Raw genomic sequence first — 144,179 nt, 5'->3', positions numbered from 1 at the left:
TTGAAGGTCAATGGTGCAATTGGACAACAATTTAACTCAAATATCGGTCAGTTAACTTATCAATCAGTCCAAAATAACTAGTGCATGCAAGGAATTTGAATTCCTCAGCTAAAGTGGAGATGAAAAGGCAGTGTAACATCATTTGTAAACTAGTTTTGAGTGTACAGATGTCGCATGCAATCTGTGATCAATCCTAGGGAATTTCACAATCAATTTGGAGGAAATTCCTAGGAAATAGGGGCTAATTTCATCAAGATTTGTACAAGGAAATAAGAGGCTTGGTGAGCAAATAATTAGCTAAGTGTTGGTTGGACTTCGTCATTAAGAAGATATAACAATTATTCTTTTGTAGGTTGAGCTCAGAGTTGGAGCTAGCAATTGTAATAGTTTCTCTATTCATCTAATTAATGTAAAAAGGCTTGAGGGGTTTTTCCTAGTTGGGTTCCCCTAGAAATCATTGTGTATTTATGGTTTTTCTTATTGCATGTCTATGCATGTTGTTCTAAATTATGATTTTCATTTCGAAGATAATTAAAGTAGAATTTTGTCTCTTGTTTTTGTTGGGTGTGCTTTATATTCTTTCCACAACTAGTTGCATGTGCGGGGGGGCTATAGCCCCCCTTGTTCATTGTACCGGGAATAGCAGGGAGGTCATAGGGTGGCACAGCCCCCCCCCCCCCCCTCATCGGGGGATTTCAGGGGGGCATTAGCCCCTCCTACACGAGGATCAGAGCAGTGCCTCGAGAAAAAACAATTGGACCCTATTTTAGGTGGGTGGAACTACCTATCTTTTTGTGCATGGGTTTCGCACATGGTTTTGGGCATGATGGTTTTCTTCCCATGGTATTTTGTAGATCTGTTTAAGGGAACTACGGTTATGTTCTAATCCAAGATTAATGGGTTGGGGTTTATCAAAGCTTCGACATGTATATATATGTCTTGTAACATTGAAAGGAACATAATGAAAAATCAAGCTTGTAGACTCGGTTTTGGGATCCAAGGAAAATTCCTATGTATATCTATTTTATGTTTTATGTTCTCGCCATTATTTATTTTCTATTTTTTGAATTCATATGCAGGTAATTTATGTATAGAGTTAAAACCTACATTTTGTATCGAAGTTGTGTCGGCTTCAAGGGGACGCTTTTGTTGCTGAGGGGTTTTGTTTGGGCTTGTGGTAGACACTGTTCAGTGGGAGATATACGAGATCGATTCTTGTGGTAAAAGAAGATGGAAAGCAGTGGAAAGATAAAGATCAAGAAATTTAATAGTTAGAGTTTTTAATTGTGGAAGCTCAAGATGGAGGATCTGCTAGTGGATAAATATTAGTGGATCACAATAGATCCGAGTACTAAACCAATGACAATGTCATTAGAATATTGGGAAAAGTTGGATCAGAAGGAAAAGAGCTCAATATGGTTGTGTATCTCAGATTCATTATTTTTAAATGTATGAGGGGAAGCTACAACGAAGGATTCGTGGGTCAAGTTAGGGACTTTGTACCAATCTAAGTATCTGGTGAACAAATTTTTCCTGCGAAAAAAAATTATAGCCTTAGGATGAAGGATGGAGACTCGGTGACAGAGAATCTAAATTCCCTTAATATTGTGGTAAGCACATTGTTATATGTTGATATAAAAATTTCATATGAAGATAAGTGCATCAGTTTGTTGTGTTCTTTATCAAATTCGTGGGATAGTCTCGTTGTTCCTATAGGTAGAAATACAACTACCTTGAATTTTGATGAAATAGTCTCATCCTTATTGTTAGAGGAGATGAGACGGAAAAATATGGAGAGCCAGAATGGAGATGCCTTGTCTATACGAGGACAAACCCAAAACATAAACAAAAATAATTCCTCAAGTGGAAGATCTAAATCTCCAAGAAAATCTGTAAAGGTATGTTAGAAATGTGGAAAGGAAGGGCACTACAAAAATGGATATAGATCTAAATCTACTAAGAAAGGAAAGGGATCTAATGATGCTCCTTCTGTAGAGGTGAAAACCACCTCAAATGAAGGTGGAGATGTGTACTTGGATTCTTCTTCAAGTACACATGTAGATCATGAGGCATCGTTGATTGACTCGGGTGCATTCTTTCACTTCACTCTCCATAAGGAGTGGTTATGTGAGTAAGAGAAATATGATGACGGAGATGTCTTCTTAGGGGATGATAGAAATACTATAATTTTCAAATGTGGAAAAGTCAAGTTGAAGTTGCAAGGTGGAAGGATTAGAAAATGTCTGAGTGTTTTGTATATTACTGCATTGGCCAAAAATATAACTTTTGTAAGCAAGATGGATGATGCAGATGTAAAAACAGTGTTCGAGAAAGAGACCTAGAAGATGGTTCAGGGAGCACTAGTATTGATGCAATGAGTTTGGATTGGAACTTTGTACAAGCTTCTAGGTAGTATTGTTATTGATGGGTGTAATTGTTTTGTGGTTCGTTAAAGTGGAGCAGAAAATATAGTTGCCTCTGGAGAAAAGACCATGTTATGGCATCAAAGGCTTTTACATATTGGAGAGAAGGGCCTTGGAATACTTCATGGTAACGGTATGGTAGAAGGTATGTCTAATTTCTCTCTAGATTTTGATTTCTGTGAATATTGTGTATATGGGAAGCAGAATCGGGTGAGTTTCCCCTTTGGTGTTAAGAGGGTGAAAGGGATATTAGAGCTTGTGCGTAGTGATGTGTTTGGACCTGTGTCAGTTCCATCACTGGGTAAGTTTGTGTACTATGTAACATTTATAGATGGCTTCTCAAGGAATACATGGATATGTTTCCTCAGGAAGAAATCCAAATTCTTTGACAGGTTTAAAGAATTTAAGGCTTTGGTGGAAAGTCAGATAGAGAAGAAGATAAATGTGTTGAGGACAAATAATGGTGGAGAGTTCTGCAAGAATGGATTTATAGAGTTATGTAAGAAGTGTGGCATAGAAGGGCGGAATAATACTCCATACACACCTCAGAAAAACATAGTTACAGAAAAAATGAACAGGACATTTATGGAAAAGGTAAGAAGCATGCTCAGTGGTGTGAGGTTAGGACAAGAATTCTGGGCAAAGATGGTGGAGACTGCATGTTACCTAGTCAACGGATCACCTTCATCAGTGTTAGAGGATAAGACTCCACATGAGGTATGGACTGATAAGAAACCCTATCTTTCACATCTGAGGGTATTTGGTTTTGATGCATATGTACATGTTCCAAAGGAGAAAAGAACCAAGTTGGATAGTAAATCTAAAAGGTGCATATTTATTGGGTATAATGATGGTTTAAAAGGTTATAAGCTTTGGAACCAAAAAACAAGGAAGGTTGTGTATAGTCGAGATGTGGTGTTTAAAGAGGTGAAATATGTTATTAAACTGAATTCCTACCAAAGGAACCTAAGAAGATATAGTTTGAGCTAAAGGAGGAAGAATCAGACTCTACAGAAAAATAGGAATCAAAATATGAAGAACCACAAACTCCAGTTATGAGAAGATCAATTCAAGAAATAAGGAAACCAGAAAGGTATGGTCCATCTGCTTTCTATTCAAATTTTTCTTTATCTATTACTTATGATGATCCCAGAACTATCAGGGAGACAGTAGATTTAGAGGATGGCGAACTCTAGAAAGAGGCCATGGTTGATGAAATGGCATCTTCGGACAAAAATGAGGCTTGGGATCTAGTGGATTTGTCACCTGGAAGGAAACCCATTGCAAGTAAATGGGTTTTTAAGAAGAAGATGAATGCAGAAGGCATGGTAGAGAAATACAAAGCTCGGTTGGTAATTAAATATTATTCCTAGGTGTCAGGAATTGATTTTAGTGGTATTTTTTCTCGTGTTGCCAAGGTAGATTCTATTAGATTACTTTTATTTGTTGCTGCTACTTTTTATTTTGAGGTAGAATAGATGGATATGGAAGAAAAATCTCTTCACTAGGATCTAGAAGAAGAGATCTGCATGAAGCAACCTGAAGGCTTTGCAGTGGAGGGTGAGAAAGAATTGGTATGTAGGTTAAAAAATTCTTTGTATGGGTTAAAAAAGTTAACAAGGATGTGGTATCATAAATTTGATTTATTTATATGGGGACTTGGCTTCACTAGAAGCAAAGTGGATCACTATGTGTATTTTAAAGTAATTGGTGACAGTGTTATTTATTTAGTCTTGTATGTGGATGATATGTTATTGATTGGAAATGACAAAGAAATTATCTAGGATTTGAAGACCCAATTTTCCTCAAAATTTGACATGAAGGATCTTGGTGCTGCAAACTATATTTTGGGCATGGAAATTAAACGAGATTGGGAAAATACGAAGCTCTGGTTAAACCAGAGGAAGTTTTTCAAGACAATACTGCAGAGGTTTAATATGCAGGATAGTACACTAATGAAGATTCCTATTCTTGCAGGTGTAAAGTTATCTGTTGAACAGTGTCCCAAGGCACAAAAATAGGAAGAGGACATGTCTCGTGTTCCATACTCAAGTGCATTTGGTAGCCTGTTGTATGCAATGGTCTATACTAGACCAAACATTACACATGCAGTGGGAGTATTGAGTAGGTTTATGTCAAAACCAGGGAAGAAGCATTGGACGACAGTGAAGTGGGTTTCCAGATATTTGCGTGGCACAGGTGATCATGGTTTGAGCTACCAAGGAAGACTAGGATTGGAAAAATTTTGGACATCCGTGGCTTTGTTGATGCAAACTGGGTTGGAGATCTGGAACAGAGAAGATCTACAAGTAGGTATGTGTTTAACCTATTTGGAGGTGGAGTTAGTTGGATGAGAAAGAGACATTTTGTAGTGGCACTTTCAACTATAGAAGCAGAATACATGGTAGCCACTCATGCAAGCAAGGAAGCAATTTGGTTGTAGAGATTACGTTCAAGTACGAGGTTAGTACATCGAACTATAAGGAGAGAATATGATAGCCAAAGTGCAATTTTTTTTGGCAAAGAACCTTGCTTATCATTCAAATACAAAGCACATTGATGTTCAGTATCACTTTGTGAGGGATATGGTTGAGGACAAAAAGGTGTTGTTGGTAAAGGTGGACACTTTGAAGAATGTTGCAGATGAATTGACAAAGTCTATGAGCACTGTGAATTTTTCTTGGTGCAAAGAAAGAATGGGCATTACAGGCATGGACCAATGACTAAGATCTCATGTGACCCCCTGTATGGAAAAGAAAAAAAAAACTAGGAGAATGTTGGGTGTGTGTTATATTCTTTCCACGACTAGTCGCACCCATGGGGGGGCGATATCCCCCCCTATTCGTTGCGTCGGGCGTAGCAAAGAGATCACAAGGGGGGAACAATCCCCCCCGTTGGGGGGTTTCAGGGGGGCGGCAACACCCCAGGAAATGTTTTTGGACCCTATATTAGGTGGGCGGACCTACCTATTGTTTTGTGCATGGGTTTCGCTAGGGTTAATGGATTCAGGTTTATGAATGTTTCAGAATGTGTATATATGTATTGTAACATTGAAAGGTACATAATAAGAAATCAATCTACTAGTCCCAGTTTTGGGATCTAGGGGAAAAATCTTTGTGTATATTTGTTTAATGTTTTATGTTCTCGCCATCGTTTATTTTTTGTTTTTAGAATTCGTATGCAGGTAATTTCTGTATAAAGTTAAAACCTACAATTTTCAGGTTGAAATTTTGAGTAGCTACAACTTCTATCAAAAATTTTACAATAAATTTAAATTGTAATTTTTAAATAAATTTTTGTTATCTTTATTTTTGTTGTTATTGAAATTCGTGATTTTCACTACTAAAGGATCAAACTATAATTTTCTGGAGAAATTTTTAATATCAAATTATAGTAAAAGTTATAAATTTCATTACAAACAAGTTATAATTTTCAATATCATTAAAATCAAATTACTATTTTGGACATTAAAAGTCATAATTTTCATTACAGTCAATAAAAATAAATTTATGAAAATAATATATAATTTCATTTTGTTGATACTAAAAATCATAACTGTGAAAGTTATGGATTATGGATTTCATTACAAATAAGTTATAATTTTTAATATCATTAAAACCAATTATAAAACAAAACAATAAATTCATTTTATGACATCCAAGATTAATTATGTATAGTTTTATGCATCAAAAATTAACTATGTATAATTTAATATTGAAATTTGTTGTTTGACAATTACTCCATCCAATATTAAATTATTAAAAAAATTATATATAATTTACTATATAACTTCATTACATTTAGTAGAAATAAATTTATGAAAACCATATATAACTTTGTTTGGTTAATGTAAAATTATTATTTTGTTAATTTCGAAGATCATAACTGTAACTACATTGAATGTAAATAAATTTAAATTATATTTTAAACCGTATCTCTCACACACACATAAAGCGTGGATATTGTGTAAAACATATTAATATCTTTCCACATATTAAGTTTTTCATAACATCTACCTTCACTTCTACCATAATTCTCACCTAAGCCTCTTTAATTATTATATATCCTAAGCCTCTTTAATTATTATTTTTTACACAATATTCCACCTCGGGCCCAAAGCTGATAATCTATGTTATATGATATTCCTCATTTTTATAATATATTTTACATTAAAAAAATAACATTTATTTTTACCATATATTCTCCCCGAAATATATATATATATATATATATATATATATATATATATATATATATATATATATATATTCTCATTTGTTCTAAAATCTTCGGCATCATTTGGAGAGTGGACCCCAACTCTGCTCTTTTTGTCCAACAGATGGCCCCCACTACTCTCCTCTAAAGCTCCCCACATGGACACACACTCATGCATTGTTACTTGCCTGCCTTTCTATCATATAAAATGAATATAAGATATTTATTTAATTAGAGATATCGAAATTTATGATAAATCACCAGATCTTCACTAATTCTTAGTGAAGGAACTGTAGAATTAAAATGTCAACTAAAATTTGAATTAAAAAAAAATAGAAACATAAAATGACGCCTAAGTAGTTAGTAAAAATTGAAAAACACTTATAAGTAAGAAGAGATCCAGAGACAACTAAGAGGAAATTGAGGAAATCTTTGTTAGTGGGAGAAATAATTTTTTTATATAAAAATTTTAAAAATGTATTTCATGAGCAAATAGATAAAAATTTGTTAAATAACTATTAATATTGCATGCAAAATTACGTCGCACTACAAAACACTACTATAAAAAGAAGACTAAATGGAGAGAAAGGTCTTATCCACCCTAATGTTATGTTATACAATTGTCTTAATGCTAAAATTTATATTAAGTGATTAGTGTGAGTCTTCTTGTGAGTTTGGTGAGTTAGAGTGGAAATCTCTTGAGCTTGGTGAGTCTCTCTTCCATATTGCTATTGTTTTCAATTTTATTCAATAGTTGTATTGTATAGTTCTATTGCAGATTGAAGGACCATGGGGGAGGAGATATGTTGGTGAAACAATGGGTTGAGAAAAGCTGTTAGGATTTGGGAAGTGCAAAGGAATCAACATAATTGACATATGGGGTTCAATATTAGTTAAGACACAATTTATTTTTAACACGTGAATAAATTAGCAAATGTAATGTAATTTATTTTTAACACATGGATAAATTGGTAAATGTGATATATTCTTTAATTGATAGTGTTGTAAATCTTGTTTTATTTAGATGAGATTGAAAAAGTGTTAGATTCTACCCATAAAAAAATTGATATAAGTATTTAAGTAAATTTCATTGTAATTCTTTTAAAAGTTATCATTATCGAAAATATATATTCAATGATTGGAAAATATAGAATACTTATCTATTGTTACATAAAATTTAACAAAATAGATTAATATACTAATAATATATAAGTTTAATTATCATAAATATATTCTTTACAAATTTTACACTCCATATTGGAATGAAATTCATATATATTGTAATTTTAAATGTTATTGTTTTAAATTTATTGGTTAATGTATTAACAATTGTTCATTTAAAGTTGTTAGTAATTATATTTTATTTGAAATTTATCATAAATTCACTAATTAATAATTAATTTATTTGTCACCAAATATAAACATTTGTTTAGAGAATTGATTTTAGCCTTAACACTCTCACCATATGAACTATATGAGGTGTTTGATATGTTTAAATATTTATAAAATAATTGAATAATTTGTGAAAATTATAACATAATACTTAATAATACATGTATTGTAGGACAAAATTAGATGGGTAACTATGTTGGAACCGGATCAAAGATTTATCTTATCCCTACCAAATTTTCAGTTTACATTTAGCATTGTAGATTAATACTAAATAATTTTATATCAATTGATTAAACTTGTGTTACCATTAAGTGGGACATTTGTATTGACTAAAATAAAATATGTTATGGATAATTTAACAACAATAAATTAGTACTATCATAATAAAATTACAACCAATCTACATATATAAAGAAATTCATTGTTACCACTTAGAGAAAGGGCTACATTTTTCTTGAGTTTGTAATAATGCAATGCTTGTAAACTATTATTGTAGGGAAAATTCTTGTTTGACATGCCTCTATTGTTTTCAGATTTCAACCTAAGGTTGTTGACACCAATCGAAGGAGGTTTGGAAACCTATGAGCATCCACCTTTATCAATTTTGAATAATATTGTCTCTAGTTAGACCAAATTAAGAAAAATCATACATGGGAAATTGTTTGTAGGCCAAAAGGTAAGAATGTAATTGGGACTAGGTGGGTCTTCAGGAAAAAACTAAATGACAATAGGTAGGTAGTAAGGAAAAAGGCTATATTAGTCTACAATGGGTACACTCATGTAGAACATGTGTATTTTGAAGAAACCTTTCCTCTTGTAGCTAGAATTGAACTATCATTACTCTTTTGGCATTTTCTTGTTTCGGAAAGTTCAAAGTTTATCAAACAGATGTCAAATCAACCTTCTTGAATGGTTAGTTAGAGGAAGAAGTATATGTTGAAAAACAAAAATGATTTTTATTACCAAGAAATGAAAATTATGTCTACAGATTTAAGAACTCATTATATAGTCTAAGGAAAGCTCCTAGGGTTTGGTACTCAAGACTTGACGAATATCTACAACAGTGAGGTTTCAAAAGGGGGGCAACAGACAATAATCTCTATATCAAATTCTATAATGAAAATTTGTTTAGTATTTTGGTATATGTAGATGACATTATTTTTGGAAGTGATATTGGTCTAATGAGTCATAACTTTGTAAAATAAATGCAAAAGGATTTTGAGATGTTCATGCTAGTAGAACTATCATTCTTCCTTGTACTAAAAGCGGCTCAATTTGAAAAAGCAATATTTATCTTTCAAAAAACGTATCTAAAGAAAATATTAAAGAAATTTGGCATGGAAAATTATGCACCGATTAACACTACTATGGTCACAAGATGCAAGTTGAGCAAAGAGGATGAATCTCCTTATGCAAATCAAACTTTGCACAAATCAATAATTGGAAATTTTCTCTATTTAATAGTGTTAAGGCTAGATATCATGCAAGTTATTAGTTTAGTTGGAAGGTTCCAATCTTATCCAAAATAAATTGATGTGATAGCTATGAAAAGAATCTTCAAATATTCGAAAGGCATCTTGGACTTTGGCATATGGTAGTCAAAACATAAAGACTTCAGTATAACAACATATCTACATGTTGATTAGGCAGGTAGTGTGGATGATAAGAAAATCACCAGTGGAGAAGAATTTTACTTGAGAGATTTCCTAGATTTTTGTATGAGTGATAAAAATAATTCAATCTCCCTATCTATAGTTAAAGCATAATACATTGCAACAAAAACTTGGTGTACTCAACTTCTTTGGATGAAACAAAATTTGCAAGATATGAAGGTAAATCGTGATCAACTTATTCCCATTATCTATGATATCAATATGTCAAAGAATCATTTTTTACACTCAAAGACCAAGCACATACCCATCAAATATCACTTTCTCAAATAACAAGTAGTATATCAAAATGTTAAGTTAGAATGCATTTCTTCATAAGAATAGGTTGTAGATATCTTCAAAAAACACTTCGTATAGAATATTTTAAGTAATCTAAAAGAGAGGTTAGGAGTGACCACTCCTCCTTTGCCTCAGTAAAAGAAGCAGTATCCAATATTAGTTAACAAGGTGCATTGTAGAATACAAAAGTGTTGTTCATATACAACATAATCACAGGGGAAGCAGTCTTAGAAGCACAAAAGAAGAAATTTTGCATAAAAGAGGACCTAAGCTTGACATGGGGAATTATAGCCAGAATAGAAATCCATATTTGTTCATCCAAAAGAGAATATTCAAACATAAGGAGAGATAGCATATAAAGGGAGTAATTATATAAATCAAGAAAAAAAAAGCTTACAAAAGAAGAGTAGTTCACCCTCCTCCCACATCTACCCAAGTAACCGGCCAACCGGGGTAAACATGCGACGATAGGCTACTATGGTTGGATTCGACCTCCTATGTGAGCTTAAGGAAATGGAATCGATAGAAACACAACAAAAAAACCTTCCACATTAGCTACAGGACCCTTGAGAACCATGTCAGCACTTCAAGAATCTTGCCCCTCGGTCCCACTGAAACTTCTGATCACTTTCCCTCTAGACACTCTCATGCTATGGGCATGCCAGCGTCTAGGGACCTCTAGACACTCTCACAGGCCTGCATGCCAGTGTCCAAGGACAATTTGTCCAATTTCATGCCAGCATCCCCGGGATTTGAGCCACTTTTTCTGGCCCAGAGACCAAGTCACTACCCAGAATGGAATGATATCTTAAGAGAAATAAAATAACAGGGAAACAATGAAGTAGAAGAAATTAGTTAAACAAGACCTTAATCAGGCCCCTACTAGCCATGACAGGGATTTCATCAAACATATTGCAAACATATATTCTACAAGTGTAGACAATGGAGTTAAGCATAGGGATATCATACTTATCTTAGAATCGCTAAGAACCATTGTTCCCTCATGTATTTTGCTGCATTATAATCTATTAGGTCATAGATACATTGTCCATTCATTTAGAAGTAAAAACATACTGAGAGCTATACATAGTTGTTATCATAAAACATACATATAACCAGCATAGCAACAACAAAAATACCATAAATATATCAGCCATAAAATCCACATATGAACTAGTACATTTACACATGAAAACCAAGGGAATGAACTTCTCATTAATGAATGCAAAAACCAACTGGATATGGGACTACCACGTTCCACCTGACCATATATTGGCTGAGCCAAGTCTCTCTTTATCCAATCAACCTCGTGCCATATTCCAAGCATGAATGTGGGACTCATAACTAGCCGAAAAGAACCAAAAAAGCATGGATGCTATCGGAGTTTTCCACCTACATCGTGAGGAATTTGAGTGCCTCCTAGTCTCTCAGGCTTTACTGTAATCCACAGTTCAATCTAGGGATCACTAGGCCCTACACCGAGACCCACTCCCCAGGCTTTACCATACATCCCATCTCGGGACTACTAGGCCCAAAGGAGAGAAATACACCTGTTAGCTTTACCATATATCCCGCCATTCACTAGCAAGGATTCCTAGGCCCATCGAGGCACACAATCTTGGCTTTCTCACAACCCACAGTCTAGCTCAGGGGTTACTAGGCCATTGGCTTTACCGTGATGCACAATCCGGTTCAGGGACCACTAGGCCATGTGTTTTTCATTTCAGAGATCCACCCCACTCAGCTTCAAATCCATCCCGTAATCCAGCTCAAATGAAGTATGAGAACCCATCTCATCAAGGCTAACAGGAAATGGTAAGGCTAGGCTGAAAACACTGCTACACCTAGAAAAACCCATGCCATAACAGAAAACAACCACATGCAACACCATGCATGCCAAATATAGCAAGGAAAATGCACATGCAAATAGATACTTGCAAAGAATCTTGTTGTAGTTACTTGATTATGCATTTCCCTACTTGATCTTTGCTTCATCTTTCCTTCTTTACCTTCCTTTCTCCAATGCCAAAGTGCTCCAAAAAAAATCTAAGTGTCCAAGAGTGAGTGAGAGAGAGAGAGAGAATAATGAGAGAGCTCCAAAAATGAACTGACAAAAGGTTCCTAATTGATCCTCAGAAGCCTTTTTATTAATGAGGCTTCTATTTTCTTCATTTTCCATTATTTTCCTTCATTTTCCTCCTCACATGCAACATGTGACCTTTCACCTCCATTTTCTCCTAATTTCCATTATTTTCATAAATAAATGTGCCAAAAATGCCATTTTTCCATTCCAAAGCCTTAGCCATTTCCTTTGCCAATTTCCTTAGCCATAAACAACCAAATGAACACCCTCTATGATGTCTTTCCCAGCATTAATCTTGGAATAAGTGTCCCATCAACTGTGGTTATTATTTTTTTAACTTTTATTGTTACAGAACCCTCCCCCTTGGGGGACACCATCCTCGGTATTTAATCACACATATACCTCAGCAAAACATTGGAAATAAAACACACTACTCATGGAGCTTTATAACATAGCTCGATGCACTATTTATAATGATCAACCTATTGAGTGCCAACCCACATGACAACATAACAACATGATAGCATAGTAACATGACAATATAACAACATGACAATCATAATTACATGACACCCATACCGCTTATTGGAGCTTTATAACATAGCTCATGGAGGTATTTACATCCATATACATATGTACATATAGAAATATCACCAAAACATATACCAAGACACCATATCAAAAAATATAACAAAACACCATATCAAAACTGATTTTCCTCAACCAGAAAACAAGGAAGGATACATGGCCCGCATATGATCCTCCATCTCCCATGTAGTTTCATCGGGCCCAAAGTGCTTCCACTACACCTTAACTTGCTCGATTTCTTGGTTCCAGATCATGAGCACCTTTTTTTGTAATATACATTGAGTCTTTGGCTAGAATTCTCCATTTGGTTCCACCTGCAATACAGATCATTCAATCACATGATCAGCATCTTTAACATACTTCTTAAGCAATGACACATGGAAAACATCATGGACTTTAAATGTCAGAGGTAGTGCAAGTCAATAGGCTATTGGCCAAAACCTCTTAATGATATTGAAGGGTCCACAAAACAATGGTGCCATCTTGGCACATGATCCAATCCGCAAGGAGATCTTCTTTGGTTTGATGTGCAAGTACACATATTCCCCAACCTAGAACTCCTTGAACAACCTGTTCTGATCTACATAGCTCTTCTGCCTATCATGTACTTCCTTTAGATTCTTCTTGATCACCTACATTTATTGTTCCATGTCTGCCAACATGTATGGTCCAATCATCACCATGTTAACCAGATCACTCAAACTGATAGGAGTATTGATCTTCGCTCATACAATGCCTAAAAATGACTCATCCTCAATGACTCTTAATAACCATTGTTGTATGTGAAATCAACCAAGGGAAGATACTCATCCCACTTCCATTGTTGATCCATCACATATATCCTCAACATGTCCTCCAATATCCTGTTGACCCTCTTTGTCTATCTATCAGTCTGCAGATGATAAGTTGTACTGAATGCCAACTCTATGCCCAAACCTGAAAACAACTCCTTCCAAAACTTGGAAGTGAACTTTGCATCCCTATCTAATACAATATTCTTTGGAACACCATGCAACCTAACTACATTTGTAATGATACATGAGCCACATCACTAGCTGAGAATGTAGACTTCACTGGAATGAAGTATGCAACCTTTGTCAACATATCCACAACAACCATGATGGAATCATGTTGTCTCACTGTCTTCAACAACCCTTTGATGAAGTCCATGGGAATGACCTCCCATTTCCACTTTGGAATCGCAATCAGTTGTAGCAGTCCACCTGGAAGTTTACATTCTGCCTTTACTCGTTGAAAATCAAAACACCTAGCCACAAACTTTGCTACATCCTTCTTCAGATTCGGCCAATAATAAAATTTCTTCACTGCAATCAATGTCTCCTGATAACCTAGGTGACTTGAATAAGGTTTCACATGAAACTCTCTCAATATCACCTTCTTGAGCTCACTACTATCCAGCACATATATCCTGTCTCTGAATATGACCAATCCATCTACTACAAGACAATAATCCACATCTCATGCACCCGCACATATACATGTACCTATACATGTACTACCACTTGTACCTTCACTTGTACTATCACCTGTACTTGTACTATTACTTTGTTGCAATATGTGCACAATATCCATATACCTAGCATCTTGCTAACATGCCTGCAAGATCCTATCATGTAAGTATGTCCCATAGGAGCTCATAGCTTCTAAGTGATTTACATATACCCGCATGGTGAGAGCATCTACCACCCTATTCTCTTTACCTTTGATGTACCTGATCTCAAAATCAAACTCACTGATCATGGCCAACCATCTAGCCTATCGGGCATTCAAATTCGGTTGGTCAAACAAATACCTCAACCCAATATGATCACTCGTCAGTACAAACCTCCTACCAAGAAGATAGTGCCTCCACATCTTCAATGCGTGTATGATTGTTGCTAACTCAAGATCATGTTTCGGGTAGTTTTTCTCATGCTCGTTTAGTTTCCGTGACTCATAGCATACCACATGTCCATCCTGCATAAGGAAACCACAAAGTCCTCTCTTGCAAGCATTTGTGCATAATACAAACTCTTTGTCCGGATATGCAATCTATAGCACTGGTGCATGTTTCAACAACTGCTTAAGTTGCTTAAAACTAGACTCACACTCCTCTACCCATTCAAACTTATTACCTTTCCTATTCAATGATGTGATAGGATAAGCAATCTGCGAGAAGTTCCTAATGAACCTCCTATAATAGCCTACCAACCCCATGAAATATCTCACCTCATTGACACTTTTAGGAGCCACCCACTCCATGATGGCCCTTATCTTCTCTGTATCTACTAAAATTCCCTCCTTGGAGATAACATGTCCCAAGTAGTGTACCTCAGTCTGAAAGAAACTACACTTCTTGAGCTTATAACTGATGCTCCCTCAACAACCTCAACATTGCTGCTAAATGCTCAGCATGCTCTTCCTCAGTTTTAGAATATACCAATATGTCGACAATGAACAAAATAAAAAAATTATCCAAATACGGACACAACACACTATTCATCAAGCACATAAATGTAGTTGGAGCATTAGTTAGGCCAAGTGGAACTACAACAAACTCATAATTCCCATACATGTTCTAGAAAGTTGCCTTGTAAATGTCCTCCTATTTTATGTGTACCTGATGGTATACGGGTCTCAGATCAATCTTCAAGAACACTATTGGTCCCTTCAGTTGATCGAACAAATCATCAATCCTCGGTAAAGGGTACCTATTCTTGATGGTCACTTTGTTCAACTGCCTATAGTCAGTGCATAATTTGAGAGTTACATCTTTCTTCTTCATAAACAATACCGGTGCACCCCAAGGTGATACACTTGGCCTAATGTATCACTTGTCCAACATTTCCTTCAACTGCAACTTTAACTCCACCAACTCAGGTTTCCTCATCTTGTAAGGTGCTTTTGATGTTGGAGTTGCCCCTGGAAACAACTCAATAGAAAAGTCTACCTCCCTGTGAGGTGGAAATTTTGTAATGTCCTCAGGAAATACATCTTGAAACTATTGCAGAGTTGGGTACTTGCTCAACACATCAGCATCCTCAACCTCCTTACCCTTATCACTATAAATGTGCACTTCAAATAACATACACCATTTATTGCGACTACGCTTTTCCTACATAGTTGTCATCATCCTAACTGATGTGGCTTTCTTCTTACCCTGCAAGACTCTTGGTTCCCCATTGTCATCAACACACTCAATTACTTTGTCATAACAGTCTACCTTAGTTCTATAAAGATACAACTAATCCATTCCTAACAACATATTATATGATCCTAATGGTAATATATTCAAATGCCCTGTTGTTGGCATATCATTCAAATCAAATGCACAAGTTCTTACCCAATGATAAACTCGCTTCTTTATACCTATATCCAATTGCACTAACCAAGATTTTGCATGAAATTCCTTACTTAAACCACACTTATCCATCAAGTCAAGACTGACATAGTTATAATTAGATCCAGGGTCAACCAAAATAGAAATAGTTTGATCACAAATCTTACTGTCCATCTCAATGATAGATGATTGGTGCCCTGGCCGTCTGTTGTCCATGGTTGCATAAATACGAGTAATTCTCAGCCCAACATCCCCAACAGTATGTGCCTCCTGTGCACTTTACATCTTAGGCCTACCACCCTGGTTTTGTGGAAAATCTCTCCTATGGTGTTCCTCACCACATGTCTAGCACTCCAACTGTCCAGTACCATTACCTCTATGTTGCTGATGTGATCCATGTCCCTATCTAGTTGCATTAAACTTCTTTTGAGGTACCACATTTCTTTCTCCTCTGCAATCTGAGGCCTTTCTCTCTTAGGTTTCCATTTACGTTTACCTCTGTCTTTCCCTTTCCATCCTTGCTGAGATTTTTTCTTACGCTTTGACTGTTCATAGCAATTCTTCAATTTCCCAATGACTTCCTCAAGTGACCAAAGCTCACCATACTCAATTTGATCTCTAAATGCTAATGGAAAACCACTGACAAATCATTGAACTTTAGCCTTCTCATCTATAAGATACAGTACATACCTCAATAGCTCCAGAAACTTGGTCGTGTACTCTTCATCTGTTATTGACCCCATCTTTAGCTCATAGAATTCTTTGGCCTTGTTGTCATAGTACCTTTCTAACAAGTACTTCTTCCTGAAAAGCCTCTTGAACTCCCGCCAACTCAAGTCATCTGTCCTAATGTCTCTAACCTGCTTCACATCTTCCCACCAAATGTTTGCTTTACCTTTCAAGTTGAAGATATCTATTTTGGCCTTCATGTTATTTGTGTACTCATGCAACTCAAAGAATTTGTTCATTGCAAGTATGCAAGCCTCTGCATCTTCTAGCTTCTTCACATATCCATCAAAATTAGGTTGATTTTATTTCTTAAACTCATCTGTCAAGTATCTCCTATCACTTCTCTAGTAAGGATGGTAACGATGATGATCATGATGTTTGTCAGAACTAGAACTAGAATAGTACATGTACTCATTAGCCCTCCTCTCTGGAGTGTCCAACAGCCTACCATCTCTCATCATGTCAACTCGATATGACCTGTGTCTACTAGAAGACCTATTGCCATATGCCCCATTAGTTTTTCCTCATGTCCATGGCTGATTCGAAGTGGCCCTTGTCGTTGCAATTATAACAAACTCTAAAGAAGTATTGCATTAACCTCTGCTTGTTTCTCTTGTGTTTGTATGATCCTGTCATTATCTTCCTTACAGCTCATTATTTCTTCCTTCAAGCTTCTCAACGTATCTGCCAAATCATAAGAGTGCCCACAATGTTGCTCATCTGATTCATAGGGAGAGTCCTTGTAGTCTACCATCTTGCTATTCATTTTGACCTTCTTTCCTGCAAGGCATAATATGTCAGATAAACCAAATCATAACAAACCAACATACCTTATTATAATTTGGGGAGGTTACCTCTTCTGTAAGATCATCCAAATCAGTGTGATATGTTTATAACACAATCATAACAGCATATATACATATACAAATAAATGCATCAACACATAAACATCATTCTAGTTAGATTCCATTCATCAATGCATGACCATATCGACTACACATACCATGACCTCATGCATGACAACAACAACCATTACGCCATTGTACACATGGCCACATGCAAACATCAACATGCATAAGCAATGTGTAAGCAACCACACACACACATGAATGCATGCAATCAAGCATAAGCGAGCAATACTCGTAACCAAACCTACCAGAATGATGCATGTAACCAAACATACAAGAATGTAACCAAACATACGGGAATGTAACCACACATGCAAAATGATACCTGTAGGCAACATATAACAATATGTAACCAGTCCTAAATTCATGACAATGCACTCCACAATAACAACATCAAGATTTACATGACGACATCACTACAACCATGATCAACAACATGCAAATGCAACAAGCACATGGAATGCAAGTGTAAGAGACACACATGCAACTCACATGCATGCATGACCAACACACACATCCCATCCATTTTTAGGGTTGAACCATGCTCTAATACCACTCTGTAACACCCTCCTCTCACATCTACCCAAGTAACTAGACAAACAAGGTAAACATGCAACAAGAGGCTACTATGGTTGGATTCAACCCCCTACGACCTTAAGGAAATGGAATCGATGGAAACACAACAAATAGACTTTCCACGTCATCTACAGGACCCCTAAGAACCATGCCATCACTTCAGGAAGATTGCCCCTGGGTCCCACTGAAACTTCTGATCACTTTCCCTCTGGATGCTCTCATGCTATGGGCATGCCAGCATCCAAGGACCTTTGGATGCTCTCACAGGCTTGCATGCCAGTGTCCAGGGACCAATTTGTCCATTTCTGTGCTAGCGTCCCTGGGATTTGAGCCACTTTTTTTGGCCTAGAGCCCAGGTCACTGCCCAGAATGGAATGATATCTTAAGATCAGTAAAATAACAGGGAAACAATGAAGTAGAAGCAATTAGTTAAAAAAATCCCTTAACTAGACCCTTACTAGCCATGATAGGCATTTCATCAAACATATCGTAAACATCTAATCTACAAGTGTAAACAACAGAGTTAAGCATAGGGATCTCATATTTATCTGAGAATCACTAAGAACCATCGTTCCCTCATGTCTTTTGCTGCATTATCATCTATTAGGTCCTAGATACATCGTCCATTCATTTACAAGTAAAAACATATTGAGATCCATACATAGTTGTTATTATAAAACATACATATAACCAGAATAGTAACAACAGAAATACCATAAATCTATCAGCCATAAAATCCACATATAAACCAATACATTTACACATGAAACCCAAGGGAATGAATTTCTCATTAGTGAATGAAAAAACTAACTCGAGATGGGACTATCATGCTCCACCCGACTATAGATTAGCTGAGCCAAGTCTCTCTTCAGCCAATCACCCTCATGCCATATTCCAAGCATGAATGTGGGACTCATAACTAACCGAAAAGAACCAAACAAGCATGGATGCTACCAATTTCTCCACCTACACCATGAGGAATTTGAGTGCCTCCTAGTCTCTTAGGCTTTACTATAACCCACACTCTGATCGATGGATCACTAGGCCCTACATCAAGACCCACTCTCCAAGCTCTACCATACATACCATCTTGGGACTACTAGGCCCAACGGAGAGAAATCCACCTTTTGGACTTACCGTATATCCCACCATTCACCAGCAAGGATTCCTAGGCCCACCGAGGCACACAATCTTGGCTTTACTGCAACCCACAGTCTCGCTCAGGGGTTACTAGGCCATTGGCTTTACCATGATCTGCAGTCTGGTTCAGGGACCACTGGGCCATGTGTCTGTCATTTCGGAGATCCACCCCACTCAGCTTCGAATCCATCCGACAATGTAGCTCAATCAAAGTATGAGAACCCATCTCATCAAGGCTATCATGAAATGGAAAGTCTAGGTTGAAAAAACTTTCACACCTAGAAAAAACCATGCCATGATAGAAAACAACCACATGCAACGCTATACATTCCAAATCTAGAAAGGAAAATACACATGCAAATCGATATCTGAAAATAATCATGTTGTAGCTTCTTGATCTTATCTTTCCTTGCTTGATCTTTTCTTCCTCTTGCCTTCTTTTTCTTTCCTGCTCCAATTCCAAAGTGCTCCAATAAAACTCTAAGTGTCAAAGAGTGAGAGAGAGAGAGAGAGAGAAGAATGAGAGAGCTCCAAAATTGAACTGAAAAAATGTTCCTAACTGATCCTCAGAAGCCTTTTTATTAATGATGCCTCTATTTTCTTCATTTTCCATTATTTTCCTTCAATTTCCTCCTCACATGCAACCTGTGACCTTTCACCTCCATTTTCTCCTAATTTCCATTATTTTCATAAATAAATGTGCCAGAAATGCCATTTTTCCTTTCCAAATCTTTTTCCATTGCCTTTGCCAATTTCCTTAGCCATAAACAACCAAATGAACACCCCTAGGATGTCTTGCCCAACATTTAGCTTGGAATAAGTGTCCCATCAAATGTGGTTATTATTTTTTAACTTTTATTACATGGAATTTTCACCAAGGTTGTTACAAGAAGTGTTACGAATAAGGAGAAGAACATGTTCATGGGGAGTGTCCCTTTTCCATTACTATCAAAGGATGAGAAGTTGCAGGAACAAGGAGAATTTCAAATCGGGGGAGTTGATCTGGATTTAAACAGGAACGCAACAACATACAAAGATAACCATATACACAAAGATGCAGCGGAAATAATACTTCATTTCATTAATGGAAAATACTGAAATATGCTTACAACCAGAAATGGAAATAACCAGCTAGGGCGATGGTAGCTTGTCTCTGAGAAGAGATGTGGCGGCTACATGCCTCTGAACTATGTTACAATGAGGCTCGAAGACCTATTTATTGTTGAGAACAATCGAAAACCCTTAACATCCCAAAACCTAACCCTAGAAGATGAAACGACAAATTGTGGGCCCCGTTTGGGTAAATTGGTACATCAATTTCCCGGCGTCGTAACTTTGGCAGCCGATCTCCATTTGACGCGTACAATAGATCGTTAGAAAGATCTATGCAAGAACTATAACTTTGGGAAGAGCAACATGGCTCCTAGATTTCCCAAAAAAACGTCGTTTAGGGCCTCAAAATGGCTCCGGAAGTTCAAGACCAGAAAAATTGCTAAAAATAGTAGATTGTGCTACAATTACGAAAACTGAAAGAGACAGTTGTGGGGGTCCAAATGGGATATTATCCACTTGGATCATTCCTCCCCCCTTAGGAATCAATGGTCCCCATTGCATTGAGTTACTCCCTGAGATGAGGAAGCTTCTGCTAAGCTGGGTCTCTGGTGAGTTGTTCTGCAATCTCTAATGTGTCCAGTAATGGTGGGAAGCATGGTTGGAAATGGTCCACATTGAACACTCGATGCAAGCGAAGGAATGGAGGAATGTTGTGCTCCAAAGCATTACTTCCCACAGCCTTGGTAATGGTGTAAGGACCATGTCGGTGTGGTCGGAGCTTCTGATGGGCTCTTGTAAGGCGTTCTTTCTGCAGATGCAACCAGACTTTATTGCCCACCTAAAGCTTGTGTGGTGCCCCTGTAGGTGAGGAGAAGTTGTACCTTTGTTCTTTCATTACTGTATCCCTCTGTTGTTGCTGTTGCATGGAGGAACCCTTCACAGGGGTCATGGCTGTGGTGACGATCTTCCCCTTACTTTGGGAGTGAACCAGGTAGATGAATTTCCTAGTCTGGGAGATGAGCTTGTTGCCTTTCTTAGCAATGATCAAAGAGGTGGCAGTAGGTGGGGCTACCTCCGGTATCCTATATAATGAATCACCCAAAGAAATAATGACAGCGCAAGGCCTTGACTCATACACAACATGTTGCCTCCACAAGTATGGTTGGCCTAATAGTACATCACAAACATCCAGAGGTGTAACATCACACAATACCTCGTTTGTGAAGGGCTTGATGCTGTAGGGAAGGCGGCACTGCTGGAGGACTTTGAGATCTCATCCTTCATGAAGCCACCCGATACTATACGGTTGCGGGTGTGGTGTAGTCGGTAGGCCTAACCGCTTCACAACCTCTGCTGAAATGAGGTTCTTTTGGCTGCCACTGTCGACAATGAATTGCAGTGGCGAATCCTTCACCCACATATTTGAGTGGAAAAGACACTCCCCCTCCTCTGGATCTTTGGGTTCATTCTTATGGATCTTGGTGGTGGCAATAGTGGTGTTGGGCTCTGCATCAATGATCTACTTCCCTTTGTAATTCCCCTTGTCAGGTTTTGGCTAAGGGTCAAAACATGCATCTGATTCAGAAGCCTTCAACTCGGCCACCAGCAACTGCTTGGTCCGACACTCACTTGTGTTATGAGTCGAACTCTTGTGTAACTCACACCACTTTCCTATTTCCTTCTTCGGCTTCGTGGTGTTGTTCTTTTCTTTCAGCTTCGACGGGTTGTCTTGGGTCACCCTACCTTGGCTTTGTCCTTTGGGCTTCGGATTTGCAGATCCAAAGTCTCGCTTCTTTTGTTTGAACTTTTTCTCGATTTTTACAGCGTATCGGTATGCCATGCCGAGCGAGGAGATGTTCAAGAACTCCATCTCTTCCTGGATGTATCTGTGCAGGCAGTCGCAGTATTTGAGTACCAAATGCAGCTCAGAGTCCTTGATACCCAACTGTGTGTGAAGGGTATGAAAAATGTTTGTGAACTTAGGTACATCTTGGTGCCTTCCCTACCGCAGTGTGGTCCATTTGATGTATTTGTCCTCATAGCTTTTGACAAGGTAGTACTGCTCCTTGACGACAGCCCGGAATGAATCCTAAGTGGGTGCGGTTGAAAATAGTGAGCCTGTAATTTCATTCTTCTGCTCGCAATAGATTTCCCACCAGTCCTTGACGTGGGGGGCTGCTTTGAGAAGAGCGAAAACAATATTTTCCCAACTCGAAAATTCATGAACAGAAAAATACCCATCTAGCAAATTTAACCAGTTATCTATAGCATCTACATCTATTTGACCCTCAAAGATGGGGATTTCAAAATTAACTTGTACCTTAAACGGTGTGGCGTTTCCAGAATAGCTGTTGGAAGCCGATGCGTCACCTCTGGGTAGCCACTGAAGGATCTGCGCAAAGTTGTCCATTATCGCATTCCTTTGTTGCTCGAGGGCTTCTTCGAGCAAGATTTTGATAGGATCTCCTGCCCCCTCGTCTTTCTTTTCATCCACCATGCGAGGCAATCAGGATTTGCGAGGCTGATCTTGCAAAGGTTCAACCAGTCACAAGCCCTAACTCCTTATATCTCGACCTCGTTGGGGACATGCAAATAAAAACAGAGAAAAAAGGCAGATTTCTCTGATACCACTGATCTAGATTTAAACAGGTACGCAAAAACATACAGAGATAACCATATACACAAATATGCAGCGGAAATAATACTTCATTTCATTAATGGAAAATACTGAAATATGCTTACAACCAGAAATGGAAATAAACCAGCTAGGGCGATGGTAGCTTGTCTATGAGAAGATATGTGGTGGTTACATGCCTCTAAATTGTGTTACAATGAGGCTCGAAGGCCTATTTATTTTTGAGAAACAATGGAAAATCCTTAACATCCCAAAACCTAATCGTAGAAGATGAAACGCCAAATTGTGGGCCCTGTTTGGGTAAATTGGTACATCAATTTCCCGAGGTCGTAACTTTGGCACATAATCTCCGTTTGACGTGTAAAATAGCTCTTTAGAAAGATCTATCTGAGAACTATAACTTTGGGAAGGGCAACATGTTGCTCCTAGATTTCCCAAAAAACGTCGTTTAGGGCCTCAAAACGGCTCTAGAAGTTCAGGACCGGAAAAAACTACTAAAAATAGTAAATTGTGCTACAATTACGGAAACTGAAAAACTGAAAGAGACAGTTGTGGGGGTCCAAACGGGATAGGTGGGAGGCCACCAACATCCACCTGGATCAAGAGTTCTATAGTATTATAAAAGAGTTGACTAAGGGCTGTCAGCAATGACAAAGGAGAATAATTTTGGAAATATTGTTGCCATTGATGTCAAAGATAGGTGGGCCCTACTTATGTCCAATATAAATATTCAAAAATGAAGATTGTTGGAAATATTGTTTTTGGATTTTTTATGTCCCATTTGGATACCCTATATTTAAAAGTCATTTTTGCTATAATTATCTAGCTCAAATAGGATCATGTGATATATGGTTTGAAATCTTATTCTAAGAAATATCCAATGGTATATTGCAATCCCTCTAATTCCATATAAATGAGGAGATTGTAGAAATTAATGTGTAGATTAAAAAATGCTCATGAAATTTACTAAATCACAAGAATTGAAGCTATTGTATTGATCTACAGAAGTTAATTCACCATATAGAACATAAATCATAGACAAGGAAAAGGAAACATCACACATGCACAAAGATTTATCTAGGCGAAAGTAACTGCTCATAATCCCTTCCTATCTGTATTTCATTAATCAGAGAATAGAGATGAAATACATATGCTTTATCAAGCATGAGCACACTTTGAAAGTGTATAGTCTATCCCTCTACCTAACTAACATACTTTGCCAAACACTTAGCCAATTTTCAAGCCTTCCAAGCTCCTATTTCCTTGCATTGTTCCTTTGGGAAATTAGCCCCTATTACTTAGGAATTTCCCACTATTGAATTGCACAATTTCTCTAGGTCCTTCCTCTATTGCATGCACCACATGTACACATACGAATATTCTACAACAGATAGTAGACTACCTTAGAATATCCATCTCAATTGGGGAGCTCAAATTTTCTGCATGGAACAATTATTTTGGGCTTATTGATGAGTTAATTGGTTGATCACTGGGTGTGGTTGAAGTTCCACTTCCACAAATTGACCTCCACTAGTTCTTCTGAAAGTTAGAACTAGTTAAACTGACAATAACTCTAATTAACTAAAATAAATTTCTACAAATTAGCAATCAATCATACTAAACTGAACTCATGCTTCCCTAACTCAAATTAACTAAGTTAATTGAGTGACAAGTGAAATGTCACCTCAGTTAACTACCTCCAAGACTTATACTGAAATAGAATTTTGAATTTTCTCTAGTTTGACCAAGGCAAAGTCAAACTAAGATTTTCTTGCTGCATTTTCAACATTCCCTCTCAACAAGAAAAGGATTATCAACCACCCCTATCTTGCACTTGTGGAACTCAAACTTCCCTCTTAACAAGGCCTTTGTCAAAATACCATCATCTTGTTCCTTTGTTGAAATGTATTGCAATAACATAATTTTCCTCTCCACGCAATCCCGTAGATGGTGATACAAGATATCAATATGCTTGGATCGATTGTGGAAAATGGGATTGGAAGTAAATCACAATTGGATCCATCATCTAACCAAACAAGCCAAAAAACATATTTCTCATCCAGATTGCCTCACATGTTGTTTGACTTGCAGCCATGTATTGTGCTTCTGCCGAGCTGAGTACCGCAAATCTTTGCTTCTTGTTGTACCAAGAAATTATTGTAGGCCCAACATTGAAAATACCACCTGATGTACTCTTCCTTTCTAATGGACTTCCCACCCAATATGCATCTATGAAGCCACACAACTCCCTCTGTTTGTTTGTACCATAGTCCAAACTGGGTAGTACCTCTGAGGTACTGTAGAACATTCTTAGATGCCCTCCAAAACAATTTGGTTGGCCTAAACATAGCTTGGCTCAGTTGGTTGACTGCATAACACATGCCTCGTCGTGTGTTCACAAGATGCATGAGTGAACCACCAACTATCGGTACACAATTGAATCCACTTCCTCACCTAAAGTGGCATCCTCTTAACTCCATGGTCGCTAGAGGAGTCTCCATGGGTTTGGATCTGTCCATGCAGAACTTCTGAAATATCTCATTGGCATACTTGCCCTAAGAGACATAAAGTTTCTCATCACCTTGCCATACTTCCAATCTGAGGAAGTAGTGCATGAGACCTGTGTCTTTCATCTCAAACTCTCTTTCAAGGTCCTCCTTGCAATATCTGATTCGTTTCTCATCACCAGTCAAAATCAATGCATCAACATATAAGACAATAATCAACAATTTACCTTATAGAAAAATATGATAGAGGTTTGCATCTGCTTCACTTTTGGTGAGACGGTTATTGATCTTGGTGTTCCAAGCACAGGGTGCTTGCTTGAGACTGTACAACACTCGCTTCATTCTACACACATGATACTCTTGATAAAAAAATCTTGAAGCCTTCTGGTTACTCGATATACACCTCCTCTTGAATAACTCCATTGAGAAATGTTGCTTTCACATCCATTTGGTGGATCTTCCACCACATCTGTGCAGTGAGAGCAAGGATTGATCTAATGGATGAGTACCTTGCTACAGGAGCAAAATTGAATTTTCTACTAGTCTTGGGACCACTTCCAAAACATTGTTGTTTACAATGGATTCATACTCCTCCACCATTGCATCAACCCATATTAGTTTCTCTACTGCTTCCTCGAAAGAGGATGGTTTAGTCTCTACTAGCTCAGTCATTAGAGCCATGTATCTAGTGTACCAATCTGGTGACCTTCTCTACCTACACTGATTTGAAGGAGCACCCACATTCTCCCTCGCATCCTGCACAAGTCTCTCAGCTTCCCTAGTTCTCTTCCTGCCTTCTATGGATGGTTCTGCTTGAGTGGTTGTCTCCACTCTTTGCTCCTCAACTTGTGGCTACTCCACAACATCCTAATGCTCCTCTTTTGGAGCTAAAAGATCCTCCTTTAGTGGGATCTGAATCTCCCTCTCAAGAGATCACTGCATGGCTTTGTCTTCATCAAAATATTTTACATCCCTTTGCACAACTGTCATTCTGAAGGATGGCAAGTATACACGATAGTTGTGGGGAGTTTTTGTGTAACCCACAAATACCCCAAAATTTGTTGTCGACTCTAGATTCTTCCTTGATTCTTTGGAGACATGGCAATAGATAGAGGCTCCAAATATCCTTAAAGTGTCACACATTCAGATTCCTCCCTGAGAAATCCTCCTTTGGTGTAATAATGCCAAGAATCTGGTGAGGACTCATGTTCTGCAAATAGACCGTTGTGTTGCATGCTTCATCTCACATGTGCATAGGTAGGCTTTAGTCATGCAACATCGCCCTCAATGTTGCGGTTCTTCCTCTTAGCCACCCCATTCTTCTATTGGTTGTGGGGTGTTATCAGATCTCGTCAAATGCCTTCTTTTGCATGGAAATTTTTAAACTCATTCGACACGTAATCACCTCCATTATCACTCCTAAGAGCCTTCACCTTCTTGCCCATTTCTTTCTCAACCAATTCCTTTATCTCCACAAACTTGGAGAAAGTCTCATCCTTCTTCTGCATGAATAAGATCCAACACTTCCGCAAGAATTCATCAATAAAAATCGCAAAATATTTGTGCTTGGCAGTGCATGCTATCGAGAAATGTCCACAAACATCAAAGTGGATTCTTTCAAGGATTGCATGTGCTCTGTTATCCCAATCATGGAAGGTGTCTTTGTGTACTTCCCCAAGGTACACCCTTTATATGCATCTTGTTGCTCTAGTGCTCCTATGGGGAGGTCCATGGTAATTTGTTGCATGATCTTCAAAGCGCCATGATTCAAATGGCCAAGTCTTCTATGCCAAATTTAACCGAAATTGTAGCTCTGCACCTTCTCCATCTTTGTGCTCAATGCCAAACAATCCTCCACATTTATCTTATAGAGGTTCTTCACATGAACCCCGATTTTCTTCACCTGTCTCATGGCTATGTGTCTCAGGAATTCCTTTCCTTTACTGAAGATCACATCATAACCATGATCTTCCAAAAATACAATGGAGACAAGATTCTTCTTTAGACCCAGAACAAACATCACATCCTTGAGTCTAAGAGGGGAGCCTGACTCCCTTTGAAATGTGACAGAACCAATATTAGTTGTGTTGTACCTTCCATCATCTCCCATCCTTATGTGCATCTGGAGATCCTTCTACTCCAAATCACTAAAAAAATATATATTCCCCATCATATGGAGTGAGGCATTGTTTTCCATGTACCATACACTTCCCATCTCTGTGCTGGCCATGCATTAAATGAGAGTAAAATCAAGCTCGAACTATGAAGCCAAGGATTCACCTACTGCTCTTCCTAAGTTATTATTTCTTATCTTCTTGTGTGGACACTTCGTGGCATAGTGCCTGAATTCATGATAGTGAAAGCACTTGATTCTAGACAAGTATTTCTTTTTGCCCCCTTGACTAGATTTTGCTTTGGATTGGGATTTCTTCCCTTTCCCTTTCTTCGCCTTTCTAGCCAAGGCACAGTTCTCTTCATCCACTCCCTTGGATGATGTTGTGGGGAAAAGTATCCGATGCGGATGACCCTAACCCTTTCTAGATGTGACAGAATCTAGCAACAACTGAATGATAAAGTTTTCATGTTCTTCTTTATGAGTATATAGATAGAATGGAAAGAAGGTCAACCAACCTGGTGTCTTGCGCTTGATTGATCCTTATCCTTCTTCCTTTGTATCCAGCTCCCAGCTCTTTGCTCTCCAAGCCGATCCAGCTACACACAAGATCTGCACAACAAGAGAGAGCAAACTAACAGATACAAGCACTCATAATCAAAGCATGGATTAGATTGCAATGAAATACACATGTAAACACAAAGCATCTATGTAAAACAAGTGAATAGGAGAACATGCAAACTTTATTGATAGAAAGTAACAGGGTTCCAGAGGAAGTTACAACCAATGATGTTGGCTCCAATCCAGCAGCACCTCCTCGGCAGCAAGAACTCTCTTCTTGACCTCTAGTAAAACAATCACCCAAATAATCCTGGCGGTATACCAACAGCACCTCCTTGCTTATACAAAATTTCAGCCTCTAGAGCTCTCATAGAAGGGCTCTATATATAGGAGAGAAGAGGAACAGATGAGTCAGCTTGAGACTGACATGAAGCTGCCTTGTGTCCTCTCCCTCTTCAGTTAATCTTCAGTTCCTGTGTCCACTTGGAGATCCTTGGTTACACATGGTGATCAAGTACCTCTTACTCATCACAGGGCGAATCTCATGACCCAAGTGTCAGTTTGGAAGCTTCCTGGGCAATTGACACCTTGCAGGATGACTGTGCCACTTGGCCAATCTCGCCCAGCGCAGGTAGCCTTCATAGTTTTTGACTTCCAGCGCAGGTACAGAGTGGGACAGTTGCAATACAGCGCAGAAGCTCAGTTTAGCAGCTGACATGATCCAAAATAAGCCTGTTCTGAAGTGTTTTCAGGTGGGGAACTGATTGGAAGTGCTGTTGATTGATGACCTTGTTCTTTTAGGGGTAAGAACAACATGTTTAGGGACTGAGGATCCCTGTAATTATCGACATTCCTTGCTCCTTGACGCGAGGCACAAAAATGTCTATAACAGTTGCCCCCTAAAGTATGAGGTCGTTACTCGGGTGAAATGCTTTAGCTAGAGGGTCCGAAGTTCGTTCCAGTACCGGAGGAGAGTGCCCTGTAATACAATACAATACAATACATTATCTTTCATTCAATTTCATGGTCTGGCTGAGGCGGGCATTCCCATGCTCAGCTTTTATAAATACATTTTGATACATATGACAGACGATCGTCTGTGGCCAGACTGATAATCTTCTGCTGAAATTATCATCCTTTGATAGGATGATCATCTGCTGCAATGATGTACATGGCAAATGTTTTTATATTTCCTGAATATATATCGCAGCCCAGATGGATGAAACTAGATCCGGGGTCTTCAAACTCGTTCGATCTTCACTCTAAGTACAAGTCGATCCATGTGAGAATTGCGTCGAAGTCGAACATGGAAAGACATCGCTTGATTACCGGTCAATAATGAAAACCGTTAACAAGCGCGAGAGGAATCACCAATAATGACAATGACCCTCAAGGTACTGCAGTACAATTCACGTGGCGTGAATAAAGGACTTGGCGTCGAACGCCACGCAAAATCTTCTGGTCGAAGGTCATTGAGGTATACCTGTCGCCGGAAGTGAGAAACTTGCCATTGAGGCATGCAAGCTTCAAAGTACTGGTGGGGGTGTTCCTAGATCAACTTCTTGGATAATGAGCTGATGTCGACAAGAAGCGATCCGTCAAAGGAGGGCCTTGATGAATCCCACATCAATGACACGGAACGGAGCTAATGATTTAGTGGAGGTGGAAACAAACTGTGATATATGGATCAGGGTGGCGATCATGAAAATGGATGAAGGACGATGTATGGTAGTGGATGGGACACGGTTGACACTTTCTGAATGACCCCTCTTGAACATATAACGACACTGATGCGATGGATCGGTAGCATTACCCCAAATGGATGGTGTGGCGAGGACCATGGTGACGAGACCGGTGAATGAGACAACCCAACCCGATGTGATACGGAGGAAAAGTGTCATGTTCAAGAGTGACTTGCTACCTCTAAACTTTGATGTTCTCCCAATTTTTCCCCAGTCATTTCTGACCAGTACCTCTTTATTTTTGTCAAGCTTGAGGAGGATAACATATGCTTGTTCTATAACCTGCCCTTCGGGCAAGCCCATCGCTAAGATTTAACGAGCCTAGTGATAGGGAAACTCGTTCTCGTCTAAAGACAAGTTTGTCGCTATTTAATCATTTTAACGAGTCTAACGACAAGGAAAACTCGGTCCTTTTCATTTTTAAAGAGTCTAAAAAGGTACGGAAAGCCAACTCCATAATTCCTTTTTCGTCAGCTAATCCCTTAAGTCCGAAAAAGTATAAAACAATACAGAAGGGATGGCTGTTCGGTACTTTTAACGAGCTGAATCAGGCAAGCGCTCGATCCTTTTGTGCAATAATCCCTCAAGTCCAAAAAGATTAAAATTTAGAGGAGGGATAGCGTTCCGGTCATTTAACGAGCTGGAAGGCCAAAACTCGGCAAACTTTTCATATTTTACGAGTCAGTGAAAAGAGCTCAAAGAAGACTCGTCTTTTGAGGAACGAGTGATAAACAGGGATAGCAGCAGATTCCAGGTACAGGTTGGAATTTTCCAATCATGGCAGTGTCACAAGGATGGCTAGGTGAAATCACTCTTCGCAGATGTTCCTCAAAATGGGTAAACACACAAATGGAAGTGAATGATTGGCCAAATGAAAAGTGGAGGTGACGGTGCACAAACACGACCAAGGCTTTTATGGCTGATGAGGTTACATACACAATGGTTATTTACCGGGATGGGTTCATTTTTTAACGAGCTTGAATGCGCCAAAACACTGCTCAAACTTATGTTTATTTTTTAACGAGCATGAACTATGTGCTAAAACTGCTCGGATCTTTTGCATGCCCCCAGCATCATAATAACGCATGTCAAAGGAGGGTGCCCCCCAAGCTTCATTGCATTCAACTTGGTGATTGGAATGAAGGTTTACCTTTGAATTTTGAAAAGGGGATTTGTTTCATTTTTTAATGAGGTTGACATAATAAAAGAACTATCCTCATGACTCCTTGTTTCATTTTTTAACGAGGTTGGCACGAGATAAGAACCGTCCTCGGAGCCGACAAAATATCTAGGAATCTTCCGAATCCAACCAGAAGATTGGATTAGATTTCATTTTGTAGGGTTCCACTGTGGCCACTTCCGCCAGATTACTTGTAGGCGGTGGGGCGAAAGTACCCATTAAGGCAGGGTCTTTTAGGAAACCTACTCCGATATTTTGGAAAATATGATCCCTTGCATGGATCATTGGAATGCTTCCTGTAACTTGTGAACTGTTGGGGAGAAAAGTTTGTTGGTCGACGATTGTAATTCCTTCTTGGGAGGGAAATGCAATCCTCCTGAAATAGGTCGACACAACCGCGGCCATGGCATAGATCCAGGGCCTTCCTAGTAGGAGGTTGTAATCGAGGTTTCCATCAATTACTTCAACATCAATTCCTACTGTTTTTCCCCCCAGTTCAACTTGCAAGTTACTTAAAATCCCGTATGGAATGTATGATCGTCCATCGAATGCTTTTAACGTCGTTGACGATTTTGACAAGGGTGGTGAGCCTAATTCTTTCTAGCAACTCATCGACATAAGACATGTAGATGCCCCCTCATCAATGATTGTTCGATGAACAGTTTTGTTGAGGGCTTTCACTTGAATAAGGAAAGCTAGTTGAGCTGGTAATTGAGGGTCATATCCTTTATGGTCAAAGGCCACAAAATTGGAATCCATTGGGCCAATCTCACCTATAGCTGATAATAAAGCTTGCTCTTGGGAGATGCAATTTTGTACCACCTCAGGTGTCGACATAGCGGACGATGATTGAGCCAGGTCCTCTATTATATTATAATCCTGTGTTACTTTTGCACGAGGATTAAATGTCGATTTGTGTACTACTCCCTTTGGCGAGTTTATTATTGGCTTAGGAACGATGGGCGGCACAACTTCGTTCAAAGTTGTTGTCGAACTACTAGGTTGTTTATCAGCCTTGTTATTCGACCGCTGTGGATTCTGGTAATCTTTATTCCTTTTCAAAGCATTATTCTGTTGCTTCGAGGTAGACAACATAAGCACTTGGGATGTGGAAGCATTTTGATTAGCAACCATATTTTGACCTAGATTAGGAAACGGATCAGTCAACACGGCTGAGGTTTTCGAGCTCTTAAAGAATCTTTTAAGCTCAGCTTTGTATGGACAATCTTTCGTCCAATGATCCTCATCGCATATATGACACCCTGTCGGGGGTTTCCTTTTTCTTCCTGTCTTTTTCTTCTTGCCCCCTGGTTGCTTCGGTTGTTTGCCCTTGTCGGTCGACATGGCATTTACTTCTGAGGCAAGAAGTCGCTCATTTGCATTTTGACTAGAATTTTTGTGTTTGCCAGTCACGCCATTACTGGCGTGAGAGTTAGTATTCGATCCAGGAGGGGGAGGAATTGAAAATTCAGGTCTAGGGGCGTCAGGTATTTTGTCGTAGAGCGTGCCCGACTGAGTATATACTAAGTCTAAATATTGAGCACGAGCAATGACTTGCTCCTCTGTTACGACCCCTCCCTTGGCCACATCTTCCGTTATAGCTGGAAGTAACGACTTTATAAACCATTCAGCTAACAGCTGATCGGGAACGTAAGTTTTCACCATTCTACGACGACGTCGCCACTCATGTATATGATCAGATATGTGAGTGGCCGTTGTCTGTTTGAAGTTGGTAAGGAGTTCTGTCCCTATTTCATACCTTATCGGTAATTGAAAATGGGTTAAGAAAGTCGTGGCTAAGGAGCTGAAATTGTCGAAAGAGGCTCTTGGCAATTCAATGTACCATTTAGCCGCTGGACCTGTCAATGTCCTCTGGAAGAGGCGAAGTCTTATCGAATCATCATTCAAGGTATTCGACGAACACCACAAATGGAATGTCATCACATGATTCGACGGGTCTTCACCCGGATTTCCATTAAATTTAGGAATATCTGACGGAAGTTTATGTGGAATCGCTGGCCACCAAGGGGCATAAGCAATTGGATCATTCGTCAGCCGGTTTAGATCTGGTAGTTCTAGAGTTGCTACAAAGGGCAACTGTTGGTTCAGGTTAGGCGAAGCATATCCAGGATAAGATGGTATCGCCTGAGCAATGGGTCTTTGCAGACCAGCATTATGCTGACAACTTTGACAAGGTTGATGAGCGTAACCATTATAGTATGGTTGCCCATTACTTACAAAGACTTGTTGCTCAGGTCCTTGATATGATTGCTGGAAAGGCGGTTGTTGAGATTGAAGCAGCTCTGGTTGTTGGACCATTTGCTGTTGACCAATACTGGATGATTGACCAGGATGAGGAGTCACAGTACTTGTTTGAGCCTGAGTCGCTCCAGTACTCGACACAGGGTGGACTGGTTGCATAGAATATACAACTCCTGGTTGTTGAGGCAGTATTGGTACCCAACTGCTGGATGTAATTCCAGTTTGACCTGAACCTTGTTGTGAACTCACAGATGGGCATCCTCCCGGAGGAGGTAATGAAAAGGCATACTGCCCCCCATATGGTATCAATCCGGAACTCAAGGGGATTGATTGCCCAGGTTGACCTCTAAATGGATCAATTTGGCGAGTTTCAACATAAGAAATACCAGATGATAATCCGGACGACGAAATAGGAACTAACCATGTCATCGTCCCTGATGGGACTCCGGCTTGTTGTTGACAACTTGCCGAGACAGATGGTATACCAGCGAACATCATTGGAGTAGCAGTAGGAGCCTCTGCTGCTGCTGTGTCGGACGACACAGTCCTAGATGTCGACGGTTGTTCAGACATATCTAGTCTATCCAATAGATTTCTTAGCGATTTTACAGGAACTTCCACTTGTGGTGGACTAACTTCGAAGATCAACGCGGGAAGGGTGATGATTATTCCGCTTAAAATAAATTTTATTAACGACGCTTTTAGACACAAACTTGCTTTTTCATGTTTTAAGAGTCGAGAAAAAGCTAAAGATGACTCTAGTCGCCTTCGATGTATTAACGAGCCCGAAGTGACAAATGCTCGGTTGGACTTTTTCAGTTATAGAGTTTGAAAAAGGCCAAAAGAAACTGCTCTGGAGATCTAGGCAGAGGGTGTGCCAAACCTTTCGCGAAACCACAGAATACGTTTTACGGTACGGGTGTTCAATCTTCGTGAATGCTGTGTTCACTGCATCGCGATCAGTAGGGCGGCCGACACAGTTTCCTAAGGATAAAGGATAAAAGTCTATAGGGGTCTCCCAATATACGCGACGGTACGCGGGAGCTCAAATCCGTGTTAGTGCCACCGACTCTCAGGAGGAATCACCCACCTTCGTAGAGATCGACAGTCACTATGTTTAACGACGCCGGAACACGTCTCTACCTAGACCTCTAGATGTTTGCGTTAAATTCCAAAGCGTTGTTATGTAAATTGAGTTTATTTTAATGTTGATCTTTCTTAACAGTTTGTCTTTCAGGATCACCACGAGATGTATTTGTACAAATTCCTAAATGCAGCTAAAATGATAAGCAAGCTTTCACTATCTTTTTAACTTTGAAAATCCTAGCTACTGAAGGGAGAGAAAAAACAATATCTTTCCAAACAGAGCATACAGCACAAACTAATGCACTTTCTCCTAGATCTGACACCCAAACTTATCAAAATGCAAATGCAAGATGCATGTATTTCTTTTCTTTTTCCTTTAATGTTGATGCTTAACAAAAGGAAACTGTTGTATGACTTTCGAATTCAATCTAAAGCATAAACAAACAAGTATTGTCTAAATGAAAAGACGCTTTACAGGTACTTGTTTTATACTTAAAATATATGAATTCAAACCATAAAGTGAAAACAAACCAATCCAAAACAGCTATGAACAACAATAACACTAACTCATAAGATCGCAATCTAAGAGGTCAAGGCTGTAGGCTTGCTTTTCACTTATGGGAAATTGTAACTGAAACAAGAAATACTGAAAGAAAGTTTACAATTTCATCACACAACTGAGGCGAAATGAAGTCAAGGAGATGAGGTATACAGCAAATACATTAACCAGCAAGCAATCAGCCAAAAACAAGTGCAAACAGGGCCAAGACACAGAGGAAGAGTTAAGCTAGCCTAAGGCCAACTGGACCAGCGCAGGTACTGCACTGTCAGTTTCACTCTCAGCGCAGTTCCCGAAGGGGCTACCTGCGCTGTAATGCAGACTGCCTGTGGACAGCCTGCACTGACTTACGAGAGTTACGTCTGCTAACAATTCCGGGTCATAAAAAGCTCAAAAATGTACTGTTTTGACTGAAACAAAATGCTATGGGTTAAGTACGGGTAGAGGGATGATCAAGAGGACTAAGATCTATCACAAAGAGTAAAGATCTACCTGTAGATTAGCTCTTTAAATCTTGAAGTTGCTCAACAAAGGAGCAAGAGTAGCAAAACCCTCTACTTCGCTTTTGATATAGTCAAAAGCTTTTCGATTCGGTACTCGGTTCTTCAAGATAGAAATAGCAAAATACTACAAATAACAACAACAAGATACTAGGATCTCCCCAGCGGAGTCGCCAGTTTGTTGTGGGGAAAAGTATCCGATGCGGATGACCCTAACCCTTTCTAGATGTGACAGAATCTAGCAACAACTGAATGATAAAGTTTTCATGTTCTTCTTTATGAGTATATAGATAGAATGGAAAGAAGGTCAACCAACCTGATGTCTTGTGCTTGATTGATCCTTATCCTTCTTCCTTTGTATCCAGCTCCCAGCTCTTTGCTCTCCAAGCCGATCCAGCTACACACAAGATCTGCACAACAAGAGAGAGCAAACTAACAGATACAAGCACTCATAATCAAAGCATGGATTAGATTGCAATGAAATACACATGTAAACACAAAGCATCTATGTAAAACAAGTGAATAGGAGAACATGCAAACTTTATTGATAGAAAGTAACAGGGTTCCAGAGGAAGTTACAACCAATGATGTTGGCTCCAATCCAGCAGCACCTCCTCGGCAGCAAGAACTCTCTTCTTGACCTCTAGTAAAACAATCACCCAAATAATCCTGGCGGTATACCAACAGCACCTCCTTGCTTATACAAAATTTCAGCCTCTAGAGCTCTCATAGAAGGGCTCTATATATAGGAGAGAAGAGGAACAGATGAGTCAGCTTGAGACTGACATGAAGCTGCCTTGTGTCCTCTCCCTCTTCAGTTAATCTTCAGTTCCTGTGTCCACTTGGAGATCCTTGGTTACACATGGTGATCAAGTACCTCTTACTCATCACAGGGCGAATCTCATGACCCAAGTGTCAGTTTGGAAGCTTCCTGGGCAATTGACACCTTGCAGGATGACTGTGCCACTTGGCCAATCTCGCCCAGCGCAGGTAGCCTTCATAGTTTTTGACTTCCAGCGCAGGTACAGAGTGGGACAGTTGCAATACAGCGCAGAAGCTCAGTTTAGCAGCTGACATGATCCAAAATAAGCCTGTTCTGAAGTGTTTTCAGGTGGGGAACTGATTGGAAGTGCTGTTGATTGATGACCTTGTTCTTTTAGGGGTAAGAACAACATGTTTAGGGACTGAGGATCCCTGTAATTATCGACATTCCTTGCTCCTTGACGCGAGGCACAAAAATTTCTATAACAGATGAGGTCCCATATTTTTTATTTCGCCTTATTTCCTCCTGTACCAAATCAAACCACAAGCGTTCCCAATTTGGTATTTTTTCCCTCCCATTCACCGAATCTTGGTAGTTGTGCCAGCTCTTGGGAAGGCCTAGAAGGGTTAGGCTTACCAAATCATCCTTTGCTACAGTAACACCAACTTGACCAAGTTCATCATGACATTGTGTGAACCTGCTCAGGTACTGTGGAATGGTCTCGTTCTTCTACATCTTGATATTTCGAAGTTTGTCCTTGAGCGCCAGCTTCCTGTGGTCACTACTATTCTGGAACATTATGTCAATGCTTTCCACATGGGTACAGAGTCTCTTTCTCATGGATATTTGAGATAATATGGTCTCATACTCCCTAAAATATGATTATCCTCGCCTTGGCTACACACTTCTTCCATTCTTCTAGATCCTTAGCATCAGATGTTGTTGGTTTTGGAATATCAATATTAATGAATTCCTTCAACCCATTATTTTCCAACATGGCCTCCATGTGGTCCTTTCAAGCAACAAAATTTGAGCTTCCCTCAAGGGAATACTCAAGCCTTAGTCCATTGAAATCCATCTTTATAGCTCTGAAGAATTGATCCTGCAAATACGATCCTCCTACAATGACAACTTCGAAATCTCTACTCTACAGTGAATCGAGCTTTGATACCATGTAGAAATTACTTTGTAGATTCAAAACTACTCGTGAAATTTACTAAATCATGAGACTTGAAGCTACTCTACTGATATTTGGAAGTTAATTCACCATATATAACACAAATCATAGACATGCAAACTGAAACATCACACGTGCTTAGAGATTTAGCATAGACATGCAAACTGAAACATCACATGTGGTTAGATATTTATCTAAGGGAAAGCAACTGCTCAAAACCCCTTCCTATCTGTATGACATTAATCAAGTGCTAGAGATGAAATACATATGCTTGCTCAAGCATGAGCATGTAATACAAGTGTATATTTTATCCCTATTCCTAAATGACTGACTCTAGCCAACACTTAGCCAATTTTCAAGAATTCTAAGCTCTAATTTCCTTGCATTATTCTACCAAGAAATTAGCCCCTATTATCTAGGAATTTCCCACTATTGAATTTCACAATTTCTCTAGGTCCCTCCTCTGACTGCATTCACCACCTATACACATGGGAATATGCTACAACTGATAGTACATTGCCTTGGAATCTCCATCCCATTGGGTAACTCGAATTCTCTTCATGCAACAATTATTTTGGGTTTATTGATCAGTTAACTGGTTGATCACTGAATGTGGTAGAAGTTCCACTTCCATAACTTGGCCTCCAGTAGTTCTTCTGATAGTTAGAACTAGTTAAACTGACAATAACTCAAATTAACTGAAATAGATTGCTACAAATTAGCAATAAATCATATTGAATTAAACTGAAGCTTCCCCAACTTGAATTAACTGAGTTAACTGAGTGACAAGTGCCATGTCACCTCATTTAACTACCTCCAAGATTTATGTTGAAATAGAAATTTGAATTTTCTCTAATTGACCAAAGCAAAGTCAAACTGAGATTTTTTTGTTGCATTTTCAATAGAGATATGAAATATTTTGTCAATATGACCCAACCAAAGTACAAGCATGTTGAACCATCCAATTTTACAAGTCATCCCCATAACTGAACATACAAAAGCTAAAAATAAAGGGAATATAAAGGCCATATGAGTTTATTTTAACATCGATTTATCAGATAACAAATTTGAGATTGCAAGGGTTTAGGAATAACTTTTGGAGTAATTCTTGGAGTTTAAAGGTAGAAGAAAAAATATGGTTTAAGGAGAAAAAGAGTCGTCTTGGCATTTATGCTCTATCTTTTTTTCTTTGATGTTTCAAACGGTGAAATTTGGAAGAGCTATAGAGAATATATTTATGTACATGTGGTTCAAGTTTTAAGCCATAATTCACTATAATTTCAGAGATATGGTCAAAGTAACTTAGGCTCCCTGAATGCTCTTGAATGATTATTCAAACATAGAAGAGATTTCTAGGTACCAATGGTATAAATTTTGGAGCTGTATTTTCAAAATTATATATGTGGCATGATGTTAAAAATTAATTCATGGAAAAAATACAAAATCAGAACATTTTGGGAGAAGTAGACTTGGTGAATGAAGAAGTAGTAGGTAGGCTTGTTGAGGGTAGAAGAAACTAACAAAGCTGGTGAAGACAGAAGCATCAAGCAAAATTGGTGAAAGTAGAAGCAACTAACAAACATTGTGAAGAATCAAGCAAGTAGGTTGGTACCTACATATCTTGCAACAGAGGGGATTAGTATCTCCTATAGGTTTTTGCTTACAAAGCCGCAAATGGGATTAGTATCTTTTGTAGGTTGGTGCCTAAAAGCAACAAAAGTGATTGGTGCTTCCTATAGGTTGGTTCTTACAAAGTAGCAAATGAGATTGGTCTCTCACATAGGTTTGTTCCTACGAAGTAGTAGATGGGATTGGTGTCTCTTATAAGTTAGTGCCGACAAATTGATGTAATAGTATTGTGTTTCCTACAAGATCTTTCATATTAATAAGTTTTGTAGTATTTTCCCACAACGATTTCCATGTATACCTTGTGGTACTTGTTCATTTTATGAGATTTATGTTTTATGATGTTTTAATGGAACTAAATAAGTAAAATTTATCATTATTATTGTCCATGGATTGACAGGATTGTTGGGAGCTTGACAATACTGACACGGGGGGTGAATCAATATTGTACCAATAGATCAACTTTTTACACTTTTTTCCTTCTTTTACATTAATTGATCTTTTAAGGATTAAAATCACATCACAATGTATAATTAGTAAATAACACATGCATAATCATGATCATATAACTAGCATATAAAACGTCATGGCACATAAAACATGAAAGAAACTATTAACATGTGAACATGAGATATAAGTTGGAAACTCTTTTGGGAGAAAAGCCACCATCTACTTGTCTTCATATTCGTATTATTATTGTCAAAATATTTCTTTTACATGATATCACTAGCCACCACCAATCTGCAAGACACAACTTGTAATGCAAACAAGCAACCACTTGCTTCAGGACACTACATGAAAGAAGCCAAGACTTCCTAAACATTGTATGCCACCACCTGCTGGAAGCCACCACTCCCTCAACTATGCAAGCCACTACCTACTACAAGACACTACCTGCTAGATGCCCCAACACCCAATAGTTTTTCCATCCACCAATCCCAAGTTCTCATGCCACAACTTGAAGGAATCCACCACTCCCAGAATCAGAGAGCCACCACTTGCTGGCAAGAAAAAACTCTCCCACTGAAGCTCTTGTAGACCACATTTCATCCATTTTTAAACTAGGATCCATTGTTCTCTACAAACAAAAATGTGAGTCTTTTTTCACAATTTTCAAACTGGACCCACTATAAACTCTATGCTCGTCAACTAAATACAACAAACTATTTATGCAAGCAATCTCTCCCAGCAACAAACAGTCAATCTCAATACTCATTGCTCATAAAACCCCCAACATACATACTCTCAACAATGATCTCACACTCAGCAACATGTATACATCAAGATATGACAATACATTCCTTTTCATCATATGGAAATTATAACAATATATTGGCTCACGCTCAACCATAAAAAATACATAGCAACATATATGACATAATACATATATATCCTATCAAGCATCAAACCTCAACTATATCAATACGAGGCTACACATAATATGAATCAACGACATATATTAAAAATAAACTATGCCACATTTTTCCTGCAATGCAAACATGTTAACATCCAAAACATAGTAGTTGCAGCAAAATATATCTTCTCCTGTGATGCAAATCTAAACAACAATTTGCATGAATCACCCCCTCTAAGAGTTGGTTCCTTTAATTTGCCACTCCCTTCAACCCACAGGATCAAATCCTTGTTAAAATCCATAGCAATAAGCTCAAATATAGTGAGAGAATTACGAAGGAGAAACAACATAAAATTGCTCCGGCCTGACCATACAATCTCGTGACCCCGAGTGTGTTTTACAGGTCTTGGATATGATAATTAAAAACATAGGGTCTATAGACTCTGTGAGAAAATAAAATTACAAAAGGACTGGTATGTGAATACAAAGCTCTCATAGGAAAATTTCCACTCTCACACACTCTGACTCTAGCTGACTTTCTCATTAATCAAATAAATATTTAAAATTACATCAATTTGGTCCATATCCTTGAAGATAGGATCTATGGATCCATTTGGGGAAAATTTAAACAAACTACAACAAATTGTCTAATTTAAAGAATTGCATGGCAAATTAAAACAAATCATAGCCTAACAAACCACTCATTCCGAAACCAATTCCTCTAGTAAATCTTTTTGGCCTCTCGATCAATGAGAATTACAAATGCCCCTAAATCACACTCCCAAGGAACAAAGATTTCATGGGCTCCTGTCCATGAGTTCTTCAATGGATTTTCCACTTTTATGTATGAGTGTGGTAGTCATCAAGGTTGCATCTCCCACTAGTAGGTTCTTCAACTTAACCAAGTAGTCAAAGTACTCTTTGTCACTGGTCTTATTGATCAATCTCTTATATAAGATCCTCTTTGGATGCAAAGTTTCAGTTGCTAGCAACTTATTTTCCCATGGTATTGTTGTTGTTTATGGTCATGTTGTAGTACTCAACAACCCCCCATTTAATTTTTATTTTAGCCATATAATAAAATTATGGGGACCCTTTTGTTTTTCAGTTTTGATTACCTTAGCAAATTTTACCTAACCCTAGCTTCCTATATCTTTTGTTTTGCTTCTTATGGTTATCTGATTTGTAAGTAATGTTTGGACTTAGGCTAGATATTTTAACTACCTTGGCATACCAAGTATACCTAAATTGCATAATCACTTTTTATTTATGTTATTTTGTAAATATTTACCTTTTGCATAAATAATAAATTTATTTTGATTTGTAAATAATAAGCATAGCCCATGAGACCAAGCTTCAATGTTAAAGTGGCTTTATTATTTCAAAGTAATATTAGGGCTAAACCCTTTATATTACAAGTGGTTGTAGTTTATGCATATCGCAAAGATCACATATTGGGGTTACAATGTTTATATGTTACGATATGTCAAAATCCTAATTCATAATAATGTGGCAAACCCTTTTTATAAGACTTCAGAGTGTTAATTCAAACATATCATACAACCAAATTCAAACCATTATATAAAGGTGCTATAATTTATAAGCACTATCGGAGGACCCACATACCACGTAATCCTCCTCCGATCCCATATATCAAGGAATCCCATATCGGAGTATTTGTTATGTTTCACCTCTTAAAAACTCTAATATCATATTTCCCTCCGATTGTCGATATCCCTAAAGGCCTCCACTCTAATATGTCAATATATTACTCTTTCGATCTTCGAACTCTGACATATCAATTCCCCCAATCTCTGATCTTCGATAATGATTCACCTCTGATCTCAGATAGGCCTTCACTCCAACCTCCAACATACTATTCACTTTGATATCCAGACCTCGTATGTGTATTAACGTTGATTAATAGGAATATTGCATCCGCTTATCTAATCGGAACAATTGTAAAACCTTTGATATTAAACCTCTAATATCTGGACCCAATATGCATATTAATAATGGTTTAATTAGAATATCGTGTCTGCTCCATATTGAACCTCCCAAAATCGACATTTTTGTTTGCGCGCATTATAAAAAGTTCTGATGGGCTTACCTTCGATTCCACTCAAATGATGCCACGTGTCACTATTTTTTATAATTGTAATGTTTAAATATAATAATAATAATAATAATAATAATTAAATTAAAATTAAAAACCAATTAATTTGTTAATTCGGTCTCACAACTCATTTTTTATTTTATAGTTTGTTTACACTTTGGCTTGTTTTTCTCCCCGATTTCGACTAATTTTGGCCCTGTATTAGCAGAGAAGCTTCTAGGATGAAATATACTAACAGAGCCAACAACTGATCCCTAAAAGAAATCCTCCAGGGGGAAAAGCGGATCTAAAATGGACAAGAAATCACTATCGTTGTTGAAGAAATTGAATGTGGTCTTATCCGAACGTGAGATAAATTAGGCATCTCCTTAAGCCGTAGTCATTCATATTCAGCCAGAATTTGATCTAAAGGAATATTTCTGCTTTATTTTACATTTATTTTCTCAGTCTGTTAAGAAAATCAAGGGAGGTTGTTAGTATTCTCGGCATGTATAAATACCATCTCTGGGTTTTGTAATAAGGATTTGAATCATGGAAAAAGGGCTTCTCCACTCTGCACTTTAGGATTCTAAAAGCACTACTGTAATAGGGATTTAGGGTTGTAGATGAGAGGAGAGTTTAATCTAATATCTTAGGAATAGAGAGATTTATCTTTTACATATATGAATTGTGTATGATGAGCATAGCTTGCACTATTGCAGCTCATGTTTCATTAACAGAGTTTATGAGTTGTAGAGGATTGTTGGAGATCAAAGCAAGGGAATTTAACTTAATAAATTGGTATTTAAGATACTATTGTTTTAATACTTGTTTCATTTTATAATACCAAATACTTGTGCTTTTCATTCATATTTGTGCACTATTTTCTATGTGAGTGAGTTATTGCAATCATTTGTTGTTTATCTCTTCTCTTATGTGTTGAACTCTGATTTCTGAGTAACTACTTACTCAGAGATCAGCCTTTTAATTATGTCTTAACAAACAGTAATATTATGTGAACTATTTCCTTGTATTATTGTTTAATCATTCAAGTTGTTGGATTACTAATCATCATCATTTTTGTGAACTACTTCTTAAATGTTGTTGATTAATAATTATTGTAAAAGGATCTCTGTACATAATATGGTAATAATAATATCAACTAATTGAACTACTTCATTAACTTGATATTCATTATAAGCCAGGCATATTTAAATCTCCATTCAATTGGTTATATTTATATCGGTTGGGTTAGATATACATCTTCTTAATCGAGATAGATTTAGGTTTTCTATCCTTTTGCTTGTATTATAGTGTTAGTTTATATTTAGATTTAATTCTACATTCCTAGAAGTCCTCTTATCAAAGAGGCAAACTTTAGTTGTGGCTTGGCTGAGCCCCAGATCAGCTTAAGGATCACTTTCTTGCCTAATCAACAAGAGGATTGATCTGATGTCTCTTCTCTATTGGTAGATGAAAGTCATACTTTAAACCAGCAGAGATAGAGAGAAGGTAATTGTGCCTATTTTAACTAGTCGGAACCACCATTTCAACGGAAAAGGAGTTGCTCTAAGTTCCAGACTGGGTGGTCTCCCTTATGATGTTGTAGGCAGATATTTTCAAGCCTTCAACATTTTTTGGCGCTAGAAGGAGGGCCCAAAGACTTGTTCTTTTTTGGAGTTTTTGTATTTTAAAGTTTTTATTTAATCATAACGAATCCTCTTAAACTTCCCATTTGGAGTTGTATCTCTGGACATGCATCTGTCAATACTCTACCAGAAATAGTAAGACACTTGTCAAAGGTAAAGCTTAATGATAACAGGAATACTTATGCAATTAATCATGCCTTACAATTTATTTAAAAATTTTCAAATTCTACTTTTCATGATATTGATGAAGGTATTCTATGTGGGGTTTTTACTCTTACATTCTCAGGAAAAGCCAAAAACTGGTGTCAATCTCTTCCAATTGCCTCTATTCACAGTTGGGCTCAATTTATCACAATGTTCCTTTATAAATTTTTCGGTTATTATTATGAATGGGTATGTGATGAATTCGAAGATTTACAAAGATTTGAAAATGAAACTCTCTTAGATTTTACTATTAGATATCAATTAATTTGCTTGAGATTCAAAACTGAAGATAAACCTTCAAAAATTGCACTGATTGATTAGTTTGATTATATTTGTTCTCTTCCTCCCATTTCAATTCCATGTGTAACAATTTAAACCTTTCATGAATTTCCTTCAACTTATATTAATATTATCAAAAACTTTGATATAGAGATGCATATCAATCATGATGAAGTGGCCTCAGCCATGTATGATAAATTCTTAAATCTAGTACACACCTTGTTACACAGTAATTTCTCACTGTCTCCCTGTCAGTCACCCTACTGTGTCAGGAGTTCACAATAATCAAGTTCATGCCCTCTGAACTGGCCAAAAACCCACTTTTCCAAAGTTTTCCTCATCAGCGCGACTGTTTTTAAAATATCTGCGCTGACTGGCGCTTCATAACAGACCGCATGCGCTGCCAATGCGGAACCACATGACTTTTCCACGCTGGTCGAATTTCACGCCTAGCGCAGCCTCTGTTTGTATTTAGTCGCGCTGACTTGGCCCTGTCTATTATTGCTTTGCGATGTCAGCGCGCCAGACCAGTTTTGCACCCGCGCTGATCCAGTTTGGGCGAATTTGTTCCAACAGCCAGCCTTCCAGATAACTACAGGCTTGGTTGTTGGCCTTGTGAGTATCGCCTCCCTTCTATGGCATGTATGTTCGACCTTTGAAACCACTTTCCCTTGAAGATAAGCTCATCCTTCCACCATTCAAGGAGACTCCTTCTCCTATTTAAACCTCTACCATTACCATGAGCAGCTAGTTTGGATTGTGTGGAGTTTATAGTGCTCAAATTGCTACTATTATAGGTAGTTGGTGTGATAAGTGTGGAATTGCTAGGTAGCTTAAGGGAGGTTGTGTTACTTGTGTGAGAGAGAGAGAGCTCTTGTCTTGGGAGATCTACCTCTAAGGGTGAATGCTTAAGAGAATTGCTGATTGGACCCTCTTGAGAAGGATATCGACGTCAGAACATTTGGTTGTACTCTTCTCTGTTATTGATTAATAATAGATGACTACTATTATGGTTCCATTCTCATTTGTCTCTGCAATGGTTAATGTGAATTACATCCTTTCTGACTGATGTATAGTTGCTTTTATTAGATTTCACGCTTGTGTTTGTCTTTCTCTTCGTGTGTGCAGGTATCGGTTCGCGGAGATCGCAGAGGATCGTGACCGGCCAGAGCGAAGGAGCGAGAGCGGCATCTCTTCATCAAAAAATAGCGTTGGAATCCAAGTAGGTGTTCTTTTCCTACCTTTTAATTGCAATTAGGAACTTGCATAGTAGCATTGACTGATTGTTGCTAGACCCATTCTGGGCTAGTAGGGATCGCCTCTATCCGTAGAGGGGATTTACCTCTCTAACAATTTGGCGACCATACTGGGGAGCTGGCCTCTGTCCCTTTTCATTCATTCTTGTTTTGAGCTTGCTTGAGTGCTCTCTCTTTGAAGTTTAGGGGTTAGTCTTTTACTTCTGGATTTCCTGGTTCAATCTGGGAAGTGCTTGAATTGTTTGAAAAACCTTTGCCTGGGTTTGGGAGCTTTTTCTTTGATTTTGCTTGTTTTTTAGCCTCAGCGCGTTTTTAATTGAAACAGTCGCGCTGACATCGCTTCCCTGTTTCTTGAGTTTCGCGGTCATCGCGCTTTCTCATTGAACAGTCGCGACGGTTCTGAAATCGAACCAGCGCGGATAACCCGTGTCCTTCCACGCTGACAGCGCATTGTTGCTACGCGTGAACTCTGGTCAGCGCATTGTTGCTGAGTTCTACCCGCGCTGATCCTGTAGAATTCATTTTGATTCAAATTTGCCTCCTGAGCCTGTTGGGTTGACTGTCCCTTACTCTTTCCACTTGGTTTATGGCTTGTTTTTCATTGTTTGAACTGTGAGACACTTGCTTGCGAAGTCTTGTCGGACGGATTTTGTTTTGTGCCCGGTGACCTAGTCTTGTCATCCCGTTTTCGCTGGATTGATTTCGTTTATCACTTGTTCACGAAGATCCGTTGCTACTTGCCTTTGCTTTTGCGAAAACCTTCCTTCTTTTTGCTTTCTTTGCTTGGTTGTTTAGGTGATTGTCCTCGAACCAGTCCTTCGGTTGCTTCGATTACTCCTCGCCACCCAGACATAGATTACAATTGCTTGGGTTCAACCAGCTTTTTTCACACTTGTGGTGTGTTTCGTTGAGTGATTTTGTTTCCTTTACTCGGTGTTGAGGTAAGTTCATTGAGCCATTGAAAACGAAATCGAACTAATATCTTTTGCATTCAATAGTTAATGAAAGGAAGAGCATTTTATTGATTTGCATTCTCAAAAGAAAAGTCTCATTTCTTTGTCATTAGCTGCATTAGATTGCTTGGTTGTTTGAGTTCGTTTTGTTTGATTGAAAACTCTTAACCTTCTCGTAGTTAGAATTCATCGAACGAAACGGTGTTCTTTGGCATATAGCTTGCATCTAGGTAATTGTGAGAGATCACACGATAAGGCCTGAAATCGAAACTAAATTCAAGATCAACCATAAAATGAACTGAATAAACCTAAAAACGCATTGGAACTTAACGCAAACATCTAGAGGTCTAGGTTAGAGACGTGTTCCGGCGTCTTTAAACATAGTCACTATTGTTTCACATTACGGTTGGGTGATTCCTCCTTCTGTGACTCGATAGTGGTCTAACACGGACTGTGCTCCCACGTACCGTCGCGTATATAGGGAGACCCCACTAGGCTTTTATCCTTGATCCATAGGAAGCCGAGTCTGCCGCCTTGTGAACCGTAACGCACTGAACACAGCATTCGGGAAGATTGACTGCAGTACGGAAAGTCCTTAGTTCTCATACGATTGCCAATGTGTATAAGCAGTTTTACGGATTGCTTGGTAAACCCTTTACCTAGAGTCTCCAGAGCAGTCACTTTTGATCCTTTTCGGACTCCCTAAAAGAAAAGGTGCCTGTGAGCGTCTTGTCACTTCGTGCTCATTAAACATTCGAAGGAGACTGGAGTCATCTTTTCGTCCTTTTCTCGACTCTTGAAACATGAAAAGGTCAAGTTTGGTTCCTGTGTCTTAAAAATTTATTCGGCCACGATAATATTACCTGGTTAGATCTTGTGTGTGTTAGCTTGAGTAGGGTCTTCATCGTTAGTTTCCTTTAGGTTTTCTAAAGGGTCTTGTCATCCAGGCTAGCCCATCAACTCCCAGTCCGAGTGGTCAAGGTTCTCCATCTTCTGTTGCTCCTGAGGTACCTGTTGTAAGCGATACTCTTCCTGTTATCCCGAGTATCCAGCCTATCAACGTACGTGCCCCGGGCGACGAGGATTACGAAGAAGATTGGAATCCTATCTGGGAGCCTGAAAAAGATGATACCCCTCGTACTCCTCCCTGTATGTCGTCTCTAATGTCCACTTCCCACATGGATGAGACATCTCCCAGCACAGGTGAGACACCCGTGGTGTCAAATATTGAAATTCCCATCCCAGCTACTTCTCCACTCCCTCCACGATATAAGTCAATGAGGGATAGAATAGCTGCCAGAACTACTTCTACGACTATATGGGATCCTAGTCTTATTGCCACCACGGGGCCCTTTGTTTCATGACCTCTTAATACGCCTGTTACCTCAGTTCCTACCAATCCAACCGTTTGTGTAGCGCACTCGACTCCGGTCGTTAGTGTCGTGTCAGCGTCTTCGTCTACGAACGATGGTGCTGGTCCTTCCCACAGTCAGGGCCAGCCGGAAGTTTCATCTGGAGTCGTTGATCCTGCACAGAGTGCTCAACCCTCTTCTGGTGTTGTTCCAGGAGGGGGGCCCTATGATAGTCAGGGGCAGCCCATTGTGGATCCGAATTACCAAGGTCCCCTCTTTTATTATGACTCTACTGGTCAGTACCTTCAGTTCGCTCAATCCGCGCCTCTTCAACCTTTCGTTGAAGTCTCGGTACCATTGTCCATCTCTTACGATGCCAGTACTCATACTTTTCGGGGACGCCAGGTAATCCCTGGGCAGCCTCAAGGACCGCCAAATCAAGGCCAGCCACCTTATGTGCAAACCCCTCAAGGGCAACCACTTTATGGCCCGCCTTACCCAGGACAATCTGGGGGCCCGCAGGGACAACCCTACCCGGGACAACCCTCGGCCGTTGGTGGTCCGTCGTTTTCCTATCAGAGTCAACCTTCTGGTTACCCAGGGCAACCTGGTACCTAGCAAGGTTACCCAATTGGACAACCAGGGCAGCCTTACATCCAACAAGTCCAACCTGGTTTCCAGCAGGGGTACCCATCTGGACAAGCTGGGCAAGCTTACACTCCTCAGGGCCAACCAGCAGTCCAGCAGGGGTATCCTCTTGGGCAGGGGGGGCAACCCTACATGCAGCAGGGCCAACCTACTGCCCAGTCTGGTCATCTTTCTGGGCAAGGGGGGCAACCCTACGTACAGCAGGGCCAACCCACTGCTCAATCCATGCATCCTCCTGGGCAAGGGGGGCAGCCTTCTATACAGCAAGGCCAACCCACTGCTCAGCCTGTGCACCCCGGGGGGCAGACGGGCCAACCTTCTATACAGCAAGGTCAACCCGCTGTCCGCCCTAATCATCCATCTGGACAGGCTGGCCAACCTCAGGGTCAACCAGCAGTCCAGCCGGCTCAGCCATCTGTTCCGCAAGGACAACCCTTGGTGGTTCACGGACAACCTGGCACCCAGAAAATTCGTCCTTCTGGGCAGGCAGGTCCATCCCAAACCCAACCAAGTCAACCTTCGGGCCAGATGATCCAAGCCCAACCGGTTCAAGGACATTATTCTGGGCCCCAAACTCAAATGGGTTATCAAATGCAAGGTGGGCCACAGCCCCAACCTTCTTACCAAACGCAGCCTCCTTATCAGGCTCAGTATGGAGCCCAGCAAATGTATGGCTACCAGCAACCCTAGGGGCAAACTCAGTTTACTCCTTATCAAAATTATCAACAGCCGCAGGTCACTCCTTACCAAAATTATCAGTATGCTGCACCTGCAGGGCAAGTTGCTAATATATTGGGAGCTGGGGGGCAAACTCAGGGACAACTGTCCGCATATGTCCAGAATCTGTATGGACAGAACTCCTATGGGCAAGGTCCCTATGCACCAGGTCCTTTTGGGCCGGGTCCATCTGGACAAAGCCCGTGGGGGCAACCACCACCTGGTTGGAACCCTAATACTGCCTCGAATCCACAGCCACAAATGTCCTTTAACCCTCAGTTGCCGTTCTTAGCGACGTTGGAACTTCCTGATGTGTCCAAGTTGACAAATGATCCTATTTTGCATTATCCATATTGGCCACCAGTTCCAACTAAAATACCAGGTGATTGTTCAAAATTTGATGGCAAAGCTGGTGAAGATCCTCAGGCCCATGTCATGACCTATCACCTTTGGTGTTCATCGAACTCATGGCTTGATGACTCTATCCGGCTCCGCCTCTTTCAGAGAACTCTCACTGGTTCAGCCGCTAAGTGGTATATTGAGCTGAATCGCGTCATGTTTCAAGATTTCAACTCGTTGGCTATGCCCTTCTTGACTCATTTTCAGTTACCCATTCGGTACGAGACTGGGACACATCTCCTCACGTCTCTCAAACAGGATATGACTACGCACATATCTGATCATATACATGAATGGAGAAGGCGTTGTCGCTTGATCAAATTTTGGATTCCTGATCAACTCCTGATCGATTGGTTCACGACTTCCTTTGTCCCTAAGATTGCAAAAGACATCGCAATGGGAGTGTGTGTAACTGAAGAGCAAGCGATCGCGCGAGTTCAGTACCTCGACTTAGTGTACTCTCAGTTGGGTACTTTATATGAGTATTTTCCAGATGCCCTGAGGCCTGGACAGTCCAAGGCTCCGCCAAAACCATCTGTTGATGGAGTCATTGGTTCTGTAAACTCGTCATCGAAGAAATCAGCCGCGAACCCTGGGAAGCAGAAACTGAACGCTTCTAATGAAAATGCTTCTCAGGGTCAATCAAATTCTGGGAGTACCTCTGAGTTAAACGATGTTCAATCCACCGTGGCGGATAAATCCTCAAAAGGGAAAAAGAAAGGGAAAGCTAAAGATAAATCTGGACAGCCCAAGCAGGATCCCCCTAAGCCTCTCTCCGAGGAAGGAGCTAAACGAAAACCTAAGTATCCTTGTCTCATCTGTGATGAGGATCACTACACTAAGGACTGCCCGAGGCGGTCTGAAGTTAGTCGACTTTTGAAAGGTGCTCCTGGGCCTCCTGCTGTGCTTAAAGAGCCTTTCCCTTCCCAGCAGACTCAAATGGTGGCAGATCCGTCTCAATCCTCTTCCTCGTTCGGTTCTCAAGTGTTCATGGCTGGAACGATCTCCATCCATGTTTCAACTCGAGCGAAATATTATCCATCTCAAGCTGGGAAAGAGTCGGAGGTTCCCTCCAGCACTCCTCCGTCCAGTTCTGGTCCCCTTCACATCGAACAGCCCAGCACTGAGACGATCCCCCGACCCCCTCCGAAAGGTGTACTCAGGAAGTCATCTTATAACCCTAACGCTCGTGCTGCCCAGCATTATAGCATTGTTGAGGACTTAGCTCAGGCTCCGTCTGCTATGTCCGCGTTAGAAGTCCTCCAGATCTGCCCCTCCCAGAGGAAGTCCTTGCTATCAGCTATTGGTGGCATCGACCCGGCAGATTCGGATTTGATTTCTTGATCTCGAGGGTTTTACACAGAGACTGCCTCACCGAGTGGCTTTCCTTATACAGGTCATCATCAATGGCAAAACGATTCATCGTACAGTTATTGATGAGGGTGCCTCAACCTGCATCATGTCCGTTGCTTGCTGGAAGGCCATTGGTTCTCCTACTTTGAGCCAGTCTCCTACGACCCTGGAAGCATTCGATGGAAGAGAATCTCGTCCATATGGTATCCTCCAATGATTGCCTATCTCTTTAGAAGGAAAGACCATGGAGGTGGAGGTCGAAGTTGTTGACGCTAATCTCACTTACAACCTCCTCCTTGGACGGAGCTGGACATACGCCATGCAGGCCGTGGCTTCCTCCTTGTTCCGTGTCGTTCGCTTCCCTCATCAGGGGAAGATTGTCATGGTGGACCAGCTCTCCTTTTTTGCTTCTTCTTCTGAAGGTAATGTGTCGTTCGTGGAGCATACCTCCAAGTCATTAGTGAGTGTGGGTGCCGGACTGTTCAAAGATCCCGCTTTAATGGGAGTCTTTCCCCTCCCACCTCCGAATCTCGCCCCGATCAACATGATCTCAGTACGTTCTGATCCATGGGTTCTTCCCCCCATGAATCAGGAAGACTCTTGGGGTGATATGATGCTGTTGAGTCCTGCCGAGCTCAACTACATCGAGATTGTCGCTGCATCGGCTCCCCCTCCTGAACCTGCTTTTCCAAGTAGTGTTCCCGATTCATATGATCGTTTCCCTTGGCTGGGTAATGAGGCCACTTCGGATCCATTGAAGGAAACATTCCCCTCCGATGAGACCATCATAGAGACCATGTCTCTCGAAGAGCTCCCTTGGTCAGATCACCACCATCGCTCTTCGTTTCTCCCTCCACATTCGGAAATGGTCGCATGTCTCGAGCGGTTTGCCTCATGTGTCCCATCCCCGCCCCTCCAAACACCTGTTCAGCTATATCAAGTGTCTTTTGAGGGCAATATGGGCAACATCACGCAAACCCAGCCTATCGACATCTCTGTCAAACCAGGAGTTGTCGAGAACATTTTCATTGGAGTCACGTGCACTCCTGAGGAAGTTCAACTCTATACTACTCTATTTCGCGAATTTCGTGATGTCTTCGCATGGTCCTACGAGGAAATGCCCGGCATCGACCCTAGCATTGTGGTGCACGAAATACCTACATATCCAGATGCTAAGCCTGTTCGTCAGCGCTTACGCCCAGTGCACCCTCGAAAGGCTGCAGCCATCAAGGCCGAAGTCGAAAAGCTTCTTAGAGCTGGTTTCATTTACGCCATTCCCCTTACAGATTGGGTGTCCAATATAGTCCCTGTGAATAAAAAGCAGGGCACTATTCGGGTCTGTGTTGACTACCGAAATATCAATCGTGCCTGTTCGAAAGATAACTTCCCTACGCCCTTCATCGATCAGCTTATTGATGACTGCGCAGGAAGTGAGATTTATTCGTTTATGGACGGCTTCTCTGGCTATAACCAGATCAACATAGCCCCTGTAGACCAGCATAAGACAGCTTTCATTTGTCCTTGGGGCACCTTCGCCTATAAGAAGCTCCCTTTTGGTCTCAAAAATGCCGGAGCCACCTTCCAGCGTGCGATGTCATATGCTTTTCATGATATTCGACACATCATACAGCCTTACCTGGATGACCTCCCAGCTCATTCAGCTAAGCGTCAGGACCACCCATCTCATCTACGCGAAATTTTTCTCCGCTGTTGACACTACCGTATTCGACTCAATCCGCACAAGTGTGTCTTCTGCGTAGAATCTGGCCGACTGCTCGGGTTCATCGTCTCCCGAGAAGGCATCCATCTGGATCCCCTCAAAGTCGAGGCCATCTTGAATCTTCCTCCCCCTGCCTCTTTGCAGCAATTGCAGAGCTTGCAGTGCAAAGCTAATTTTCTTAGACGATTCATTCTGAATTATGCCGAGGTGGCTAAGGGTTTTACACGGTTATTAAAGCGAGACACACCCTTTCGTTGGGATTCTATCGCTCAGGAATCTTTCGAGCGAATTAAAGACCTCCTTGTCTCAGCTCCGCTCTTAAGACCTCTGAACTACCACCGTGATTACACTCTCTATCTAGCTGCTACTGACACCACCATCGGCATGGTTCTAGTGCAGGATGATGATGACGGCACCGAGCACGTTATCTATTATCTTAGTCGCAACCTTCTGGATAAGGAAACTCGCTACGCATATGTCGAGAAGTTGGCACTGGCAGCCGTCTGCGCCGTCCAACGATTTCGGCACTATATCCTGTTGCGCACAACGACCGTGATTTCTGACTGCAACCCAATGACCTACATTTTTTCGCGTCAACTGTTTGGGGGCAAATGCTCGAAATGGATCGTAATCCTTCAAGAGTTCGACTTGGAATTTACTACGGCCAAGTCTAAGAAGTCTCTGGTCTTTGCTGAACTGCTCTGTTCCTTGCCCTCTCATTCTGCACCATCTTGTTCGGAGGAGCATATCCCGGATGAAACATTGTTTCTCATCAGCACCCTCGACCCGTGGTATGGGGACATTATAGTATATTTGCAGACGTCTTCCTTCCATCCCAATGTGTCGAAAGATGCTCGACGGCGAATTCGTCACCAATCTCAACCCTATCGCATTTTGGGCGATACCCTGTACCGCCTCGGTGTTGATTCTGTTCTCCGCCGATGTTTGACTCTCGAGGAGGCTGAGCGGGTGTTGAATGACTGCCACTCTGGTGCTTGTGGTGGCCACATGTCCGGATATGCTACCGCCCAAAAAATTCTCTGTGCTGGTTACTTCTGGCCTTCTATCTTCAAAGATTGCATTCTTGCTGTTCGTGCATGCCATGAATGCCAGGTGTACCACCGGAAAATGCGTGCACCTCCTGCACCACTACACCCTGTTGTTACTGTAGGTCCATTTGCCAAATGGGGCATCGATTATACGTCCTGTAACCCTCGTTCGGCCGGGGGGGCATGGGTATATCATCGTTGCCGTGGATTATTTCACCAAGTGGGCCGAAGCGATGCCTACACTGAATGAAGACGGTTACACAGCAGCGCAGTTTTTGTTTAATCATGTCATTACTCGTTTCGGAGTCCCTCAGGCTATCGTCACGGATCACGGAAAACATTTCCGTAATCACATGATGACGGAACTAACGACCCAACTAGGCTTGCGTCAGGATAGTTCGACACCGTACTATCCACAATCCAACGGTCAAGTCGAGGTTGTGAACAAAGTTTTGATCACTATGCTTCAACGCACCGTCAATACGCACAAGTCTAATTAGCATCTGATGTTGTTCCTTGCCTTGTGGGCCTACCGGACCTCTGTGAAGGACGCCACCGGTTTCACTCCTTTTCAGCTTGTTTATGGACTGGAGGCCACCCTTCCTGTTGAGTGTGAGATTCCTTCGTTGAAATTAACTGTCGAGTTGCTTCCCAACACCACTCCGGTTGAGGAACGGCTTCTTTACCTAGAACGGTTAGACGAGACCCGTCGTTTAGCTTCTCTGGCTATCGAAGCGCAAAAGAAGAGAGTCAAGGCTCACTTCGACCATAATATTCAACCTCGTTCCTTTGTTGAGGGAGATCTAGTACTGCTCTATGATCAAGCTAAAGATAAGCTGGGGGCAGGAAAACTCGAATCCATGTGGCTAGGTCCCTATATCGTGAAGAGAGTTTTGCAGAAGGGCGCATATGAGTTGATTGATTACGAAGGAAACCCTCTTGACAAGCCCCGCAACGGGCTTTATTTGAAGAAATATTATGCATGATTTCGTGCACTCAGCTTGTACATACGTGTGTTTTAGTGTGTTTTGTGTGTGCATGATTTCACGTTTTGCTTTGGTGTGAAGGCGTGTTTGCCTCTTATTGTGTCTTCTGCTTCTTGTGCAGATGTCTAGTGCACCTTATGTTGGTTTCGCTGATGGCGCCTGCCGTAGTACTTGCAATTTGTCTTCTGCGGCGTGGGCAATCTATGATCCTCACGGAGAGTTGCTAGACCTTCAAGGAGTCTGCCTCGGTCATACCACTAATAATGTTGCCGAATACAGTGCCGTAATTGAGTTACTAGCCGAAGCAATCGATCTCGACATTCGTGCAATGATGGTAAACCTGGACTCTCAGCTCGTCGTCCATCAACTCAACGGGCGATATTCCGTCAAGGACCAACGCATTCTAAGGTTGTATCTACGTGTCAGATTGTTAGAAAGAAATTTTGATTATATCACATATCAACATATTCCGAGACGATTAAACACGTTGACTGAAGCATTGGCAAATCATGTGTTGGACAGACATTTGCGAAATAGATAAACATCATACAAGAAGACATAGAAAGCATAATAAGACCATAAAGTAAAGCATATGTAAATAGAATATTCTTCCAAGCAGAGTTTGCATGCGTGTTGTGTGTGCTTTTAAGCTTGCATTTAAAAAATTAAAATATGTGGGTCGTGTGTTGTGCAACTGATACATTAGATCACATTTGTATTGAGCATTTGCATAACATATAAAAAACATCATCACACGTAACAAGATCCATTCAAAAAATCGGTATGTATATATATATCTATATATATATATATATCATGTGGCGCACTAAGGCGCTCAAACATAAGTGTATATGTCAAAAATAAGGTCGTTGTCCTCAGTACATCTGAGACACGAGTCTCTCAAAAACAGCAGTGGAAATGAATCCTAGGTGACTACTGTGGTAGGTTATGCTCTCTGTAGCATACTACCGCCCGTGCCACCCGCCTCAGAAGGTGGTGCATCCTGGGCTCTACTCCCACTGTGTGAATTTGGGATGCTATGGGGACCTCCTCGATCCCCTGGTAATCTGGGACTCCCTCCAGCAAGCCCTCGAGGTTCTGCAATACGATCTCTGGCGTGTTGACTCCTGGAGGAGCCAGGGCCAAGACTCCGTCACCCTGTGCCTCTCTCCTCGCCTCTGGAGCCAGACCAAGGGGTCTCACTGGTCCTACATCTGCATATCATAGCATTTATCGTCAAGGCATGTACATAAAAAATCAAAAAACATTACAAAACTTAAAAATTAAAAAGAGATCAAGTGGCTTACCACCATCATCCCACTACTCTCCCACAGGCAGCAGCATGTCCGGGTCACCTCTGAAATCAATCCCGGCATATGGCCAGTCCTCCACGAAGATCACCTGGCGATCCAGCCACTCTCGAAAATAATGCCCCCATGCCACTGGGCGGCCGCCACCTCCTCGGGGCATGATGTGGCCCCACCGACTGGCCCTCGTCTCTCGGGGACCTCTGGGTGGATCAAGGGCCATGTCCTGCAGCTGCAGCGCTGGCACCCGCTCCATCATGAGTGGGACTAGAATGGACCCATATCCAAACTGCTTCGACTCCCCGCGTCGGTAGTTGCTCAACTGTCTCTTCATGCTAGTGGTCACAGCTGCCACCCAGTTGAATATGGTGGGCCGCAGACACTCGAGAGCCAGAAGTAGGTGGGTCTTTGAGGCCTCGTGATTGGCCAAAGACCCAGCTGCCTGGGTCACCATGAAAAATATTCTCCGTAGGATGATGTCGTCCACTGACGGAATGGACACCTTTCCACTCCGTGTCTTGCATGCCCGTGGGCACACCCGAGCCATCAGCTGATCCAAGGTCTCACCGCTGGGTCGCTGCCCCTCCAGAATGGGCATCTCACCCCGGCGGGATAATCCAGTCAAGAAATATATATCCGTGGCATCGAACTCAATGTCACGGCCTCGGATCGTGAACTTGTAATCAATTGGGTTCCAGGCCCTGATCAGGAACTCCAAGAGATCAGGCTGCGCCCGTAGACGCGGAGTCAAGAAGAATTTGAGAAATCTGCATGCTCGCATGGCATTGCGGCTCCCAGCATCGGCATACGCGGCAATATCTTCATTATCATGGGCTCTCTCTTGCCATACAAATGCCATTTTGTCCTGCATGGCCATTAAAAAGCATTAGAAGCTTGCCTGCAAAAATTTATACGTTCAAATTTGAAAAAACAATTCTTTGCGGCGTCAGCGCGGCTGTTTTTAAAACAGTCGCGCTGACCATGGCGGACCTGTGCTTTTTCCACTGGGTCAGCGCGGAAGCACACGTGTTTTCCGCGCTGACCCGGAGGTGGCCTGTGTATTAATTTATCGATCAGCGCGGACCCGATAGGGATTTCCGCGCTGACCGAGAGCGCACCAACGCATCAAAAAATCGCCCAAATGGCCAATTTCCACCGTTAAATTGCTGAAAGAAGGAATCAAAATGGAGCATAGGGAGAGGAGAACCTACCTGGAACAAGTTGCAGGAAGAACGGTGCTCGAACGGGATGGAATTCGCTCCGTCAACTTTGCAGCTTCTCAACGTTCTCCACAGCTCAAATGGTAACAATGGTAAAAATAACTCATTTACCCCCCTATTTATGGTAAAAAATCTATATTTGACTATGGTAACTCATAAATGTGGGTTTTTGTTCAATTTTCGCCATATATTGCATGCTTATGTATTGTACTATGATTTTCTACATGTTTTACTATGCTTTTAACATGTTGAACAGGTTTTACGTGGGTAGTGTTCTTGTGCAGATTTCCGTCTCGGTGGAGTTATGATAAGCCCTGTTCACACTTGATCTCGCAATGTCATCTTCATGCTCTTTTCCGACATAAACCAAGAAAATATTGTCGGGTTCCCTCTCGACTCGTTAAAAGGAACGAGGGGCGGTCGCTTTTAAAGCTCTTTTTTCGACCGTTTAACATAAAAAGATTGTCGGGTGTTTTTCGTTTCACACTCGTTATTGGCCCAAAAACGACGTACTTCCGACCGCTTTTTTACTTTTTAGGGTCGAAGTCACTACTTACGAAAAGTACTCCTCGATCATTTTGGTCGGGTGGTTCTTTCGAGTATTGTTTTATACTTTTTCGGGCTCGAGAGACACAACTTTACGAAAAAGGACCCCCCTGGAGTTTTCTTTTCCGCTGTCTTTTCAGACTCTCTAAACAAGAAAATGCGCCGAGTTTTTCCTTTGTCAGGCTCGTTAAAACTTGATGACATTGGGCATTGTCGAAATGACACTCTCCAAGCATATGCTATCCCCTTCAAGCTTTTCATCCAAAAATAACCGGGGTACCTGCCAGAAACGGTGGGAAAAATGGAACTGTAGTAATTGTTGTGTCGGCAGTATGTCGCTCTTGAACATGGCACTGGTCTGCATTCGTGTCGGGTGGGGATTTCTCATTCTATTTCACACTGGCCTCCGCGGGTGCAGGTTATCCTATTTGACCTCTCATTTGCTCGTTGCCTCGTCATCATACCCTCTGCTTATTTGATGTCAAATACTGCCAAATCCACTGTCGTGCCGCTGATATGTTCAAGAGAAGTTGACCTCTGCAACAGTACAACCTCTTCTGATGCCTCACACAAAATATTTTTCCTTTGTCTCGTGTCGATGATGTGGGAAACATCATGGCCCACCTTCGATCAAAGTCACTTCCTGTCGACTTCAACTCATTATCCAGGAAGGTGACTTAGAGACTCCCTTCAGGTGCCTTAGAGCCTGCATGCCTCAATGGCAGGTTCTTCGTGTTTGACGCGAGGTTTTCATCACTGGCCTCCGATCGAATGATTCTGCAGGTGTTCGACACCAGCTCATTGATTCACACGTCGCGGATTGTACCTATAGTACCTTGAGGACCATTGTCATTATTGGTGGTTCCTCTCGCGTCTGTTAACAGTTTTCATCATTGACTGGTAATCAGACGATGTTCACACATGTTCGACTTCAGCTCATGTATTCACATGCTTGGACTTGTACTTTGTTCGGGTCGGGATGGAACGCAAGACCCTGGATCTCTGTCTGTTATGGTCTAGGCTGCGATTTTGTGGATGATCATTACATGACTCATTGATGGATGGCTGCGCCCATACCTGAGTCTTCATGGATGGCTGCGACCATACCTTATCATCACTATGGTCTCTTTAGCTGGGTGGCTGCGTCCATTCCACAGACCTTCTTCGCATGTCTTTTGGATGGTTGCGCCCATGCCTAGACTGCATGTACTTGACTATCAGAGATATTTGGTCCTTCCTGGTGGTGTTCCAGTTCGGCGAGTTTTGTAAAGCATTTCACCCCTCCCACTCTCTCGGTCTTCATGCTTTAGGGGGCATCTGTTACACAGTAATTTCTCACTGTCTCCCTGTCAGTCACCCTACTGTGTCAGGAGTTCACAATAATCAATTTCATGCCCTCTGAACTGGCCAAAAACCCACTTTTCCAAAGTTTTCCTCATCAGCGCGACTGTTTTTAAAATATCCGCGCTGACTGGCGCTTCATAACAGACCGCATGCGCTGCCAGCGCGGAAGCACACGACTTTTCCGCGCTGGTCGAATTTCACGCCCAGCGCAGCCTCTGTTTGTATTTAGTCACGCTGACTTGGCCCTGTCTATTATTGCTTTGCGATGTCAGCGCGCCAGACCAGTTTTGCGCCCGCGCTGATTCAATTTGGGCGATTTTGTTCCAACAGCCAGCCTTCCAGATAACTACAGGCTTGGTTGTTGGCCTTGTGAGTATCGCCTCCCTTCTATGGCATGTCTGTTCGACCTTTGAAACCACTTTCCCTTGAAGATAAGCTCATCCTTCCACCATTCAAGGAGACTCCTTCTCCTATTTAAACCTCTACCATTACCATGAGCAGCTAGTTTGGATTGTGTGGAGTTTATAGTGCTCAGATTGCTGCTATTATAGGTAGTTGGTGCGATAAGTGTGGAATTGCTAGGTAGCTTAAGGGAGGTTGTGTTACTTGTGTGAGAGAGAGATAGCTCTTGTCTTGGGAGATCTACCTCTAAGGGTGAATGCTTAAGAGACTTGCTGACTGGACCCTCTTGAGAAGGATATCGACGTCAGAACATTTGGTTGTACTCTTCTCTGTTATTGATTAATAATAGATGACTACTATTATGGTTCCATTCTCATTTGTCTCTGCAATGGTTAATGTGAATTACATCCTTTCTGACTGATGTATAGTTGCTTTTATTAGATTTCACGCTTGTGTTTGTCTTTCTCTTCGTGTGTGCAGGTATCTGTTCGCGGAGATCGCAGAGGATCGTGACCGGCCAGAGCGAAGGAGCGAGAGCGGCATCTCTTCATCAAACAATAGCATTGGAATCCAAGTAGGTGTTCTTTGCCTACCTTTTAATTGCAATTAGGAACTTGCATAGTAGCATTGACTGATTGTTGCTAGACCCATTCTGGGCTAGTAGGGATCGCCTCTATCCGTAGAGGGGATTTACCTCTCCAACACACCTCTTACATTGTTAATGATAATCAAGCTAATGAACCTTTATCACAAAGCTTGCAAGAATTTGATAAACAACTACAAGAAGAAATAACAAATAAACTTGAAGGACCATCTGCCACGAAACCTAAAAATCACTATGAATTAAATTTAGAAAATCAGAATATAAATCAGCAAGTACAAGAAGAAATTGAAATTTCCAATAATATGTGAAGTGTTGTACAAATTTCTGAATTTGATCATGTTGATCAAATAGAAAATTTAGGGCAGATAGAGAACATTCTTCAAGAAAGCACAATTATCCAAGTAAATGATCTGGAATCTAAAATTCGCAATGAAGAAAATGCACAAGAATTTACAAATAGAGATATTTTTAAATTCATTGCTTCTGATTCTGATTTTCACCTCTACCCTAATATTTTCACTGATAGCAATTAATATCCTCTTTAATTCAATGTTGTTTTAGAAAACTGAAAGGCTTATATAAATGAATTTTCAATTAGTTTTCATCAAGATAGAGAATCATTCATTGATCTTTCTTCTAGCATTAATGAGCACATGCTCCATATTCCTTCTTGTTTTGATACATTGGATGGGAGTGAAGAGAATTTTAATAAATGTTCTGAAGTCATTTATGATAATTACTCTGACATTTAGGATGTTGATTTATCTTCTTATACATTAAATCCTAATGATCAAAGTCAAATCATACTTGAAAATGAAGAAGACTCTAACTCAGAAATTATTTCAACTAGTTCTCATTTTCAAACAATTAATCATACTCATGATTTCAACATTCAAGAACCCCTTCCAATCTATGATTTTTATGATGATCAAATTTTCACTTCTATTCATAATCCCAACCCTCTCTCTAATTCACAAATTAGTGCTGGCAATCATTCTAATTCCATTATTCTGGCCAATCCTTGTGAAGAGGAAATCTTTTCAAACCTGTCCCAATTGTGGTGTAACAATAATTGTAATATTTCTGTAAATAGTGATTTGATTATGTTTCAATCCTTTTGGCTTGATTTAAATTCATTTTCATCTTTTATTTTTCAACCCTTGGATATTTTATGCTAGCATGTTCAACAACTCAGCATTGAACACCCTCGAGATTCATTAACAGAAGAGAATGAATATGTAATTCAAAACCTTAATCTTGAACATCAAGAGCCATTACTCTTCCAATTTTGTACGATGTTCAACTCATATCAATTTTATTCTCCTTCTCAAAGGAATTTTCAATAAAAATTTATACTCAAGTGTGTACCTTTACAACATGATTAGCCATCTAACACAATTGATGACCTTCTATCATATGTATATAGGACTGACAATTTTATGCAGGACATTGTATCTGGAAATTCATATCCACAATATGATATGTTACCCCTCTTTTGAACCTCTCCCATTCATTAATGAAAATCCTTCCATATTTCTATGATCCAATTGAATTTCAGCTCGAAAGGACATTTCAACAAAAGGTGTGTTACATAGCATTTTTTCACTGTCCCTGTAATCCCCGTTCCTTGATCCTGGAGGACCTCTATATTGAACCCTACATGCTTACCCTTCATGAAGAAACTCCCATTGTGTCCCTCTTCATGAGCAGAACAATTCCCTTTTGCACCATTTCCCCAGAATCATATATTTTTCCTAGTTTACAAGACTGGCGCTAATGGCCATTGTCCTCCTCATGCCGATATGTAGGGATTAACATTGTCCCTAGTGCCAAACGAAGCGACTAAGCTTTGTTTCAGTTGCACCGGTCCTCTTATGAAAAGTTTTTAAAATAAAGAGTCAAAGCTTCTATCTCTAGAAGCTTCGTAACAAAAGTTTGGCAAATTGTTTGGCCGGATGGGGTCGAGGATGTCAGTTTGGGCTCCTTTCCCCTATAATGATGGAACTACCTCAAGAGATAAGACCTTCTCCCATGAGAAGAGGATCCATCTCCCAACCATTCATCCTATATAAACATCTCTTTTTCCCAAGCACAAGCTAGTGTTAATGTGGGTGTGATAGTGCTAATTAAGTTTGGATTAAACAATAAGTTATTCATAGTTGTAGCTCTCTAGTTGTGTGATGGTGAAGAGTGAATTTGTTTTAGTGTGAAGCCTAAAGGGAAGAGCCTTAAAACTACTATTGTTGAAGCCATCATGGAATGCTATCAGAAGTGTGTGGGAACCTGGTTTCTTCGGAGGAGAAAAACAACTTCAAGACAATGGTTGTAATCTCTTCTTGATTCAATATATATGCAACTATCAATTGATTTCCTACATGATGTGTCATCTTACATGTTCATGGCTTAATGTTTCTTGACTTGTTAAGTAGGTTGAATTACAATTTTTCTATTATCACGGTTGTTGTTTGTTGTTGTTTACTTGTTTTAAGTGTTTGAAGAAGGAAGCAAGAGATAGTTGGAGTGAGCAAGCAAGGACATCATCGAACAGGATAAGTGTACTAAGAGGTAGGCCCTCTTAATTGGTTCTAACCTAAGGAAATCTTCCATAGAATGTATCAGTTGTGGCTAGACCCATTATCGGGCTAGAGGAATTGTTTGTGTCCGCACTCATAATTTTACTTCACCACAAATTGGTGACCATACTGGGGAACCAATCCTTCTGTTTGTCTTGTTTGAGATTTCATGATTTCGTGTGAACTTTTCTAGTTCCACTTTTCCCTTTGGTTTTGTTTCTTTTCTTCTGCTTATTGGTCTGAGTTTGAAATTCATAGTAGCAGATCTGGTCCCTATTTAAAAAAAAAAAAAATAAAAAAATCTTGGCTCCCTCGCTTAGCGTGCTTAATCCGCTGACAGTCGCGCCGATCAACGCGATATGCTGAGAAACAGTCGTGCCGACCTACCTCTGGCACTTGTTGTCAGTTAGGCAGTCACACCAATGCCTGTAAGTGAAGATTAGGGTTTGTCCCCAATCTTGGCCAGTGTGTTTTTCTCTCATGATTTTGACCCCATAAGCCTTTAGACCGTTTTCTCCCTTACTAGAAAGTTGCTTTTCATTTGGTTTTGTTTGCTTGTTGGTTTGGCATCTTTCTGCTTGATTTCTTGGGTCATTGGATGGTTAGTGACACTAGGGCATCTAGATTGTCATCCATTTAGCTGATTTTGAACTCAGTGAATCGAGTTGTTGGTGTACTTACTCCTTGCATTTCGTTTGCAGTCCTTTTACAACTTTGACCTCCATTACACAAGTTTGAAAAGTTTTCATTTGCTTGTTTAAACGTTTCTTTTCCAGCATGGATTACATTGCTTGTCTTGTTTTTGGTAAAGTCGGTGCTTCATTAGTTTGAACGAGTCTCTCTTTTCGTGTTTTCATTTGCTTGAAGAGCTAATTGTCTTGAAAAAAATTTCATTGAAGTGTTGTATGCGGAAAATTCATTTCGTTGTTTCATGAAAAAATATGAAATTATAGTTTGTTGCACCATTATGCTACGATAGTTAGCATCATTAAAGACTAGGATTGCATTAGCATTTGAAAAAGAAAATAACTTTTTTTCTTTTGAAAGGACTGTTAAAAATGTACTTGTCAGGAAATTAGGAATTGGAATGCATTTTTCATTAGTTTATTTTTTTGAAAAAGTGAAGTAGTGAAAGATCATTTTTCTTTCAGTTTCTTGGTTGTTTGCATTTGATTGTGCATTTTTTACCCTCTCTAGTGTATAAAATTCATCGAATTAAAAGGGTCTTGTCGCATTTAGTTGCATTTGAGGTTTTTCGAGTCACGTAGCTAAGGCCTGGAAACTGAGACATAACTCAAGGTAAACTTTAAAATGAACTCAATTAACCTAAGGCGCATTTGAAATCTAACAATCATATCTAGAAGGTCTAGGCTAGAGACGTGTTCCGGCATCTTTAAACCTAGCAGTTGTCGTTAGCTTTGACATTAGACAACGCTAGCATGGATTTGTGCTCCCCGTACTATCGAGTATATAACATGAGACTCGTCTAGGATGCAATCCTTTATCCATAGGAAGCCGAGTCAGCCGCCTTGCAAACATGATACACCAAACACAGCATTCTGGGATATTTCCTGCTCATGCTTCTCGGTTCTCCGAGAGGTATTCTGCAGTTCACGATTTCCTGGTAATCCTATTTACCTAGATCATCCAGAGCAGTCATTTGATCTTTTTGACTCATTAAATTTAAAATATCATTCGAGCACTTGTCCTTTCGAGCTCATTTCCAATCAAAAGTGATAGAGTCATCTTTGTTTCTTTCTCAACTCTTAAAAAATGAAAGAGCACCAGTCTATTTATGCGTCTTAATAATTGATTGCCCACGATCTGATAACATCCTGTTAGTATTTTCTAGACCAAATCGTGAGTTTCCCTTAAAGAAAATTTTAAAGCCTTGAATTTTATCTCTCTCTTTTCCTGTTAACTAAGACAAGGTCATCGTGGTTGAACCATCTGGTTCACCTAGTTCCTCTTCCTCTCCTCCATTTGAAAGATTGCCTGAGGAGTCATTTCCTGAGTTACCAGAGTCACTTGAGGACCAAGGTGTTGAACTCGGAATTGTTCTGAGCATTCAACCTTTGTCATCTCATCCTCCGCCTACTTTAGATACTAGGTCATCTGCTGATCTTGGCTCGGAATCTCCGGACAATCTTGTTCAAACTCCTGAGAGTTCGCCAACCACTAATGGTCAGCTTGGACTGGTTATCTATCCTTTGAATCCTTTGTTTGACCCTGTTGTGATATCACCGCAACATCCTTACAATCCGTACGATCAGTCGAGTGTTCCTTTGGAATTATCCCCTCGTACTTCTTCGGTCGTTCGTCGTCATTTGTTCCCATATATGGAACCCGAAGGCAATGCTCCAGTCACCTCTTTGGAGGAGTCAAAAGTTTCTACTCCACACACTGTTGACGAGGAAGAAAATCCTTTTCCTCCTGAAGGTTTCCCCTATACAGGGAGTATTCCCGCCAATGTGCCACCCAATTATGTGTCTTTGGCACAATTGGTTTCAGGTACGCCTAGTGTCTCATCACTTTACCATAACCCTGTTTGGGCGGCAGGTGCCATGCCTACTTCAGGTCCATTCATTGCGAACTTGACCTCCCAACAGGTTGTACCTCAGTCTTTGTGCAACCCACCATTCTTAACCCTCTTGTATCGTCAGTCCCAGTCACTCATCCGGTTCAACCAGCAATATCAAGGAATGTTTCTATCAGTTCCTCCATCCCTCTAGTCAGTGGCCAAGTTGTGCCACCGCCTGGGGGGGAAAACATGAATGTTTCTATGGTGTCAGGTGCCACCAATGTGAGTGGCTCACAAGCTCACATGTTTGGTATGAACCAGCCTTCTTCTGGTTTTATTCACAACCCTGCTAATCCTACTGGATCAACCAATGTCTAGTACCAACATGTTCAAAATTTTGTTGGTTCATCTGGGTCGATCAACGTCCAATATCAGCAGCCCTATGAGGCTCAGGTCCTATTCCAAACTCCTTACGTTCCATATGGTTCTCAAAGAATGGTTAATCAACCTTACACCCTTCATTCTGGGCAGTACATTCAGCCTGGCTCATCCACTTTCCATGGTGGCTATGGATAGATTTAGTTCGGAAATTTTCCGGGCAATATTCAAGTACCCTTGCAATAGTAAGGACAACCTCTACAACAAAAAGCACAAACTTTTTTACCGCAAGGGCTATCCGTAGAACAGCAAGGGCAAATGATCCCGCAGCAAGGTTGACTGTAACAACCGAAAGGGAAACCATTGCAACAGTTGCAGTAAACCGTGCAGTAGTAGATGCACTACGCTCTACAAACCTCCTATCCCATGTCCTCACAGGGCCAACCTCTACAATCCCAGGGACAAATTTTGCAACCGCAAGGCCAACCCTTGTATAGATATCAATAGGGTCAACCCTTGCAAGGGCAAGGCCAGGGTCAAGTCCTAAAAAAGCAGTCAAAAATCCTAATGTCCTAGGTCACAAGGTCCAGAATCCTTCTGACCAAGGCCAGCAGGTGCAAAACCCTAATTCCCTAGTTCAACAGGTACAAAATCCTTTTGGTCAAGGCAGCAAGTAAAAAATCCATATGTCCAAGGGCAACAAGCGTATCAACCTTATGCCCAAGGACACCAAGTCCAAAATCCTCTTGTTTAAGGACAACAGGTTCACCACCCATATGTTCAGGGACAACAGGTACAATATCCATATGTCCAAGGTCAACAGGCTCAACAACCTTTTAACCCATACGTTGCTTATCAACAACCTATGACTGGACAATTCCAAGGTATTCAAGGTCAAAATCCTCCCTATGGCCAAGGTAACCTGCAATGGGGGCAGCATCAAATTCCATATGGCCAAAATCCCCCACTGTGGGGCCAAAATCCTTACCAACGGGGATGGGCTCCTTCACTCAGACCCGCTTACCGACCTCCTATGCCTTTTAATACTCAATTTCCATTCTTGGCCACACTAGAGTTGCTAGATGTGTCTCACCTTACGAATGATCCAATCCTTCATTCGCCGTACCGTCCTCAGGTGTAGTCCAAGATACCGAGCAATTGTCCAAAGTTTGATGGGAAAGCAAAAGAATATCCTCAAGCCCGTGTGATAACATATCACATGTGCTTCTCTTCGAAATCTTACATTGATGATTCCATTCATCTCTATCTTTTCTAATGAACCCTCATAGGTGTTGCAGCCAAATGGTACATCGAGCTTCCTTGAAGTATTTACCATGAATTTAACTCTTTAGCCATGGCTTTCCTCACGCATTTCCAGTTGTCATTTTTGCTATGAAATTGGCACCTATTTTCTCACATCGCTTAAGCAAGATATTGTGACACACATCTTTGATCACATCCATGAATGGAGACGTAGATGTCACCTAATCAAATTTGAGATTGTTGATCAGTTGCTCACCGAATGGTTCACTAAATCATTTGTGGCCCCAATTGCTCGCGATATAGCTATGGGTGGATGTGTTACTGAAGAACAAGCCATTGCTCGTGCCTAGTACTTAGATCTAGTTTACTCTCAGTCTGGAACTTTGTATGAGTTATTACCTGATGCTCCGCAGCCATCATCCAATCCCACGGCATCAAAGTCGCAAGTTGTACCTCCTATTGATGGAGTTATTGGTTCAGTATCCCAAACCCCTGCTAAATCTTCTTCCAAACAGAAGTCGGTCTCGAATGTTGTTCCCAATAGTTCTTCCCAGAATCCACCTGGCCCTGGTAAAACCTCAGAGGTCCACGCTATCCAGTCTACCGCAGCGGACAAATCCTCAAAAGGTAAGAAGAAAGGAAAAGGCAAGGGTAAAGTCGATGCCCCAAAACAGGGTCCTCCCAAATCGTCTACTAGTGAATCTTCACAACAGAAACCTAAGTATCCTTGCCTCATTTGTGAGGAAGATCACTACACTAAGGATTGTCTCCAACAATCCGAAGTTAGTTGTTTGCTCAAAGGGACCCTCGCTGTCCTCAAAGATCCATTTCTGTCTCAGCAGACCCAAATGGTAGACCAGCCTCAATCATCTGCTTCCTCAAGGTCTCAAGTGTTCATGATGAGTATGCCTATTAATGTGGCTACTAGATCGAAATATTACCAAACTCCTGCTCCAAAAGTTGGGAAAGAGAAAGAATCCACCCCTTCGTCCTCTGCCCCGAGTTCTGGCCCTTTTCATATCGAACACCCTAACTCTGATTCTGCTATATGGCCACCCTCTCGAGGTATGCTACGGAAATCCTCGTACAATCCTAACGCTCGTGCCACTCATCACTATAATATTGTTGAGGATTTAGCTTAGGCACTGTTAGTTGTGTCAGCTCTCGAGGTGCTCCAAAGTTTCCCATCGCAACGGAAATCTTTGATGTCATCTATCAGGGGTATAGATCCCACCAATTCCAATTTGATATGTTTTGATCTAGAGAACCATGTTCCGTGTCTCCCTCACCAAATTTCCTTCCTCATTCAGGTAATCATCAATGAGAAGACCATCCATAGGACTATCATCGATGAAGGTGCTTCCACCTACATCATGTCAATCGCATGCTAGAAAGCTATTGGTTCTCCTGCTTTGAACCAATCCCCAAACACTTTGGAATCTTTTGAAGGGCGCAATTCACAACCCTTCGATGTCTTACCAAACCTTGCCATTACTCTGGAAGGAAAAACAATGGAAGTCGAGGTAGAGATTGTTAACACCAATCTCAATTAAAATCTTCTACTCGGCCAGAGCTGGACCCATGCTATGCATGTTGTAGCCTCCTCCCTATTTCATGTGATTCATTTTCCCCATCAAGGGAAGATTGTCATTGTCGACCAGCTGTCTTTCTTTGCCTCTTCCTCCTTGGATGGAAATGTTCCATACGTCAAGCACACTAGTGCTCCCTATGAGAGTGTGGGGGCAGGTCTTTTCAAATATTCTACCTTAATGGGAATTTTTCCGCTCCCACCTCCTCATGTTGCCTCTATCAACATGGTCTCGGTCAAATCTGATCCTTGGGTCATACCTTCACTAGATCTTGTTGATACCTGGGGCGAGGTTATGTCGCTTAGTCCTACCAAAATCAATGACATGGAAAATGTTTCATCTTCGAGTTTTGCATCCTCTAATTCTTTTGTTTCAAAGACCTCTCTCGGTACGTATTCTCAATCCCCATGGCTTGGCACTTTGGAATCCCTTAATCCCTTAGCCTAGAATTTCCTTGCTAATGAAGGTATCATAGAATTCATGTCTCTCAAGGAACCACCTTGGACCGATACTCATCACCATTCCTCGTTCTTGCCTCACCCAGTAGTCATGTCTACTGGTCTCGAAGAGTTCTCTTCTCAATCGTGTATTGAAAGGTCAGTTTATCCTGATGTGGTCAAGATATTTCAACTAAGGGCCCCTTTATCCCGTCATGGATTCAGGATTTTTTCCCTCCCCGAGTTTTTACCGCTTTCCCATTATTGCACTGGGGTCGTCATCTAATTCGTAACCCTCCCTCGCCCAAGGGGCATGGGGGAAAAGCCTTATATGAGTTCTACTATATTATTTGGCAGAGTCAATGCTTACTCATCATGACAATGGTAAAATTCCAGTGTTCTTCTGTGTTTATTGATTACCCCAGTCCCATCATGGACTCCCTCAAGAAGTACCATGCTTAGGTCATCTTGCATGGTTACTTGTGTACATTAATGTGTCATTCATTTTTGTGCAATGTGGTTTGGTGTGTTAGTTTTCAAACAGCTTTCATGTTTACTATGTTTTCCTTGCTTTGCAGATGTCTGTGACTCCTCACATCGGTTTCGCTGATGGTGCTTGTTGTAGTACCCGGAACCTATCATCCGCGGCATGGGCTATTTATGACCCTAACGGTGAGTTGATTGACCTTCAAGGTATCTGTTTAGGTCGTACAACTAACAACATTGCTGAATACAGTGCAGTCATCGAACTATTGTCATAAGCCATTACTCTTGACATTCGAGAGTTGGTTGTCAACCTGGATTCACAGCTTGTCGTCCTTCAACTCAACGGGCAATATTCTGTTAGAAACCCTCAAATATTGAGAATGTATCTCTGTATTCATCTACTGGAAAGGCATTTTGATTACATTACATATCATCATATTCCTAGGCACAGGAATACATTGACAAATGCATTAGCTAACTATGTGTTGGATAGAAATTTACGAAACATGTGAAAAGATAAAACAAACCATTTGTACCATAGTAAGCAAGAAAAGGTATCATATATATATGGTGATAATGTTTGATACATCAAAACCCCAAAAAATAATATGTGTGTCCAAATTAACATCGTCGGCTCGCAAGCCTCATATATACGTGGCACACAGGCCTCAAAAAATGTAAGTGTTGGACCTAGGAACTAATCAGCATGGTAATCGTGGTAGCATAACACATCTCGTGCAACACAAGTCAGCAATCAACAGATCTAATCTGATACTCCCACAGTGTGTCTCTGGTCCTAACGAGGAATGTCTCCTACTTAAGCATACTCCAGGATACCACGAGTCAACCCCTCAAGGTTCCTCGTTGTCACTCCCCTCCTGATAAGGAGCGATAGCATCAATTGGGTGGGCAACGCGCCTAGATATTAGGGACATCCCAGCAGGGTGCTCTGGTCTGACGTCTGCATTAATAAATAAAAATGTTATAAACACGCATATACCAAAAACAAATAAAAAATCATAAAACCATAAAATTGATTTTTACCTTCATCACCAAAATCCTCTCCATCTAGTAGCGACATGTCCTGGTCTCCATGGAATTCGGTGCCACGGTATGGTCAGTCCTCCACGACGACCTTCTGTTATCATAGCCATGAAAAGAATGCAGGTCTGTATGATATGTGATATCCCCTAGTGATCCTAGGCATCAAACGACTCTAGCGGGCCATCCATGGGTCGCGTGGCATGGGAGGATCTATCTAAGTCAACTGGTACTAGAACAGTGGCACCCATTCCAAGAAAAAGGTCACTAGTACAGATCCGAAGCAAAATTGCTTCAAATTCCCCGCCTTATATTTGGTTAGCTAGCGTTTTATGTTGATATTCATGGCCTCTGCCCAATTGAATATCGTCAGTGTTGTGCAGTCGATAACATACAGGAACTTTGACTTGTTAGTCTCATGCACTACTTGGGACCCTGCCACTCTGTTGATAGTCAACAGTAGCACTCTCAGTGTCAGATCCTGAATAGTGGAAATCTCAATCTTCCCACTCTTGGATTTGAGGGCCTCAGGGCAATGTTCGATGAACAACATGGATATGCTTTCCCCAATCAGTCATGGCCCATATAAGTTGACTGGTTCCCCTCTTCAGGACAGTCTTGTGATGAAATATATGTCTAAATTTTCTAACTACAACTCTTGGTCACCAATGACAAATATTTCTGGATTTATGTCCCAGAGACTAATCAGGTACCGAAGAAACTTAGGTTGGCCCCACATCCCTGGCATGAGAAAGAATTTGAGGAGCCCACAAGCCCTCAAAGCTTCCAAGCAATTTGGATCATTCAGTGCCTGGGTGTCCACATCTTCATGTTCCCGTTCTTTCCAGTCTACCATTTTTAGCAATTATTTCCTGCAAAAGCCATAGATTTGAGTCAACAATCATGCTTGGCCCATAAATTTCAAGTTTAAACAGTGGTTTTATGAGGAAGTACGATTTTTCCCTATTCACAGCATCGATGTCTGTTTTAAAAATAGTTGCACTAACAGCGCGATAGGTCGCGTTAATTACCCTCGGCCGACGCAATTCCATGCCCAAAAGTCGGGCCGACCGAGGGTGAGAAACTTTTGATAAATCCTCCCTCAAAAACCCTAAAAATGGTTAAAAACAGGAATAAAAGGCATGAAAATGAAGCTCAGGGCCTTGGCTCTTACCTGTAACTGGCGGCTCAGCGAATGACCTCCCAGATCTCCCGCAATCTGCTCCAGAACAATTAGGGAAAAAGTGAGTAAAAAGTCTTTCACAGCAAGGTAAAATGGTAAATGGTAAAAAATATTTACTTTTCCTCCCTTTTATTCAGTTTTTCATGAAAATATTAGGTTTTTGTTAATATTTTAACCTATTTTTCCTCAAGAATTGGATAATACACTTTTCCTTTTTGCACAGCAACAGGTGATGGATGTTCAACGATGATGCCGAGTCATGTTTCAACTCTTTTCGCGACTCGTCAAACTCATATGAAAAGATTGCCGAGTATTTCTCCATTTTGACTCATAAAAGAGAATAAAATGGGGGGTTCGCTTTCAAGCTCTTTTCCAACCCTTTAAAAGAGAAAAGATAGTCGAGCCCTTGTTGTTTCGAACTCATTAATGGATGCGAAACATCATGCGCTCAGTATAAGTTTACCCATTTTTTGGGCTGGGATGCACTATTTATGAAAAAGGTACTACTTGACTGAAATGGTCAAGCAATTCTCTCAAGTATTATTTTCTACCTTTTCGGACTCGAGAGACACAAATGTATGAAAAGGGACCATGTGGAGTTTTCTTTTCCGTGTCTTTTTCAAACTCTCTAAACATGAAAAATATATTGAGTTACACCTTTGTCGTACTCGTTAAAATATTAAAAGACATCGCATTTGTCATCATGACTAACATGAGCTTCTCCTTCATAGGGCTCATTAAACTTACTAGGTCTGATTCGTCTAAAGGATAAACTTACAGTGCAAGCATATGCTATCCACTTCAAGCTTGCGATTAAAAATAATTGGGGTACTTGCCAGAAATGGTGGGGGAAAATTTGAAAATATAATCAGTTGTTTCGAAAGCTCACTCTTGAACATGACACTTCCTGCTTCATGTCGGGTTGGGATATCCTCCTTTGTATCATTGACATTCCTGGGTTTGGCCATTCATTTTTGCCTTCCGTTTGATCTCTACCACGTCATCATGGCCACCGATCCTATGGATCCAAAAGCTGCCAACCTTCCAGTCGTGTCGGTTATATGTTCAAGTGTTTTCCTTCTGCAGTTACATTTACCTCTGATTCTATGTATCATCCAAAATCATTTTGCATCCTTTTGTCTCGTGTCGATGATGTGGGATACATTATGGACCTCTTTCGACAGAGTCGCTTTCTGTTGACTTCAACTCATTATCCGGGAAGTTGACTGAGAGATTCCTTTCCAGTACCTTAGATCTTGCATGCCCTAATGGCAAGTTATTTGCACTCGACGACAAGTTCACATCATTGGGTTTCAATCGAGTAGTTTCACGAGTGTTCGTCTTCAGTTCCTCTATTCACATTCCATGGATTGTGATGATAGTACCTTGAGGACCATTGTCATTATTGGTGGTTTTCTCTCGCGCTTGTTAACAGTTTACATCATTGGCTGGTAATCAAGTGATTTTCTAGCATGTTCGATGTCAACACATCTATTCACATGCTAGAATTTGTACTTGGATTGGGTCGTGTTGGAGCACAAGACCCTAGGCTCAAGTCACAAAATTCCAGGTTGCGAAGTGATGTGACCTGGTTATGTTGATATGCATGTCTCTTTCAGATGGAAGGCTGCAACCATACCATGAGTTATCATCTGTGATCCTTCTCATTATCGGATGGTTGTGCCCATACCTAGATCCATTTACATGATCATTCTCTGGATGGTTGTGTCCATGCCATAATTCATGTATCATTTAACAGAGTTCTTAGTTATGTATATGTATCTATACTTTCTTGCATGTTTTCCAATGGCAGACTACGGTTCCCCACACTGATTCATAAAGCATTTCATCCGTCACTCTAGTTCAGCCTTAACGCTTTAAGGGGCATCTGTTACACAGCATTTTGTCACTGTCCCTGTACTCCTCATTCCTTGATCCTAGAGGACCTCTATAGTGAACCCTACATGCTTACCCTTCATGAAGAAACTCTCATTGTGTCCCTCTTCATGAGCAGAACAATTCCCTTTTGCACCATTTCCCCAAAATCTTATATTTTTCCTAGTTTACAAGACCGGTGCTAATGGCCCTTGTCCTCCTCAGACCGATATGTAGGGATTAACATTGTTGTTATAGATCCATTTGGGCACATCAAACCCAAATTAAAAATCAATACTATTAGGGCACATCAACCCCAAATTACAAATCGATACTATTAGGGCTCATCAACCCCTAGTGCAGTTGTTACATGCCCTAAAGAAGTTAGTCATCAGAATGCCTTACTTCCAAAGAACTTCCATCACTAAAAACATCCAAAAACCACCTCTAAGAAGATCAGCGTAGGTAGGCCTTCATTAGGATGTGCTGCAATGCAATCCATACACTAAAAGGGTGCTATGCAGCATACTTGGTCCCTCTTTGGCCTACGATAAGCTAATTTGAGCAAATTTCCAAGAGGGTTTCAAGATTCCTTATCCATTAGAAGCCTCTAGAAGTTTCTGAAATGCCACCTATTCCTTTGAGTTCTCCTTTAGATGAGAAAGGGAATTAGGAAACATAAATCCCCTATCCCTTCTTACATGGAACTGATTTCTAAATTTAGAAAGGCATTCATTACCTCCATTGATGGCATAACCTCCTTCACTCACCTATAAATAGATCACTCATCTAGGAGATTTGGGCTGAAAAATATTGAGTTATAAGGAGATGCTGGTGATATGAGATTAGAATTGACTATAAGTATTGTTATAGTGTTGGAGTGTCTTGCTTTTCATGAGGCTGATGAAGGATTGAATTGGAAGGATAACACTGGATCGAGCTCATATGGGTTGTAATCTTTCCTCTTATCAATAAAGTTTTCAAGATTTTTTCCTTATGCTTGTGTTATATGTTAATGCTTTCATATGTATATCATGTTTTTGATTCCATGTTATTTATAAGCAATAGATCATTATGCTTTGATTGGTTTTTGTTTCTGTGATTGTGTAGGTACTTTCCAAGCGACTTAAGTATGGAAAGGAGTAGCAAAATCGGTCAAGGGAGACAAGGAGCTAGCGAAAACTACAAGTAGGTTTCTCTTCTCTTTTGTTTTATCTATTGATTATAGAAAAGGTTAAGATTACTTTGTTTGTTGTTTCTAGATCCGCTACTAGATCTAGAGGGTTAGTGTTTGTCCAAGAACACTAAATATTCCCGAAACAAATTGGCGACTCTGCTGGGGAACAGATTATCCGTCTTAGTAGCTTATCAATCTCTTAAGACATTTCTGCATACTATACTTGTGGTCGTTTATTGATTTCAATCCTCTTTCATTGAAAATTGAGTCGAAATTGTGCCAAAATTGCCTTCAGAATTGCTCACTATTATCAGCGCACTGTCTCCAACTACTGCCTATGCTACAGTGCACTTCCAGCATAGGTACAGAGCAATTCAGTGCACTGTCTCTGACTGTAACCTGCGCTGATCCCTTGAGGATCAGTTTCCCATCTAGGAACTGAAAGCTTTTGCCAATTTTCTCTTATTTGAATTAGTTGTTGAATGTCAATGATGTTCTGTCTCTGAAAATCAGTGTTTCATCTCCTTAATTTGGCCCTATTTAGACTAGATTGTTGGATGTTTTTTATGTATTTTTTTATCATTCGCAATCCACTGTCGAAAATTAGTTTTGATCGATTGTTTTGTTGATAGAAAAGTGTCATAAAATCGTCATTTTCATCGAAAAAGTGAAGTGTCATAAAGTCTTCCTTCATAAATAACCGATTGATTTATTTGTGCATTTGATTTGTGTTTTCATTTAAAGTGTCGAAAATCTTCATTTCTTTAAAATCGAAAGTGCCGTACAATCTTCCTTTCCCTTTTAAAAGAAACTGTCACAAATCGTCATTTTTTGTTAAAAGAGTTCTGAATCGTTTGTACATTAGTTTTTCTTATTGCGTCATTAATATTAAGAGAAACTGAAAATAAATACATGCAATTTGCATTTTAGAGCTTGATTTTGTGTGTTTAAAAGGAATGGTTTAGGGAATTGCATTAGTTTGTGCTCTTTGTTGCTTGTTCAAAAAGTACTTGTATGCTCTATCCCTCATAGCTAGGATTTTCATTGTTGAAATTAAACGGAAAGAGTGCTTCTCATTCTAGTTGCATTCTTAGGAATTTCATAACACATCTCGTGGTGAACCTTCAAAGGAAAATTTCTAAGCAAGATCAACTTAAAATTTACATCAATTAATCTAAAAACGCAAACATCTAGAGGTCTAGGCTAGAGACGTGTTCTGATGTCTTTAAACCTAGTGGTTGTCGTTTTCACTGAAGGTTCGGTGATTCCTCCTCTTTGATTCGATAAATTCTACTACAGACTTGTGCTCCTTGTACCATTGCGTATAGTGGGAGACCCCAATAGGTTGAAATCATTTATCCCTAGGAAGCCGAGTCTGCCGCCTTACCAATCGCAACGCACCGAACACAGCATTCGAGAATATTGACTGTCGTATGTAAATTCCTTGGTCATTTCTCAACAATGTAAACTTTGAAACGGGAACTGATATTGTTACCCATTTCATAGAGATAGCAAAAATTGACCCGATTTTGAAAAGGGGCGATGCAGAACACACATAATTTTTTTAGAACATAGTTTTTGGCACTTTAAATAACTGATATGATTACCCGTTACGTAGAGATAGTAAAAAAGTCACCCGATTTTGAAAAGTGGTGATGCAGAATACAATGCTTATTTTTCGGAGCATATTTTTGACAATTTAAATATTCTTATGTATCAAATATAAATATTTGTTTTTAAATGTTAGTGATTTTTATGCTGATTTTGAAACTTGTTGATGCAACGTGTTATACAGCATACCTGTTTTTTAGAGGACTTATTTTTCACACTTTAAAATTTATTATGTTCATTTTTTTTAAATTATGATTGCTTAATGAATTTTCAAGTTGTTTTATTTTTATTTTTTAAAATGTTGATTACTTCAAGAAACGCATATAAAAATATATATAAAAAAAAATGTTAATAAAAAAAATTATCTCATAAACCATAAAAGAATTTGGAAAAAAAAACATAGTTTATATATATATATATATATATATATATATATATATATAAGTAAAAAAAAAAAAAAAAATTAACAAAAACAAGAAAAAATAAATAAATAAAAACAAACTAGATTTAAAAAAAATAAAAAATAAAAATTAACAAAAATAAAAATAAAAAAACTAGTAAAATTAACATTAAAAACATTTTATGCCCACGGGGTTGGATTGACGGTGAATGGGTGCATTGTTAAGGCACTCCTTGCGATAGGTCACTGGTTCAAATCCCCATGGGTACTTAAGTTAGTCTTAACTAGAAAAAAAAAAACATTAAAAACATTTTTAAAAAATAAAAAAACTAAAACAAACTAAAATATATATATATATATATATATATATATATATATATATATATATATATATAAATTTTAAAAATATGTCTTTTAAAATAAAATTTAAAAAAAAAAAAACAAAACAAAACAAAAGAATTAAAAAGCATTTAAAATTTTTAAAGAAACATGTATTTTTCTATTTTAAAAATAAAAAACAAAATTTATTAAACTTACATTTTTATTTTAAACGCAAAAAAAATAAATAAATAAATTTAAAATTTTTTTTAACAAATTGTTTTTTTTATTTAAAATATATATATATTAAAATAATTTTAAAATTTAAACCATTTTTTTATTTAAAATAAATAATTATTAAAAAAAATTAATTTTTTTAAACAAGCTTTTTTTTATTTAAAACAATTTTTTTTACAGTTTTATATATATATATATATATATATATATATATATATATATATATATATATATATATATATTTAGCCCACCCGGCCACCCGTGGTCGCGCGGCCCCAGGCGGAGGCTCTGCGTGCAAGCCTCTGCCTGGGGCTGCGCCACCACGGGCGGCCGGGAGGGTAGAGGGGTGATCCTCGGAATCGCCCCTCCGCCCTCCCAGCCGCCCGTGGTGGCGCGACCCAGGGCGAAGGTCCTGCGTGTAGGCCTCTGCTTGGGGTCGCGCCACCATGGGCAGCTGGAAGGGCGAATTTTTTTTCTTAATAAAGGTTTTTTTAATAATTGTTTTTTTTTTTAAATAAAAAACTTTTAAAAAATTGTTTTAAATTCAACAAACAAAAAAACAACTTGTTTTAAAAAATAAAAAATAAAAATAAAAAATTAATAATAATTAAAAAAAAATTGTTTAAAAATTATTTTAAAATTTTTTAATATATATTTTCAAAAAAAAAAAAATTGTTTAAAAAAAATTTGAACTTTTTAATTTTTTTTTGTGTTTTAAATAAAAAAAGGTAAGTTTAATCAATTTTGTTTTTTTATTTTTTAAATAGAAATATACATGTTTCTTTAAAAAATTTAAATGTTTTTTTTTTTTTTTTTTTAAAGACATATTTTTAAAATTTTTATTTTTTTGGTTTTTTTTGTTTTTTCATTAAATGTTTTTAATGTTAATTTTACTAGTTTTTTATTTTTATTTTTCTTAATTTTCTAATTTTTTTTTAAATCTAGTTTATTTTTTATTTTATTTTTTTTCTTGTTTTTGTTAATGTTTTTTTTTTTTTTTTGGACATATATATATATATATATTCCTAATTCTTTTATGGTTTATGGGATAATTTTATTTTTAACAAAAAAAAAAAATTGTCTTTTTTTTATATATATTTTTATATATTTTTTTAAGTAATTAACATTTTAATCTTAATTTTAGTAGTTTTTAATTTTTTTTTTTTTTGGTTAATTTTCTATTTTTTTTATTAAATTTAGTTTGTTTTTAATTTTCAATTTTTTTTTTATTTTTTTATACTGTTTTTTAAATTTTTCTATTTTTACCTAAATTTTATAGTTTTTTTTTTTTTTTCCTTTTTTTTTTCTTTTCTTTTGCCAATATTTTTTATGGTTTACAAGATTTTTTTTTCTTTTCCATTTTTTTTAAATATGTTTTTTTTACTATTTATTTGTTTATAATTTTTAAGTTTTTTTAGTTTTTTTTTGTTAATTTTTAAACTTTTTTTGTTTTGTGTTTTTTCATTGTTTTAATTTTTTTATTTTTTATTTTTTATTTTATTTTATGTTTTCATTATTTGTTTGAAATTTTAATTTTTTTCAGGGTCATGATAAAATATTTTACGCTATTATTTCGAAATGTTGAAATATTACCCTTGAAAAAAAAGGGAAAAAAAAAAAAAGTGTTATCCCAACGTCAACACTTTTTGTTTTGAGGGTGTTTTTTGAACAATTTTTACACAAAAAATTAGTTTTCACCGCCATTTTTAAAACATGTTCAAAATTTACCCTAGAAAAAAAAAGTGTTATTCCAGCATCACCACTTTTCGTTTTTAGCACTGTTTTTTATGTTTTTAAGGAGTTTTTTTGCCAGAGTTCCCGTTCTGAGTTTACAGTTCCCGTTTCAAAGTTTACATTGTTTCTCTTTCATTTATCACCAAGGTGTATATTGCAGTTTTGCGATTTGTCTAGTAAACCCTTTTGTCTAGAATCTCCAAAACAGTCACTTTCGTTCATTTTCGACTCTTTAAAAGTAAAAGGATCATCTGAGCACTTGTCCTTTCAGGCTCATTAAAAATCGAAGGCGACTAGAATCATCTTTTGTTTTTTCTCGACTCTTTGAAAGTGAAAAAGCAAAGTTGTGTTCCAGTGTCGTAAAAATTAATTGACCACGAATAACATCCTCATTCCCTAATTTTTTTAAAGTTGATAAAGTAATCATCAATCGTGGAGGAAAATCAACCCAAACCCCGTCGTTCGCGGAGAACAGCAAATCAACCGCCTTTGCCTCCCGAAGCGACACTAATTCGGACAAAGCGGTCTTGTTTAACTGAGTCTAGTACATCAAGAACTCCTAGTTCTTAATCTGGGTTACTTGAAACATTTGTTTCAGTAGTTACAGATAATCCAGTTATTTCGACTATTTTTGGTTCATTTGTTCCTAAAGAAGAAGTTTCACAATTACCTGAGGACATTAGCACTGATCCTAGTGTAACAGTAACCGAGGTTGTCCAACAACAAGTTAGTACTCAACTTAAAACTGTTCAACCAGAAAGTGCTTCTGAACTTGAAACAACTCAACCAGGAGTTGGTCCAGAATCTATCACAGTTCAAATAAAAGTTACGTCTAAACCTGAAGTTGTTCAGGAACCTCCCTTTGAAATTGTTTTTCATTTACCTGAACATCTGGACTTCGAATTTCAACATTCGGAAGTTGTTACCCCTTAGACATCAGTTACCATTGAAACTACACTTTCATCAACACCAAAAATCTTTTACGGACCTGACGGACAACCTCTTCCACCAGATTTGATTTCCATAGAGGAGGGATTAGTAGAGGATTCCACACCTGGAACCCCATTTCACTTTGGAATTGGGCTTAATCTTTACCCTACTACTCCTGATTACTTTTCTTCATCTGATCCTGCTTCCTTGCAAGTTTCCATTGAATATTTAAGACAACTTTTGGGCCAGTTAACTATGGCTGAACAGTCGTTAACATCCAAGGCTGTATCATTTGATGCAGCCGTAGCAGAATCTTCTGTTGTAACTCCTTCGATGTTCTCTACCACACCTAAGTCGCACCTGTATGGTGAATCATCCGTCCCGGTTGGTTACCAATCATTGTCTGGAACCCACTCAAGGGTTTCTTCTGCACCATGGTCATCACCCATGTCCTCAACCGGATTTCTACCTGGTTTTTCTCATATGGGAACTCAACAATTTGATCCTGCACATCAGTATCATACTGGGCAATCTAGTCAACAGAGACCTGTGTATCCATTAAATACTGGATTGCCACCATATGGAGAGCAATATGCTTATTCACCGTATCCTCCTTATTCCAAAGGACAACCATATGGTAATTTCCCACAATATTCAAGTCAAACTGGAATTAGAGTTTGTCAATGGCAACCAGTAATGCCAACTCAACCAAGGCTTGTGTATCCAACACAACCAATGCAAACTATGTCAAATATTCCTACTACACCTGTTGTTACTACTGTGCCACAGTCACAAGCTCAAATTGTTGTATCTCAACCAGTACAAATTGATCCTTCTTCCTTACAACCACAAGTTTCTAGTCAAGAGGTTCAAGTTTCTCAAGTTGTCATACAACAACCACCTGTTTCTGGAGCTCAGCAACAACCTCAGCTTAGTATACCTTTATTTGGATTGACTCAAGTTTACACTAGTATGGTTGATCCACAACTTGGTCAACCTTTGATCCACAACAATGGCTACCACAATTCCAACAACCCCAATTCCAACAGTTCCAACCTCAGTTTGGATTTGGTTCCCAAGCTCAACCTGGTTTTGGTCAATATCAAGCTTACCAAGGACCTGGGCAACAAGGCTTTGCAGGTTATGGACAACCACAATTTCAATCTGGTTATCAACAACCATCTTATACTGGTTTCGTTCAAGAACTTTACCAAGGTTACCAAATGCAGATGCCCTACGATGGTCTGCAAAGACCTATTGTACAGGAAATTCCACCATATCCTAGGTATGCTCAACTTGACTTGAATCGACAGTTGCCATTCGTAGAAACTTTAGAATTACCATATTTAAATCATCTCACCAATGATCCAATCGCATATGTACCTTGGTGGTCGATTATTCCGCACAAGTTACCATCTGATATTCCAAAGTTTAACGGAAATCCTAGAGAAGACCCATCAAATCATGTTATGACCTTTCATTTATGGTGTTCATCAAACACTTTGAATGATGATTCAATCAGACTTCATCTTTTCCAAAGAACGCTTACTGGTCCAGCTACTAAATGGTACATTGAATTACCAAGAGCTTCTTTCAATAACTTCACCACTTTGGCCACAACCTTTTTGACCCACTTCCAGTTACATATCAAATACGAAACTAGAACGGAACTCTTGACCAACTTTAAACAGACTACCTCCACCCATATATCAAATCATATTCATGAGTGGCAGTGTCATCGTCGAATGGTTAAAACATACGTTCCCGATCAGCTTTTAGTTGAGTGGTTCATAAAGTCCTTGTTGCCATCAATCACCGAGGATGTGGAAAAAGGTGGAGTTGTCATAAAAGACCAAGTTATCACTCGTGCCCAATGCTTGGATTTGATTTACACATAATCTGACACGCTCTATGATAAAATTCCCAATGCACCTAGACCAGCTTACATTGTTCCACCACCCCCACAATCGAGTAAGGACTCTCATGCCAGTGACGGTGTGATCGGTTCTTCAAGCACACAGGCACCAGGAAGACTCTTTCCATTTCCAATCAAGCTGCAAATGCATCAGAAAACACTCTTACCTCTGAGATTAATGTCATGTCATCTGATAAAAGAAAAAATCCAAAGCAACCAGGAGGTAAGAAAAAGGGGAAGAATGACAAAAAGAAACGGGAAAATTCCACTCCTAAGAAATCATCTGATTCCCCTACTGCATCTAGGAAACCTCATTATCCATGCCTGATATGTAATGACGAGCATTATACAATAGATTGTCCTCATCAACAGTGTTGACAGATCCATTTCCTACCCCTAAGACACATTTGGTTTCCACTTATCATGCTTGCACATCCCAACTACTCATGTTATCCATCACAAATCTACAAAAAAATGTTTTGGTGTCAACAAGGAACAAAGATTATGGAAATTCGTCGTCATCGAATAACCAGGCCACTGATCAACCTAGTACTTTGACCTCGACTTCATTAGAAGTTGTTCCACCAATTGTACCTGAATTGACGATAAAGCCGCTAAAGGGAGCTGTACACAAATCAACATTCAATCCTCGTGCTCGAGCAGCTCAAAACTATAATATAGTGGAAGATCTGGCTCAATCACCTTTTGTTATGTCGACACTTGAAGTGTTGCAAAACCGTCCCTCCCATAAACAAGATTTATTGTCAGCAATAGGTGGAATAGATCCTACGGATTCCAATCTTGTGGTTTTTAACCATGCGAGATATTCACCACAGTTACCGACGCAATTAGCTTTCCTAATAAAAGTAAAAGCTCTCAATAAAAATGTTCACTGAACTATTATTGATGAGGGGGCATCTACTTGCATTATGTCCATGAGCTACTGGAAAACACTTGGTTCACTGCCCTTGTCACAATCACCAACTACATTAAAAGCATTTGATGGAAGAACATATACTCCATACGGGATTTTGAGTAAACTGAAAATCGAACTAGGGGGCAAGACAGTGACTGTTGACATTGAGGTAGTTGACGGACTCCTCGATTACAATATTTTACTAGGAAGGCCTTGGGTATATGCTATGGCTGCTATCGTTTCCACATACTTTTGTACAATTGCATTCCCTTTTAAGGGTGGAATCACAATCATTGATTAGCTAGCCTTCTTTGCCAATATTTCACAGGATACAGGAAGCATTCCATTGATACATAGAAACCCACTGTCACTTCAAAGTGTTGGAGTAGATCTCCTTAAAGATCCTTCCCCGATGGGCACTTTTTCCCTCCCGTCACCATCTGGTTTGGCGGAAGTGGCAAGAGTAGAGACTTGCAACATGATTTCTTCGACATCATCTGATTTTACGAAGATTTCCAACTACTTTGAAATGGATGGTCATTGCGAGGTGTTGCCACCAAGCCCCATTGAATCATCATAGCGATCAATTTTTTGGGCTTGTGCAGCAAACCCTAACCTGCACTCAACAATTGTATGGGTAGATAGATCATTAGTAATATGTTACCTCTTCGGATCCTTTTTCACGTATACATTCTACTGATGAAGGAATCGTCCAATCAATGATGATAGGAAAGATGCCATGGGAATATTATCATCATCGTTCCCACCTTCTAGATGACAATGAAGATTATTCAAATGAACTAAATCACCCATCGATCGTTGATTTTTTGTCAAATTCTGTAAATACTATAGATTCTGAGCGTAATTTGTCCAACATAGAAGAAACGATTTCTATAAACATTTCGACCAAGCCTAACATTGTAGAAAACATTCATGTCGACAAATCCTGTTCTCCATTAGAACTTGATAAGTATTGTGCTCTTTTTCATGAATTTCGAGATGTCTTTGCATGGTCTTATGAGGAGATGTCGGGCATTGACTCAAGTATTGTTGAACATGAGATTAAAATGTACCCTGATGTTAAACCAATACAATAGCGGCTTCAACCTGTTCATCCTAAGAAAGTTTTTTCCATTAAAGAAGAGGTTGAAAAACGTTTGCGTGTTGGATTCATTTTCCCTGTACCTCTTACTGATTGGGTATCTAATATTGTTCCAGTGATGAAAAAAAAAAGGGAAAATTCGAGTGTGTGTCAATTACAGGGATGTAAACCAAGCATGTCCAAAGGACAATTATCCTACACCTTTTATCGACCAAATTATTGACGAATGTGCCATATGTGAAATCTTTTCATTCATGGATGGATTTTTTGGCTACAATCAAATAAATATCTGCCCACAGGACCAATCGAAAACCACTTTTATATGTCCGTGGGGCACATTCACTTATCAAAAGCTACCTTTTGGTTTGAAGAATGTAGGGGCTACATTTCATAGGGCGATGAATTATTCCTTCCATGACATCAAGCACATTGTTTAACCTTATCTTGATGATATGCCTACTCATTCACGAAAACGGACTGATCACCTACAACACTTGAGAGCAATATTCTTACGATGTCAACACTACAAGATAAGACTAAATCCACACAAATGTGTGTTTTGTGTTGGCTCTGGTCGACTGCTTGGATTCATAGTTTCGAAAGATGGAATTCGACTCGATCCCGTTAAGGTTTAGGCAATCCTTGACTTGCTTCCACCTTCAAACTTGTTACAGATACAAAGACTTCAAGGGAAGGAAAACTTTTTGAGGAGGTTCATTCCAACCTATGTTGAATTAGCTAAAGGTTATACACGTCTATTGAAGAAAGGGGTACCCTTCCATTGAGACCAAGTTACGCAAGCTTCTTTTGGTGCTGTCAAAGATTCTCTGATTAAAGCATCATTAATGTATGCCCCAAACTATGAAAAAGACTTTTACCTGTATCTCGCCACTACAGATACAACCATTGGTATGGTTTTAGTTCAAGAAGGAAGTGGAACTGAACATCCTGTTTATTATTTGAGTCATAATCTCAATGATACAGAAAGTAAGTATTCATATGTCAAAAAGCTAGCCTTAGTAGTCGTTCAAGTTGTGCAGAGATTTCGTCATTACATTCTCCTTTGCAAAACTACCATTGTATCATATTACAACCCTATGACATACGTCTTGTCATGTCAATTGCTGGGGGGAAAATATTCTAAATGGATATTTATCTTGCAGGAGTTTGATTTGGAATTCATCAAATCTAAATCAAATAAATCTCTTGTCTTTGCTGAGTTACTTTGCGATCTTCCCTCGTCCTCCAATGATTTAACATCAGAAGCATCAATCTTGGATGAGTCTCTGTTTCTTATCTTGTCAAGTGATCCATGGTATGGAGATATACTGGTCTATCTCCAGACCCAAGCTTTTCGGCCTAATACCTCTCGCTCTGAACATCGACGTACTCAATACCAAGCCAAAGATTATCTGATCATTGGTGATACAATTTATCGTTGTGGTGTCAATACAATATTACGAAGGTGCCTTACTCATGAGGAGGCCAAAAAAGCTTTGAATGAGTGTCGTTCAGGTGCTTGTGGGGGGAATTTACCTATTTACGCAACTGCACAAAAAATTCTATGTGCCGGTTACTTCTGGCCAACCATATTCAAAGATTGCATTCTTACTGTCAGAAGTTCCCATGCTTGCAAGATTTTTGACCGTAAAACCAGATTACCACCTGCACCACTGCATCCAGTCGTTGTTTTTGGCCCATTCGCAAAATGGAGCATTGACTTTATGACATGTAACCCCACCTCGGCTGGGGGGCATGGGTATATTATAGTCGTCATTGACTATTTTACCAAATGGGCCAGAGCGATGCCAACATTGAACAACAGTGGTGAAATGGCTACTCTGTTTTTTTCAACCATGTGGTTGCCAGGTTTGGTGTACCACAAGCTATAGTTACAGATCATGGGTCGCATTTTCGCAATCACATGATGATTGAATTAACTACCAAATTAGGACTGTCACATGATAGTTCTACTCCATACTACCTGCAAGCTAACAAACAAGTTGAGGCTATCAACAAAGTCCTTAAGAGCATGTTGCAAAGAATGATTGGATCTCATAAAAGAAATTGGCATTTAATCCTATACTCGGCTTTGTGGGCATATTGAACCTTGGTGAGAAATACGACCGAGTTTACGCCTTTTCAGTTGGAGTATTGTTTGGAAGTAGTCTTACCAATCCAATGTGAAATCTTGTCTCTCAAACTCGCGATTGACCTGCTACCTGAAACTTCTGAAGAAGAAGTGCATTTCTTGGAGTTAATCCATCTGGATGAAACCCGTCGTGATGCTGCAGTGACTAACGAGGCGTATAAGAAATGCATCGAGGCACAATATGATAAAAATGTTAAGCCTCGTGTCTTCTCAGAAGGTGACTTGGTCTTGCTATATGATCAGGATTCTGATAAACTTGGAGCAGGAAAATTTGAACCACTATGGATGGGTGCCTATATTGTTAAATCTGTGTTGACGAAAGACGCCTACAAGTTAGTGGACTATGATGGGATTCCATTGTCGCAGCCCCGAAACGGGTTGTACCTTAAACGTTACTATGCTTAGTTAAGTGTAGTAAGACTCACTGTATATATGCTTTGATTGCATTTTTGTGTGTTAGTTTCTTTTAGAGTTTTTATTTGGTTAGGTAATCCACTTCGCATTTGTTGCAGATGTCGAACTTTTCGGAACCATTTGTTGGGTATGCCGATGGAGCTAGTCGTAGTACGTAGAATTTATCTTCTACAGCATGGGCCATTTTCACTCCAAGCGACGAGTTAGTGAGTTTTAGAGGGATATGTATTGGACGATCGACAAACAATATCGTTGAGTATAGCATGTTGATTGAACTCATGTCTGATGCCATTTCACTTGGCATACGCTGAATTATCATTAGGCTAGACTCACAACTTATCGTACTACAGCTTACTGGCGTCTATACCATCCAAAACCCAGCAGTTCATTGCATGTTCCTTAGAGTTAGTATTTTGGAAAGGTATTGTGAATTTATTCAATATCAACATATTTCCAGAAATCTAAACACATTAACTGAATCTCTAGTGAATTATGTGTTAAATAGACATTTGCAACATATGTAAAGTAAACATTTTCAACATCATTTGAATAGGATTGCATCACTTAACCATAATAAAACTCTGAAAGTCAAATAGATAGTTGTATATAAGGTTTTACAAATAGTTTGTGTCCAAGACAAAAATCGGTCATCTGACCAAAAAACTCAAAAATGTATGTAGAAAATATCCAAGTAGACTAATGTTGCTGATGATAACAGGTCACAGCCTGTGCTATCATGCGCAGGAGTATAATCCAAGAACTCGGCATGCCAATGGTATGGCACTGCAATCGCATAGGTAACTCCTCAATCCAGACATCCGGAATACCGAGGGTCAAACCCTCTATGTGATCTTGTAGCTCAGCCAAGGTCTCTGCTAAATCCAAGTCTCAAAGAACTGCTCTCCCAACAGCTCTCTCTCCTGGCGCACCTACCTCCCGTTGGCATACCACAGGTCGAACAGATCCAAACTTTGCATACATATAAAAATGTTTGTTTAGTCTTGGCAATAATCAAAAAACACAAAAAAAATTAGAAACTTTAAAAAGAAAAACATTTTGGTCAAGCAGTTTACCAATATCACTCCACTGCACTCCAACCGGCAACACCAGATCTAGATCACCATGGAAATCCATCCTTTAATATGGATATTCTGCGAAGGCCATATCCTGACGGTCGAACCACTCAAAGAAAGCAGAGGAAAACGAGATCAATGACTAGCTAGCATGCCTAGCCATAAGATCCACCCACCTCTGCATCCGTGGGTCTCTAGGTCCAAGTACTCCCAGTGAGATGTGTTGTGGTTGTATGAGTGGGATTCTCTCCAAGGCAAAAGAAATCAAGATAGACCCATAAAAAAATAAAATAAAAATTGTCTTTCCATTCTTTACCTTGGTCAGTTGTTCTCTCATGGATGGAAGAATTGCCTCACACCAGTTGAATACCTTTGGCTCCAAGCACTCCAAAGCATATTGCATATATGACCTATTTGCCAAATGTAAAGTTGTGTTTCCAGCCAGTTTGGTGAGGGTAAAAAGGATTGTTCTCAACGGTAAATCACTGACATCTCTGATATTGATCTTTCCGTCTCTGCTGGGTTGAGCTCCTTCCCAACAGAATTGTCGAATATAATCTCTCACTGATTCACCTCCTCTGGTAAATCTTGATAATGAGATGGGGGCACCCCACCTCGATAGTCCCGTCAGAAAGTAAATATCCTCGATGGTAAAGGGGATCACTTTGCCCCTAATGTGAAAAACTTGATCGGTAGGATCCCAAGAACAAACAAGATACTGTAACAGTTCAATTTGTTGCCGCATGCTGGATAATTGAAAATACTTTAGCAACCCACAGTTCCTTAGGGCATCAATTGTTCCCTGATCATTTAGGGCAATCATGTCTTGTTCTTCATGCTCTCGTTCTCTCCATATAATGACCATTTTGATCCGATGAATGTCTGAAATGCAACCATTAGACAAATTAGGATCCAATTTTTGCAAAAAACAGTTGAAAATTTGGGAGAAAACAGCTATCAAAATTTTGTTTTTGCACCCATCGCACCCCTCCATTAGAGACAGTGCATTGCAATGCATACTGCCTTCTAGGTGTATGCAATGCAGTGCACCTTTCGATATAGAAAGGGTGCGCTGATCCAGAGTGCGCAAAATGAAACCCTAGGGGCCTCAAAAACCAAAAATTTTTGCTCAAAATTGAAAATGAATGGAATAAAATGGAAGAGAACAGGGATAGCTCCTACCTGGTCTGGACAGCATGAGAAACAATCCACTGAATCCTCCGCAATCAACCAGTGAACTTTGAGATAAAAACTGCTCCAGAGCACCAAAGTCAAAAGGTAAAAATGAATTATAGAACTTGTTTTATGTTTATTTTTGCATATTAATCAAGTAAATGTTGGTTTTTATTCATTTTATCCATGAACATGTATTTTTAATCCTCTTTGATGGATTTTGAGCAGGTTTAACAATTAAAAGCAAAATCTCACATGCCTAAGTGTAAATTGAACATCTTTGACCACAAAGCAAACTTTTGTTTCTTTTTCGAGCTTGTTTAAAAAACGAAAAGAAACCCCCATAGAGTCCTCTTTAAACTCTTTTCAGACTCTCTAAAAATGAAAAGATTGTCGAGTGCTTGTCTGTTCCAACTCGTTAAAGGATTGGAAATGACATCTCTCTTGTATTATTTTACGCTTTTTCGGACTTGAGAGATTATTTTATGAAAAATAACTTGTGGAGTTTCCTTTTCGTCCCTTTTCAAACTCTCTAAACATGAACATGACTAAGTTGTCTTTGTCTTTAAACTCTTTAAAAACATCAAATAGCGACAAACTTGTCCATCTAGACAAGACCGAGTTTCACCTTCACTAGACTCGTTAAAGCATCAAATAGCGATGGGTTCACCTGAAGGGTGAATTATACAACAAGCATATGTTATCCTCCTCAAGCTTGATAAAAATAAATAGGTATTGGTCAGCGATGACTGAGGAAAATGGAAAAAATCGAGAAAACTTTATGGTAGCGAGTCGCTCTTAAACATGACACTTTCACCTCATCACCGTGACTATTTGGGTTGGGTCATATAGCTTGATGGTTATCACACCGTTGGTCTATCATACTATCCATTACTTTGTTTTGGGTCAACGCTACCAATTCATCTTAGTGTCGTCGATATGTTCAAGAGAGGTCATTCAATTCAAACTTCATCCGTTGCAATACTGTAAACCTTCATTTTCATGATCGCCATTCCTGAACCTTGTGTTCTCAGTTGATTCTCATCTCCAAAATCATTTACCTCGTTTCGTGTCGTAGATGTGGGATACATCAAGGCCCTCCTATGATGAGTTGGTTCTTGTCGACATCAGCACATCATCCAAGAAGTTGACTTAGAAACACCCCTTCAGTACCTTGAGGCTTGCATACATCAATGGCAGGTTTCTCACTTCCAGTGATAGGTTGACATCAATGGCCTTCGACCGAAAGACTTTGTATGTTGTGTTAGAAAACTATATATTATGGAGCAATGGAATACATAAAATATTGCAGAAATATAAACACAGAAAACACATAAAACAAGAGAGACACAGATATACGTGGTTCACCCAATTTGGGCTACGTCCACAGAGAAACAGCCAGTCCTTTTTTATATATCCAGCAAACTGAAGAGATACAACCTATAGCAGATCCGTTGTAACTCCCTCTTCGCTCTCAATCTCCTCTCTCTTCCTCACTCAGAATACATATCTTCAGATATACATAGACGCAATACAATTCCCTCATATATAGCAAGGAGTTGCCTTCTAGGGAAAAAAACCCTAAATTAAACATAACTTCTATTGTCAGATCATCCGCCTAATGAACGGCCCAGATTGACTAGAAATTACTATACTTTTACAAGGCAATTTTACGTCTATTCTAAGCTTTGGGGGTGCTCCCAAAAGGTCGCAGCCGCCCCCCCTAGACCCCCTACAGCGAATATTTTACGGGCGTCGTTGCCACCCCATTTCGAACTGGGGTCCAATGCGGCAATACCTTTGAATACATAAGATAATCAGGCTCCACACCCAACAATCTCCCACTTAGAGACTGATTATAGCAACTCCATCGTTGCTTCATTTGCTGGACAGTGACTCTACTTTGGATATAGTTGTTTCTCATCTTCTTCATCATACTTGAAGACCAATTGAAACTGAGCAGATTCTCAGTTTCTCCTTGGTTACAACTTTTAACATATCTGCAGGATTCTGGCTAGTGTGTATCTTTTCCAGCTTCAACTGTCCATCTTCCAACACTGACCGTATGAAATGGTACTTGAGCTGTATATGCTTAGTCTTGGAATGAAATGTAGAGTTCTTTGTAAGATGTATGGCACTCTGACTGTCACTATATAACCAGCCCAACTCCTGCTTCTTACCCAATTCATCCAGAAACCTTTGTAACCAAATCATTTCTTTACTAGCCTCTGTAGCAACAACATACTCTGCTTCTATTGTTGAGAGTGCAACAACACTTTGCAATTTTGAGACTGAACTGACAGTTGTTCCACCTACAGTAAACACATACCCTATCGTGCTCCTCCTGTTATCTCTATCACTTGCCATATCTGCATCAACATATCCCTGTAGAGTAATGTTTGAACCACCAAAGCATAATGCTTGATTTGTGGTACCTCTCAAATACCTGAGAATCCACTTCACCACCATCCAATGTTCTTTTCCTAGATTGTTCATGCACCTGCTTACAACTCCCACTGCATGTGCAATATCAGGCCTTGTGCAAACCATTGCATACATTAAACTTCCAACTACTAATGCATATGGAACTTTAGGCATATGAGCCATTTCTTCCTGAGTCTTGGGACACTCATCCTTACTTAATTTGAAATGGCTAGCAAAAGGTGTACTAACTGCTTTTTCATTCTGCATATTAAACCTTTTCAACACCTTTTCTATGTACTCACTTTGAGACAATGTTAATTTGCGATTCTTCTTGTTTCTAGTTATTCTCATACCAAGGATTTGTTTTGCAGCACCCAAATCCTTCATTGCAAATGAGTTTGCCAATTTTATTTTGAGCACATTTATTTCCTGCATGTTAGAACCTGCAACAAGAAAGTCATCTACATACAATAACAATATAATATAGCTGCCATCATTTTGCCTTTTGAGATAAACACAATGATCAGAGTGACATCTGGTATAACCTTGTTCAAACATAAACTTGTCAAATTTTAGATACCATTGCCTTGGAGCCTATTTTAAGCCATACAAGCTCTTCTTCAACCTGCACACTAGTTTTTCCTTCCCTTTTACCTCATATCCTTGTGGCTGTTGCATATATATCTCTTCCTCCAAATCCCCATGGAGAAAGGTTGTCTTTACATCTAACTACTCAAGATGAAAATCTTCAGCTGCTACTAGACTTAGAATAGTTCCGATTGAAGTAATTTTCACAACAGGAGAAAATATCTCATCAAATTTTATACCCTTTTTCTATGCAAACCCTTTCACCACAAGTCTAGCTTTGTACCTTTTTCTACCTCCATCTTCTTCCTTCAACTTGTAAACCCATTTATTCTGCAATGTTGTTTTACCTACATGAAACCTAACTAAGTCCCAAGTCTGGTTCTGTGCTAAGGAGTCCATCTCTTCTTCCATAGCTTGCTCCCACTTCTTCCTGGTTTCTACCTACACTGCTTCTTCATAACATTCTGGTTTACCAGAATCAGTCAATAATAATAATATAATCAAGAAAAGTATCATTCAGGGGGTCTACTCATCTTGGTAGATCTTCTAACACCACTTTCAGGTGTTTGAAGTGCTTGTTGCTATTGTGGTTGTTGTTCTGGTTGTTGATCATTATGATTTTCAGGCACCATCACTTTTTCTGTGATCTCGTCAAGCACTGTATATTCTCTGTTTTCTTTTTCGTATTTCTTTTCCTGCAGCTGATCCTTATACAAAACCTTTTCATTGAATATGACATCTCTGCTCCTAATCATTTTACTCTTTTCATAATCATAAAAGCGATAACTAAAATCATTAACACCATATCCAATAAAGGTACATTTCTTTGATTTTGCCTCAAGCTTTGTTCTATTTTCTTTGTTAATGTGGACAAAGGCTTCACAACCAAAAGTCTTTAAAAAAGAGTAGTTTACCTTTTTACTTGTCCATGCCTCCTCTGGAATACCACCATCCAAGGAACTTAAAGGCCCTTTGTTTATTAGATAAACAGCAGTATCTACATCATCTACCCAAAATTGTAAAGGCAATCCTGCATGCAATCTCATGCACCTTGCAAGCTCCATGATTTTCCTGTTCATCCTTTCTAACACGCCATTTTCTTGTGGTGTTCCTGGAACTGTATTCTCTCTATGAATTCCATTCTCTGAACAATACCTATCAAACTCTTTGCTACAATATTCACCTCCATTATCTGATCTGAGACACTTTAACCTTTTTCCTGTCTCATTTTCAACCAAAGCTTTCCATTTCTTGAAAGTATCAAATACATCAGATTTATTTCGAATACAATAAATCTAGGTTTTTATGGTTGCATCATCAATAAAAGTAACATAATAACAAGAGCCACCAAGATATGATACCTGAGCAGGTCCCCACACATCTGTATGCACAAGCTCTAATATTTCGCTCTTCTTTTCTTTCCCAACTCTAAGGAATCTGACTCTCTTCTGTTTTCCATAAACACAATTCTCACAGAATTTTAAATCAACATGCTTCAAACCTGGCAACAAATTTCTTGAGTGAAGAATCTGCATCCCCTTCTCACTCATGTGCCCGAGCCTATGATGCCACAACGTTGTATCTTCTCCTATAGAGGTTAAAGCATTAACAGAATTAGAAATACCATTGCATAAATATAATGTACCAACCTTTCCTCCTTTCGCTATTACCAGGGATCCTTTAGTGACCTTCCAGGTTTTATCTGTGAAAGAAGTTACGTAACCTTCACCTCCCAACTGCCCTGTTGAAATCAGATTTTTCTTCAGATCTCGAACATGCCTTACCTCCTTCAATAGCCATTGATTTCCATTCTACTATTTTATGAAAAATGTACCCATTCCAACGATTTTACAGGGTTTATCATCACCCAATCGAAGCTATCCAAAATCTCCTTGAACATAATCATGAAAATGTTTCTTATCAGGTGTGGCACGGAATGAGGCCCCTGAATCTACCACCCATGCATCAATAATATTTTCTAATGAAAGAATCAAAGCATCTTGCAACACATCACCTGTTACATTCGCTTCATGATTAGTTTCTTGCTACGAGTCTCCTTCTTTTCCCTTCCGAGACTTGTAGTCTTTCTTCAAGTGTCCTTTCTTCCCGCATTTCTAGCACACTATCCCCAATCTGGACTTGGATCTAGCTTTTCTTGACTTACTGTGATATCCTAGGCTCTTTCCTCTTTCCATTTTTCTTCCCCTAGTCTGCAGTCAAAGCATTACCTGATGTCTCACTAGAGCTTTTCTGTCACATTTCCTCGTTAAGGATTGCACCGACAACATCATCAAACATTAAAGTACTAGATCCAGAGACAGAGTTACTAATGGCCATAAATAAAACATTCCAACTTTCTGGTAATGAGCACAGAAATAAAAGAGCCCTAACTTCATCATCAAAATTTACCCCTACAAAACTTAACTGACTTTAATTGTATTAAAATCATTTAAATGATCAGCAACAGATCCACCTTCTGACATCTTCATATTAAATAAATGCTTCATAATAAATACCTTATTTGAGGCCGAGGGTTTTTCATATAGTTTGGCCAATGTCGACATTAAACCCTCTATTGTTGTTTCCTTTGAAATATTAAACACTACCGGTGCTGCTAGGCACAGTCGTATTGTTCCAAGTGCCTTTCTGTCTAGAATATTCCATTCTGTGTCTGTCATACTCATCGACTTCTTTGTCTTTCTGCTCAATGGTACGTACAGATCTCTCTGATACAGATAATCTTCCATCTGCATCTTCCACAGCTGATAGTTTTGGTCGTTGAAATTTTCAACCCTAAACCTACCATCTTCCGCCATTGCTCCCACTCGAACCAGGAACCCTTCTCTCCTGCAAGTTTATTAGCCAAGAATACCTTCGGCTCTGATACCAGTTGTTAGAAAATTATATATTACGGAGCAATGAAACAGATAAAATATTGTAGAAATATAAACACAGAAAACGCATAAAACAAGAGAGACACAGGTATACGTGGTTCACCCAGTTTCAGCTACGTCCACGAAGAAACAGCCAGTCCTTCTTTTTTATATATCCAGCAAACTGAAGAGATACAACCTACAGCAGATATGTTGTATCTCCCTCTTCGCTCTCAATCTCCTCTCTCTTCCTCACTCAGAATATAGATCTTCAGATATACATAGACGCAATACAATTCCCTCATATATAGCAAGGGGTTGCCTTCTAGGGAAAAAAAACCCTAAATTAAACATAACTTCTACCGTCAGATCATCTGGCTAATGAACGGCCCAGATTGACTAGAAATTACTATACTTTTACAAGGAAATTTTACGTCTATTCTAAGCTTCGAGGGCGCTGCCCCTGGGGGGGCTCCCAAAAGGTTACAGTCGCCCCCCATCGACCCCCCCTGCAGCGAATATTTTACGGGCGGCGTTGCCACCGCATTTCGAACTAGGGTCCAATGCGGCGATACCTTTGAATACAGAAGATAATCAGGCTCCACACCCAACATGGTGTTCGACATCAAATCATTTATTCACACCATGCGAAATGTACTGTAGTACCTTGAGGGTCATTATCATTATCAGTGATTCCTCTCACGTCTGTTAATGACTTACATCATTAGTTGGTAATCAGACGATTTCTTTCCATGTTCAACTTTAGAACATCTATTCACATGGTTAGACTTGTACTTGAGCTAAAAATTGGACGATATTAAAGACACTGCATCTAGTTTCATCCATCCGGCTGCAATATTTTTTAGGAGTACTAAATGAAATGTACAATGGCCTTACATAGATGGTCATCCTAATCATGGGTCTATATCTGTAGAAACATAAGTCTATATCTATATATGAGTATCTGATTTATTTTTACATGTAATGAAAGTTTATAAGTTGAGCATGGGTATGCCTCCCTCAGCTAGTTCATGAGAAAAATCAAATTATCATGATATATGTATTGTAATTGATGCAGGTCACCTTCCGTTCAAAACCTCCTCTCCTCATGATAAAGCATTTCATCTGACATATATATTTATGACTTCATACTTTAGGGGGCAACTGTTACAGATCCATTTGGGCACATCAACCCCAAATTACAAATCGATACTATTAGGGCTCATCAACCCCTAGTGCAATTGTTACATGCCCTAAAGAAGTTAGTCATCAGAATGCCTTACTTCCAAAGAAGTTACATCACTGAAAACATCCAAAAACCACCTCTAAGAATATTAGCATAGGTAGGCCTTCATTAGGATGCACTGAAATGCAAACCATACACTAATAGGGTGCTATGTATTACACTTGGTCCCTCTTTGGCCTGTGCTGAGCGAATTTGAGCAAATTTTTGTGAGGGTTTGAAGATTCCTTATCCATTGGAAGCCTCTAGAAGTTTCTCAAATGTCACCTGCTCCTTTGAGTTCGCCTTTGGATGAGAAAGGTAATTAGGAAACATCAATCCCCTATCCCTTCTTCAATGGAACTGATTTATAAATTTAGAAAGGCATTCATTACCTCCATTGATGGCATAACCTCCTTCACTCACCTATAAATAGATCACTCATCTAAGAGATCTAGGCTGAAAAATATTAAGTTGTAAGGAGATGCTGGTGATATGAGATTAGGATTGACTGTAAGTATTGTTATAGTGTTGGAGTGTCTTGCTTTTCATGAGGCCGATGAAGGATTGAATTGGAAGGATGACATTGGATCGAGCTCATATGGGTTGTAATCTTTCCTCTTATCAATAAAGTTTTCAAGATCTTTTCCTTATGCTTGTGTTATATGTTAATGTTTTCATATGTATATCATTTTTTCAATTCCATGTTATTTATAAGCAATAGATCATTATGCTTTGATTGCTTTTTATTTCTGTGATTGTGCAGGTACTTTCCAAGCGACTTAAGGATGGAAAGGAGCAGCAAAATCGGTCAAGGGAGACAAGGAGCTAGCGAAAACTACAAGTAGGTTTCTCTTCTCTTTTGTTTTATTTGTTGATTATATAAAAGGTTAAGATTACTTTGTCTGTTGTTTCTAGATCCACTACTAGATCTAGAGGGTTAGGCGTTTGTCCAAGAACACTAAATATTCCCGAAAAAATTGTCCCTAGCATCAACCGGAGTGACTGAGCTTTGTTTCAGTCGTTTCGGTCCTCTTATGGAAATTTATTTAAATAAAGAGCTGAAGCTTCCAGCTCTAGAAGCTTCGTAACGGAATTCTAGTAAATGGTTTGGCCAGATGGGGTCGAGGATGCCAGTTTGGGCTCCTTTCCTCTATATTGATCGAACTACCTCAAGATATAAGACCTTCTCCCATGAGAAGAGGATCCATCTCCCATCCATTCATCCTATATAAACCTCTCTTTTTCCCAAGCACAAGCTAGTGTTAATGTAGGTGTGCTAGTGCTAATTAAGTTTGGAGTAAACAACAAGATATTCATAGTTGTATCTCTCTAGTTGTGTGAGGGAGAAGTGTGAATTTGGTTTAGTGTAAAGCCTAAAGGGAAGAGACTTAAAACTACTATTTTTGAGGCCATCATGGAATGCTAGCAAAAGTGTGTGGGAACTTGGTTTTGTCGGAGGAGAACGTCAACGTGAAGACAATCGTTGTAATCTCTTCTTGATTCAATATATATGCAACTATCAATTGATTTCCTACATGATGTGTCATCTTAAATGTTCATGGCTTAATGTTTCTTGACTTGTTAAGTAGGTTGAATTACAATTTGTCTATCATCACGGTTGTTGTTTGTTGTTGTTTACTTGTGTCAGGGGTTTGAAGAAGGAAGCGAGAGATAGTTGGAGTGAGAAAGCAAGGACATCATCAAACGGGATAAGCGTACTAAGAGGTAGGCCCTCTTTATTGGTTCTAACCTAAGAAAATCTTCCATAGAATGTATCAGTTGTGGCTAGACCCATTATCGGGCTAGAGGGATTGTTTGTGTCTACACTCATAATTTTACTTCACCACAAGGTAATTGTAAATAAGCTACTTCTTGTAAATATATTAGCAATTAGTGTACGTACTATATTCGATTTTATTTTTATTCATTTAACTATATTCTTGTTACTAATGTTTGACATGTACATATATGTAGGAGTTAGAATGAGAGAATGGTTACATTGGAAGTATGACTATACCTAGTCATGTTTCCTTTCATTCAGTTAGAATTAGGGATAGATTAATTTAGATTTAGATTCTTTTTATGATTGCATTTATTTCATTATTTCATATTTTTAATAAGAAAGTAATGAATCCAAGTTTTTCTTGGCATCTCCTTTCATTTTCTGGCAAAATGTCTTGGAACATGTCAGAGTTCTTATATAGTCAGATCATATACACTTGTGATGTGCTTAATTGCATTGCTTTTGCAAAACTTCATTGCATTGTTTTTGTAATGAAAACATGTATCAATAAGTTTCAAGGAATTACTATGACTTGGAAATTTTGGATTCACAAGTATCTCTAAAGGCTTATTTTATCACTTTGATCCTCTGATGGAAATTTGAAGTGGATATGATTAATAGTTCATTACTTAGCATTTTAAATTGAATAAATAAATGAAGCTTGAACATGAATCATTGTTTTAGTGCTTTCTTTAAATTGAATAAATTATGATTTTGGGCCAATGAAAATTACATTCAAAGCCACTTCTTCATGATTTTACTTCCAATTAAAAGAAGAGGTTACTTTGGCTTAAAAAAATAATAATAATAATAATAATAATAATAAATAAATAAATAAAATAAATATAAATATAAATATAAATATAAATAAATAAATAAATAAAAACAAAATAAAAAAATTCTCAGGTAAGATCAAATAAAATTCTCCAATGGTAAATTTCATATGCTCATCCTTTTATTTTCTGCATTTTTTCCTTTTGCTTGAATTCCTTGCTTTTTTTTCTCTTCCGGGTATATTTCCTTATCTTTGTCTCCTTTGTTTTGCAGGTTTTCACTAGTTTGAGGATTTATTTTGTTTTTTTTTAGTAAAAGTAGCTAGGAAGAACAGTCAAGGAGTTTCAAGAAGTTTCCTCTTCCCTTTCTTGTTTCTGATTTTCATTCTGATTGATGGTATTTTTCTTAAAACAAAACAATATTTAAAGACTTGCAATTTAAATTTCTAGAACAGGATTTGTAAAAGGAGAAAGTCCTTAGAAATGCACATAAATGAGTTATCATTTAAAAACCCTCAATCAGCAAATTTCTTTACAAGATAAAATCTCTAATATTGACATACTTTTTATATATTGTAAAAAATTTATGCAAAGCTCATTCTCCCGATTGGCTTCCCTACTAATTTGATAACATTTGGTGCTTGCCTTTTTATTTCATTTTCACATAATCATATGTATATACCAGAGTGTTTATGTTTGTTGAAGTACCATATCTTTTGGTTTTATACTTGAGCTATACTTCCATCTGTGTGATCCAACGGAGTTCATGCCAAAAGGAAGATTATTAAAAGAAAAATCATTATGCTATATTTCAGATTTTCATTTCACTATAATCTCTAACTTACTCATCATTCTGCTAAATGATCTCTGAACTTAACACTTTAAGAGTTAATTCTATCATATGATACGATATAACATATTTAGCTACTAAAGCAGCAAAGTTCATCAATAAAATTTTAGAATATTATGACTCTTCTTATCATCCCGATCTATTAAGCAATGGATTTGTCTCCCAATCCATTAATAAAATATTTTTAGAGTGTAATTCAAAAATAATAAAATACTTGAAAGATAGGAGGCCTCAGCAAGAGCCATCCTATCATGATCATAGGCACTTATAGTGGTGACATTATCACAGTTGGTTACCAAGCCAGGATAGTGGTTTGTGGCCAAACGGTTATAAGACAGGAAGTCTCATCATGAACAGACATATTCACTATTATTAATACTAGTGTATGGCATTGTCAATATCTGGTCACCAAGCCAGGACAGTGGCTTTCAAAGTAACTAAAAGGAAATAAAATAATTATTACTTATTCCTCTAAAGTATAAACTAATGGATGGGATACTGATACTTCCAAGGGTTAAAAGGTGACCCTGTCGAGGCTATGGATGCCTGCTGGTAGCAGTGGCACCACCTATGACATTTGAGTATATCTTTAAGTTGAACTCATAAATAAACTTTGTTTTCTTTAGTTCAAGCTAACATCTATACATAGCTTTCTAAAATATGATTATACTCTTATATCTAATACAAGAGATTTTATGCAGATGTTGAATTGTAAATGGATTTTACAAAGATATTTTTTAAAAGGAAAAGTTGAGTCCTAGCATATTATCTTTATTCCTTTTTCTTTGAACTTCCTTGGTGTTTGCCCAGAGATAACTGTTTCACCCAGTGTGTTGCCAATTGTTGTAGTACTCAACAACCCCCCATTTAATTTTTATTTTAGCCATATAATAAAATTATGGGGACCATTTTTTTTCAATTTTGATTACCTTAGCATATTTTACCTAACCCTAGCTTCCTATATATTTTGTTTCACTTCTTGTGGTTATCTGATTTGTAAATAATGTTTGGACTTAGGTTGGATATTTTAACTACCTTGGCATACTAAGTATACATAAATTGCATAATCGCTTTTTATTTATGTTATTTTGTAAATATTTACTTTTTGTATAAATAATAAATTTATTTTGATTTATTTTTTAAATAATAAACATAACCCCTGAGACCAAGCTTCAATGTTAAAGTGGCTTTATTATTTCAAATTAATATTAGGGCTAAACCCTTTATATTACAAGTGGTTGTAGTTTATGCATATCGCAAAGATGACATATCAAGGTTACAATGTTTAAATGTTACGATATGTCAAAACCTTGATTCATAATAATGTGGCAAACCCTTTTTATAAGAATTTGGAGTGTTAATTCAAACATAACATAGAACCAAAGTCCGGCCATTATATAAAGGCACTATAATTTATAAGCACTGTCGGAGGACCCACATACCGCATAATCCTCCTCTGCTCCCATATATCGGAGAATACCATATCGAAGTATTTGTTATGTTTCACCTCTTCAAAACTTAGATATCATATTTCCCTCTGATCGTCGATATCCCTAAAGGCCTCCAGTCTGATATGTCGATATATCACTTTGCCTATCTCTGAACTCCGACATATCAATTCCCTCGATCTTTGACCTCCGATAATCATTCACCTCTAATCTCCGATAGGCCTTTGCTCCAACCTCCGAAAAATTATCTGCTCTGATATCTGGACCCGATAAGCATATTAACATTGATTAATAGGAATATCGTGTCTACGTGTCTAATCGGAACAATTGTAAAACCTCTGATATCCGAAACCGATATGCATATTAATGATGGTTTAATCGGAATATCGCATCCACTCCATATTGGAGCCTCCCAATAGCGGCGCTTTATTTTGCGCACATTATAAAAAGTTACAATGGGCTTACCTCTGATTCCCCTCAAATGCTGCAACGTGTCATTATTTGGTACGGTTGTAATGTTTAAAGAAATAAATAAAAAGCCAATTAATTTGTTAATTCAGTCTCACGGCTCATATTTTTTATTTTATAGTTTGCTTATACTTTGGCTTGTTTTTCTTCCTGATTTTGACTAATTTTGGCCCTGTATTGGCAGAGAAGCTTCCAAGATGAAATATACTAACATATCCAGCAACTGATCCCTAAAATAACTCCTCCAAGTGGCAAAGTGGATCTAAAATGGGCAGGAAATCGCTATCGTTGTTGAAGCAATTGAATGTGGTCTTATCCGAACGTGAGCTAAATTGGGCATCTCCTCAAGTCGTAGCCATTCATATTTAGCCAAAATTTGATCTAAAGGAATAATTTCGCTCTATTTTACCTTTATTTTCTCAATCTGTTGAGAAAATCAAGGGAGACTGTTAGTATTCCCAGCATGTATAAATACCATCTTTGGGCTTTGTAATAAGGATTTGAATCATGGAAAAAGGCCTTCTCTACTCTGCAATTCAGGATTCTAAAAGCACTACTGTAATAGGGATTTAGGGTTGTAGAGGAGAGGAGAGTTTAATCTCAGATCTGAGGAATAGAGAGATTTATCTTTTACATATCTGAATTGTGTATGATGAGCAGAGCTTGCACTATTGCAACTCTTGTTTCATTAACAGAGTTTATGAGTTGTAGAGGATTGTTGGAGATCAGAGCAAGGGAATTGGACTTAATAAATTGGTATTCAATATACTATTTTTTCCCCAAAGAAAAATCGCAATTTTCATTAAGATTTGAAAATTAAATATTGTAGATGCTTGAAAGCATATGTTGTAAGGGTGGATTTCCACTGTCAGTATGATACTATCAAAAATAAATACTATCCCAGGTTGGGATTCTGATAAGTTATACATATCGTATGTTTATCAAAAACAAATAACAATAGAGTATATATCTATGAATAACTAATAAAAATATATGATCGCAGTCATATCTCACAAAACCATAATCAGGGCCTCACTTCCCTGAACTGTTGCTGGTCATCATAGGGTCTATGGAAATATCTGTATAATTCTTCTTCAGTCTACTCCTAGATCATCCATAGCCCTGTGGCTAGTGAGTGGCCTCCTTAGATGGTCTATCAGAAATCTGGTTGCGCTCCCTATATATGTGATGACAAGAGATATAATTAAATTGTGTTTTGAGAAGCATAGTCTCATCCAATATTTTCCGGAGTGTGTGCACGTGATATGCTAATTTTTGGTTAAACTAATTTATGATAAGTTTTGAATCGCCAAAATCTCAACGCGATGACATCCCTTCTCAAGTGAAAATTATAGTATATGCCTGAGTGAAATGAGTTATGCAAAGTTATTGGTTCCATCTCCCAGACCCATCTGGATTCTATAACAATGATTTTCAGTGATATGGAGTAACACCCCCCACCATAGCCTTGTTGTTGTGTTGAACCATCGAAGTATTCCCAAGGTGTGTTCCTGTCTATAATCTCAGTTTTGATATTGCAGGTAGTTTGAGGGCGATCATCATCTGGTATGTTGTTATAAATAGTTATGAGGTGTGCAGATGCTTGTGGCCAAAGTGGAGCAGAACCCTTAAATATAATATTCTTTCTCTCTAGCCAAATACACCAACATATCAGGAGAGGGAGGTTCCTCAACTTGGTTGTGTGTGCGGAAGACCACCACGATTTCCATGCTTCCAATATATTATCACCATGACAATGATTGGGAAGGTGAAGGATTTCAAGTGCATTATGCCAAAATGAAATAGTGATAGGACATAAAAGAGATAAGTGCTCAATATATTCTGATGCCTTCTTGCATAATATACACCAGGTTTGTTCCAAGTATGATCACTTCTAAATATTATCCCTTGTGGGAGCTTTGTTGTGAAGTATACACCACATGAAAAGTTTAGTTCTAGGAGGAGCCTTCAGCTTCCAGAGAGTACTCCACCACCAATATGATGCAGGGAGCTTGTGGGTAGAATAGATGAGAGGATATCCTTCCTCGGGACAGTAGGATCCATGTTGTGAGTGTGCCCAAATGAGCTCATCCTCTTTATCTATGATCTGAAGATGTGATTCTGAGAGTGCACTAATATGGGATTTCCATTCATTGTGCTAGATGTTAGGTAATCCCAATAAATTAGCAGATTTACAGGCTTGATAGAAGATAGTAGAATTGTCTAGATCAGTTATGTGAGAAAGTCTATTGATACCTACATTCAAGAGGAAATGAAGCAACTCAAGAGGAAGATGAAAATCATTCCCACATCCTGACCAGGGATCTATGCTAATGTGTACCAGATTACCATTACCAATCCTCCAGGTTAATCCATCACAATGTATGATAGTGATTTCAGTACTGCTCTCCAAACTGTAGATATATGTGATTTGTTCCATGTTGGTCTCCTGATCCAATCAAGTATATGGAGTGGATTAATGTACTTCTGTATGACCACCTCAATCCAAAGATTCTTTGAAGTAAGAACATGCCAACCCATTTTGGCAGCTAATGCTTTTACAAAGGCATCTAAATTTTTCATGCCCCATCCACCCCATTTCTTTGGAAGAGAAATGTGGTCCCATATTACCCATGCATATGTGTGGCCTTCTTGTTTCCCTTCCATAAGAATCTGCAGCACAACTGTTGAATTCTATGCAATATTCCCCTTGGGATCCAGGCCAAAGACATCCAGTACACTGGTGTAGCTTCCAATACAGATTTGATAAGAGTGAGTCAGCCAACCCTAGAGAGCCATCTGTGGTGCCAGATATTCAATCGTCATTCGATTTTTTCCACAAGCCATACCCAGTCAGCTATCTTGTACTGTATGGGCTTGAGTCTAAATCCCAAATATTTAAGGCCGCCATCAAATGGGAGAATAGTGTAAGGAAATCATTGATGAGCAGTGGATGTTGAATTGCAAGAAAAATCAATAGCGGTCATAGTCGATTTAAGTTGATTGCATTCCATACCCATGGAAAAGTAGAAGGATCTGAGGATAGAAGAAAAAGACGTAGTATCACCAATCGATCCATTGAGGAATATGAGGACATCATCAAAAAATAGAAGGTGGGTAAGAATGCAATTGTTGGTGATTTTGATCCCCTAAAGTCTTCCCTGTCTTTTTTCCTCAGATATATACCAACTCAAACCTTCCATGGCCGACAAGAAAAGTAGGGGAGAGAGAGGGCAGCCTTGTCTAAGGTTGCACTCACCATGAAAGAAAGAAGAGGTTGATCCATTGATAAGAAAACTAAATGAGACATTAGTAATACAACACATGATCCATTGTGTGAAAGCTAAGGGAAAACCCAAATGATTCAAAAGCATTCTCAGGTATAGCTAGCTAATGCGATAAAATGCCTTGGATAGGTCAATATTTAGGATCATACCTTTAAGCCTCTTTGTCTTGATGGAATGGAGGACCTCCTGTGCAGTACCAAAAGAATCATGAATATGACAGTGGTTAAGGAAGGAAAATTGTTCTGGAGAGATATGATCAGATAAAATAGGTTTGAGATAGTTGGCAATAATCTTGGCAATGATCTTATAAATGCAATTGCAGAGAGAGATGGGCCTAAAATCATTGAAGGTCTGAGGAGCATCGGATTTGGGTATGAGAGCAATGAAGGTTGAATTAAAAGCATCATACATTTAGCCACTTACCTGGCATTCTTCAATGACCCATAGCAGATCATTACCAATCACCTCAAAAAAGAAAGATAAAATTCAACCGGCCATCCATCTGGTCCAAGGCTCTTGTCTTTCTTGAACCATTTGAGGGTACCTTCCAGTTCACCCATAGTTATAGGACTAACGAGATCCTATACAACTTCATGATTGAAAAATCTAGGGAACAACCTTGCCACTTTGATAATCTCAGCAAGAGTAGCATCTTGTGGTGCTTTGTAGAGCTTACTGAAATGAGTATTACTGAGAGTGGCCAATTGATTGAATGAATGTACCCGATGTCCAAAATCATCCTCCAAATTCTAGATAGTATTAATGGCTTATCAACCATTTGCAAATTGATGATAAAATTTTGTATTATCATCCCCAGATTGAAGCCAAATGGCTTGACTCCTAACATGCCAAGTTTCCTCTCTGTCCTTTAGGATTCTGGTCCGTTCTGCTTCAAGTTTGATAAGATGATCTTTTGCTTTAGCTGATTCAAATCCTCAGCCATCTGCACCAACCAAATTTGCAAGTTCAATTTCAATATCATTAAGGAGGTGATCGTCCCTAGCTCTTTTTTCTCTGGCCCAGTCGATAGTTTTGTGCTTGAGACAGTGAATATTTTTAGCAAAATATTTAGTGAGAGTCTGTCCATGAGCAGGGGGAAGTGATTTCCAATAATCAGTCACCATCTTGGTATACTCCTCATCCTTGAGCCAGGTTGAGTTGAACTTAAAAGGTGCTTTTGGCTTGCAATTTGCACTTGCAATTTCAAGGTAGATGGGAGAGTGATCAGATAACCCTCCCGATCCCACCCATTTCCTGTACAGGGATAATCGACCTAAAAGTGCTTCTTTGATGAGGAATCGGTCCAACCTTCTGGAAAGCATAGCCTCTCCAGTCCTTCGATTACGCCAGGTAGGTTGGAGCCGAGCCATAGGAATATCAATAAAGTGATGATCTTCCAATAGAGAACTAATGGTATCAGATAGAGGATCAACCTGGGCATTGTGACCCCAAGATTTCGCATGTCCAATGGAAAAATTAAGATCACCCCCCAAGATGATGTTATCAGTAAGCATATATGAAGAGTTGAGGAGATGTTCCCAATATGTTTCTTGATGAATACAGGGGCCATATAAGTTTCTCAGTCTCAAATCCCTCCGAAAATCAAAAGAAAAGATTTTAGCCCCAATAATACCATCCCTCCCCCCAATATTGAGGAGCTTAATAGTCTTAGGGTTATAACCAAAAGCGATAGCCCCAGAGTGGCCACAGACATCAAGAGCATGAAATTTCCAACCAGGTACAATGGATTCAAGGGAAGGGATAATATTATCAATGAGAGTTGTTGGGTAGCAGATCCCCCGCGTAATGGTTTTGGGCTTAAAGCCCACAATTTAGGGTAATGATATTGTAAAAGTTCCGCAAAGAGCGCGGAGTGCAAACTATAATAGGTCGAATCAAAGGGTTGTCCGCCTGGAAATAATGTAAAATAATAGAAAGCAAGTCGGCATGCCTATGGACCGCGAACCATGGGAAGGTATAAATAGAGTAAAGTGTTAAGGATGGAAGGTAGCTTTTGAAAGATCTAATGTAGTATGGTTTTGTAAAGGCAATATTTGCTCTAAGTCTGTAAGTCTGAGTCATGGGTGGTAGTAGTTAGAGTAGGCTCTGTAGCTATGTGTGTAGAGGCCTGGTAGAATCCGGAGCTATGTGCGTGGACCCCTGCGGCTGAGTGCGCAGGGTGGAACGGATTGTATCGAAACAAAGACATTAATAAAGAGAAGTTATTTCTGAAGTAATGCATATCTGTTTTATATTCTGCATCTGGTAACTAATCTAAATGATTTTTCTAATGTTATGAGTTTATGCATGTCTCTAAGAGTTAAGGGTGTGCGCACCAGGTATAACATATGAATGCTTGATTAAGATCGCAGAATTAGATCTGATTTGTACTAACTGCAATAATAATAAGAATCTAGGAAGCGCCCTGTCGCGGATCTACATGAAGGAACAAATTGTTGTGCAGAGCAGCACGAGTGCGTAGGTCAGTTCGTGACCCTTCTAGACCTCATCAAGACATCCCTAGGGTGCGGAAACCTGGTTCCAAAACCCTCCCCTACTACCTCGGGTGAGACTTCAGTCCGCGTTCCATGGATTGTTGCCGAAAGGGCCAGTAGTGCAGGATTTGTTTGGCTAAAACTCTTCTGAACCTGGGTCAGGCCCCATCAAGCCAACAAATGGTTCCATTGTTGGGACTGGGATCTGCCTAAGGGATGTCTGATGTCAGAATGTTGAAACCTTACGAAGAAATAGAATGAAGATTGAAGCTTCACGAGTTCGTAGTGCATGAAAAAGAAACCCCACGAATATCTAAGAAAGAGGTGGCTGGATCGCCCACACCAACCCCACCAAACCAAAAGTTTAAAATGGCGAACATAATCAAGTTGCCTGTATTCAAAGGAGTAGGAAGCGAAGATCCAGATCAGTTTTGGTTCGTAGTAAGAGAAGTGTGGGAAGCCCAAGGCGTTATGGATGATAACGTTAAAAAGGCTACTTTGGTGAGTGCGCTGCATGATCGTGTATTGACATGGTATATCAAGCACTCTAGTGATCATCCAAATGCTGGAATAGCAAAGATCTAGGATGCATTGAAAAAAGAGTTCAGCCGATCGAAATTAGAAATTCAATCAATCATCGGATTTAAGGAAATCGCGATGCTTCCAGGCAAAACCCCCTGGGATTTAGGATTAAAGAGCACAATCCATGAAGCTAACATGATGCTGACGGATATGCTGCATGGTTTGTAGTGTCTTTGACACCACATCTTAGGAAGACGTTGTCACAGCATAAGATCTCAACCTAGGCTGTAGCATTAGAGATAGCGATGAGGTTGCATGAAACTCCAATACAAGATCCTGGGTGGGGAGTTCAGCAAATCTACGCGTAACTACAAAAACTATGCTTGGAGATGCAGAGTTTGAAACAAAATAGGGCGCCCTGACCAGAGGCGCGTGAATAAGTGTGGTGTATCAAATGCAAGGGCCAGGGTCAAAACAAGGATCACTGCCCTGTATTCGTGAATTATGTGGCAGGAGGGGGACCGATGCCGTTGAGACCGGAGGTGCAAGAAGGACCGAGTGCGGCTGCTACTCTTTGGTGTGCGATCTGTCATGTGGGAGGAAATCATGCAACGAACAACTGTCACCTGTTGCAGAAATATACCCAGACACCGCAACAGCTATTTTGCAATTTTTATAGATCGGTAGACCATGATGAGAAAAATTGTCGAAGTTATGAATTATTAATGGACCGAACACCTGCCTATAAGGTGCAGATGGAGATGCAAGGCCTTGATCCAGCCGCGGGGATGGTATGTGTTGGGTTTCAAGGGCGAGGTCAAGGATGAGGAGGAATGGGGCCAGGAAGGGGCCACGGACAGCTAATTTGTTATAACTGCGGAGGATCAGGGCACTACGCTCGTGACTGTACTAACCCGACTAGAATATCGTGCCCCTACTGTGAGCAGTTTGATCATGAGATGATATATTATCCCACGTTGATAGCGCAGATACGTGAGAAAAGGGTAGCACAGCCTACGCCGACGTAGAACATCCAAATGATGAGTTCCGAACCACATGAGGAAGACCCCAACATGAAAATGATGCTCAGAAGTGGCGCAACTACAAGGGAAAATAAGGGGAAACAAACTGAGGATGACACATGGGTTTGCAAGGCCCCTACAAAGCAGCCTGAGTTCGACTTGGAACGCGCGAAGGAGACTTTTATGGAAGCTAAGAAGAGCTTCGCGGAGGTCTCTACTTCAATTAGTAAGGATCAACTTGAGCTGGAAATGGATCCCTCTATGCTAACTACCTTTTTAGAGACATGCATGAAGTTGCTACACGACAATAAGGTGGTTCAGGGATTATAAGAGCTGATAACTAGGTGCACAGGGTCGGGTGAACCTTGCATGGTCTGGAAACTGGGGAAACATGCTTTGTGCACCAGACGGGAAATGAAATTGATGGTGCAAATTGGTGACTATGAGATGGATCAGGTCATTCTAGACTTAGGTTTGGATGAAAATGTTCTACCTAAATAGACATGGGAATGTATGGCAGGCCCGCATTACAGTGGTCTCCTATTCAATTACGGATGGTGAACCAACAAAAGATCTTGCCCATGGGGAGATTGCAGGGAGTAACAGTGGATATTGAAGGCACGACCACACAAACAGATTTTGAAGTAATAGAAATTGTGGATGACAGTAACCCGTACCACGCATTATTAGGAATAGACTGGACCACAGAGCGCGCTACACTGAACCCGTGCGTGACGATGGAAGTGATGACAAATTGGATTGTATCTACAAGATAACTGTGAGAGATCAGGATTAGGTAAATACGATTGCAGAGGGAAGAATATGGTGGGGACATGCAGATTCCTGCCACTCAGATTCAGATGAAGAAGACAAACACTGGCATAACCGGTTGAATGGAGTAACAACGTTAAACTGCAACATGATGACTAGGTCGCTTTGTTGCGTAACCACTCAGGATCAAGATCTACCAACATATGATGGGTTGGAAGTGGTGGATGAATTCTCGAACAAGTTTGAAAGTGCAGTACCAGAGCACCAGAGGTTTGATGCATTAAAATGGGCGCTACGTGCGACGCCTGCGTGTTGGTGGGGAACACTTGAAGGAACCTTTGAAGACTTGCGTGACTACAGGAGGATGATGCAGATAAGGTTTGGGAAGCCATAACTACGACTAATCAATAAATACAATGGATGTGATGACCCATGCGTACACCTCACAAAATGGACCAAAGCCTATGGGGAAGAACCCCAGCCGAAGTGGGTACACTTATTTTATCATACCCTGGATGTCATCCTGAGGAACTGGTATACTAAGACAGAACTCCAACATGGTACAGGTGAATGGGATATCTTGCATGAAGTGTTTTTATTAACGTTCTTATTTGAGGACCAATTGATGGATATTGTTGATGATGCGCTGCAAGTTGTGAAGGCCGCCATTTTCAAAATACTACTGGAACCAGAAGACATAGTGCAACCAGTATGGTCTCATCAGTTGAGCCAGGCCCTGTAATGTTATAACGTGTAGGTAGAGAATGATGATGATGACCCCAAAAACATCAATATTCTGGAAACAAAGGGGAGTCACGAGGTTCGCGGACCTTTGACCGAGGACCCTGACATCACCGCGCCACTAAAAACGAAACAGGTGAACATCAGTACAGATGAGGAGTTGAAGTCCATGACCCTAGAGATTATTGGGATGATGCCATGGTGGATAAGGTCATCGAGTTACTGCACGAATATCAAGACTTGTTCCTGACCAAAATAACAGAGTTAAAGGGGATCCTTGGTGACCTGGGATGATGAAGATAACTCTGAAACCGGATGTGAAGCCAGTTAAGCAGTGTCCTTACCATTTGAATCCAAAGTATAAGGAAAAAGTCCCCAAAGAATTGGACAAAATGCTTACAACGGGAATTATTGAACCTGTCGAAGAGTCTGACTGGGTGAGTCCTATGATAGTACAGGAGAAAAAATAGAACGGAAAAAATTGAATCAGTGTAGATCTCCTAAAATTGAACGATGCATGTGTTCACGACCCGTTCTCGACCCCTTTTACAGATGAAGTACTAGAGAATGTGGGTGGACAGGAAGCGTATTCATTTACGGATGGGTTCTCGAGGTACCATCAGATCAAGATCATCCTCCTCCACCATGGGGTCAACATGAGTCATGAACTGCCTCTCCATGACTAGCTCACGCCCCTCTATGTTCTCTCCATGTTGTTGTAGGTGGTTTTCATCCTGCAACTCTATTGTAGATCTGGGTTCCTTTGTACCTATCGGATCTTCATCAAGGTTGGTGATGTCTCTTCTCACCTCGTCATCCCGTCCTGTGCTGCTATCACCTAAAAACTTCATCATGACCTCGGATACCTCAACAAGGGATGTCACCTTCTCAACAGTGGACATGTTTGTATCTCATGACCCCTCATCAATGGATGACCCTATGGTTGTATTCTTTTCTCTCTCCCCCAAGGTGTCAACTGGTGTTATCAAAGAGATCTCCAACAATTGTGACTCTTGTGCTACACTGGGTATACCGATGTGCTCCTCACACTCCCGCGTGTCCTCTGCCTCATGTTCAATCTCCTCCCCAGGCTCCTGATGTTTAAAACCAAGTCTCCACCAACAAAATGGTCACCTTGACTCATCCAATAACTGTCTTTGGCCTGCCTACTACTTTACAGGAGATATGGTGCCCTCATTCTGTCGGCTTTCCCCACATAGTGTAGATGGTTGTACTCCCACGGCTTGTGCACCTCTAATGTCTTTGTTGTAAGGAAAAGGATGGATATTGTGTTATACCTTCATCAACTGAGCTAATCTCCCATCATTCCAGTGGATTCCACCCTAGAATTCATGCATACTGAATCTCTCTTGAGCCATGGGTGGTGTATGGTGTAACCTGTCACTGTGCTACATGCCCAAATCTCCCATGATATCACTGGTTGACCATAGTTGGGCCAAGATCATGCTCTGATACCATTGTAATGTTCCAAACTTAAATAAATAGTGATATGCAAAACAAAATCGATTTGTGACACAGGAAATAACAACAATCAACAAATGCTTATTAAAACTCCAGAAATAAGAACCAGTTGAGCCATTTTATTATTCAATGGAGAAATACATCAGTATGGATGAATGCTCCTAGGCTTTCCTCAATGGAAAGCATGACAGAATCCAGGTGATGAGAAAATGATATTAAGTACTAGAAAATGTCTGCTCCTCTAATGCTCTACACTGTTGGATGGAAAGGAAATCACAGAATCCCCACTTCCGCTACTTGGAAAATGCTACAAATTCATCCCCAAGATCCTTGACCAAAACTCACAAAAACCCAGAAATGGTTTGGCCTGATTTTGACCTCCAAGAATCGAACCCCAAAATCACTGTGAAATCCCATGTAATTCTGCACTGTCTGCTGCAAAGAAATGGTTGAACACCCCACTTACAGTGCTCATAAAATTCTGAAACTTTATATCTGGGATCCTTGTACAAAACTCAGAAAAACCCAGAAATGCTTTGGCCAGATTTTGACCTTCCAAATTCAGCCTCCAAAGGCACTCTGCAATCCCAAGTAATTCTACACAGTCTACTACAAATATATGGCTGACAACCCCATCACTAGTGCTCATAAAATTATGAAAAATTATATCTATTCAAAAACCCAAAAATATTATGGTCTAGTTTTGACATTCCAAATTCGACCCCCAAAAGGCCCTATGCCCTCCAAATCTACTGAAGCACAATGCCCACCAATACGCTGGAAAAATACTCCTCAAACACTTCAGAATTGTAGCAATCAACTCAACCAATACTTCCCTTATTTCTCCTAGCAAGAAATAGTCCTCCGGGGAAGTCACAAACATTAACTAAAATTCCTATTGAGATTGAAGATTCCCCTACACAAAAAGACAAAATGCCTTCCCCTAAGTCCCCTATCACCTATGTAAGGATGCCTACTACTAGATCAACTTCCTCAAAGGGTAAGGCAATCCTACAGGATCCACAACAAAATCTACAGGAGGCAAAAACAGTCCTACAGGATACTCTGTTGAATCTATAGGAGGCACAGAAATTGGAAAGAAAGGTAGGGGAGCAACAAGAAGCTAAAGAGGAGGACCCAGAGACAAAGGAACCCGGTCCCCAACCTAACCTAGACTCCTATTACCAGTTTATTGAAGGAGACAGGGTCATACCTCAAAAATTTTCCATCCCATTGTTCTTCGAGCTTGAGAAGGAGAGGGCCAGAACTCACCGATGGATGCAGATTGCCAAATCAAAGGGGGTGGAAGACATTGGGCACATGGAGGAAAAACTCAAAGAAATGGGCAGAGAGCTAAGTGGCTTAAGGGACAGAGAAGCTATAATGAGAAATCAACTAGAGATAGAAAATGCATGGCTGAGGGGACAATTGCAGGAAAGAGAGAACCAACTAGCATGTATGGCCAACCTCTCCTTGGAGGCAATCCAATGTAGGATGCTAGCCAAATCCTATGCTCTCTACCTCAAAGAACAATGGTTGTAGTTTTAGATTAAGACACTAGCACAGAGGGGAACCATGCCATTTTAGGACTATAGGAAGTTTATTGATCTTTGTGATTAAAGTACACTAGAGGATAGGGCCAAAATGGTTGAATTTTATTTGCACAATATGGCCCTCACAGACATGAATGTCTGGGACCCCAATGCCAAGCTACGAGATCTACAATTAATGGCTTTGGCATCATGGATGAACCATGAGGTGTCAAGAGCTGCAAAGATGAAAAGGATATTGGAAAGAGAGCAAAATGAACCTTTTTTTATCGGAGCTGAACAATCAAATCCCATGGCCCTCACTGGTACCCATAATTTGATTGCAAATGATCCTCAGTTGGCACCTAGATATCTTGTTTCCTAAGAGCAAGCAATTTCATATTTTGAGGACATGTTTAGGCTGCTAGAAGATGATAGTATACATGCTTGCCTAAGGAGATGGAACACACTGCCATACAAATTAAAGATAATAGAATATCACTCCCGTCAAAGGTTGAGAGAGGCACTCAACATGACACCTATGTATGAGCAATCTATGCAAAGGTTGAAGGTCAATTGGATAGGCCTAAAACTCAGCACACCAGAATTCGAACGAGGATAGATACTTGTAGAAGCACATGGAGGGGTTACAAGCGGACATTATGCGGGGAGGGTGACAGCACAAAAGATTCTTTGTGCCGAACTATGGTGGCAAACTCTACATCAAGACTCAAAAGCGTATTGTCGGGCCTGCGACGTATGTCAACAGACTGGGAAACCATTGCGAAGGGACAAAATGCCGTTTAATCCACAGATGATGCTGCAACCATTCGAAAAATGGGCGATCGACTTTGTGGGGCCTATCACACCTCAAGGAAAGACGGGTGCACGCTATATCATCACCGCGACAGAATACTTGACTCGATGGGCGGAAGCACAACCAGTTAAGGACTGCACGGCTGCTATAGCTGCGAAATTTTTGTTCGAGAATGTGTTGACATGGTTTGGATGCCCGAAAATTCTAATGAGTGACCGCGAAATGCACTTCATAAATGAAACTATCAGTGCACTCACTGAGGAGTTTCGGGTGTATCATCAGCAAAGTACCCCATATCATCCGCAAGCAAATGGGACAGTCAAAGCTTTCAACAAGATTTTAGAGACCGCGTTGACCAAGGTCAATAATGCGCAGTGAAACGATTGGGATTTTCGCATGCCTGTTGTGCTATGGGCATACCAAACCACTTGCAAGAAATTGACAGGTCAGACACCTTTCCGGTTAGTCTGCGACACCGAAGCCATCATGCCAATGGAATACATTGTACTCAATTTGCGAATAGCAACAATGACCGACATTGTAGACCATGGAGCATTGGAAGAAAGGCTCGCGCAACTGGAAGAACTAGAGGAGGAACGGTTTCTGGCGGGATTCCATCAACAGGTACAGAAGTAGCGCGAAAAAGCTTGGCATGATCACCATATCAAGTTGCGCACGTTCAAAGAAAACGATTTAGTATTTTTGTATGACAGCAAGTTCAAGAAATTCCCTGGAAAACTCTGAATGCATTGGTTAGGACCATATGTAGTCAAGGAAGTCACAGATGGAGGCGCGGTCCAGCTCAGCAAGCTTAATGGAGAGCCCTTCCCAGGAAGAGTAAATGGCAGTCACCTGAAGCTCTACACGGGTGGGCCAACTGCCTAACTAACCGACCGAAGTATAGTCTCACCGCTCCAGACAGTTGAAAGAGAGTGCGGGACGATAAAGCAGTCTGTGAGGAAGCTGCGCGACAACAAGGGTGCGCGTAGGATCGATATGTTACAAGGGTCGCAGTTGTGCAGCAGGGGCTACGCTGCTACATGGATAAACATGTAGGTGATCGTTGATGTCACTGTTCATGACAAAATGTTTGAGTCACAGCGAAAAGGAGCAGGCGGCGGGCAATTAAGATACGAAGTACGAGCCAGATCTGGAACAATCTACCGTAGATTTAACGTTAATGCGCCATAAAAGGATGGAACGGTTGAATTTGAATTTCCATATGCTTATAAATCACAAGGGGGCATCCACTGAACGATTTGTGGTATCGAGAGAAGTAAGCTATTGGGCCTTCCAAGTGGTATGGAACTGTTGATCGTCGACGCTCAAGGAGTAAGCCCAGGGGTTTTAATATGGCCAATGGAGATGCAGGACCTTCTGGATAGTGTGATGTTGGCGTCTGTGGATGCCACGCTGAGTTCAGCACTGACGATCGGGGATGTCCCAGAAATTTTCAAACACGAAGTAGAAATGGTCTGGATGCCGCTACCTAAACCACAGGCTGGCAGGCGACCCATGAAAGATAAGGGAAAGACGGGGAATCTTGAGACAAATGATGGAATTACAGTTAACAGTACGTCTCTGATGCACCATGAAGATTGGGATCTCGCGGACAACAACACCTTTCTTGCAAAAATGCAACACAAGTTGTAGTAAACAGTGTGCACAGTGGACCAGAAATTGGAGACTTGCTGCTTTGGCACAAAGAATTCCCATCTGTGGTGCCACAGCTAGAGCTAAAATCCTATGAGGGGTCGCTTTGTGTTAACCGAGCAGAGCAGAATGAGCATCATCAGTTGAGCAAGTTAGTAGAGGCAATGGAGCAGGAGCTTGAAGGAGTTTTGCAAGTATCAAGGATGGAGCAACAGAATGTAGTGTGTCACTCACAGGGATGGTGAACTGCGACACCTTGGCAATGCGTCTTGCCGCATCGACGAGTGACTCAAGATGAGTCACGATGATTGTGTTTGAGGCATGTTGGGTAGCGTATCCCCTGCGTAACGGTTTTGGGGCTTAAAGCCCACAATTTAGGGTAATGATATTGTAAAAGTTTCGCGAAGAGCACGGAGCGCGAACTGTAATAGGTCAAGTCAAAGGGTTGTCCGCCTGGAAATAATGTAAAATAATAGAAAGCGAGTCAGCTTTCCCATGGTCCATGAACCATGGGAAGGTATAAATAGAGTAAAGTGTTAAGGATGGAAGGTAGCTTTTGAAAGATCTGATGTAGTATGGTTTTGTAAAGGCAATATTCGCTCTGATTTTGTAAGTCCGAGTCATGGGTGGTAGTAGTTAGAGTAGGTTCTACAGTTGTGCGTGCAGAGGCCTGGTAGAATCTGCAACTGTGTGCGTGGACCCCTACAGCTGAGTGCGCAGGGTGGAATGGATTGTATCGAAACAAAGACATTAATAAAGAGAAGTTATTTCAGAAGTATTGCGTATCTATTTTATATTCTGCATCTGGTAACTAATCTGAATGATTGTTCTAATGTTATGAGTTTATGCATGTCTCTAAGAGTTAAGGGTGCACGCACCAGGTATAACATATGAATGCTTGATTAAGACCGCAGAATTAGATCTGATCTGTACTAACTACAATAATAATAAGAATCTAGGAAGTGCCCTGTCGCGGATCTACACAAAGCAACAAACTGTTGCGCAGAGCAGCACGAGTGCGCAGGTCGGTTCGCGACCCTTCCAGACCTCATCAAGACATCCCTAGGGTGTGGAAACCTGGTTCCAGCACCCTCCCCTACTACCTCGGGTGAGACTTTAGTCCGTGCTCCTCGAATTGTTGCCGAAAGGGCGCTAGTGCGGGATTTGTTTGGCTAAAACTCTTCTGAACCTGGCTCAGGCCCGATCAAACCAACAAGAGCAAGTGTTTCTTGAAGAAAAATGATATCCACCTTCTCGAGTTCAAGAATTCTCCTAAAGGCTAGTTTTTTAGTAGGACTAGCCATCCCACGACAATTGAATGATAACCACTTCATGGAGAAATAGGGGGAGGGGGAGGTCATATCTCTAAGGACCTGTTCAAGGGAAATTTTTCTGCCTTGCGCTACATCCAATCCAGCTTGGATGATAGCCTTTGAGATATGAGAGTGTCTTCCTCTAGTGGGTTTGATGGACTTGGTGGGATAAACAATGCCAATACCGCAGCATTCATCGGATGAATATCTTACCATAGATCGGAGGAGGTAAGGATGACTTGGTCAGGAATCACTAGAAGTCTCATAGGAGGGTGCAGCAAGAGGGCAAGAGGGACATTAGGAATAACAGGGGGTATCAGAGAAAATGGGAGGGGAGGAAACCAGGGAGCAGGAAACAGGGGATTGGACAAATTCAGGTGTTGAAATGAAATGTGTAATAGATGCGCAGAGATGTGATTCAGAAATAGAGGTAGTAAAAAAAGGGTAAGAAGTGGTAGGATTACCTAAATTGATGGTAGTCGTGGCTGCACATGATCTGGTGATGCTAGGTGATGGAGGCCGAACAGGTTCCTCGTGTCGTCCATGCATCTGAGAAGATGTCTCTGGAGGGCACCCAACAGTCTTTGCATGCCTCTTATCATGTGATCCTGATGGAATGTTCACTGCATTGTGATCATGATGAGATACAGAAGCAGAGGACAGTCCTTGTACAAGTGCACAATTTTATGGCATCAGCGACATCTATAGGGAACCCCCTCATAATCAAGAATCTGGATGTGATAGGTGTTCCTCCACTGAATTTGAAGGTTTTCCTCCAAACCTTCTCGCGTATCCAAATGAACCAAGATACGAGCCATAACCATATTCCCTGTGACGATATAGGATTTATCATAATCTAGATAAGTCCCCAGAGCATTCCCAATACGTTTAAAAATGTCCTCAGACAATAAATGTAATGGAAGACCAAGCAGATGAACCCATATAGGGCCAGCCCCCAGATGCTCACATTCCGGGTCAAATAGGGGGCTCCATCTCTTAAGTAAGACTGGAGCAAGCTCTATGTACCAAAACTTGGATAAACCCAGGGAACATATTCAGGGTGTTGGAAACAAAGAGAAAACCATCTACATGATAATGTAACCACCAAAGGGAGATATTATAGCACTTATCCCCAAATCTCCAAGATCCATTGCCTGATATAGGCGGCAGTGTCGAAATTATCCCGAACTCGACCACCAGTACCCTATCAGCAATGTCGAGTACATCACCCATATGTAAGTTGAGTACATCACCCCTTTGGAGTTTTGGTGTTTGGAATTTATTTTCATTAGTCCCACCCATGTTCAAATATTTGTAGGTGTCACCTATACGCCCGTAGTGTAGGAGGATACAAGAAATATGAAATCAAGTCCCATCACCAACTCCGACCTCTGGATTTTTGGTGTTTGGAATCGATTTACAGTGGTCCCACCTGAATTCTTACTCTCGGCCTTTATTACCTTTTATTTTTTTGCTTTCCGAGACAATTTTCTTGAGGAGGGATTGATAGAGGGATTGGAGGCAATTCCTTGACATGTACAAACCCTAGAACCATCTCCCTAGTCTGGTAGTGGGAGGGAGGAGCCTTCAAAATACCCAGAAGTAATAGCGAATGATATCAGAGGTGGAGGAATGGGGGTGGATGGAGTCAATGAATGAAAGCTCAAGGGGGGATTAGTAGGGTACGGTACTGTAAAGGAGGGTATACCCGAGATATACGATGAGTTAAAAAATGCGGACGGGTCCAGGCAGGAGGTGAAGAACTGTAGGGAGGCCGATGAGGGTTAAGAATATTCAGAGCACAGCAAGAAAAAGGATGTGTCCAGTGAGCTAGAAGCAAGAAAAGATGATGAAGGAGGACCGACCGATGGCACAAAATTCTAAGTTGGGGCATAGGGATGAGAAAATACGGGTGCTGAAAAAACCCTAGGGTCACCCGCAAGCATCGAAGGAAGCTGCACTGAGATGGTAGAGGAGGTGACCAGGAGATGTGGAGGAGAAACCATCTAGATAGGCAGTAATTCAAAGGGATCCTCGATGTAGTCTACCATGTCAACCTCCATCTCAGCCGAAAAACAGCGAAAGGGTTCTGCAAAATATTCACGCCCACCAAAAGATGCCCAAACAAAAGCATAGATGAAACCCCAGGTGCCAAAATAACAGAAAACAGAAAGTGCCAGCAGTGAGCTGCAGTCACCAAGGTAGGTAGTATATGGTCTTAGCCGCAGTCACGAGCTGAAATAGCCCTAGCTATGTGCAGAATAGAGTCGGAGTCTAGTGAATGCAAAGCCATCCTTCCTCATACTCCCTTCCATCATTGAATCAATTAGCTTCCAAGTAAGTTCTTTATCATTTCCCGCCTTTTTTCAATTCATAGATTTAAATCAATATGGAATTGGGTTTTAGATATGGAGAATGGGACAAGATGGGGTTAAGTTATTGAACATGGGATTTAAGCCAACTTGATGGATTATGGGTTTTGGAGATAAGTGATGGGGTTTCACAAATAAGTTTTTCGTATTCAAGATATTATTGTTTTAATACTAGTTTCATTTATAATAGCAGAGAATTGTGATTTCCAATCATATTTGTGCACTATTGTCTATGTGAGTGAGTTATTGCAATTATATGCTTTTTATCTCTGCTTTTATGCGCTGAACTCTGATTTCTGAGTAAATACTTACTCAAAGATCAGCCTTTTAAGTCTGTCTTAACAAACAGTAAAATTATGTGAACTATTTCCTTGTATTATTGTTTAATCATTCAAGTTGTTAGATTACTAATAGTCATCATTTTTGTGAATTACTTCCTAAATGTTGTTGATTAATAATTACGGTTAAAGGATCTATGAACAGAATATTGTTGGGTGATTTAATTGTATGTTAAATCCATGTCATTTAATTTGTCAACCTGGGGGTTTCGTAAACTTAGAAGCAAACCAAAATATATGGGACCTCAGATGAAACAGGTGTAGGAAGTTTGTTTAGAATGGAAATGCATATTACAAATGTTTGATCAATGGAATTAGTTTACTTTAGAAGATAGAGAAGAGTCTCTTGTTCAAGAGTCATGGTTGTCCTTCTACAATCTTTCTATCATAACATTTCCAAACATATAAGAAAGCAGGAAAGAAATGAAATCAAGTAAATATTGTTTTCAATTCAGTTCTTAGCTCATGGAGAAGAGTCTCCTAACTTAGGAGGACTTGATTGTCCTTCTCACATAAAAACTAACTACTGAAAGGAAATCAATCTTCACATAAATGTAACCTAGGAAAGCATATAAGAAAGTAAATCTTGTTTTAGTTCAGTCTAGCTCATGGAGAAGAGACTCCTAACTTAGGAGATCCTGGTTGTCCTCCTCACATAAAAACTAGCTACTGAAAGGAGATCAACCTTCACACAAAAAAAACATGGCCATAACATGAATTCATATTAAAATTATCTAGAAGTATTTACAGCAAAGAAATAAGATGAACATCAGAATTAAAATTAATATATTCACAACAACTCTACAACAAAGTATATTGATCTCGGTATGTGGATCCTTCCATTCCTCAATGAGCACACATGAACAACTATCACACCTTAAGAATCAAACAGCACTCATAACTCATGATTTGGAGAAAATGATATTATTCATGTTGAATGAACATAAATCTGATGCTAATGAATAACTGATAATTGTTTTTTTTTTCCTTTGAAGGATACTTCTCTTATTTATACATGAATTGGGGATATCTACTCAATAAATGTAGATCCCTTAAATATCTACTAGATCCATACTTGTCTCAAGTTATCCCTAAATACTAGATACAAATCCCATGACACGTCAAGATCTCCATGATCTTTCTCCTTGGAATATGGTCCACCTCTTGAGTTGAAATTCGAATTTGATCTTGGGAGGCCACATAAGGGTGCCTTGGAAGCTTCCAAATGATCTACACGTGTCATCAAACTCAAGCCACTTTTAGGTATAAGCAAATACATGTTATTTCTCTAACTTTTAATCATAAATTCACTCTAAATACATGAAATTAATAACTTTGGAAAATGTAAATGTGAACTCATGTAGTAATGATAATGTAGGTTTATGTAATGATAATGTGATGGAATGAGGTGACAAAATGAGGATAAAGGTGAAAAATAGAGTGAAAGTGAATGTTAATTTGGTGGCCCAACATACCCCCCAACTTAAGTTATTGCATGTCCTCATGCAATCTATTGCATTGATTCACTTAATCATGATTTAATATTTTTGCATTGTCTTTCTTTTATATGGACTTTGGCTGATATCGATTTTTTAACTTCGCATAATTTTCTTTTTGACAACTTTGTTCCTTTTTGCAAAGTCTTCTTTCTGAAAAACATTTGATTGCAACATATTATTTTGGTTGGTTCTTGTGTGACAACCAAAATTTGATTAGTATTGGTTCTTGTGTAACAATACTTTCGTTGTTTTTGTGTTGCATCAAAAGACTTTGAAAACATTTAATCAACCATTCATTCTTCGATCATTATTTGCAAAACATGTAACGTTTGAATCATAATGCAATAGTAGTTGTTTGGAAAAAGTATGTTGGTTAGGATGACATGTGTATAAAGGACATATATGACATATGAAAGGTGATAATGGAGTATGAATGTGAATATGAGGTATGAAAATGAACATGGTGAAACATTTTCCAAAAATTATAATTTCAGTATTAAAGGAATTGTATGATAAAAAGCTAGAAAAGAACATACCTTTACTTACCTAAGTGGACAAACTATGTATATGTAGAAAAGTGTAGCTCCTGTTGCTGAATCATGGAATGAAGAATACAAGAATGTGATATGTGTCTTGGTTGCATACATGATGGATGAAGTCATGAATGTGGATCCTTTATTACTGTGACTGCATTTGTTCCAAAGTACAAAATACTGTTGAATCTGCTACTGAACCATATAGTCTTCATGTCGGCCCATATCGTGGCACAATTCTTTCCATGCAAATAAATGTGTCGATGTCGAACATGGAAAGAAGTCATTGGATCATCGTCCATTAATGAATGTCATTAACCAATGCAAGGCGAACTCACCATTAATGTCAATGAGTGCTAAGGTACCCAAGTACATCTTGCAAAGTGCGAATAAATGAGTTGATGTTGAGCCACTTGCAAGATCCAACAAACAAGGGACATTAATGTATTCCCATTGTTCGTTGGCGAGAAGACTTGTCATTAAGGCATGCAAGCCTCAAGGTACTAATAATGACTCTAGTCTTTGTCCCAGATAAGGCACTGAGGTCGATGGGTCAAGACTTGTTGAAAGGTGGGCCTTAAGGAATCCCACATCAATCAATGCGAGTTCATACAAAATGATTGGTAGGACTATAGATAAAAGATGTCACGATCAAACAGTTTTTATGGCAAGGAAAATAATGCAATGTAGAGAAATGGATGGTTTATTCGTGAGGCAAAAAGATGAACTGAAAAGTAGGCAAAAATGTATGCGACTCAGAAAAGTAGACATGTATGAAGTCATGATGGATAAGGCAATGAATCAGTGAACTTTAACATGGATAATGGATGAAGCTTTGAAGGAGAAGTGTGGAGAAACATATTACGATGCAAAAAATTTCTGTGTAGCGACAAATGTCACGACATATGTAATTAGCTCCTTCAAGCTTTCAATGATGAATGTGATTTATGGAGATCACATTTGCATGAACTCGGATCGTCACGTACCTGTTGCCTTTGCGCACAAATTCCTCCAAAACAACAAGTTATCATAAATTGTTTTCAAGAGTTATGAAATGTTCATTTGCAATTTTTTTTTATTATTATTTTTAAGTTTTTAAATCTTATTTATTTATTTATTATTATTTATTTATTTATTTTAAATTGTTTTGTTGTTGTAGTAGTTTTTTTTGAATTGTTTTGATTTTTAATTTTTTTATTGTTTTGATTATTTTTTTATTAATTTTTTTTAATTGTTTTTTTTTATTATTATTAATTTTTTCCATTTTTATTTGTTTTGATTTGATTTTTTTTTAAATTGTTTTTTTTTTAACTAATAGTCATTTATTAATAAAATTCACTCTATCAAATATAAATTAAATTTACAAACTAAAAATTTAAAATCTAAAATGGTAAAACTAAATTAAACTAATATTAACAATAAAAAAAATATAAATATAAACTAAATCTAAATTAGAATAAAAGTAAAAATAAAAGAAAACGAAAACTATAAATAAACTCAAATAACATTAAATACAAATACTAAATCTAAGAAAAAGTAAATTTAAACTAAATTAAAAATAAAATATGATTAATACCATATATTTATTAGATCCAACAGCCACAGCACCAGTTTCACCTGCACCAACATTATCCTCCTCTTCAGATTCGCTATCACCTTGAACTAGCGCAGCGAATTTTTTTTTTGAATCTCAAATCTCTGTAGATAATTCTTCAGAAATAGATGTGAAGATTGTGGTGATTCTCCGTTGAGGGAGAATCATCACAATGCAGAACAGGAGATTGTGATGATTCTCAGTTGAGGGAGAATCTATCCAATGCAGAACATTACTGCAGTGGGTCCAGCAGTGATCTACTTGTGTTACATTTGCATGCAGTCCTTTCTGAACTTCGGGCATATTAAGATAAGTGGATTCCTGGCCTTCAGGTTGAAACTTGTGTTGAAGAAATCACCAAAGAATTACTTCTATTTAGATGGTATGGTTGTTGTAGCGATTGAGATGAAGAATATGTTGATTGTGTTGTCAAGACATCCTGAGCACTGGTGAGCTCTGCATGTATTTCCCACTGGGTGGGTTGTCTGCCGGTGGAGTTGCTTTCCCCATCAAGTGATTCCAAGTAGATCAGGCCAAGTTGCTATATTGAAGTGGGAAAAGTTGCTGAGAGGCTTAAAGAGTTGAGACGTCGATCAGGCCAGAATCTAGAAGAAACAGCCAGTTGTTTCTCAAGAAATGTGTTTGTCAACCAAAAATGTAAAACAAGTACTAGAAATGGCACTTTTGATGAGCTAGATTTCGGTTTCAGTCAGAATGTTTTTTTTATATTAAAAACGTAAAATTTAAAAATTTATTTATGTTGCATTGTTTTTTTTAACTAATTTTTTTTTTAATTTTGATTTATTTTCTAATGTTTTTTTAAACTAAATTAAAATTGGTTTATTAATTATGGTTATTAAGAAATAAGAAATGAAATTTATTTTGTATTTCCTAATTTTTAGAGGGAAAATTTTCTCCAGAAATCATATCAAATAATTTATTGGAGCCAATGTTTCGATATGTTGGCTCCAATAAATTATTTGATGTCATTTCTCTGGAAAATTTTCTCTCTAAACATTATGGATCACACAAGTCTAAGCTCGGAAATATTCCTATTTTTTTATATTGTTTTAAAATCAAAACCTTTTAAAAAGAAATTGAATTCTATTCCTAATTTTCTTTTTAATTTTTATATATTCTAATTTTTTTTTTAATTTTATGTTGTATTAAAATCAAAAGCTTTTAAAAAGATATTGAATTTTATTCTAATTTCTTTTTAATTTTATTTTGTTTTAAAATCAAAAAAAAATAAAAAGAATTTAAATTTTATTCTAACCCTAAAACAATCTAAAAAATTTATTGATTTAAGATTGAAAAAAAAAAAAAAAAAAAGCAAGTGGAGACAAGAATATTACAAACCCTGAAAACATTTATAGACATCCTACTTTCTGATCCTCGAGATCATCCAAAGACGTAGGAGGAGAGCATACTTATTCAAAAGAGAAAATATCATCCTACCTACTCTATGTTAATTGGAAATTACAAACTATTGCGTGTAATTAAATTTCCAATGTAACCATTCACACTATAGTAATAACAATATATTCATTTTCAATTTCGCGATTTTAAAATGAAAATATACAAGGATGATCAAATCTAGTTTTTGTGAGTGTGACTTAATGAAATAAGAACAAAAACAAAATTGATCTAACCTCATACTTGTTTGAAACCATTGGAATCACCTTTCGATAAGGCTTTCATAACTGTGATTTCTACTCTGATTGAAATCATGCTACAACTTCTCTTCATCATTCTCAATCTCCTGTTCAAATAATTGTTCATCATTAGATATTCTTCATCCTCCTCAATCTCTTGTTCAAATAATTGTTCATCATTAGACATACAAGATTCTTCGAATGTTAATTCATTATTTTCTTCTAGAGGAGTAGTTAAGCTTTTGGCCATTGTCAAGATCTCTTCTTCGCAAGAAGAGGAGATCCTGACACTTGCTAGGATCTGAGAGTGTTGTTCCAAACTTATACTCATCGTTCTTCCATATATACATATGGATTTTTATTGTAATTTTTTTTTTTGGTTTAATGAATGGGGTTTTTTAATTTGTGTTCCATTTCTATGTTTTCTATATGAGAATAAACTTAAACGAAAATGCCTAAATGCAATTAACCCTAAATCAAAATGATTCCTGAATAAAAATGTTTCCTAAGCAATCCTCCTAACTAGCTTACATCTAAGTTTGCTTCCCTGGAAACAGTGCCAAAATGTTGGGCAATTTAATTGTCTGTTAAATCCTTGTCATTTAATTTGTCAACCCGGGGGTTTCGTAAACTTAGAAGCAAACCAAAATATATGGGACCTCAGATGAAACAGGTGCAGGAAGTTTGTTTAGAATGGATTTATGCATATTACAAATGTTTGATTAATGGAATTAGTTTACTTTAGAAGATAGAGAAGAGTCTCTTGTTCAAGAATCTTGATTGTCCTTCTACAATCTTTCTATAATAACATTTCCAAACATCTAAGAAAGTAGGAAAGAAATGAAAGCAAGTAAATATTGTTTTCAATTCAGTTCTTAGCTCGTTGAGAAGACTCTCCTAACTTAGGAGGACCTGATTGTCCTTCTCACATAAAAACTAACTACTGAAGGGAAATCAATCTTCACATGAATGTAACCTAGGAAAGCATATAAGAAAGTAAATCTTGTTTTAGTTCAGCCTAGCTCATGGAGAAGAGACTCCTAACTTAGGAGATCCTGGTTGTCCTTATCACATAAAAACTAGCTACTGAAAGGAGATCAACCTTCACACAACAAAAACATGGCAATAACATGAATTCATACTGAAATTATCTACATGTATTTACAGCAAAGAAATAAGATGAAAATCAGAATTAAATTTAGTATATTCACAACATTACTCTACAACAAAGTATACTTATCTCGATATGGGGATCCTTCCATTCCTCAATGAGCATACATGAGCAACCATCACACCTTAAGAATCAAACAACACTCATAACTCATGATTTGGAGAAAATGATATTATCCATGCTGAATGAACATAAATCTGATGATAATGAATAACTAATAACTGTTATTTTTTCTTTTGAAGGATGCTTCTCTTATTTATACATGAATTAGGGATATCTACTTAATAAATGTAGATCCCTTAAATATCTACTAGATCCATACTTGTCTCAACTTATCCCTAAATACTATATACAAATCCCATGACACATCAAGATCTCCATGATCTTTCTCCTTGGAATATGGTCCACCTCTTGAGTTGAAATTCGAATTTGATCTTGGGAGGCCACATAAGGGTGCCTTGGAAGCTTCCAAGTGATCTACACATGTCATCAAACTCAAGCCACTTTTAGGTATAAGCAAATACATGTTATTTCTCTAACTTTTAATCATAAATTCACTCTAAATACATGAAATTAATAACTTTGGAAAATGTTAATGTGAACTCATGTAGTAATGATAATGTAGGTTTATGTAATGATAATGTGATAGAATGAGGTGACAAAAGGAGGATAAAGGTGAAAAATAGAGTGAAAGTGAATGTTAATTTGGCGTCCCAACTTAAGTTATTGCATGTCCTCATGCAATCTATTGCATTGATTCACTTAATCATGATTTAATATTTTTGCATTGTCTTGCTTTTATACGGACTTTGGCTGATATCGATTTTTTAAATGCAGTCTTCCACTCTTCTCCCTCTCTGATTCTAATTTGATGGTATCCACTCTCTAAATCAATTTTGGAAAACCAAGAGGAATTACTCAAACAATCCCATAAATCATCAATATATAGTAGGGGAAAATGATACATGATTATAATTTTGTTTAGGGACCTAGATTTTGTACACATGTGCCATCCTTTATCCTTCTTTGGAGTCAACATTGTAGGTAGTGCAAATGGATTAAGACTCTCTCTAATCAATCTCTTATCCAACAGCTCCTGCACTTTCTTTTTTATCTCCTCATTCTCTTTAGGTGTCATGCAGTAGGTGACTTTATTAGGCAAACTAGCTCCTAGTGTCAAGTCAATGTGATGATTAATACTCCTTACTAGTGGCATATCACTTGGAAAATCATCCACCACAATATCATGATACTCCTTCAGCATCCCTTGAAATTATAAAGGAAAATTGGAGAGAGTACTAGAAGTAAGAATTACTCTAGATTTATAAACAATAGAAAAAAATACCTCTTTTAACTTCATATGTGGTATAAATTCCTTGCCACTCATAAACAATGCCTTTGAATCACAGCTTCTAGAAATACCTTCTTCCTGCAATGGCAACAAAGTATGCTTGATGACATCCTTCTGGAACTTATAATTGTTCTGCATGCCATCATGCACCACATTTTTGTCAAACTGCCATAGTCTTCCGAGCAGAATGTGACACACATCCATTGGCATCACATCACACAAAATAATGTCTTTGTATCTACCAATTTGCTGCTCAACCTCACAATATTCATTGAACAAAATTTTATGTCCCTTATATAGCCAAGACACCTTGTAGGGTGTTGGGTGCTTCTGTTTCTTCAATTTCAACTTCTCTACAACCTTTGTGGACACTAGTTTGTATGTACTACTACTATCAATCACCACTTTACAACACTTACCTTGGACCTTGCAAACTATCCAGAACAAGGGTCTCCTCTGAGCTAGCTCAGTAGCTTCCTTCTCTTGCTTGATCAACAACTTATTCATCATCAAGGCTTTTCCTGTCTCTGGCACATTCTCTGCTCCCTACACCTCTACTTCCTCCTCTTCTACTGGAGCTACAATAACATTCCTTTGGTTTGGTTCTCTATTCTCTAGACAATCATACTCCATGTGCCCAAGCTTTCGACACTTGTAGCAATGAACCTCTCTCATGCCTCTTCCTCTTCCTATGGAAAAGGATCTTCGGCCTCTACAATCTCCCTCTTGTTGTCACTATGGAACTAGCCCCATATTTTGATGTAGTAGACCTCCCTTTGCTTTGTTGTTGTCCTCTACTTCTAGCAGCACCTTTGCCTCTACTTGCGTGTTTCCTTGCAAGCTTCTCTTCTACTTTTAAATCCAATTGGTAAGACTCCTCTATTGTCCCCGTGGAAATACGCTTATCTCATCCTGAATGTCTAACCTGAGTCCATTGATGTACCTTGTAGTCTTATCTACAGACTCTTCCACATATCCATCTCTAATGTTCACTTTGTAAAACTCCTTTGTGTATTCCCCAACTATCATACCTCTTTGTCTAAGGTTCTGCATACTTCTAAACAAAGTTAGTTGGTAATATTTTTCCAAAAATTTCCCTCTTAGCTTTGCCATCATCCTATCCCATATCTTGATCTTTTACTTATTCTTTCTTCTTCTCTCTATTTTTTTTTTAACAAGGTCGAGTAATTGGTATATTATCAAAAGCTTTGTTGGAACAAGCTCCTATTACAAACGATAGAAAAAAGATAAACATCTAAGCCAGGAGATAGGAACATAGTCTCTTCTCCTAAGCTAGTGTTCAAGACTTCATGTATTTTTATGGGTATTCTAGTGTACTGCCTAACAAACTGACCTATTAGAAAGAGAAATTTACATGCCATGGGTTCTCTGACACTTTTTCAAGGCTTATAGACTGTTTTCTCCTGAGTTGGTTGTTTCTTCTTTTCATATTTGACTGAGTTCTCTCCTTCATTACTTGTGCTACTGATTTTGTAATGTGCCACTGTGGTTCCATTTGAGTTGATTTCCTGTTCTTCCTTTGGCTTTGCATTCTGCTCCTTGTTTGTTGTGCTTCCTTGGATTTGTAATGCCTGAGGTGCTTTTTCTTCTTCTGGTGTTGACCGCTTTCCTTTTGTCGGGCACGAGGGCCATTGGAATCGATGAACGGGGTTTTCAATTTAATAACTGCCCAAATTAAGTCGCAAAGTTTAGAATCATGGGATGGACAGTAGAGATTATCCTAAGGAGCTGCAGTCTGGAGGAATCATCGCTGTCATCGATGAATCAAATCAACAGTCATCGGGCGCGAAAAGGTTCGAACAATAATCAATGAGAAAGGCGGGTTTAAGGGAGAAGGTGATATTTCGAGCGGATAAGAAACCGTGAATGGTAAAAAGGGGAGGACAGCCGATTCCATTGACCAAGTGACACGTAGCAATGGAGGAGAGTGAAAATACTGCTTTTCGGGTGGGTAATCTCCGAGCATGTTGTTGGCCCAATATTGATAAGAACTGTCAGATCCAATGGGGACAGATCGATGGTGGGAGAAAGTCACACAAGTTTGGATGGGTGGGTTGATTGCCAATCGTCGGATCAGGCGCCAAATCAATGATCCAGCTTTGATCGAAGATCATAGAGAGGAGAGAAAAGCGATGTGGTGAAGGCTTGGGGGGGCGGACCCGACGATATATTTAGGTGTGAATGAAAGTTTATTTGAAGTTCGAATTAAGCAATCAATCATGATTTTCCATTGTATTTCGATAATAATGAGGTCCCATAGAGAGGACAGAAATCTGGACATAACGGAGGCTTTACACTGTAGTGGGGCACTGGGTGGAGGGGATGGGAGGATATGGGGTGAACGTGCTAGGTAAGAAGAGGGGAGAGCGCTTAATATGAAGTCTGCTCGCTTAGTAGAGGTAACTCTGAGGGCTATTATATAAGGCAGGAAGGGGCTTTGAAGCCAAAGAAGCACTATACTGACCTGGAAGGTGAAGGTTTTTTCACTGAGATTGCTTCTGCGATGATTGCATCCTCTATTCTTATAGTGCTTTAATGCCACCCGATCCCTGCCTTCGATGAAATAGTTTGCAACGTGGTTCTTATGGCCATGGTTGCAATCTTCCTTCCTGTTGTTTCTCATGCTATAGTCTAAAGTTTCATGGATTTGCTTATGCATTTCCATGACTTCCTGGCTGTTACTGCAGTGAAGAGTCCTTTGTTTCTTTTTTACTGTTGTTTTTTGATTTATTGCTTTTATCCTTGTGGTTTTTCCTTGATTTTGGTGATCTTTATACTTGTTCTTTTTGTTTATCATTAAGGAACAGAGTTATGATATTCTTCCTAGTTTTCATGAACATACCCTTCATTTTTTTCCACTGCTTGGTTTGCAAAATAATCCACCTGTTGATTGTGAATTCTCAAGACATGTTTGAAGATTACATTGCCAGAGCCTTCCAATTTCTTCGTTATTCTTCTAAGAATTCTGTTCATGAACTCATTGCTTAGGTTTTTCTTTCCTGCCATTGCCTCTATTATTATGGTTGAGTCACCTATTATGATAGGATTTTGAATTTCTATTTTTTTATTATTCTTGTTCCCATCAGCAAGCTATATGCTTTTGCCTTATTATTTGATATTTGTCCCAATCCCCATTCATATGTGACATTTTCTTTCCCATCAGGATCTAGGATTATTCCCCCTGCCCCTGCCTTTCCAGGGTTATGCTTTGAGGCCTCATCAAAGTATAGATAGTATATGTTCTGATTTTTCCTCCAGTTTGTCAGTTCCTCTTCACTCATTCTTGTTTTCCAAATTTCCTGAGTTTATCTTCCTGTTTCCTTTTTGTCCATTATTGTTTATTATGGCTTTGTTGATCCAATCTCGCTCTTCTTGCTGAAGAGTGCTATAATCTGTTGGTACTGTTCCTTTGACATTGAGGATTTTAGAAGTTAGACCCCACGTTTTTGAGAGGGTCTTCCCTATCCTTGGAATTTGATTTTTGAATATGCACTTATTTCGTGTCGACCAAATTTTCCAGCATAGAACTACTGGGATGCACTTCCATATTCTTTGAATTGTGACTTTCTTCTTTGTTGTGTATGGATAGGCCTTCTCGAGGGTCTGAAGAAAATCTGGCAAGGAATGTTCAAAATTTATTCTTATTTCCAAAGGACTTATCAGCTGCTGCCAACATTCTTTGGCAAAGGTGCATTCTTGGAATAAGTGTTGAATATTTTCTTCAGCCTACATGCATAATGGGCATTGTTTTGGGCCTTGAAACCCCTTTTTTTAAGGTTGTCACTGGTCAATATTCTCCCTTTTAGTAGAGTCCAAATGAACATTTTGATCTTAGGAAGACTTTCTGATTTCGAATCTATTTTCCATGAATCCCATTCTTGTTGATTTGGTTGTTCCTGGAGGATTTTATATCCAATCCTAACTGTGTAGTGTCCACCGCTTGGGTCCCAAAGATAAGCATCTTCCTCATCAAAGTGGATAGGTGCTACCCCTTTTGAGAGCTACCTGATTTTGCTCCATTACCCTTCTAGATCTATCGGGATTGCTAAGCTTTTCCAATCTTGCCAATCCTTTTGATTCCAAAGAGATATAGAGTGTAAGGTGTTGAAACCTTTATCTTTCATCCACTCTTGTATGTCTTCAGTTTCTGGATGAGTCTGTAATGGTTCTTTTCCCATGATTCTATCCTCCCAAATTGAAATTGTTTTTCCATTGCCTAGGATTTTAGAAATGTATCTACTCATTAATGGAATTGTTTTTTTAACGAGATTCCATACTTGGGTACATGGTCTTATTGGGATATTTCCATTGAGTAGTCTTTTCCTGGTGCCATCCATATATTTTGTTATAAGAGTCTTTTTCCACCAACTCTCTTTTCCTTTAATTAGTCTTCATACTATTTTCATTCCTAGTGTTGCATTCATGAGCCCAGGTATCCATATTGATAGGGCTCCTTGTTCATAAGGTAGTACTACTTGCTCCCACCTGACCAAGATAAATTTTTTGTTTTCTTGCTTCCCCCCTTGCCACAGAAAGCTTCTTAGGATAAGCTCCATTTGTTTGTGGGCACTTGCTGGGGTCATGATTATGGCATATTGATAGATAGGTAGTGCTACAAGGAGTGCTTTGATTATAATTACCCTTCCTGTCATATTCAACCACATCATACCCTAGCTTTGTATTTTGTTTTTCATTTTTTCAATTTTTTTAGTCCATATTTTTGTCTTCATGTTCTCTTTTGAGATTGGAAGTCCCAGATAAAAGAAGTGTGTCCATTTTTCCTGTACAGGGATGTCTAATATTTGTGAGATCCTTTGCATAGTTCTAGGAGGGGTATTCCATCCATATATCCTGCATTTTGTATTGTTTAATAGCCCACCTCAGGCCTGTAAAAAGTCATCCATAACTTTTTTGAACCTCCTTGCTATTATTGTTAATGCCCCTCCCAGCAGCAGTGTGTCATCAGCAAAGAGTGAGTGGTTTATTGTTTTTACTCCTTTTGCTATTCTGATCCTTGTGATATTTCTTTCCTTTCTTTGATTTTCTAGAGCCCTACTTAATGTTTCCGCCATTATAATGTATAGGAAGGGGGAGAGAGGACAACCTTGCCTAAGGCCTCTTGTGCTTTGAAAGAAATCACTGGGCCTTCCATTTATGAGGGGGGCAATCCATGGAGTAGAGATGCATACGTGTATGACTTCCACTATTTCTCTTGAGAATCCACGTTTCTAGAGGACAGCCATTAGGTATGGATGACTGACCCTGTCAAATGCATTTGCCATATCTAGTTTGATTATGAGGCCTTTTTCTTGCTTTAGCATACTAGAGTGAACCGCTTCCTGTACAATAATTACATTATCTATGATTTTCCTATTGGGCATGAATCCTCCTTGATTTTCATATATGATTATTGGAAGTACTTCCTTGATTCTATTTGCAATTATTTTTGTTATTATCTTATACGATGAATTGCAGAGAGAGATAGGGTGAAACCTGTTGAAAGTTGAGGGGTTTTCTTCTTTTGGGATAAGAGCAAGATAGGAGGATTTGGTGTTGCCTCCTAATTTTTTTTTTGAAAACATTCTTCACCATTCTTAAGAAATCCTTTCTGATGGTATACCAATGAAATTTGTAGAATGCTATTGTGAAGCCATCTGGCCCTGGGGCTTTGTATAGATGCAAGCTCCATATGGCCGTCACTACCTCTTCTTCTGTGGGATCCTTGCACATTGCTGCATTTTTTTCTTTTTTTCTTTTTCTTTTTGTGTGCTTTAAGAAGTCTTCACTTTCAACCATTTCTTCGTTGGCTGAAAGTAGGTTTTTAAAGTGCTGATAGGCTGCTTTTTTTAGTTCCTCTACTCCTTTGACCTCTTGGCTTTCAACTTGAATTTTTTCTATTTGGTTTCTTTCTCTTCTTATCTTCATTGTTTTATGGAAAAATGATGTGTTTTTGTCCCCTACCTTGAGCCAAAAACTTCTTGATTTCAATCTTGCCTCTTCTTCTTCTTTCATATTTTCCTATATATTTCCCAAAAGATTTCCTTCTCTCTTAGATAATCTTGCTTGCTTTCTTCTTTGTTTTCTTTTTCAGTTTGCATGTTGTCCATTTTCTACTATAACTCTTTTCTCTTTTCTTCTTTTTTTAATTCATTTGCTCTTGCCCATTCCTTTAATTTGTTTCTTGCAATTTTTAATTTTGTTTCCCAAATATACTGTGGTGATCCTATTACTCTTGTCTCCCATGCTTCCTTGACTAAGTCGTTGATTTCTCCGTTGCTGTCCCAAATTGAGTTGTATCTAAATGGGAGCGGACCCTGATTTTCCATTTTTCCCATGACTATTATCACTGATTTATGATCAGATGCTATGGTATGTAAAAAAAACTATTTTATGGAGTTGTGCACTGCTGCTATATTTTCTTGTATCAGAATTCTATCCAACCTTTCTTTTATGTTACTTTTTCCCACTCTTTTATTGCTCCAAGTGTATTTCCCATTGTTTGGCGGGATATCTATCAAGTTGTGTTGTTCCATTAATTCTTCTAGAGTATCCCTGGATGGGTCTGTGTGATATGTTCCTCCAAACTTTTCTTCTATGCTTCTTACCAAATTTAAATCTCCTCCTAGTATTATTTTCCCATCTTGCACTTCTTTTAATGCTTCTTTTAAGGTGTCCCAGCATTTCTCTTTTTCTTTGTAATGACTTGGGGCATATATATTTATGACATTGTACTTCTCTTTTGTACTAATATGCATTAGATCTGTTTGGATCCAGTGCTGATCTTTTTTGTATTTTATTAATTCCCAAGTTCCTTTTTTCCATATTGCGCATATGCCGCCTAACGCTCCTGTTGCCTGTATTACTTCCCCTTCATAATTTCTGAATTTTTTTTTTATATTTTCAGTTTCTTGGTTGTTTTTTTGTCTCCTAAATCATAAGGATGTCTAGGTTTTCTTTTGCCAGAATGTCTCTTGTGGAATTTTCCTTGATGGGCGATCCCATTCCTCTACAATTCCAGGATACCACTATCATTATTTGCTTGTTGGGTTGTTGTTGGGAAAAGTATCCAATACGGAATGACCCTATCCCACTCTAAGGGTGATAGTACCTCAGCAACAATCAAGGCAAATCTATTTGAGATTACTTCTTTATGAGATGTAAGAGAGAGGAGGAAGAGATCCACTAACCGATGTCTTCCACTAATGATTGATCCAATCTTCTCTCTTTGCTGCTTGCTCCCAGCTCCTTGCTCTTTCACTAGCCCAGCTACACCAAGATCCTGCAAAATCACAAGAGAGGGAAACTACAAGAAGCATACATTCATAATTGATTCAAGGATTAGAATAAATCAAATATACAAGTATAACAATACACCATTGAGACACATGCATATAGAAGAACCTCAAATGCTTTATTAATGGAAGAAGTAAAGTTTAGGAAGTGATACAACCATAAAAGGTCCAATCCAGCATCACCTCCCGGCAGAAAGAAATCTCCTCTTCACCTCCTTCAAGAAAATCACCCAATAGTTCTATACTCAAACCAACAGCACTTCCTTACATTCACAAGATTCCAGCCTCCCTAGACCTCATGAGAGAGCTCTATATATAGGAGTTTTGGAGAAAGGATGAGTCAGCTTGAGCTTGGCATGGAGCTGACTAGTGTCCTCTCCCACTTCAGTTATTCTTCAGTTCTTGAGTCCACTTGGAGGTTCTTGCTTCCACTTGGAGGTCTAGACCCTCTTACTCATCACTAGGCGAATTCTCTGATCCAAGTGTCATTTTGGAAGCTTCTTGGGCATTGACACCTTGAGGAATGACTGTGCCACTTGGCCAAACTCGCCCAGTGCAGGTAGCCTTCTTTGCAGTTGACATTCAGCGCAAGTACACAGTGGAGCAGTTGACATTCAGCGCAGATGCTCAGTGGAGCAGTTGACATTATCCAGAATTAGCTTGTTTTTGAGTGTTTTCAGGTGGATAACTGATATTCAGTGTTGTGGTTTGTTGACCTTGTTCCTCTAGGGGTAGGAAAAACATGTTTAGGGACTTTGGATCCCTTAGATTATTGACATTTCATGCTTCATGCTATAAGGCACAAAAATGTCTATAACAGTTGCCCCCTAAAGTATGAGGTCGTTTATCGGGTGAAATGCTTTATTAGGAGGATCCGAAGTTCATTCAATCGCTGAGAGGTGACCTGTAATAAAATACAATACAATACATTATTTTTCATTCTGCTTTCATGATCTAGCTGAGGCGGGCATTCCCATTCTCAGCTTTATAAATTCATTTTAGTGCATAGAACAGACGATCATCTGATGGTAGACTGATAATTCTCTGCTGAAATTATCATCCTTTGAGTAGGATGATCATCTGCTGCAATGATGTACATGTCAAATGTCTTTATGTTTCCTGAATATATATCACAACCCGGATGGATGAAACTAGATCCGGGGTCTTCAAACTCGTTCGATCTTCACTCTAAGTACAAGTCGATCCATGTGAGAATTGCGCTGAAGTCGAACATGGAAAGACATCGCTTGATTACCGGTCAATGATGTAAACCGTTAACAAGCGCGAGAGGAATCACCGATAATGATAATGACCCTCAAGGTACTGCAGTACAATTCACGTGGTGTGAATAAAGGACTTGGTGTCGAACACCACGCAAAATCTTCTGGTCGAAGGTCATTGACGTATACCTGTCGCCAGAAGTGAGAAACTTGCCATTGAGGCATGCAAGCTTCAAAGTACTGAGGGGGTTGTTCCTAGATCAACTTCTTGGATAATGAGCTGAAGTCGACAAGAAGCGATCCGTCAAAGGAGGGCCTTAATGAATCCCACATCAGTGACATGGAACGGAGCTAATGATTTTAGTGGAGGTGAAAACAATCTGTGACATATGATTCAGGGTGGAGATCATGGGTGGATGAAGGATAATGTATGGCAGTGGATGGGACACGGTTGACTCTTTCTGAACAACATCTCTTGAACATATAACGTCACTGATGCGATGGATCGGTAGCATTACCCCAAATGTGGATGGTTTGGCGAAGACCATGGTGATGAGACCGGTGAATGAAACAACCCAACCCGATGTGATACGGAGGAAAAGTGTCATGTTCAAGAGCGACTTGCTACCATTAAAGCTTTGAGGTTCTCCCAATTTTTCCCCAGTCATTTCTGACTAGTACCTCTTTATTTTTGTCAAGCTTGAGGATGATAACATATGCTTCTTCTATAACCTGCCCTTCGGGCAAGCCCATCGCTATGTTTTAACGAGCCTAGCGATAGGGAAACTCGTTCTCGTCTAAAGACAAGTTTGTCGCTATTTAATCATTTTAACGAGTCTAATGACAAGGAAAACTCGGCCCTTTTCATTTTTAGAGAGTCTGAAAAGGCACATAAAGTTAACTCCAAAATTCCTTTTTCGTCATCTAATCCCTTAAGTCCAAAAAAGTATAAAACAATACAGAAGGGATGAGTTTTCGATAACTTTAACGAGCCGAATAAAACAAGCGCTCGACCTTTTGGTGTAATAATCCCTCAGGTCCAAAAAGATTAAAATCTAGAGGAGGGATAGCTCTTCCGGTCACTTTAACGAGCTGGAAGGCCAAAACTCGGCAAACTTTTCATATTTTATGAGTCAGATGAAAAGAGCTCAAAGAAGACTCGTCTTTTGAGGAACGAGTGATAAACAGGGATAGCAGCAGATTCCAGGTACAGGTTGGAATTTTCCAATCACGGCAGTGTCACAAGGATGGCTAGGTGAAATCACTCTTTGCATCTGTTCCTCAAAATGGGTAAACAATCATATGGGGGTGAACGATCGGCCAAATGGAATGGAGGTGGCAGGTGCAAACATGACCAAGGCTTTTTATGGCTAATGAATTTACGATCACAATGGTTATTTACCGGAATAGGTCCATTTTTTATTTAACGAGCTTGAATGCGCCAAAACACTGCTCAACCTTATGTTTATTTTTTAACGAGCATGAACTATGTACTAAAATTGCTCGGATCTCGCTTTTCTATTTTTTAACGAGCATAAATTCCGCGGTAAAACTGCTCGATATACCAGTCATAAGATAAGAAATGTCTCCTGTGAGATAGCTATTTTTTATGGAGCTTTATCTCACGAAGCTATGCTCCTTCTCATCCTTTCTTTATGCAAGTTTGGAAACGGCTAATCCTACGAGTTTAAAGGGTTAGACCTACAGGTTTAAAGGGAGGACCTAAAAATTTAAAAAAAAAAAATAGTCGTCCCTCGCTTGCATTCCAAAAGGTTTGCATGCCCCCAGGTATAAAGTACAATTTCAAGGCTGCCCCTACTTATCCGTTAAAACATTTGTTTTAAAGGGTGAGGCTTGCCTCTTTCTGGTTACCCAAAGATTGTTTTGTTAACACCATCAAACGAAAACATTTCCTCGGCACCGTCTACCGAAGTAGACAATGGTGAATGACCTTTGTCAAACAAGTAGCCTTATCAAAAGAATCCTATTCTAGAACAACCCCTCTTCCATCCACGGACGGGGTACGGACTAGTCATATTCTTTCGCGGAAATTCTACCTTATACCCAAGGTTTCCTCTGCCCGAAGCAGACCAGGATGCATGCCCCCTGGGTTCCAGTCCCATCTTTCCGAATCACTCGCACTCATCGGGAAGGAGGACTGGGGGTGGAGACATTTCTTGAGTGAATAGACCATTGAGGGTTGGTATGTGACTATTTGCGATGCGTGATCCCGGAAATGAAAGTTGGTCTACGAGCTTGACCATTCTTCCTTCGTGTGGAAAACACATTACTCTAAAGAGTGAGGAGACTATTACCTCCATGCAATATATATAGTCTCGTCCAAGGAGTAGGTTATAATCCAAGGGTCCTTGAACGACCATCACATTCATTTGAATAGTCTTCCCTTTCAATGTAACAGGCACATTGGGGAGGATCCCTAATGGTCGACTGGTTCCTTTATCGAAACCTGAGAGGTTTCTTATCTCAGGTAAAAGCGCCAGGGAACCCAGTGCTTTCCAAGCAATAGAGGAAAGGATACTCACAGATGCCCCTTCATCAATGATAGTGTCGGCCATTATCATTCTATAAATTTGGACTATGATTTTGAATGGTATACTGGCTGGCAACCGGGGTCTGCCTAGTTGGTTACAATCAAAGGACACAACCAGGTTGCTTGGTGGTGGGACCGAATACACGGCCGGATATGACCCTGACGATGTTCCTTCCTGTGATAAAGGAATGGGCGCATTGCCCTGATGCTCATCAGAGTTGGTTTTGATGAAAAGAATCTGGATGGTGTCATCCTTATTCTCTTCAGTGAGGGTGTCATTTGAAGATGAATCTTCATTGACGGTGTCATTTGAAGATGAAACCTCCGAAGGCAGAACCGGGTCAACTGTCGTTTCGACCTTTAGACTTTCGTCTGGTCTGGATTCAGTAGGTTCATTTTCAACGACTGACGCTTCAGCTGACCATTTGAGCGGGCCAGCTGTATTTTCAACCAACGAATGACTTGGCACGAGTTTTTTGTATCCAGGAGGAAGTCTCAACGGTGAAACCGGACGATCTTCCAAAACTCTCTTCGCTTCGTCTAAGAAGGGACAACGGTGGATGGCGTGATCGCCTTCACACAGTCTGCAGGGGAATCTTGCTCCCCCTCTTTGTCTTGAACCTTCACTTTCGTTGGTTGACGGTAAGCATTCAACATGGCTATCAGAGGTTGATGCTCCCGAATTGTGCAATCGAGGGGACCAGTCCCTTAGTATCCGGGGAATACAGGGACAATCTCTATGGAAGTGGTCTCCTTTACATATGACACATGGCGATTTAGACCCGATCTGTGCTGTGTGTGGATTTTTGTTAGATGTCTTTTGCTTGCCCCCAGTCGCCTTAGGCTCCTTCTTCTTCTTCTCTCTCTTCTTCTTCTCCTTCTTCTCCATGGGAGCTTGGCTTTTGCCGGCTCTACCTTGCGAAGATGAAGGATCGGAGGAAGAGTTATAGGAAGTAGAAGGCTAGTGGGCAGCTCTAGACTGGTCTAACTATTGACTCGACTGTTCAGGAACCATGGTGTTTTGAACTACATTGGTTGAGAATAGCCAAATAGGCAGGCCAATTGTCAGTCCTGGAAGCGACAATGTGGCCATGTGGGGCGCACCAACTTCTCCCCAAGAGGAGAAAGGACTAGGATTTCCATCATGTGGAATTCCTTGGTTGGGGCGTTCCATGTTCTCAACCTACAGATCAACGCAGGAATAGGAGGTGATTATGTTTCGTTTAAAATAAATTTTATAACGACGCTTTAGACACAACTGGCTTTTTCACTTTTTAAGAGTCGAGAAAAAGCTAAAGATGACTCTAGTCTCCTTCGATGTTTTAACGAGCCCGAAGTGACAAATGCTTGGATGGACTTTTTAAGTTATAGAGTTTGAAAAAGGCCAAAAGAAACTACTCTGGAGTTCTAGGCAGAGGGTGTGCCAAACTTTTCGCAAAACCACAGAATACATTTTACGATACGAGTGGTCGATCTTCGTGAATGTTGTGTTCACTGCATTGCGATCAGTAGGGCGGTCGACACGGTTTCCTATGGATAAAGGCTTTGTTCCTATAGGGGTCTCCCAATATATACGCGACGGTACGTGGGAGCACAAGTCCGTATTGATACTTATCGCTTCACCGTGGAGGAATCACCCAACCACTCAACGCTAAGATATCACGTTTAACGATGCCGGAACACGTCTCTAGCTTAGACCTCTATGTGTTTGTGTTATGTTTCAATGCGTTGTTATGTAAATTCAATTTATTTTAAGGTTGATCTTGCTTAGCAGTTTGCCTTTATGGATCACCACGAGATGTATAGTAACACTCCTAAATGCAGTCTAAGATGATAAGCAAGCTTTTCAATCTTTCAACTTTGAAAATCTTAACTACTGAGGGAAAAGAAAGACATCATCTTTTCACACAGATCATAGAGCACACACTAATGCACTTTTTCCTAAATCAACATGCAAACTGTCATAATGCACATGCACAATGCAAGTATTTCTTTTCTCTTTCTTAATGTTGATGTAATACAAAAAGAAAGTTGTTGTATAATTTTGAATTCAATTTCAAGTGAAAGCAAACAAGCTTGTCCAAAATCAAAATACACCTTAAGATTTACTTGTTTCGACACTAGAAATACATAAATTCAAACCATATGACAAAAGCAAAAGCTCAATCAGCTATGAACAGCCAACAAACTAACTCTTAAGATCAAAACGACACTTAATCACAGGTCTAGATCTAAGAGGCCACGGCGAGACTAGTTCACTTTCGTTATGGGAAACTGCAAATGATACAAGAAATACACAAAGAACAAACACAGTTTCTTTATACAACCGAGGTGGAATAGTGGCAAGGAAAGTTGGTTTCAGATAGGTACTTTGACTGATAACAGGCTGCAAAAACAAGGGTGAAAACAGGGCAATAAACAGGAGGGAACCCCAGTAGCACTAGGCAAAACTGGTTCAGCGCAGGTAGTACACTGGCAGTTTTACCTTCAGCGCAGGTAGCCCCTTCGGGAACTACGCTGAAATGCAGACTGCCTTCACAGTGCCTGCACTGAAGATTCAAACTTTCGTTTTTCTCAGTTTCCGGGTCACAGATTGCTCAAAAATTCACAGTTTTTGGCCAAATCAGAAGCTATTAATCAAGTACACACTAAGGGATGAAAAGGAGGATGAAAAGCTATCACTAAGAGCTATTTAGAGTCCTTGTGAATCAGCTCTTCAAATCATAAACATGCCCAGAAACTGAGCTAGAGTAGCTGCCCTCTACTTTGCATTTGAAAGCTCCAAATGCAGTTCGATTCGGTACTCCCTGTGTTTATGAAATGAATAGCAAAAACACAAACAACCAACAAGATACGATCCCCAGCGGAGTCGCCAATTTTTTGTTGGGAAAAGTATCCAATACGGAATGACCCTATCCCACTCTAAGGGTGATAGTACCTCAGCAACAATCAAAGCAAAGCTATTTGAGATTACTTCTTTATGAGATGTAAGAGAGAGGAGGAAGAGATCCACTAACCGATGTCTTCCGCTAATGATTGATCCAATCTTCTCTCTTTGCTGCTTGCTCCCAGCTCCTTGCTCTTTCACTGGCCCAGCTACACCAAGATCCTGCAAAATCACAAGAGAGGGAAACTACAAGAAGCATACATTCATAATTGATTCAAGGATTAGAATAAATCAAATATACAAGTATAACAATACACCATTGAGACACATGCATATAGAAGAACCTCAAATGCTTTATTAATGGAAGAAGTAAAGTTCAGGAAGTGATACAACCATAAAAGGTCCAATCCAGCATCACCTCCCGGCAGAAAGAAATCTCCTCTTCACCTCCTTCAAGCAAATCACCCAATAGTTCTATACTCAAACCAACAGCACTTCCTTACATTCACAAGATTCCAGCCTCCCTAGACCTCATGAGAGAGCTCTATATATAGGATTTTTGGAGAAAGGATGAGTCATCTTGAGCTTGGCATGGAGCTGACTAGTGTCCTCTCCCACTTCAATTATTCTTCAGTTCTTGAGTCCACTTGGAGGTTCTTGCTTCCACTTGGAGATCTAGACCCTCTTACTCATCACTAGGCGAATTCTCTGATCCAAGTGTCATTTTGGAAGCTTCCTGGGCATTGACACCTTGAGGAATGGCTGTGCCACTTGGCCAAACTCGCCCAGCGCAAGTAGCCTTCTTTGCAGATGACATTCAGCGCAGGTACACAGTGGAGCAGTTGACATTCAGCGCAGATGCTCAGTGGAGCAGTTGACATGATCCAGAATTAGCTTGTTTTTGAGTGTTTTCAGGTGGAGAACTGATATTCAGTGTTGTGGTTTGCTGACCTTGTTCCTCTAGGGGTAAGAACAACATGTTTAGGTACTTTGGATCCCTTAGATTATTGACATTTCATGCTTCATGCTGTAAGGCACAAAAATGTCTATAACATGGGTGGTGCATGGCTCCTTTCCCTCTTGGCTAAATTTTTTAGTTGTTTCCTGAACTCCTTCCTAAGAAGGTTTCCATAGGTTGTTTTGTTCCTAATGCTATTTCCTTTGTTGTTGCTTCATCTCTAATTTCTTTGTTTGTATTTCTTCCTTTTTTTTGTATTCTACATTTGAGGTTACTTCCTTTGACTGCTTTCTGGGTAGGATTTTGTCTACTGAGGGGGGGGAAGGGGTATGAGTGTGAAACCATAGGGGATGAGGGGGGATTGGGGGTATGTTGTAGAGATCTGGATCTGGATCTAGATCTGGATCTGGATATAGATCTTGGTCTAGGGGATCGGGGAGCTGAAGGGTCCAGAGGTTCAAAAGGGTTAGGCTAGCAAGAAGGTTATTAACTTTTGGTGATGGAGGATGGGGGTCAGAGGATGTGGAGGGCTGCGAGGAAGAGAGATTTGGTTGTTTGTGGATTGTCTTCTTTCTTTTTACCTGTTCCCATTTGTTTTCTGGATCTTCACTCTTTTCATTTTCATTTTCCTTTTTTTTTGTACATCTATTTTCAAAATGACCGTATTCGTGACATACCTTGCATTTGAAGGGGATTTTTTCATAATCTAGTTGTTGTATGTGCGTCCACTAGTCCACTTTGATTTTGATGGCTTCTGGTAGCCCTTTCCCAAGATCCACTTCTACACATATTCTGGCGCATGCATGCATATTTTCCTTTGGCTCGCACCTGTCTATATATTTCCCAACTGTGTTTCCTATTGCTTTGATTGAATCGTCCCCCCAACAGTGAAGGGGAAGGTGTGGCAGTCTGACCCAAATGGGGATGGCATTGGGAACATCCATTTCTGGGTCAAAATTTGGCGTCCATCTGTTTAGATACAAACCCCTAGTATCCATAAAATAAGGTCCATTCCTAAATATCAGATCTCAATCCTCCTTGGTTTCAAAGTGGAAGGTGAAGTAACCTCTTCCACAAAACCTGATTGAGATTTTCCCATCTATTGACACAGTCTAATTCCTTTCTACCCATTTTTGCACAATTTTGGGTGATGGCCATAACCCAGTGAACTGCCCCACTAATCCACGCTCCGCCAGAGAAAGTGTTGCTCTACGGGGAAGGGCAGGAGGGAGTGAGATTTCAGGAATATCTTCCAGTCTTTTAACAAACTTGGTGACTGATGGTCTGTTCTTTGTCGGGCCCATTGCAGAAATGAGAGAGGCAAAAGCTTTTTTTGTTCCTTCATTTTCTTGTCGCTGATCTGAAGGAAGATCTTCGTCCTCTAATGCATCCATGGAGCTCAATCCCCAGCAACATGAGGCCACTGGGAGGGAGTTGTGTGCTACTACGTTCGTTGACTAGGGTTGTGCAGCTCCTTCAGCAAGCGCACAACCCCTCCCATTTTCTTCTTCTCTCTATTTCACACCATCCCACCAGAGAATTGCATGTCCCTTTAATCTTGTCACTACAAACTTAACCTTCTTCTCTTCATCCATTTCCTCATATTCAAAGAACTTTTCCAACTCTGTGAT

Source organism: Pinus tabuliformis, chromosome 2_2, assembly GCF_031772625.1.
Source record: "Pinus tabuliformis cultivar Carrire ecotype Pingquan chromosome 2_2, CPIR1, whole genome shotgun sequence".
Taxonomy (NCBI): domain Eukaryota; kingdom Viridiplantae; phylum Streptophyta; class Pinopsida; order Pinales; family Pinaceae; genus Pinus; species Pinus tabuliformis.
Note: the sequence above shows the minus strand (reverse complement) of the source record.